We start from the raw sequence: 144,179 nt of genomic DNA, 5'->3' as shown, positions 1-144,179 counted from the left end.
ATCCTCTACCTGTCTTCACCTATCCCCGCTTCACCACCCTGCCCCCACCACCCCCTTTATCTGCAGCTTCCCCCACACTCACCCCCGGTCCTGAAGTAGGGTTACATCTTTAACGCCGACTTCTCCGCCTCCTGATGCTACCTGGCTTGCTGTGTTCTTCCAGCCTCCTGCCTGTCTACCTTGGAATACTGTGAGCAGTTGTTGTCACCATATCTAAGGAAGGATGTGCTGGCCCTAGAGGGGGTCCAGAAAAGGTTTAGCAAAATGACCCTCAGTTTGAAGGACTTGGCATATGAGGAACAGTTGCGACTCTGGGCCTAAACCTGATGAACTTTAGCAGGATGAGGAGGGATCTGATTGAAGTTTACAAAATACTGAGAATTCTGGATAGAGTAGATATAGAGAAGATGTTTCTGCTAGTTGGAAAGACTAAGGCCCGAGAGAATAGCCTCAGAGTGAAGGTACAACCCTTTAGAACTGAGACGAGAAGGAATTTCTTCAGCTGGAGAATGATTAATCTGTGGAACTCATTGCTCCAGAAGGCCAAGTCATTGAGCGTATTTAAGATGGAGATAGATAGCTTCATGCTTAGTAAAGGGATTAAGGACTACAGAAAGAAGACGGGAGAATCAACTGAAAAATGTATCAGTAATGATTGAATGGTGGAGCAGACTTGATGGGCCAAATGGCCTATTTCTGGTCCTATATCTTATGCTCTTGCACCCTTACACCACAATTTCAGGATTCTGACAGTGCAATTTTAATACAGTATCACTGATTCATCAGAATGGTGCTGACTGTCCTCCTGTTGAAAGGAACAAGAAGGGGAAGAGTCTTAGCAGAACTGAGGAAGGGTCATTGGCCCCAAAGGGTTACATAGAACATAGAACATAGAACAGTACAGCACAGAACAGGCCCTTCAGCCCATGATGTTGTGCCGACCACTGATCCTCATGTATGCACCCTCAAATTTCTGTGACCAAATGCATGTCCAGGAGTCTCTTAAATGTCCCCAATGACCCTGCCTCCACAACTGCTGCTGGCAACGCATTCCACGCTCTCACAACTCTCTGTGTAAAGAACCCGCCTCTGACATCCCCTCTATACTTTCCTCCAACCAGCTTAAAACTATGACCCCTCGTGTTAGTCATTTCTGCCCTGGGAAATAGTCTCTGGCTATCGGCTCTACCTATGTCTCTCACTACCTTGTATACCTCAATTAGGTCCCCTCTCCTCCTTTTCTCCAATGAAAAAAGTCCGAGCTCAGTCAACCTCTCCTTATAAGATAAGCCCTCCAGTCCAGGCAGCATCCTGGTATACCTCCTCTGAACCCGCTCCAAAGCATCCACATCTTTCTTATAATAGGGAAACCAGAACTGGATGCAGTATTCCAAGTGTGGTCTAACCAAAGTTTTATAGAGCTACAACAAGATCTCATGACTCTTAAACTCAATCCCCCTGTTAATGAAAGCCAAAACACCATATGCTTTCTTAACTCTGATTTCTCTCCACGGACACTGCCTGACCTGCTGAGCTTTTCCAGCAACGTTTGTTTTATTCCAGTGCCTGTGAAGCTTTTGTGATTTCATAGGGGAAGAATCTTCTTCAGCCAAGGTTTTATCAGGAATAGGATTAACATGGACTATTTACAACCCAATTCAACTCAGCAAAAACTTTGTCTGAGGTAACTGGTTCTGTATGGAGTAGTCACAAGTCTCAGTGCATCTGGAGTATTATCTTGACAGGAAATAACTGAAAAAAATTGATCCAGGTATTATTTCACTCTTCACCGTATGTTTAAAGAGAACAATTCCTGGTTATATTTTCAGAGAGAACAGTATGAGAGAATGTTTGAAGTCACTTCCTTCTTTTGAATATATCCGATAAGAGGTAATGCTGGCTCTTCCTGATCGATTCTTTGATGTCAATGCAGTGATGTGCTTATGCGTTGGGAGAAGATTGATCTGTTTCTGAACAAAAGGCTGAAATCGTGTCAGCCACTCCATTTACCAAAAACACAAAGGGCTGGGTTTGAGTGGGGCAGGAATGGGTGTTTGTTGGATGTGTTGAGGTAGTCTGTAAACATCCCTCCATCTCAATAGACTGAGCCTGGAGTGTATCTCACTTCTGTTCCTGTGATTCTGATTGGCTCCCTGTTTGTGATTCACCAGCCTTCTGGCCCCTGTCAATATAAGAAAGCGCTCCTCCTTCTGTATCCTGCTGGGATGTCCATTGAGCTTACAAAATGAATATGCTTCTTTACAGATGGTTTCCTGAGATTACAATAATTGACTCTAATCGTGTCAGTTGTGATGCTTCACAGAGTAGCCGATTTAGTTTGCGTATTTACATTTTCAATGCTCCAGGTCAACATTTTTGCTATAATTCTATACAAATTGATTTGGTTAAAAGCACACAATGTGATTAAATCACAAATTTATTTCAGTGAAGAGAAAAGATCCTCAAAATTCCTGAAAATGTCATAAAGCCGAATCATTATTAAAATATATGCTATGTTATTTGTGTCTTTTTTAAAATTCAGTCATGACATGTGGGCATCACTAGCCACACTAGCATTATTACCCATCCCTAACTGCATAATGGGCAGTTAAGATTCTGGAGTCACGAGTAGGCCAGACCAGATAAGGATGGCAGACTTTCTTCCCTAAAGAACAACATGGGTTTTACTGACAATCAGCGATGGTCTTATGGTCATCTTTAGACCCTTATATCCAGATTATTATTGAATTCAAATTCTGCCATGGTGGAATTCAAACCTGGGTCCCCCGCACATTACCTGGGTCTCCAGATTAATAGGCCATTGCCTATCTCCTTATTATATGCTATTTACTGCTCTGTGAGTATTGCAGGGATGGATTCATTTGGCTATTCTGCCAGATTGGCCCCTAACTGCACTGAGTGGCAGTCAGTGTTACTCAGAGCAAGGCCAGGCCAGGCCAGACCCAATGAACCAGGTCCTGGTCTGACTTGGGGACTCGTGCTTGATCTTTGCAGGAAGAGTAGCTGCTCTTCCTAAGGCCGCTGGTATGGACCAGGTCAGGGATGTAAACAATAGCTTATTGTCCTAGGAGATCCAAAGAGGACCGAGAGTGAGCTCAGTAGGTGATATGTCCAGCCAGATGAGGAGTAGCAGAAGGTGTAGAGTAGCTTAGAGCCTCATTAAATGGATAAACCAGTCGGGAGGCAGTGGTCACTGCCCCCACCCATCCAGATGGGACCTTCAGGTTATCCTTCCTGATATTTGTCTGATGCTGGAGTTTCTCATTGTCTTAGGCTGAACATTCTTTCACATGATGCAACAAAGCCAGGATTTATTGCCTGTCCCCAGTTGCCCATGAATCAAGTGGCTTGCTTAGAATTTACAGAGGGAAGTTAAGAGTCAACCGCATTGACCAAGAATCACATGTAGACCAGACCAGTTCTGGATGGCAGATTCCTGTCCCTAAAGCTGCTGTGATTGGATGAGATCTGTGTCAACTGAGAATTAGTCTGGACTACTAGCCCAATAATAGGAGCATAGGAAATGGGAGTAGAATTGGGCCATTCAGCCCCTCAAGCCTGTTCCTTCCTCTCTTCAATAGAGCACACCTAATCTTTTACCTCAATACCATTTTACCACACTGTCGTCATATTCCTTAATATCTTTAATATCTAGAAATCTATTGATCTCTATCTTGATCATACTCAATGATTGAACCTCTGGGATAGAGAATTTTTTAAAAATTGAGTGAAGAAATTCCTCCTCATCTCAGCCCTTAACGGCCTGTACCTTATTCTGTCCCCTGGTTCTAGACACCCCTAGCCAGGAGAAACATCTTTCCATCATCTGCCCTGATGGGCCCTGTAGGAAGTTTGTTTGTTCCTAAATGATCACCACTTATTCTTCTAAATCTTGAAGATTCCAGGACCTATCTCCTCAATCTTCTCATATAACAATCCTGACATCCTAGCAATCAGTGTGATGAATTTTTATTAACTGTCTTTATTGAAAGTACATTCTTCCTGTGATAAGGATGTCCAATCTGTGTACAGCATTGCAGGTGTGGTCTCACCAATGCTCTATACAATGAATAATCATTGATATCACCACTACACCATTATTTTCCCCTGAGACATTCCCATAGTGATGCACCCATTGTCCAGCTCTACATGAATACGTTGCCCTCATAGTGACCTCAGTGGATAACTGTCTTGCCAGGAGCGTTTCCTACAGATTTTTAGATACATCTGGATGAAGGAACTGAGAGCATTCTGGCTAAGTTTGCAGATGATACAAAGCCAGGTAGAGGGACAGATAGTATTGAGGAGGCGGGGAGGCTGCAGAAGGATTTGGACAGGTTAGGAGAGTGGGCAAAGTAGTGGCAGATGGAATACAATGTGGGAAATTGGGAGGTCCTGCACTTTGGTCGGAAGAATAGAGGCATGGACTATTTTCTAAATAGGGAGAAAATTCAGAAATCTGAAGTCCAAAAGGACTTGGGAGTTCTAGTGCAGGATTATCTTAAAATAGACTTACAGATTGAGTCTGTGTTTAGGAAGGCAAATATAATTTGGCATTTAGGCTTAACATATGAGGAATGTTTGAGGTCTCTGGGTCTATACTCAATGGAGTTTAGAAGGATGAGGGGGGGATCTAATTGAAACTTACAGAATATTGAATGGCCTGGATAGACAGGACGTTGGGAAGATGTTTCCATTGGGAGGACAGATGAGGACTCGAGGGCACATCCTTAGAATAAAGGGAAGGCCTTTTAGAATGGAGATAAGGAGCAACCTCTTCAGCCAGAGAGTGGGGAATCGATAGAATTCATTGCCACAGAAGGCTGTAGAGGTCAAGTCATTGAGTACATTTAAGACAGAAATAGATAGTTTCTTGATTGTCAAGGAGATCAAAAATTATGGGGAGAAGGTGGGAAAATGGGGTTGAGAAACCTATCAGCCATTATTGAATGGTGGTGCAGATCTGAGTGGCCTAAATTTTGCTTCTATGTCTTAAGGTCTTCTGAAAAGAAAGCTGTATGAACTGGTATTTAATGCCCATCCCTAGTTGCCCTTGAGAAAGTGGTGGTGAGCTGCCTTCTTGAATGGTTGCAGTCCATGTGCTGGAGGTGGACCAATGATGCTCTTAGGGAGGGATTTGTGCATAATTTTGTGGAAGATTGGAGTAAGACTAATGTTAGTATTTTACAAAAACAATCTGTGGTTAGCAATGTGTTTTCTGCTAATTTCTCTGAATATGGTCACCGTGTTGGTCTGTTTCCAATTTAGTGGAAACCGTCTACAATTCAGCGTTTCCCATGTAATGAATTAAAAATAAAAATTCAAATAGCACTATTATAACTTATTAGTTTTCGGAAATGCCGCATATTACCTTGGCACACACAGCCATTTTCCCCTACTATTGAGACACTGATGAAAATTAAACACATTATTAGTTGGAACCTCTTGTATAGGTAATTGACTGTGCTTGTGACCATGTTGAATGAATCTGAGTAATTTTATACGTATGATGTTGGCTAGCTGATAAAAACAAAAGCTACATCAAACCTCCCGGGTTCAGGTGGAAGATTAACACCACAAAGAAAATTTAACAATGGAGAAAGGTTCAAGCTTTATGACAGACATCAAACACCTCTTTCTGCTGTACGTGGGATTAACTCAACACTCTTCAAATAACAACAGATCAGCTTCAGTCAAACAACTTGAAATTTTCAGCTCTCTGAAAGGTGCTTGCTGATCAAGGACTGGGTTGGACCTTTGTCCCATTCATCAAACAAAAGACAAGAAAATGTAGCTTGAAAATACACGTTCACCATCAATTCGGAACATGGCCCAGCCAGTGATGTCCACGTCTTATGAGTGAATTTTTAAAAAATGAAGATTAAATGTAAACCAGAGGTTTATTTGGAAAAGACTTGCCTTTATAATGAACATTTCACAATTTCAAGACATCCGAAAAACCTTTGTGGCCAATGACGTGGTTTTGAAGTGTAGTCACTGTTAGAACATAGGAACCCTTGCATTCTCAGCTGGTACTGGAAAAGTACAGCCTTAGAAGGAGAGCTGGGAATGATCCTAATTCAGAAATCATAACTGTAACTAATTGATTTATATTTACTTGACTGTGCACTGTACCATTTTATGCCAAGAAGGCTTTCCAGAAGGAAGGTGTGAGAAAGATAAAATAGATGCTTACACCTTTTTCCAATTTCTGTATTTTCCAATTTCCAACAGGTTGGTTGGTCTAATCCAGAGGTTGTAGGAGAAGGGGTGAAATACCAAATTAAGCGTAGTTGGTGAGGAGATTCTCTTGCTGTTATTGCCTGCAAGCAGCTTATTGGAAGGTTTTAAAATCAAACTATTTAGTTGTGTTCTCAGAATCAGAATTATTACAGCTTAGACAGAGGCCATTCTGCCCAAATTGTCTGCATGGATGTTCCCAATGAGCGTTTCACTTAGTGCCATTCTCCTGCATTTCCCCGGTAACCCTGCACTTTGTACCTTTTCAGATAAATCTAATTCCCTTTTGAATGTTCAACTGACCTTGCCTCCACCACACTCTCAGGCAGCACATCCTACACCTTAACCACAAACTGCAGGAAAAAGCTTTCTCTCAGAACACTTCTGTTTCTTTTATCAATCACTTTCAATCTGTGACCTCTTGTTCTTGATTCTTTCATGAATGGAATTAATTTCTCGCTCTGACTGAACCCTTTACAATTTGGAACACCTCTGTAACATATCTTCACTTCTCCAGGAAAGCAGTTACTATGATGAACATATCTCCCATTGCCACCAAGTCTTGAGCTGCCCGCTCAGAGACTGGGACACCATCCACTTGCACATTCTCCCCTTCTCTGCATGGGTTTCCTCCTGGTTCCTTCCACAGTCCAAGGATGTGCAGGTTAGATGGATTGGCCATGCTAAATTGCCCATAGTGTCCAGGAATGTGCAGGCTAGATGGATTAGCCTTGGGAAATGCTGGGTTACAGGGATAGGGTAGAGTCTGTGTGGGATGGTCTTCAGAAGGTTAGTGCAGACTCAATGGGCCAAATGACCTCTTTCTGCACTGTAGGCGTTCTATGATTCTAGGTCCTTTTTTGAATTACCAAGCATCTTGGGGAGCCTTAAGTTCCTCATTGTTTTCCTCATGGTCACATCTTGGTCAGTCCAAGTTGACTTGCTAAACAAACAGCATCCTCTTTAACATGGTGTTGAATGAATTGTTGTGATCATTTGAACTTTGGCATTCTTGCTTTTGTCCTAATGACTACAAAACAATAAGCTATGACTGTCATGGGGTCATAGAGTCAGACAACATGGAAACAAACCCTTGGGTCCAACTATTCCATACCAACCAAGTTTCCCAAACTAAACTAGTCCCACTTGCCTGTGTTTGGCCCATGTCCCTCTAAACATTTCCTATTCATGTACCCATCCAAATGTCTTTTAAATGTTGTAACTGTACCTGTATCTATCACTTCCTCTGGCAGTTCATTCCACGTATGAACCACCCTCTGTGTGAAAATGTTGCCCCTCAGGTTCCTTTAAAATCTTTCCCCTCTCTCAGTAAAAAATGCCCTCCAGTTTTGAACTCCCCCACCCTCGGGAAAAGACCTTTACTATTCACCTTATCTATGCCTCTCATGATTTATAAATGTCTCTAAGGTCACCCCTCAACCTCCCATACTCCAGTGCAAAAAGGTTTCAGCCTTTCCTTATAACTCAAACTCATTCCTGGTAACATCCTGGCAAATCTTTTCTGAACTCTTTCTAATTTAATAATATCCTTCCTTAACCAGGGGGACCAGAACTGTAAACAGTACTCCAGAAGAGGCCTCATCAACATCCTGTACAACCACAACATGACATTCCAACTCCTAAACTCACTGGTTTGAGTAATGAAGACAAGTGTGCTAAATGCCTTCTTAACCACCCTGTCTACCTGTGATGCACCTTTCAAAGAATTATGTACCTGAACCCCTAGGTCTCTGTTTGACATCACTCCCCAGGGCCCTACCATTAACTGTGTCAGTCCTGCCCTTGTTCATCTTACCAAAATGCAACACCATATATTTATCCAAATTAAATTCCACCTGCCGTTCCTCAGCCCTGGCCCAATTGATCAAGCTCCCTTAGATAACCTTCTTCATTATTCACTGTACCAATAATTTTGGTGTCATCACAAACTTACTAACCATTCCTCCTAAATTCTCATCCAAAACATTTATATTAGTGGGACCCAGCACCAAATCCCTAAGGAACAAGGATTCCTGATGAAGGGCTTATGCCTGAAACGTCGATTCTCCTGCCCCTCAGATGCTGCCTGACATGCTGTGCTTTTCCAGCACCACACTCTCGACTCTGATCTCCAGCATCTGCAGTCCTCACTTTCTCCTAAGGAACGAGGTTTGTCTTCAGAAGTTTAAATGGATTTTTTTTTCCAGTGACAGGAGTGTTGCTAACTAGACTGAAGTTAATATCAAAATGAATTTTGAAGAGTTTGAGGAGAATTTGACTTACACAATGAGTTATAATGATCTAATATTTGCTACATGAAAGGATAAATTAGAACAAATCCAATAGCTATGTTCAAAGGGAATTTGATAAATACTTGTACAAATAGAGCTGAAGGGAAATGGGCAAGGCAGTTGGCTTAAATGGATGGGTATTTCAAAGTAGTGATGGACTGAACGTCCTCCTTCTGATACCTTGCCTACAATACATACATAAACCATATAATCTGTGTATTTCTCTTATTAGACATTGACTAATTCACTTTAGATCTTGATAGAATGCATGCATTATTGACATGACCAGTATTTCCCTAATTGGCCTTCACCTGAGCTGCTTGTTTGGGCCATTTAAGATAGTGTCGCTCGCATTACAGTGACTCTGGAGTCAAATGCAGGCCTGTCTGTCAGTGTGAAGTTTGCACATTTACCCCGTGTCTGTGTGGGTTTCCTCCGGGTGCTCCGGTTTTCTCCCACAGTCCAAAGATGAGCAGGTTAGGCAGTTTGTCCATGCTAAATTGCCTGTGGTGTCCAGGGATGTGTAAATTAGGTGGATTAGCCATAGGGAATGCAGGGTTACAGGGATGGGGGGGTTTGTGAGTCTGGGTGGGATGCTCTTCAGAGAGTCTATTACTGAATTAAGGTATCAAGCTTCCTTCCCTAGTAGAAGAGTCAGTGAATAAGGTGGGCTTTTACAAGATTGACGATAGCTTCATGGTTATAGTTATTGATATTCATTAATTGAATTTGATTCAGTGGTGAAATTCGAACTTGGGACCCCAGAGAGTCAACCTACTACTCCTACCAGCCCAGTGATATTACCTCTACACCCCACAACTTCCCCCCATTTCTTTATGGTCTTCCCTGGAATGAGAGCAGTTCACCTGCTTCCCCTCCTCAGCTGGCAATCTGTGTTCCACATTGGGGAAAAGAGGTGGTCGAGACGAAATAAAATACATACTGAGAAAAAAAAGAGGAGAATGGGGGGGGGGGGGCGGGGGGAAACGAAACAACGTTTTGTGAAAAAAAGCAAAAGAAATTAATTATTTATACAGTCCTCCTTCTTCAAACAACTAATTGGAAACCACATGGGAGCGAAGATTCACAGGAAAAGACAACAGATGAAGAGGAGGAGGATTTGTGGCTCAGATCTCACACGGGTATGTTCTTGCAAAGATAACCTTTTACCATTCATGTGTCTCTGCATATGTTGTTATAGTAGAACTATATTTAAAAAAAGAAAGTTCAGCATCTTAGATAAATCAATGGAGGCATGGTCACATATTTGTGTGCAAATCTTCTAAGTTTGTTCTGTGAACAGGGACATTTGCTGGTCAGCTGTGTGTATTGACAATCTATATTGACAATCTGAGGATGAAGGCGTTGTCATATAAAGTGCAGTTGAGGATTCTGGTCTGTACCTGATAGAGTTCAGAAGGCTGAAAAATGAAGGGACAGACCCTTTAGAACTGAAATGAGGAGGAATTTCTTCAGCCGGAAGGTGGTGAATCCGAGGAACTCATTGCCACAGGAGGCTGTGGAGGCCAAGTCATTGAATGTATTTAAGACAGAGATAGATTGGTTCTTGATTAGTAAGGGGATCAAGGGTTATGGGGAAAAGGCAGAGAATGGAGTTGAGAAGTTTATTAGTCATGATTGAAAGATGGAGTAGATTTAATGGGCCAACTGACCTAATACTGCTTCTATATCTTATATTCTTATGGATTTGATATCATTATTTCTGTGATTTTTTTGGTAGTTGCATGACACTATTAAGACAATACCTATTGCCCACTCTTAATTGTTCTGATGGCAAGAGTCACATGTAGGCCAAAGCAGATTGCATTGGCTGTTGCTTAACTGAGGGTATGTAAAAGTGAACTAGGTTCCCCAAATGTTCATCATAATCCAGATTTTACTACTCTTACCTTGGAGCTGAGAAGACTATGGGTTCAAGTCCTACACTGTTTCAAGTGTATGACACAGCAGTGTGGTCAACATGAGGATTTTATTAAAGTGAAGCTTAAGATGTCTGCCTGTAGTGTGTGTATCTCATGGTAAAGGTCACACAACTACAGCAGATGAGGACAAACGTTTGCACATGATCGAATTTCAATCCAAACATCCCTCTTTTGGCCACAAGACAAAGAAAGAAAATGTATGCGTTATCATGTACGTTTTTAAATTCCGATAATCTCTGAAGTGAAAATCATTAAAGTTTAACTGGTCCACCTCACAGTGGTCAGAGTAGTAGTTGACTGTAACAAGATAATCAGTTCCTTTGAGTATGAAGAGATTGACTCCCGGCTTCCTCAGTGATCTGTATGTGATGTCATGTGGTTCTCGCTTGGTACTGATTACAAGCACTTCACTGACTGATGTGGCCTAGGAATTTGTTACTCAGGTTTGTCCAGTCGAGAACATCTCTTGATTTCCTCAGACCTAACTTCTTGATGGCTTGCATGCATTAACTTTGGCATCTCACCTCCAACTCCTGAGGTTTATTTATTTTTACATAGAATCCCTACAGTGTGGAAGAAGGCCATTTGGCTCATCCGGTCTACACCGCTCCTCCGAAGAGCATCCCAAACAGATCCTTACCCCTACTGGAACCCTCCATTTCCCATGGCTAATCCACTGAGCCTGCACATCCCTGGGCACTATGGGTAATTTAGCATGGCCAATCCACTCTAACCTGCAGGTGTTTGGACTATAGGGGCAAACCCACACAGAATCGGAGAGAACGTAACTATTTCCTTTGTACCATGTGAAAGCTTGGGCTGTAAGGAGAAAGTGAGGACTGCAGATGCTGGAGATCAGAGTCGAGAGTGTGGTGCTGGAAAAGCACAGCAGGTCAGGCAGCCTCAAGGAGCAGGAGAATCAATGCTTCGAGATAAGCCCTTCATCAGGAATTGGGAAGTGTTCTTATACCAACACGTATGTCGTTATCGTCTCTGGCCATCACGACTTCTTGGAATGGTTAGAGATTTGCATCTTGTTGGATAACTTGCTTGATTTGAGCAAGACAATTGTCTGTTCTATTCAATATCTCTGTTGAAAGTGTTGACTTCCAGCGCGTGATGAGCTGCTGTTCCACATTGAATCTGGAAGATTTCACACTGTATTGTGATATCCTCCACTTGTATCCTAGTTTATGAAAGAAACATCGCTCGTGGAATTGCTGTTAGTAATCTTCCAAAAATCCTTATATTCTGGAAAATTCTCAAAGGATTGCAAAATTACCGATGTGAAAACCTTATTCAAAAACTGAAGGAGGCTGGGGGAGTTGCTGCATTGCTTCATGCGTACACCACTGACATTGTGAGTCTTATGGTGGAGACACTGAATGATGAAGGTGATGCATGTGGTATCAGTCATGTGGTGGCAGTGTTCGGCTTCTTGAATGTTGTAAGAGCTGCTCCCATCATCACGCCTTCAATTCTATGGCCCTCAAGGATGAAACTCACTCTCCAAATCTTCTTTTTATTGTTGCTCTCCAGAGGGATGGTCAACAATTAACTGAAGTTGCTACTAAAGTTGTCAATGAATTCCATTTCTAAACCTCTCCACTTTCTACCTCCCTCCCCAGCTTTAAGATGCTCATTAAAACCACCTCGTGGTCCAAGTTTATTTGCAATTTATCTTTAAATCTGGATGCAGGTTTGCTCGCTGAGCTGGAAGGTTCATTTTCAGACGTTTCATCACCCTACTAGGTAATATTTTCAGTGAGCCTCTGGATGAAACCTTTGTCCGGACGCTCACTGAAGATATTACCTAGTATGGTGACAAAATGTCTGAAAATGAACCTTCCAGCTCAGTGAGCAAACCTACATCCAGAACCTCAATCTGAGCTACAAATCTTCTCAAAACTTGCTATCCTTAAATCTCGTCATCTGGTTTGCTGTCATATTCTATTCACTGACATTCCTGTTTAGCACGTTTGGGATATTTTTTCCTGAATTACAGATGCTATGTAAATGCAAATTGTTTGTTGCTGCTATGTGATGAAGCAGGAGAATCCCTGAGGAAATCCACCAGGTCCCATGCTTCCTGTCACACCCACTGACTGGAATATTACAATGCTTCTCAGAACATAAGCAATAAGAGCTGGGGTATGTCACTCAATCCTTGAGTCTGCTCCACCACCAATTAGATCATGGTTGATCTTATACCTCAACCCCAACTCCTGAAATTATGTTCATACTCCTTGCATCCTTTAATTCACAAACATTTTCCAACCTCTGTTTCAAATATACTCACTGACTAAGAATTCACAGCATTCTAGGGCTGAGAATTCCAATGTTTCATAATCCTGTTCTCATCTCTGTCTGAAACATGGCCACCCCCATATTTCAAGACTTAATCCTAGATCCCCAAGACAGGGACAGCATTCTCCTAGTCCCTAACCTGTCAAGCTCCCTCAGCAGTTGATGAGATCACTTCTCATTCACTGAACCTCAAGGGAATATAGACCTTGTCTACTCAATCTCTCCTCAAACTGCTCATCCTGGGAGTCAGTCTAATGAAGCTTTGCTCTTCTCCCTCTGAGGCAATTATGTCCCTCCTTGGGTGAAAAGACCAAAATGGAACATGATTTTCCAGGTGTCCACATCAGGGGCATATATAACCTCTGTTATACACCTCCATTCTTACACTCACATCCATTTGTCATAACAGTTTTTCTAATTTGTTCCTATCCCCGCTCATTAAGTTTTCCCTATTTGTGTGAAAGGATGCCCGGATCCCTGTGAGTACCCGCATCTCTTCCCATTTTCTATTTTTCTTACCTCAGACTTTGTATTTCTGCACATTATCTTCCATCTGGTATGCTCTTGCCCACCCACCTAACCTGCCTGTATCGCTCTCTTTGCATCTTTCTCACTGCTTCCATTCCTGCCCATCTTGGTATCACCAGCAAATCTCGATAAATTAAAACATTGCCCTCATCCTCATCATTAATGTAGACTTTAAATAGTGGAGGCCCCAGCACTGATCCTTATGGCACCCCGTTAGTAACAACCTGCAAACCCTAAAATATCCTGCTTATTCCTATTTGGGTTTCTTTGTTTCAACCGATCCTTGATCCATCATTTTGGAGACTGCACTGCTGAACCAGGTAGGGTCTGCAGGTTGTGACATTTCAATTTAGTTTGGGGCCCATTATTAAGTTGAATACAGTAAAGAAAAAACTTCACAAGTAGCAAAACTAAAAATGTTATTAATTTAGTTATGCACACATATAAAGACTGTGAATAATCACCTTGAATAATATATACAATGTATTATTCATTAATGCCACACTCATCTATTGTAGTCCTGTTGAGTCACTACTGCTGTCATACTTGCTAATGAGATGAACAGTAATTATCAGCATCTGGTGTCTAACAGAATAAATGGGGGTCTTGGAGACATATAATTGGTCTGTCTTTTCATGTGTCCATGCTTCTGAACTTGGATTGGTGCATACTTATGAACAGTGGGTAACCATTGTCTCCAGCAGGATGGTTGACCAGGGAACTGTCCCTCTCTTACTGCCTGCTATCAGGTTAATATACCTTCCATTTCCAACAACCTCAGCACTTAACTTGGGTGGCACGGTGGCTCAGTGGTTAGCACTGCTGCCTCATTGCACCAGGGACCGGGGTTCCCTTCCAGCCTTTGGTAACTGTCTGTGTGGAGTTTGCACATTCTCTCTGTGTCTGCGTGGGTATTTTCTGGGTGTTCAGGTTTATTCCCACAGTCCAAAGGTGTGCAAGTTAAGTGGATTGGCCATGGGAAATTGCCCATCATGTCCAGGGAGGTGCACTTTATATGGATTAGCCATAGGAAATGCAGGGTTACAGGGAAAGAGGGGGGTCTGGGTGGGATGCTCTTTGCAGGGTCGGTGTGGACTTGATGGGCTGAATGGCCTGCTTCCAAACTGTAGAGGTTCTGTGGTTCTATGAAGCTGGATCTTCAGGTCCAAAGGTAGAGGTACCACTGTGCCATGAGAGATCTTATGTGATGGTCATCCTTCCTGCAGCAGGACTCAACTCCTGTCCTAACCCTTGGAACAAGTTTGAAGCTGCTGACTTTAAACAGTATGTTTTTTGAATGATGTAGGAGTTTTGTTTGGTTGCCATGGTATCATTGGGCAACATGCCTGAAACAGGATATCCTTTCTGCCTCATATTGTTAATAATGTTACTCTTGACCAAGTTTTGGGGCAATTAATTGTCAACTTGTATGTGTGCAAGTTAGTAAATATGGCCAAAATCACACAATTTACATTTGCAATGCACAAGGATTTGTGGGAGTGAGAAACCTGGGTCTGAAACTACTGCCTTCAGCTTAAATCATGGTAACGACAAAGGTACAGAAAAGTAATTAAAAGGGAAGACAGTAAATATGCAGTGTCAAACCTTTAAGGAGATACTTCATAACTCTCAACATAGATGAATTCCATTGAGAATGAAATATTTTACAAGAAGAGTGCAACAACTTTGGCTAACTAAGGAATTTAAGGATAGCCTTAAATTGAAAGGAAAGGTGTACAATGTTGTAAATCTCAGAGGTAACTGAAGATTGGAAAAACATTAGTCTTCAGCAAAAAGGTGACTAAGCAAGTAATAAAGAGCAAAAATAAGTTATGATAATAAACAAGCAAGAAAATAAAAACAGATAGTGTGAGCATCTCTCCACAACCACATGAAAAGGAAGAGAGTAGCTAAAGTAAATTGATCCTTCAGAGAATGAGACCAAGGGATTACTAAAATAAGCAAGGAAATGGCAGGGACATTGAATAAATATATAATGATTTTCTTGGTGGACCACACAAAGCAAAATATCAATAGAAAATCAAGAGGCAAAACAAAAAGAGAAACTTTAAACAATCATGAGGGAAAATGTACTAAAGGCCGACTAGTTCCCTGGACCTGATGGCCTGCAGGATCTTATAAGAAGAGCTGACAGTGGATGCATTGATTGCAATCTGCTAAAATTCCCGAGATTCTGGAAAGGTTCCACCCGATTGGAAAACTCTCAACATAGATGAATTCCATTGAGAATGAAATAATTTACAAGAAGAATGCAACAACTTTGGCTAACGAAGGAATTTAAGGATGGCCTCAAATTGAAAGAAAAAGTGTAAAATGTTGTTAAGCTCAGAGGTAACTGAAGATTAGAAAAACATTAGACTTCAGCAAAAGGTGACTAAGCAAGTAATAAAGGGCAAAAATACATTGTGAGGAAAATTACTCGGGAGGCTAGGAACTCTGGAGAGAATAAATCACCTTCTGACTCCTCAAAGCCTCTCGACCATTGACGAAACAAATCAGAAATGCTGTGGAGTTATACTTCACTTGCAAGCATGAGGTAGCTCCAGCAATACTCAAAGCTCAACATCATCCAGGACAAAGCAGCCTGACTGATTGGCATCCTATTCACCACCATCAACATTCATGCCCTTCACCATGGGATGCACAATGGCAGCAGTGTGTATCATGTAGAAAATTCCCTGCAGTAAGTCACCAAGCTCCTTTGAGAGCATCTTCCCAACTCGTGACGTCTATTACCTAGAAGGATAAAGGCAGCAGACACATGGGAGAACATGCAAGTTCTCCTTCAAGCCACACACCATCCTGATTTGGAACTGTATCGTTGTTCCTTCACTGTTCCTGGGTCAAAATCCTGAAATTCCCGAACTGTGCTGCAATTGTTCCAACACACAAGAACTGCATTTGTTCAAAAAGCTCATAAGAACCTTCTCCAGGGCCAGTAGGATAGAGAGTAAATACTCAATGATGCCTACATCCTATGATTGAATATAAAATAAAATAATGCCCCTGTTCAAGAAAGGAGGTTTTCAGGAAGTCGGTGGCAATAAGCCAGTGAGACTAGTATGAGTCGTTGGGAAAATGCTGGAATCTATTGCTAAGCAATTAATAGCAAGAAAATAAAGTGAAGCACGGTCAATATGCCTTAGTTTATTGTAGTAAGATTTGTTGACAATAAAGAGATAGGTGTGAAAGCAAGTTGTGAGGAGAAAATACAAGAGGTTTTAAAGCATATTAATAGGTTAAGCGAGTGGGCATAAACTTGGCAAGTAGAGTATAATGTAGGAAGATGTGAACTTGTCCACTTTGGCAGGAAGAATACAAAAGCAGCATTTTATTGAAATTAAAAATACCTGCAGAATGCATGTGCAAAAAGATACATTGTATATAAATCATAAAACGTTAGTTTGCAGAAACAGCAAGTAATTAGAAAGGAGGGTTAGTCTTTATTGTGAAGGAAATGGAGTTAAAGAGGTTGGGAAATCTTGTTAAAATGTGTTTGGCACTCATGAGATCACACCCGCAATACTGTGTACAGTTTTATTCATTTAAGGAAAGATACGCTTGTCTTGGAGTTAGTTCCAATAAGATTCAATCAGTTGATTGCTGGGATGAAGAGAGTATCCAATGAGAAAAGATTCAGAAAGCTGGGTGTATACTCATTGGTTGACAAATGTATTTTAGGGAAGGAAATCTGCCACCTTTATCTTGTCTGACCTAGACACATCTCCAGATCCACAGCAATCTGGTTGACTTTTAAGTGCCCTCTGAAACGTGTCCAGCAAATCACTCAGTTTTATCAAATAATGTACTGTGGATGTCCCTACAGCACCTGGACTGCAGCGGTTTGAGAAAGCAGCTCACCTTCTCAAGGGCATGGGCAATGTCTGCACTTGATATGTAGTAAAGGCTGGCCCAGCCAGCAACACACACATGACATGAATAAATAAAAACAATTGCAATGGAAAACTAATATTCTGAATATATCGATAGTGTAAGGTTATCCTAGGATATAAAGCCAGTTATCAATCATTTAACCGGAGAATTGTTTTAGTAGCTGTCACTGATTTATCCTGCATCTTTTATAAATGTGGTACAGCAAGTGTGCCTGAGGCCAGACGTCAGCTTTATTCAATCTATTATATCTATCCTGTAAAGGATTTGAAGTGATTAGGAAGGGATAATGCATGAGAGAATCTCCAAGCATTACAGTATATTGTGGCATATAAGACGAATTATTCACTATTCCAAGAGTTGTCACAAATGGGAAATACGGCCAATTTCATCTCCGGGATGTTAAGTTTGCCTGACTGTGACCACTATCTAAAATAAAAGAAACTCATACTGGGTTTCAATGAACAAGAAAACAAAATCCTATTCACTATTTAAAAAGCCTACCATTTGGCAAGAAGAATTACTAGTTGCTAATATGAAATTTAAGGTATACCGTCCTTTAATTCCAAACACATAAGCATAAATTCATAAATAGGATGGACAGGACAGATATCACAAATGGTTTTTCAGGAATAACGTAGGTGGAAAGTATAGACACCAGGGAACAAAGTTTGTGGATCAAGAATCCAAATCAAAAGGCGTGGAATGGTACGACTTCCTCAATAAATGGTGATGGTACCACATTGTAGGCGATTGCAGCAATCCTTGATCTGGTACCTGGTCAGTTGGACCTAGGTCTTGACTTGAGTTAGAGTTTTTTTTTCATTTTGCAGGGTCTTGAGAATTATTTCTTTTACCGTCACAGAGGGAGAGAAAGGATCGGGCTTACTGGCAGGCCTTTGGATGTCAGAAAGCCCAATGCCCTGTCTCCTCTCAGTTCTGTGAAAAAATATTAACTATTAGAACCAATCCAAAAATGGTTGTTGGGCAGTTTCTTTTTTTTTCAACCCAAAAACACATGGTGCCAGCCTGTCTCAGGAAATGCAGTTTCAGCAAAATGTATATGTTCTTGAGTGAATGAACGATGGTGCAAGGCAAACATGGATGTAATGCAACAAAAGATGGTGGTCTGAAGAAGGTGAATACAGTAACAGTAGAGCCACAACCATCAGCTACTAGTGGTAAATCAGAAGTGGTTACATTCAGTTATAGTCAATGAGCGGACACTACGCAGTTCTACTTTTCCTTTGGAGATGAATAATCCAAACTCCCATTTTCCAATTTACATTTCAAAAAAAATACATAGAGTCCTCAAAGAAGGTTGACTTAATTGATTCCTGGGATGAGGGGGTCACCTTGGGGGGAAATGTCAGAAAGGTGGGGTGTGTATCCATGGAAACTCAGAAGCATGAGAGCTGATCATTTTGGGAGGTAAAAGCTCCTGAGGGGCTTTGACAGGACGGGTGCTGAGAGGATGATTCTCCTTGAGGCAGAGACTGGGATCAAGGGGCACAGTTTAAAACTCAAGTGTCTCCCTTTGAATATGGAGAGAAGGAGAAATTATTGCTCTGAGAGTCTTTGGAACTCTCCCCCAGAGAGCGATGGAGGCAGTAGCATTAGACATTTTTATAGCGGATAGATTCTTGAGAGATGAGTGAGGCAATGGTTATGGGGGAAAGTGGCTAAAAACAGATTGGTCATGGAATGGTGACGTAGGTTCGAGGGGCAGAATGGTCTGCTCTTGCTGCTAATTCTTTTCTACGTTTATTACAGACTCATCTGCATGGTTATCTCATTTCTCCTGATTTACTTTATCAATAATGCTTATCATTTTGAAACCCCTGAGTAGATTTCCTCTTACCCTTCTCTGTTTAAATAAAATGTGACCCAGCATCACTGAATTCTCCTCAGAGATAAAAACCCGTCAACAGCTTTGAGAATTGCTCAGGCTCACCTAAACACATGGAAATGCTTTCTTTTGTAATGGGATTTATCGACTTACTGTAATTTCATTTCCATACCCATCTGTAAGCCTTGCTTGAAATGATTAAGGGACATAAAGCTTGAAATGTAGGGCAGTGAGGAAATGGAGTATGTTCAAAACAATCAGAAAACAATCCCTTTCCGATTTGAAAAATGTCATTCAAAAACTGGAAGTGCTTTTTCAGCCCTCTGTGAAGATTGTACATCTGTTCCAAAACACTCCTGGAAAATTATTGCAATGAGGTTCAACAGAAATTCAAGGGTCAGGACCTTTTAGAAATTTATAAAATCATGGATGAGGTAAAGAGTCAAGGTCTTTTCCCCAGGGTGGGGGAATCCAGAGTTAGAGGGCAGAGGTTTGAGGTGAGGGGAGATGATTTAAAAGGGACCTGAGGGGCAATGTTTTCATGCTGAAGCAGGGTGTGTGTATGGAATGAGCTGCCAGAGGAAGTGGTGGAGGCTGGTACAATTCTAACATTTTAAAGGCATCTGGATGGGTATATGGATAGGAAGGGTTTGGAGGGATATGGGCCAAATGGGACGAGATTAACTTAAAAGGCTGTTTTCCCTGGAGCATCGGAGGCTGAGGGGTGACCTTATAGAAGTTTACAAAATTATGAGGGGCATAGATAGGATAAATAGACAAAGTCTTTTCCTTGGAGTCGGGGAGTCCAGAACTAGAGAGCATAGGTTTAGGGTGAGAGGGGAAAGGTATAAAAGAGACCTAAGAGGCAACTTTTTCACACGGAGGGCGGTACGTGTATGGAATGAACTGCCAGAGGAAGTGGTGGAGGCTGGTAGAAATAGACATTTAAAAGTCATCTGGATGGGTATATGAATGGGAAGGGTTTAGTGAGATATGGGCTGGGTGCTGGCAGGTGGAACTAGGTTGGGTTGGGATATCTGGTTGGCATGGACGGATTGGTCCGAAGCGTCTGTTTCTATGCTGTACATCTCTATGACTCCATGACTTTGTCTTCTGGTATTTACAATCTTCCATATTCAGAACGTAGCAAATTTACCCACCAGCGGGGTGCTGGTTAACAATTGAACGTTGCCATTTTCACCCCCTCCAGAACCATTTTTTGTTTTGTTACTTGAGCCACCCCCTCCATTTTGCTTTGCCCCATCATCCCTCAGTTAGTGCCTCTCTTTTACTGAGGAGACTTTATTGTGAACCGTTTTTCGACCCCTCTGCTGATCTCTGTACTTGCTTCAAAGAATTTGGAATAGAAATTACCGATGAGGCAATGGCGTAGAAGGAGGAAGTTTGGCCCGTTTAATCCATGCTGCCCCAAATGCGTCTCCTCCCATCCATTATTCCAGCAGCTCTCAGCTGGGTCGAAAATTGTGCTGATGGATTCAGCCTGGCTTGCCTCCAGAAGCAGTTTTCTGACAGGATGTTATAGGGGCGAACTCAACATTCTGGCGATCCATCTCAAAAGACAACGTCTTAGCATAAAAAAAAATGGCATCTCATAAGGCACCATGGCGACCACCTTTATGTTTGCCATCGCCTGGCACGCCTTAGGGGCACCACACTGGTACACCAGTCTTGGATCGCCTCCTCCCCTGCAGGGGGTCTAAGTCGGTGGATGATTCTTACGGAGCATAAAAGAGATAAAAAACGCTGAGCGGTAAACTCATGGTGAAGACTAAACATGCGCCATGTCTGGGTGTGAATTGCTGCAGCTTGCAACGTCTTTGTACACAATCCCAATCCTCTGAATGGGAGGGTTTTTTTGTTATATTCATTGTTTTTCACCTAGAACCATAACAAGTGCAGACGCCAGTACTTTACACAACAAAACAGTGCCCTGTTTAATTGCTGGTTTTGGGTCGAGACTCGACAGAGTCATTATATATCAATCAATAGCATGGGAATACTGCATTCACTTCCCAAAAAAAAACCGAAGAACTGCGGATGCTGGAAATCAGAAACAAAAACAGAAATTGCTGGAAAAACTCATCAGGTCTGTAAGGACCTGTGGAGAGAGAAAGCAGAGTTAACATTTCAGGTCCATTGACCTTTGAAAGACCCAAAACGCTAACTCTGCTTTCTCTCTTCAGATGCTGCCAGACCTGCTGTGTTTTTGCAGCAATTTCTGTTTCTGCCACTGCATTCGCTTGCATGGCTGAGCAACCCATCAAGGTTCCTTCGATAGCGGTCTCCAAACCTGTGACCTCTACCACTGAGAAGGGCAAGGGCATCTGATACCACCACCTACAGTTTCCCTCCAAGCCACTCACCATCCTGACTTGGATATGTATTGCTGTGCAGTGTCACAAGGTCAGAATCCTGGAATTCCCATCCTCATGGCACTGGGGGTATTCTAACATCCAAGGACTGCAGCAGTTCAAGAAAGTAGCTCCATATTACCTTCTACGGGACATTTAGGGATGGGAATAAATGCTGGCCTACCAACAATGCCCACATCCTGCGATCAAATAGAACAAAAACCAGGCCAACTGGTCTCTTGGTCTCTGGCGTTGTTTGTATCAGTTAGCCTTACCATTCTGATTACAACCTCTCACCTTGCCTCCTCTCCTCCCCTTCCCTGTCACACATGCATTAAGCCTCTCCATATTGAAGTCAACATAATTTGTTTCAACTATTCTGTATGGCACTTTCTCATCACATTCATTGACATTACATTCTTCCTGAAATCTCCGTTTAATCTATTAGTGACTAACCCCCACCCAGAACCCTATGTTCTGGTCCTTGTTAGTAGCAGCATTTCTACAAACACCCCACCAAAACACTTCAGAGTTCTGAAAGACTTCAGTCAGATCTCCTCTCAGTCTTTTCTTCTTCAGTTTATTTTGTGTGAATTTTGAAGATTTGCCCATGCAGTAAAACGGGCTCGAGGGGCTGAATGGCCTACTCTGCTCTTATTTCTTACATTCCAGAGAAAAGAGCCCCTGAGTGCTTAACCTCTCTTGCATGATTGTCCTCTCTATGAATTGTTGCAATTCCCTAGTAATTCTTTAATGTATATTGACTCAATGCCCTTGTATTATGAAGATCAGGGCCAGAATTGGGGTACTGTCTGAGGTCTTGGCTGGCGGCTGGAGAGTCAGTGAGAGACTTCAGAAAGGCCCCAGAACAACGCACCAACCAGGCAGCAGTGAGGCCTCCTGCTGGAGTCAAGACCCCCCTGACAGAGGCAAGAAGCTCTTGCACTTGTGTGGGGCCATGGCTCCTGCCAACGATACCCCTCAGTACCCCAGGATGACACATTAACCCAGGCCACAGTGATGTGAAGTTGAAGTGGAGGAGTGAGGAGTTTCATAGCAGGGTGTTCATGGGGGCTGAGGATGGGGGTTTTAGAAGCAAGGGAATGGCATGGCGATCAGTGGAACCCACACCTTTCCCATTGGCAAATCCCTCAATCAGACACCCATCGCCTCTAACCCATGCGCAGACAGTAGCGTAGTGGCAATACCACGGGACTCGTAATCCAGAACCTGCTCTAGGGACTTGAGGTTGGATCACATCAGGACTGATTGTACAACTTGAATTCAATAAAATCTGGAATTAACAGGTGGTCTATTAGTGACCATGTTGACAACCCTTGTTGGGTTGTCGCAAAAAAATCCCATCTGGTCCATTAATGTCCTTTAAGGAAGAAAAGCGCCATCCTTACCTGGCCTGACCTTTATGTGACTCCAGACCAACATCAATCTGGTTGACTCCCAACTGTCCTTGGAAACTAGGGATGGGCAATAAATGCTGGCCTGGCCAACAGTTCTCATAATTCATGAACAAATACAAAAAAGGGCCTACCCTTACCCAGAGGAGACAAATCACTCACCGGTTCTGATCTGTCATAAATGGTGTTGTGGTCTTACAGACCGTGATTGCCAATGATAATAAAACATTTTGCATTTTTAGTTTTCTGTGGGGCAGCATGGTGGCTCAGTGGTTAGCACTGCTGCCTCATTGTGTCAGGAACCCAGGTTTGATTCCACCCTCAGGTGTGGAGTTTGCACATTCTCCCTGTCTCTGCATGGGTTTCCTCCTCCAGTCCAAAGATGTGCAGATTTGGTGGATTGACATGCTAAATTACCCCATAGTAACCAGGGATGTGCAGGCTAGGTGGATTAGCTATGGGAAATGTAGGGTTACTGGGAAAGGCTAAGTCTGGGTGGGATGCCTGCAGAGGGTTAGTGTGGATTTGGTGGGTCAAATGGCTTGCTCTCACACTGTAGGGATTAGATGAGAAGGGCAGCAATAATGGCACCTTGTTCTTGAAGAGAAATGCTGAGGTTTTTGGGGATTTGCACCTTTGCAAGTTTCAAGCTGCCTTGACAATTGCCCCTCTCTCTCCCTCTTTGGTCCATGTATCTGTATGTGTACGTATCTATGTGTATGTTTATCTGTGTGAGTACATTTTTGTGTGTATATGTATCAGTGTGTTTATGTGTATGTATGTGTGTTTCTGTGTGTGCATGTGTACCTGTATGTGCATACATATCTGTGTGTCTATGTATCGCCTTGTGTGTATGTATGTGTATCTTTGTGCATCTGTGTTACTGTGTCTAAGTATCTGTGTTAATGTGTACATATCTATGTATGATTATGTATGTGTGTGGGTATATATCTGTATATGTTTATGTATGTGTGGGTATATATCTGTTTATGTTTATGTATCTGTGTGTGGGTATATATTAATTACTTACAGTGTGGAAACAGGCCCTTCGGCCCAACAAGTCCACACCGAACCGCCAAAGCGCAACCCACCCATTCCCCTACATTTACCCCTTACCTAACACTATGGACAATTTAGCATGGCCAATTCACCTGGCTTGCACATTTTTGGACTGTGGGAGGAAACCAGAGCACCCAGAGGAAACCCACGCAGACACGGGGAGAATGTGCAAACTCCACACAGTCCATCGCCTGCGGCGGGAATTGAACCCGAGTCTCTGGCGCTGTGAGGCAGCAGTGCTAACCACTGTGCCACTGTGCAAGTTTACATGTTTACATATCTGTGTATGTTTATGTATCTGTGCATGTTTATGTATATGAGTGTGGGTATATATCTGTGTATGTTTATGAATATGAGTGTGGGTATATACCTGTGTATGTTTGTATATCTGTGTATGTTTATGTATATGAGTGTGGGTATATATCTGTGTATGTTTGTATATCTGTGTATGTTTATGTATCTGTGTATGTTTATGTATATGAGTGTGGGTATATATCTGTGTATGTTTATGTATATGAGTGTGGGTATATACCTGTGTATGTTTGTATATCTGTGAATGTTTATGTATCTGTGTATGTTTATGTATATGAGTGTGGGTATATATCTGTGTATGTTTATGTATATGAGTGTGGGTATATATCTGTGTATGTTTGTATATCTGTGTATGTTTATGTATCTGTGTATGTTTATGTATATGAGTGTGGGTATATATCTGTGTATGTTTATGTATATGAGTGTGGGTATATATCTGTGTATGTTTATGTATCTGTGTATGTTTATGTATATGAGTGTGGGTATATATCTGTGTATGTTTATGTATGTGAGTGTGGGTATATATCTGTGTATGTTTATGTATATGAGTGTGGGTATATATCTGTGTATGTTTATGTATCTGTGTATGTTTATGTATATGAGTGTGGGTATATATCTGTGTATGTTTATGTATGTGAGTGTGGGTATATATCTGTGTATGTTTATGTATATGAGTGTGGGTATATATCTGTGTATGTTTATGTATATGAGTGTGGGTATATATCTGTGTATGTTTGTATATCTGTGTATGTTTATGTATCTGTGTATGTTTATGTATATGAGTGTGGGTATATATCTGTGTATGTTTATGTATATGAGTGTGGGTATATATCTGTGTATGTTTATGTATATGAGTGTGGGTATATATCTGTGTATGTTTATGTATCTGTGTATGTTTATGTATATGAGTGTGGGTATATATCTGTGTATGTTTATGTATATGAGTGTGGGTATATATCTGTGTATGTTTATGTATCTGTGTATGTTTATGTATATGAGTGTGGGTATATATCTGTGTATGTTTATGTATATGAGTGTGGGTATATATCTGTGTATGTTTATGTATCTGTGTATGTTTATGTATATGAGTGTGGGTATATATCTGTGTATGTTTATGTATCTCTGTCTGTGCATCCACACCACGTGGGGCCTTAGCCTCTCAGATCTCAGGTCACATGCTGCCGGCCGCGCACATGCGTAGTAGCTCCGCGGCCGCGGTGTCTATAAAGTTTTGTTGAAAGTCAGCGCCAAGATGGCGGCGCCCAGGGAGTGAGGTGAGCTGCTGCTGTTACTACAACAGGATCCTTCACAAATACAAAGGGAGTGGCCTGAGGAAGGCGAAATAAACTGCACAAGGTTTTCAGATGTACCATGAGGCAGATTTTGTTTTGTATTTTGACTTTATTTCTTTGCAATATAATTTATTTCCTGCCTCTTTCTCTGATTAGTGGCACTAGGCTGATTTACTCTTAATTTATTCAGACTTGGTCTCCTTTTTCTGAATCCAGCCGTGATTTATTTACTTATAGCCCACAGATTTAGTCTTTCCCGCAGTTGACTTATTTAGGTCAGTCTTATTGACTCCTACAATTTGAAACAAATGCAGAAAATGCTGGAGAAGCTCAGCAGGTCTGACAGATCTTTGGAGAAAGAGTTTTGAGTCCTGTGTTACTTCTTCAAAACCATCTGTTTTTCTCAATCCACAGATGCTGCAAAATCTGATGAGTTCCTCCAGATTCTGTTTTAAATTTTCAGCATTTGCTGTATTTTCCCCATAATCTCAAAACACATCATTAGCAGCACTTCCATAGTCATTTATAAAAGAGACTAGTCTATTTAATATACTTCTGTTTTCTGGTTTTGTCCCTTATATGTCCATTTTGCATTTTCATTAATGTCTTCTATATCCGTCCTATAATGAGATGAGAGCTGCTTATACTACTCCAGGTGTGATTTAGCCAATTTTTTGTATCTGGTTAACATAATATTTCAGCTTTTTAATCCAATCCCTTTTAGAATTTTTTTAATGGTCTTATTCATCTATTGTGACTTATAAGTTTGTGTCCTTGGATCCCTCTTGCCTTCACTCTGAACCTTTGAGGGGTTGAGTGCAATCAGAAAGGAAGGAAGTCTGCCTTGTTGACTTGGGGGTGGTTACATGATGATTAGTGAAAGTATGACTATACTGAGATGAAAGTGAGTTCTATCAGCCTGTGGAAAGTATTAGAGATGCGATGGCTTGTCCTAATTCCCCTTAACATTCCTAATGTAAACATTCAACCTTTGGTGCACTTTTCTCATGACCTGTCCTACCTGCGTGTCTTCCTTCCCACCTGTCCACTCCACCATCCTCTCTGACCTATCACCTTCATCTCCACCTCCATCCACCTATTGTACTCTTGGCTACCTTCTCGCCAGCCCCACCCCCTCCCATTTATCTCTCCACCCCGGAGGCTCCCTGCCTCATTCCTGATGAAGGGCTTTTGCCCGAAACATCGATTTTCCAGCTCCTCAGATGCTGCCTGGTCTGCTGTACTTTTCCAGCACCACTCTAATCTAGAGTTTTGGGGCTGTAGCCTGGTGCCAGGGGAAATGCTGATAGTCCAGTTGTGCTGTGCCACTTCTTGTTGTTCCTGTTCACCAGTCTCCAAGACTGCATCTGAAAACCATGGGGTGCAACGTGACCACAAAGGTTTATCTGCAATTCGCATTAACCAAAATATCCGCCGACATTTCCGCCACCTCCAAACAGACCCCACCACCAGGGATATATTTCCCTCCCCACCCCTTTCTGCCTTCTGCAAAGACTGTTCCCTCTGTGCCTACCTGGTCAGGTCCACGCGCCCCCCCCCCCCCACAACCTACCCTCCCATCCTGGCACCTTTCCCTGCCACTGCAGGAATTGCAAAACCTGCGCCCACACCTCCTCCCTCACCTCCATCCATGGCCCTAAAGGAGCCTTCCACATCCATCAAAGTTTTACCTGCACATCCATCAATATCATTTATTGTATCCGTTGCTCCCGATGCGGTCTCCTCTACACTGGGGAGACTGGACGCCTCCGAGCAGAGCGCTTTAGGGAACATCTCTGGGACACCTGCACCAATCAACCACACCGCCCTGTGCCCAACATTTCAATTCCCCCTCTCATTCTGCCGAGGACATGGAGGTCCTGGGCCTCCTTCACTGCCGCTCCCTCACCAGCTGAGCCTGGAGGAAGAATACCTCATCTTCCGCCTCAGAACACTTCAATCCCAGGGCACCAGTTTCCTCATTTCCCTTTCCCCCACCTCACCCCAGTTCCAAACTTCCAGCTCAGCACTGTCCCCATGATTTGTCCTACCTGCCTATCTTCCTTTCCACCTATCCACTCTACCCTTCTCTCTGACCTATCACCTTCATCCCCACCCCCATCACCTGTTGTACTCTATGCTACTTTCTCCTCACCCCCACCCTACTCTCATTTATCTCTCCAGGCACTCTAACTATATTCGGCTTTTGCCCTAAACATCCATTTTCCTGTTCCTCGGATGCTGCCTGACCTGCTGTGCTTTTCCAGTACCACTCTAATCCAGAATCTGGTTTCCAGCATCTGCAGTCATTGTTTTTACCCAATGGTGAATGTATGCCATATTCTCCTCAACTGTGCAAGTGAGTGTTGACCAGAAAACTGGACAGGTTCCCCGAGTCTCCTCGAGTCAGCCTTTGCTGTATTGCCATCTAACTTCTGGATTACAATGAAGGAATGAAAATCACATTTTTTGAAGGGATGTGGACGTTGCTGGCAAGTCCAGCATTTGTTACCCACCTAAGTTGCTGTGGAACTAAATAGCTTGTTGGGCCATTTCAGAGGACGTTTAGGAGCCTGCTATATTACTGACTCTGGTGTCACATGCAGACTAGACCATATTGGGACAACTGACGTCTATCCCATGATCATTATGATTTTTACCATTACTGAAGCAAGCTTTCAGTTACAGATTTATTAATTAAATTGAATTTCCAGCTTCTGTGATGGGATTTGAACCTGCAGCCAGTGGGCCTTTGGGTTACTAGTTCAGTGAAACTATCATACACCATCTTCTCCCCAGATAGACAGTCACGTTTTCCTCCACTTCTGGTGACAATTTGTTTAAAAGTATTTTCGAATATTATTAGCCTGAAGATAATCAGCACCAGGTGGCTCATTTATGCTCTGTTTAGGAGATGTATTTACTAATTGGCAGGCTGATGTTTCTTAAAATTAGAACTATTTTTACATCTGCATGTGTGAAAGATCCCTCTATCCTGCCGTAAACAGTAGAAACTTGTGTTCTGCCCCTGTAATGACAATTGTCCTTGTTATTTTTCAAGTGTCTGATTGTGCAGAAGATGATGGCTGTCTTGTGGAATATGGGACTTTTCTCTGCCTGCTTGAAGAAACATTCTTGTGGCTGGAGCTGTCTACTTGGTCAGTATGGAAGGCGGGTGCTGGTCCATGGCAGAAACCTCTCCAGTCACACAGGAACATGGGAAAAAGAGTATAGAACAGAGACGAGAAAACGCGTTGAGAAATACTGGCACTCTCGACTAAAGGAGCAATTCCCTGTGATTTCTGAAATGGGCGTAGGTATTTCAAAACAAAATGTACAGCAGGGGAAACAATGTGTTAAACAGTTTAAGGGAACGAGCCTAGGCACAGGCAGAAATCATACAGCCACTTAGAGTCATAGAGATGTACAGCAGGGAAACCATTCAGTCCAACTCTTCCATGCCGACCAGATATTCCAACCCGATCTAGTCCCACCTGCCAGCACCTGGCCCCTATCCCTCCAAACCCTTCCTATTCATATACCCATCCAGATGCCTTTTACATGTTGCAATTGTACCAGCCTCCACCACTTCCTCTGGCAACTCATTCCATCCATGTACCAACCTCTGCGTGAAAAGGTTGCCTGTTATATCTTTCCCAAAACTTACGTCATCTAGTTCTGGACTTCCCCACCCCAGGGAAAACTTTATTTGAGACTCAGGGTATTTGTACTTGACAAGTGCTAGCTTGTCAACAATGACCACACCATTGAAATGCGTGCGTTATTCTCTCCTTCCCCTCTTTTCAAACCTCTACGTGTCATTAGTAATCCTACATGTTGCCCCACTGCATACAAGATCTTAAAAAAGAACAATCCATTTTCTTGATGTTCCTGTTTATGTATGCATAGGTGAAGGCCATTGTTCCTCAGCATATATCTCATTCCTGGCTTTCATCTTTGATGGCTGCACGGCCTAAAGGATAAGAAATCTGTCTTTGGTATGAATATTAATGCTTTCGGAAATTTGTTTAAGTTTGGTTGTGATCATTTTAGCAAGTCTCAGTGAGTGATACTTTTACCTCTGATTAGAAAGCCATTGTTTCAATTCCCGTTACAGTAACTTGAACGTAAAATCTAGATCCTCTCCATCATTGTGAAGTTTCTTCCTTTAGGGGCCAGTTAGCTCAGTTGTTTAGTATATAGTGTGTGGTTCAGAATGACTATATCAGCAGGGTTTTGGTTTGGCTGAGCTGAACTTGAGACTTACCTCTTTTCTTGTCCCATGTTTGATACAGAGTGGTGCCTCTTAGGTAACATAACTCTGTGTTAAAGACAAGTGGTTATGTATAACCAACATGGATTATAATTATTAATGTACCTCCTTTAAAGATAGTTGGATTATAGCAATTTATAAAGACTGAGTGATAAAAGAGAGACTCTGAAACACTGGCTGATTTTAAATTTTTGAAGCTGCAATCTGCAACTGAACCAATTTTATACTTCACTATTTGGGACAGGATCCATTTCACATGCTTGACTAGTTCCTTTCAAACTTGCATGTTTTGAGAGGTTGCAAACATTGTCAATTGTAATATCACAGGTTTATATCTGATATATTTCCATGATTTGACGAATTGATTGGGCATGAATCAAGTGGCTCGTTCCTCAGGCTTTTGAGGGAGGGCCTCTAAGTTAAATATCTACCTGAAACACTGAAAATACTGACGAGGTGTTACAGCAGCTGTGGAAAGAGAAAAACAACTCTCAGTTTCAGGTCCCTAACTTTTTTTATCAGAACCTGAAGTGTTAACTCTTTCCTCCTCCATAATTGCTGCCTGACCTGAACATTTCCAGCTGTTTTTGTTTTTACTTTGGATTTCCAGTTATGTCAAACTTTTAAAAGTACTGATTACCTACTATTACTCTTTATTAATTCAACATACAATTATAAGTTGCAAGCTTAGGTAGGAAAATAATATTTTGTTGAATGATAAAGTCTGAGGCAGGGTGACTTTTCTAGGGTGTTTTTTTTTCTCACCAGTTATCTTTATTTTGTCTTTCAGAAGTCAAAGCCAAAATGTTACGTCCTTTCCATGTTCCCGTACCCTTCTGGGAAGCTTCACATGGGACATGTGCGAGTGTACACCATAAGTGATACAATGGCCCATTTCCAACGAATGCGTGGGTTTCAGGTAATGCCAGCTCTTTCTTAATTGAAGATCTCACTACAGTGTATTGCACTGTGACTTTCATTTTGTCCTCATGATGTTTTTTTTCTGTCCAGGAGGGGATGGTGGAACTTGAAAGCTGGTGGAATTTAAATTCAGTTAATAAAAGCTGGGATTGAAAGCGAACCATCAGTGATAGTGACCCCGGAGTTATCATCGGTTGCCCTGATAACTTGGAGAAAGTGAGGACTGCAGATGCTGGAGATCAGAGCTGAAAAGGTGTTGCTGGAAAAGCGCAGCAAGTCAGGCAGCATCCAAGGAGCAGGAGAATCAACGTTTCGGGCATGAGCCCTTCTTCAGGAAAGGTTCTTCAGGCTCATTCCCGAAACGTCGATTCTCCTGCCCTGATAACTTCCCTGGGTTCATTAGTGTCTGTCAGGTCATTCTTTCCTGGTCTGACCCACAGACCCACAGCAATGTGGTTGACTCTTAATGCTTTCTGAAGTGGCTTTAGCAAGTCATTCAGTTCAGGGGGAGTGGCATTTTTGATAAGGGTTAGCATTACAGCTGTTTTCAGGAGGATATTCCTGGAAATACATCCAGGGAAGTTATTTGAGTGGAACTGAGAAATAAGAAAGAGATGATCACCTTATTTGGATTGTATTATAGACCCCCTAATAGTCAGAGGGAAATTGAGAAACAAATTTGTAAGGAGATCTCAGCTATCTGTAAGAATAATAGGGTGGTTATGGTCGGGGATTTTAACTTTCCAAACATAGACTGGGACTGCCGTAGTGTCAAGGGTTTAGATGGAGAGAAATTTGTTAAGTATGTGCAAGAAAATTTTCTGATTGTGGATGTACCTACAAGAGAAGGTGCAAAACTTGACCTACTCTTGGGAAATAAGGCAGGGCAGGTGACTGAGGTGTCAGTAAGGGAGCACTTTGGGGCCAGCGACCATAATTCTATTAGTTTCAAAATAGCGATGGAAAAGGATAGTCTAAAAGTGAAGTTCTTAATTGGGGGAAGGCGAATTTTGGCAAGAACGGTATTAGGCAAGAACTTTCAAAAGCTGATTGGGGGTACATGTTTGCAGGTAAAGGGATGGCTGGAAAATGGGAAGCCTTCAGAAATGAGATAACGAAAGTCCAGAGACAGTAAATTCCTGTTAGGGTGAAAGGAAAGGCTGTTAGATATAGGAAATGCTGGGATGGCGAGAGAAGTTGAGCGTTTGGTTAGGAAAAAGGAGGAAGCGTATATCAGGTACAGACAGGATAGATCGAGTGAATCCTTAGAAGAGTATAAAGGCAGTAGGAGTATACTTAAGAGGGAAATCAGGAGGGCAGAAAGAGATAACATTGGCAAATAGAGTTAAGGAGAATCCAAAGGGTTTTTACAAATACATTAAGGACAAAAGGGTAACTAGGGAGAGAATAGGGCCCCTCAAAGATCAGCAAGGCGGCCTTTGTGTGGAGCCACAGGAGATGGGGGAAATACTGAACAAGTATTTTGCATCAGTGTTTCCTGTGGAGAAGGACATGGAAGATGTAGAATGTAGTGAAATAGATGGTGACCTCTTGAAAAATGTCCATATTACAGAGGAGGAAGAGCTGGATGTCTTAAAATGCATAAAGGTGGATAAATCCCCAGGACCTGATCAGGTGTACCAGAACTCTGTGGGAAGCTAGGGAGGTGATTGCTGGGCCCCTTGCTGAGATATTTGTATCATCGATAGTCACAGATGAGGTGCCAGAAGACTGGAGGTTGGCTAACGTGCTATCATTACTTAAGAAAAGTGGTAAGGACAAGCCAGAGAACTATAGACCAGTGGACCTGACGTTGGTGGTGGGCAAGTTGTTGGAAGGAATCCTGCTGGACAGGATGGACATGTATTTGGAAAGGCAAGGACTGATCAGAGATAGTCAACATGGCTTTGTGCATGGGGAATCATGTCTCACAAACTTGATCAAATGTTTTGAAAAAAAAACAGAAGATTGATGAAGGCAGAGTGGTGGATCTGATCTGTAGGGACTTCAGTAAGGCGTTCGACAAGGTTCCCCATGAGAGACTGGTGAGCAAGGTTAGGTCTCATGGAATCTAGGAAGAACTAGCCATTTGTATACAGAACTGGCTCGAAAGGAGAAGACAGGGTGGTGGTGGAGGGTTGTTTTTCAGACTGGAGACCTATGACCAGTGGAGTGCCATAAGGATCGGTGCTGGGTCCACTGCTTTTTGTCGTTCATATAAATGATTTGGTTTTGAACATCGGAGGTATAGTTAGTAAGTTTGCAGTTGACACCAAAATTGGAGGTGCAGTGGACAGCGAAGAAGGTTACCTCAGTTTACAACAGGATCTAGATCAGATGGACCAGTGAGCTGAGAAGTGGCAGATGAAGTTTAATTTAGATAAATGCGAGGTGCTGCATTTTGGAAAAGCAAATCTTAGCAGGACCTATGCGCTTCATGGCAGGGTCCTAGAGAGTGTTGCTGAATAAAGAGACCTTGGAGTGCAGGTTCATAGCTCCTTGAAAGTGGAGTCACAAGTAGATAGGATAGTGAAGAAGGCGTTTGGTATGCTTTCCTTTATTGGTCAGAGTATGGAGTACAGGAGTTGGGAGGTCATGTTGCGGCTGTACAGGACATTGGTTAGGCTACTGTTGGAATATTGTGTGCAATTCTGATCTCCTTCCTATTGGAAGAATGTTGTGAAACTTGAAAGGGTTCAGAAAAGATTTACAAGGATGTTGTCAGGGTTGGAGGAATTGAGCGAGAGGGAGAGACTGAACAGGCTGGGGCTGTTTTCCCTGGAGCGTCGAAGGCTGAACTCAGAGGTTTATAAAATCATGAGGGGCATGGATAGATAGGAGTGGGGGAGTCCAAAACTTGAGGGTGTAAGTTTAGGGTGAGAGGGCAAAGGGTCCTAAGGGGCAACCTTTTCACACAGAGGGTGGTGCATGTATGGAATGAGCTGCCAGAGGAAGTGGTGGAGGCTGGTACAATTGCAACATTTAAAAGGCACCTGGATGGGTATATGAATAGGAAGGGTTTAGAGAGATATGGGCCAAGTGCTGGCAAGTGGGAGTAGATTAGGTTGGGATATCTGGTTGGCATGGACGAGTTGAACTGAAGGGTCTGTTTCCATGCTGTACATCTCTGACTTTATGACAGGCCATTGGAGATGGACAACTGGGGGGGGCACAGTGGTTCAGTGGTTAGCACGGCTGTCTCACAGTGCTGGGGACCCGGGTTCAATTCCAGCCTTGGGTGACTGTCTATATGGAGTTTGCATGTTCTCCCCGTGTCTGCATGGGTTTCCTCCCAGGCTATAAAGATGGGTTAGCTGGGGAAATGCAGGGTTGCAGGGATAGGGTAGGGCGATGGGTGAGACACTTTTCAGAGGATTGGTATGGACTTGATAAGAAGGGATTCCATGATTCTATGGTTCTAACTGATGCTGGCCTTGTCAGTGATACCCATTTGCCAGGAAGGCACACGCTTATACAAATTAGAAACAAGAGATTTGGTCACTCAGCTCCTTGAGGCTGCTCTGCTCTTCAATAAGATCATGGCTTATCTGATTACTCTGTATTCAGGTATGCCATTGATAATCTTTCACTCTCTGGCTTATGAAGAATCCTCTGTCTTAAAACTATTTAAAGAACTCTGAGTCTTCCACCTTTTGAGGAAGGGAGTTCCAAAACCCCTCAATCCACTGTGAGAGAAAACATCTCTTCTTTATCTCCATCTTACATGGGATATGCCTTCTTATTAAAAAGAGGCCCCTAGTTCTGGAAGTGGATGGGGAGACTTTTTTGGCACCAGAAGTAAAGTTCAAGGCTTTCCTGGGGTGAAAATCAATGATTGTGAGGGAATGCTGTGAAGTTGCTAACTTCTGCACAAATACAGCATTCATGGAGAGAGGTGCAAAAAGACCTCGCCTCTGGTCTCTGCTCTTCGGACGTGCGAGGCATTGTATTTTATTTTTAAAGGCTGTGTCGCCTTTAACAGATTCTTCCCAGCCAGCACTCCTTTAATTTGTAGCTTTAGTATTGAGGTGAAAATGTACATTAGAAAATGTTGCAACTTCATTGTAAGCTTTGGTCTGTGCTGAATATTGATCTCTCTTTGTGGTGCTTCCCCACTGGCATTCCAGGCCAGCACCAGATGTTGATCACCAGGATTCCTATGCAGTAATTCCTGGAACCGAAGTCAGCAGAGCAACTTCCCACTATGAGGCTGAGACTGGAGATGGGGAATCTACACAGTGCTTAAAACAGTGGATACAATTAGACATTTCTCCATCTGTAGGAGCTGCTTTATTTTAAAATACACTTTTACTCTGGAAAATGTTTCAGGTTTAAAGCACTTTTCCCCTTGTCACTTGCAGTCGCTGCTGCTTTTAACAAGGAAAGTTTTACTTGGGTGTTACATTCTTCCGATCAGCTTTTACTCCCCCTTCTTCTCTAAGTTAGGTGGTGGGTTAATATTCAATTAAATTAGTGATTAATGCAGTCATTTAAATCAAACTGGTATTCATGTGAATGGATTTTGTAGAAAGGCAGGGAGATGGGATTAGTGTCGGCAGTGCTAGTTCAAAAGCTAATTATATATTACAAACTCATGGGCTAAAATGAAATCATAAGCACCATTTCAGTCAACTAGAGCTTCTGTGAAATTATTCCCAAGCACAATTTTTCTGACCAAATATCTCTCATTGAATCTCTTCTCTACAATGATTATATTGGAAAATACAGGCTAAATGTCACAGTTGTGACCACCATTTCTTTCTGTTTCAATTTCATACACTGACTGGCAGAGAAAGCAATTGTACAGTTCCATATCAAAAGTTAAAATATTGCAGATGCTGGAGATTGGGAATAAAGACAGAAAGTGCTGAAGAAGATCTGTGGTGAGCAAGGCAGAGTTAACCTGTCTAGTCCGACATGATGTTTCTTTGGATTCCCAAGTCATATTGGACTCTGTTAATTTTGTTTCCGTCTCCATATAAAAACAGTATGCGTCATATAAATGTCACTTTCTTTTGAGAAAGAAGTTCCATCTTTTTAAGTTATAGAAAGTTTTTTTTGCTTTTTGCCGTGTTTGGTGGCTGTGTATATTTTGTTTTTATTCATTTGTGAAATGTAGCTTTGCAGGTTAGGCCAGAATTTGCTGCCTATCCCGAATTACCTTTAAGTACGTCATGGGAACTGCTTCATTGCACTGCTGCAGTCCATATGATGTCTGTGCACACATTGTTGTTATGGTTCCAGGATTTTTACCTAGCAACAGTGAGGGAATGTCAGTATATGTTCTACAAGAACTGTCTTACATGATGAGATTGGTTGGATTGGGCCTGTGTTCATTAAAGTTTACAAGAACAAGATGGAATCTGATTGAAAGCTATAGCATTTTAACAGGGCTGGACAGACTAGGTGTAGGGCGAATGTTTTCCCTGGTTGGAGGAGTCTAGAAAAAGGGCCCACAATACAGGGTAGACCATTTAGGACTGAGATGAGGAAACATTTCTTCACTCCAAGAATAGTGAATCTGTGGAATCTCCACCACAGAAAGCTGTAGTGGCCAGATCACAACCTATGTTCAGGAAAGAGATAGATAAATGTTTAGATTTTAAAGGCATCAAAAGATGTGGGGAGAAAGTGTGAATATAATATTGAGACAGAAGATCAGCCATCTTCATATTGAATGGTGGGGCAGGCTCAAAGGGGCTAAATAGCCTACACCTCCTAGTTTCAATATTTAAATCTTTCTGATACTTGGAAGACTTCAACTGGATAGTCCTCAAAGTCTAAACTTTTTCCATCCCCCTCGGCCTCTCTTGGTAGCAGAGGATTTGTAAACTAAAATTGATCTTCTCAAGTCTTCTCTCTCCCAGCAGGTTAGAGGAGTAAAACTGAGCATGCTGTTCTGGGTATGGTTTGATGAAGACCTGTGCATGGGAGGAAGTATTCATCATGTTAAGGCTCAACATTACTGGCAGTATCTCAAAACCAGCAACCTGCGGGCCGCGGCTGTGCTCGATTTTGGATCTTTAGGTTGGAGATTTCAGTTTGATGGATTAGGCCAAGTTGGTTGAAATCATGGCTCACTCTGACCAAGGGCAGAGATAGGTGTACAAAGCTAACAGCTAGTCCACTTTCCATCCAGCCAATGCACCACCTTATCCAATAAATTGTCCAGTTATTTTATCTCCTCTAACAATTAAAATTCTTGAATGACAGCTTAAACAAAGAGTTCAGTTTTCAGACAGCTGGATTTGAGACATTGATACTGAGACAAGGTGCCCCGTGCAAAGTTGCTAGGATGAAGATCTCTGACCCCAGTGAGCTATTACATAGTCCATGCTGTTGGGACCAAAAGCCTAAGCTCTGTTAAGATCGCTAATTCTGCCCAGATCTATGGCTGGCTGATTGATGGGATCAATCTGTGTTGAATCATATGTGATTTAATGTCATTTTCAGTGTGGACTAATGCAATGCAGCCATTTAAAATCTCTGTCATATCCTGAGCCTCGGCCTAAAATAATACAAGGAAAAAATAGCTTAAAAATAAAAAAGAATGAGTCAAAGATTATACATACTGATAATACAATTACCTTCAGTTTTGAGAAATAATGTCGACAGTAATAAAATAATTGATAAAGCTAGAAGTCAAATAAGTTTCAAAACAGCATTAATAATTAGGGGCAGGATATTGATTCTTTGCCCCAAAGGTGGAGAACTAGGAAGGACAGAGGAATCTGGGTGTCCCGTTGGATGAATCTTAGAAGGTTGACATACAGGTTCAAAGCGATTCTGCAGGGGCTTGACTGGATGAATATTGAGAAGACTCTCCCCTATGGGAGAGTCAAGGAGCAGACAGCATAATCTCAGAGGAAACCGTCATCCATTTAAGACTGAGATTTTCCGAGTGTGAATTTGGTTTATTTCTGCTCCTTCACCTTCAGTTTTATAGCATCTGATTGGAAAGACAAGTGAAATGCTGTTGTTTATTACAAGGAGAATGAAATATAAAAGTAGGACAATTTTACAGCAGCTGTACAGGACCTTGGTAAAACCACATCTGGCATACTGTGTGTACAGTATTTGTAAAGGATTTAATTGCCTTAGAAGCAGATCAGAGAAGGTTTGTTCAGCTCGCTTCTATGATGAAAGGCTTATCTCGAGAAGAAAGGTTGAACAGATGGAGGCACTGGCTGAACTTGCAAACAATAATGTTCATGTGTTGAATAGATTATGTGTTGTAAATGGGTAGCATTTAGAAGAAGGTCATAAAATTCTGTTGAGCTTTTTTATTTCCAATTCCACTTAAAGTTTTATTTGTCTTTTCTTTTAAAAAAAGAAGCCCACAGAACTGACAGGAACGTGTTGACTACCAAGTATTCTAAAATCTGATAGGACCTGTGTAGCTTATAAAGTCATCATTGTAAAGAATATATTTGCAGTGAAATCCTAAAGTGCGTGTAAATAAGTGAGCTTCACGTGTTTTCTTTTTGCTGTCTTCCATGGAGTAAAGGTATGTAACTGTACCTGCTTGGTTCAGCTTCACTGGACAACACTGGGCTAACACTGAACCAGTTAGAAATCACTTGCTTCATTAAGGAGTATTGTAACTACGGTTCTCTCTAAATCACAGGTTCTGCACCCAATGGGATGGGATGCATTTGGTTTGCCTGCAGAAAATGCAGCAATTGAGCGAGGCCTGGATCCTGAAGAGTGGACGAGAAGGTAAAGTGAGCTAAGTTGTTCAATATCTTCATTAAAGTGTATAAGGCTAATTTTAACATCATTCTCACTTATAATTCAGCAGGTGACAGCCAGTATTTTATATCATTTGTCTGGTGATTATGATATGACAGAAATTATCCCTTCCCAAAGCAAAGTTTCACAAAGCAACTTTTTAAAATCAAACCTGAAATTGTGTTCTTTAAACTTTCTGCAAAATATGGTGGATGCAGGCACAGTTACAATGTTTAAAAGACATTTAGATAAGTACATGAATAGGAAAGATTTGGAGGGATATGAGGAAAGGCTTATGCCTAAAACATTGACTCTCCTGCTTGTCGGATGCTGCCTGACTTGCTGTGCTTTTCCTGCACCACACTCTGACTTTCCAGCATCTGCAGTCCTCACTCCCTCCTTGGAGGTTTATGGGCCAAGAGCTTGGTCTAGTTTAATTTGGGATTATGTTCAGCATTGATTGATAAAGGTACTTTTAAGAGAGCTATTCTCCAGGCAGTCTGAAGATGCTGGTGGCTTGATAGTTCTCCTTCCAATTGTTCAATTTTCCCCAGTCTTGTAACCACCCCCCCCCCTCCCCCACACCGCCCCCCAAAGCAAAGAATTGTGTCATTGGCTTTTAAGATTGTCAATATACTAAATTCAAACTTGATTGGAGTTTGGTATTTTTAGGGATATAATTTAAACTGATTGGCCTAATTCAAATCTGTTTTGTTGTCTCCAACCAATCAGCTAATCGAGTTGTTCGACCATATGTTACATTATATTTAGTTCAGAACGCTTGGTGTTGTGTCAGGTAGTTCTGCTAGCTTTTAACTCTTACAGGTGCATCACGTCTTTGTAACAGTGCTGATCTGAACACTATAGCTTGATCTCTGAGAGTTTATCATTATTTTGGGTGGCATTTCTTTCATATACTTTGCCTTATTTTGTAATAATTTTCCTTCCTATCTTGATGCACGCTGCTGTTGTTGTGCTATTGCGTTTCATTTTACAGAAACATTTGAATTGAAAACATAAGATGCTGTGAGGTGGCAGCTAATTACATTGGTTAGTGAGTGCCTGCCACTTCAAGCTGTGCTGAAACTCATGGGGTAGACTATTTTTATAATGAGCCATCCTCCCCTGGTCTGGTCTACATGTGACTCCAGACACACAACAATCCGCTTGCCTCTTAACTGTCCTTTGAAATGGCTAAGCAAACCATTCTGCTCAAGGGCAATTATGGATGGACGACAAATGCTGACCTTGCCACTAATGCCCACATCTCATGAAAGAGAGGACAGTCACCTGTCCCTGGGTTAATATCCAGTCCCAGGCGCCTGAAATGGAAACTATTTCATTCCCGAAGAGCAGCATCCCTCGCCGAGATGAACAGAAAATTCATCCTCTACCAACAATTTGCCGTTCAGTCACCATTGCAGGATTCTAACTCTGAGCACTCGCCCATTGAAAATAAGGAAGGCCGGCTGTCGCTTGGCAGCAGTTGATACCAGCACTCACTGCTGTGTTGGTAGCTGTGTGCCGTCAATTCAATCTAGAGGTTTTACACCGCTGAGCCATTTCAGATAAATTACAGTATTACTGGCAGTGCTTTGAAAGTTGATTTGTGTTCCAAAGAGTGCAACACACCCATGTTGATGCACCCTTTCAGTGGAGACTTGTTTGAAAGTGAGTTATTGAAAAAAATAGAGTATCCTCTCTTCCTGTTGCTCACTCCTAATCAATGAACACATAGAAACCCTTTTATGGTATGCTGCTTGTTTTGAAACAGGAATGTGTGTGCAATGTGAAATACTATTCTTGTTAACTCCACTTTTGCAGGAACTGATGTAAAAGGTGTGACATTCTCTCACATGTTTGAGACATATTGAATTGCTTTAATGCTTCAAACATCAGACACATAAACATCCTGATTTCAGAATGCAGAATCAGGGCATATCATTCATCTAAACATTTTATGTATATTGTCACTATATCACAATGCAGCAAGCCTGCATAATGACCTCAGCCTGGAGACAACAAAATACGCTCAATTTTTCTCCATCTTTTCAACTCATTTCATTATTTGAAAAGCAAGTAACCCAATGAACTAGTTGCAGATGATCTGAGATTATAGGTGAATATATTCACGCGTTCTATCAGCCCTTCAGCAAAGGAAGTATCAACTTGATTTTAACCCACACTCTGTCAGAATTGGTCTTTATTCATGTGCTGTTTTCATTAAACACCTTAGAGTATCGAGATCCTTGGGTAGGGTGAAATCTTTTTCAAGACTCTTATCATATTAATACACGTAGCAGATTATATCAATGTATATCCATTCGATTCCATATGTAGTTTCTGTAAAGGTTTGGGGGATAAAACAGTTCTGTTCTGTCAACACTAGGGACTAGCGTCTACTGATTCATTGGAAATTAATTTCTTTATGCTTCGCAGAGGGGGAATTGAGGCAAACACTAGTCCTTTGCAGGATATTTAGTGAATGTTTTGTTTTTATTCATTCACGGGATGAAGGTGTCTCTGGCTAGATCAGCATTTATTGTCCATGGATGTAGTCTTGCTCGCTGAGCTGGAAGGTTCGTTTTCAGATGTTTCGTCACCATACTAGTAACATCATCAGTGAGCTTCATCCAGAGGCTCACTGATGATGTTACCTAGTATGGTGATGAAATGTCTGAAAAACTAACCTTCCAGCTCAGCAAGCAAACCTACATCCAGGACCATAACCTGAGCTACAAATCTTCTCGAAACTTGCTTTTTATTGTCCATCCATAATTTCCCACAGGGCAGTTAAGACTCAACCACATGGCTGTGGGCCTGGACTCACATGTAGGCCAGACCAGGTAAGGATGACAGATTCCTTCCCTAAAGAATATTAGTGAACCAGCTGGGTTTTTCCGACAATGGATTCATGGTCATCATTAGATTCTTAATTCTAGATATTTATTAAATTCAAATTCCACCATCTGCTGTGCTGGGATTTGAGCCCAATTCCCCAAAACATTATCTAGGTTTCTGGATTAACAATCTAGCCATAATACCACGAGGTCATTGCCTCCACATTGACAAAAGGCTTGGTTAAAATTTAGGAGCTGGCCTTGTCTGAGACTGGAGAAAGAGCTAGAAGTTTCCGAATAGGACCTGACAATGTACCACTCAAGTTGCATTGGACACCTGAGCGCTGGGAACTGACATGAGGCTGGTAAATGCAACAGGAACAGGAAAGGCTGAGGCCATGGAGCAGATTGTTGATGATTTAATGTTCAATTCACTGAGGAAAGCCCCGTTGTCATCCTATCAGGCAACTTCCCGGATGCAGAGGTGATGAATTAGCTGGAATCCTTTTCCATCTCGAAGATCCACTGTGGTTATGATGTAGCGCTAGTGTATGGAATGGTGTGTAGTCTTGAGCAGGCACCAGTGTGAAGTGGCTACGTTTATGGAGGGTACAGACCAACAAAGTTAGCAGGTAGTGTGTTGGAGAAGCCATTCAAATTTGAGCAGAAATAGACCCTTCTAATCTGCTCTACCATTCAGTAAGATCACGGCTGATCTGATTGTGGCCTGCAGTTCACTTTGCTCCCTACACAAGCTACCCTTTGACTCCTTGGAGGTAATGAAAGTGTGGGAAAGACCATGGAGTAGGGATGATGTGAGAACAGAGGCATCCATGGTAAATGGTCTTAATGTAAATTACGGGATCTGGAGTCCAACTCTGGATTAAGAAGAGAGTTGCACACAGTCTGAACAAGGGGTTAAAAGCAAATCCTGCAGGTACGAGAGATCTGAAATTTTAAAAAAGAGTGAAGTGTTGGAGAAACTCAGCAGGTCTGGCAGCAGTTGCAGAGAGAGAGAGAAACAGTTAATCTTTTGGGTTCAGGGTGACTTTTCTTCAGAACTCTTTGGACTCTTTCCCCCAGGTTCTGAAGCACGGTCAGACTGGACTTGAAATATTAACTCTGGTTCTCTCTCCACTGTTGCTGCTCGACCTGCTGAGTTTTTCCATCACTTTCTGTTTTCTACAAAAGGGGGTGACAATAATGACAAAGCGACAGGGTGGTAGGAATGAAACAGATGGCTTTGGCTAAAGGCACACTAGGAGGAAGTTGTGGCTTGCACTTGTGTTAACATCAGGCGCTTGGTCTGAAGGAAGTCTTGTGGTGCAGTGGTATCATCCCTGCCCTAGGGCCACACTCAGTAACTTGAATGGTCAGAGCAATGGTCACAAGGGATAACCTTCAAACTGTGGCCAGGGGAGGAAAAACTCTTGATTACTCAGTTTAATGTGGAGTGGCACACCTCAAGCTATAGCCTCTTACAACAGGATATTGACTTGTTCTGGAAAAATTAGCAAAGGAAACAGACATAATTGTGTGCTTTGTCTGCCTCCCAGGTCAATCGATGCAGGAAGCTTCTCAGGTTGAGGTAGAGTAAAATGACTGAACCTTATCTGCAGATGACACATATAAACGAGACAAGACTGTTGAAGCTTATTGGTATCCATTAATCAAAGCACTGATCAGCACTGTTGTGCAGAAGGCTATTAGTGACTCTTATTGTAACACGCTATTCAGCAGCTGAGAAAGCTAAACACAGGCATGGTGTAAATAATTAGTGGGTATATCTATTGGGTAATAGACTTAAAGTTTAATGAGTGCAATAATAAGGTGGTAGCTGAGAGAACTATCTACAAAAAGCAAATTAACAAGGACATGTCAGTCAATGCCCACAAGCTGATTTGACTCTATTTTTCTTAGCAGTAGTATAACCAATTTATTTTTTGCAATTGCGTATGTCTAAATGGCTCGAGCAAGCAGTGTATTTCTGAATCACTCCTCAGGTTTTCACCGACACAATTCAGTAAGATTCAGGCAATATAAAGAGAAAAGGCCAAAATACATCATCTGTGGGGGGAGAAACAGAGTTAATGTTTCAGGCCTACTCTATCAGGACTGAAGGGGCGATTTAGTGGGCAATTGAGCTCTACACTTTAGGGATTTTGGTTCAACCAGATCAAGCTGTTTTGGTGCAGTGTTTGACTCCTCTGTGCCCCTCACTTGCATCACCAATATGTTCAGCATGGCTTTTTGGGGGGGGTTGATGCCACACTTTAGGATTGTGCAGGTTGAGTAATCCTTGATGTGATAACACTGAGTTTGAACTTGGATGTGTAAATTTAAACATCTAATTCAACATAAAATTGTGAACAGACAGTAAAATGGAGAGCATAAAGGGTGGTATTCATTCACTTGCATTCAAATTGGCAAGATTTCTCTCGTTCTAGCATGTTTAATGCTGTAAGCTGACAGTGTTGTGTGGATTTTGATGCTGAATTTCTTGAATTAATGATATGGCAAAACTTGAAGAGCAAGAAGGAAATTAGCTTCTGGATTTCCATGCTTTGCTCTGTGTGTGCAATCACCAGAAGTTGCTATCTTTCTTACTGTATTAAGAGTGAGTGATGAAAGCTTTGCCCCTTATTCTAGTACAGAAACTGGACCATTAATATCTTTTTTGCAAGTTTTGTCATCCATCAGTCTCTGGTGGAGTTGCTCACTAACGTTCAGAAGCCTGTTTTGTTAATGATCTCACCAGGGAGAGGGACAGAATTGCAGTCAGTAGCAGTGACATTCAGACTTGTTCGCAAACTGGGTTCCTATTCCCAAATGTCTCATCCCTCTGCTATTCAGTTAATGTTCAATATTGATAAGAGCTGTTCAGCACAGTTTATTTTATTTGTTCTCTGTAAAAAGGAGTAATCGTGAATTATGTTCAGAGATACAGACATGCCTGATGAGTGCAGCTTCACAATTTGTGTTTATTTTTGATTTTACAGAGGAAATGGGCATGTTGATTTGTACAATAGCAGGTAGTTCAGTATCCAACTCCAACTAATAAGGTATGCACTGTTTGAACAAATAATATTTTAACATATATTCTTAAAATATAATCAATAATAAAACTCAAATGTGGAGCTTGTATTATCTAGCAGCCTGTTGGAATATCGAATGCACCCAGATCCAGTGATTTGCTTGGTTCCCTCCCTGAAGGCAGGTCTGAACCACAGCACCAGGACCTCCACCATAGGAAGGGTAAAGAGGCAGCTCCTGAATCCCACTCCTCAGCCAGATAGAGGAATTGAACCCATGCCGAAGGCGCCGACCTGATCCACATCAACTGTTCGGCCAACTGGCACCCGAAGGAAACACAGAAATAACAACAGAAATTGCTGAAAAAACTCAGCAGGTCTGGCAGATCTGTGGACAGAAAGCAGAGTTAACATTACAAGTCCAGTGACCTCTCTTCAGAACATAGAAAATGGGAGAAGGAGTAGGCCATTTGGCCCTTTAGCCTGCTTCACCATTCAATATGATCATCCAACATAGTACCCCGTTCCCACTTTGTCCTTTGATCCCTTTTAGCCCTCAGGCCTATATCTATCTCTTTCTTGAAAACATTCAGTGTTTTGTCTTCAATCACTTTCTGTCGCAGAGAATTCCACAAGCCCCCACTCTCACGAGTGAAAAAAAGTTTTCCTTATCTTGGTCATAAGAGGCCTAGCTGAAAATATGTTGCTGGAAAAGCGCAGCAGGTCAGGCAGCATCCAAGAAGCAGGAGAATCGACGTTTCGGGCATGAGCCCTTCTTCAGGAATGAGGAGGGTGTACCAAGCAGGCTAAGATAAAAGGTAGGGAGGAGAGACTTGGGGGAGGGGCGTTGGAAATGCGATAGGTGAAAGGAGGTTAAGGTGAGGGTGATAGGGCGGAGTGGGGGTGGGGGCGGAGAGGTCAGGAAGAAGATTTCAGGTTAGGAAGGTGGTGCTGAGTTCGAGGATTGGGACTGAGATAAGGTGGGGGAGGGGAAATGTGGAAACTGGAGAAACCTGAGTTTATCCCTTGTGGTTGGAGGGTTCTTAGGCGGAAGATGAGGCGCTCTTCCTCCAGCCATCGTGTTGCCATGGTCTGGCGATGGAGGAGTTCAAGGACCTGCATGTCCTTGGTGGAATGGGAAGGGGAGTTGAAGTGTTGAGCTACGGGGTGGTTGGGTTGGTTGGTCCGGGTGTCCCAGAGGTGTTCTCTGAAATGTTCCGCAAGTAGGCGGTCTGTCTCCCCAATATAGAGGAGGCCACATTGTGTGCATAAGATGCCTACCCTGTATCTTTAAACTGTGACTCCTGGCTCTTGGCTCCCTGGTCATAGAGAACATCCTTCCTGTGGTTATTCTGCCTAATCATGTTAGAATTTTATAGGTTTACATGAGACCCCCACCCATTATTCTAAACTTCAGTGACTAAAGTCTTAGCCAACTTGGTCTCTCTACAGACACTAGCCCCGCCATCCCAGGCGAATGAGTTAGAACATAGAACAGTACAGCACAGAACAGGCCCTTCAGCCCACGGTGTTGTGCCGACCACCGATCCTCATGTATGCACCCTCAAATTTCTGTGACCAAATGCATGTCCAGCAGTCTCTTAAATGTCCCCAATGACCCTGCCTCCACAACTGCTGCTGGCAACGCATTCCACGCTCTCACAACTCTCTTCGTAAAGAACCCGCCTCTGACATCCCCTCTATACTTTCCTCCAACCAGCTTAAAACTATGACCCCTCGTGTTAGTCATTTCTGCCCTGGGAAATAGTCTCTGGCTATCGACTCTATCTATGCCTCTCATTATCTTGTATACCTCAATTAGGTCCCCTCTCCTCCTCCTTTTCTCCAAAAAAAAATTCCGAGCTCAGTCAACCTCTCCTTATAAGATAAGCCCACCAGTCCAGGCAGCATCCTGGTAAACCTCCTCTGAACCTGCTCCAAAGCATCGACATCTTTCTTATAATAGGGCGACCAGAACTGGACGCAGTATTCCAAGTGCGGTCTAACCAAAGTTTTATAGAGCTGCAACAAGATCTCACGGCTCTTAAACTCAATCCCCCTGTTAATGAAAGCCAAAACACCATATGCTTTCTTAACAACCCTGTCCACTTGGGTGGCCATTCTAAGGGATCTATGTATCTGCACACCAAGTTCCCTCTGTTCCTCCACACTACCAAGAATCCTATCCTTAATCCTGTACTCAGCTTTCAAATTCAACCTTCCAAAATGCATCACCTCGCATTTATCCTGGTTGAACTCCATCTGCCACCTCTCAGCCCTTCTCCGCATCCTATCAATGTCCCGCTGCAGCCTACAACAGCCCTCTATACTGTCAACGACACCTCCAACCTTTGTGTCATCTGCAAACTTGCTGACCCATCCTTCAATCCCCTTATCCAAGTCATTAATAAAAATTACAAACAGTAGAGGCCCAAGGACAGAGCCCGTGGAACACCACTCACTACAGATTTCCAGGCAGAATATTTTCCTTCTACTACCACTTGCTGTCTTCTGTTGGCCAGCCGATTCTGTATCCAGACAGCTATGTTCCCCTGAATCCCATTCCTCCTGACCTTCTGAATGAGCCTACCATAGGGAACCTTATCAAATGCCTTGCTGAAGTCCATATACACCACATCCACAGCTCAACCCTCATCAACTTTTCTAGTCACATCCTCAAAGAACTCGATAAGGTTTGTGAGGCATGAGCTGCCCCTCACAAAGCCGTGTTGACTGCATTTAATCAAGCCATGCTCTTTCAGATGGTCATAAATCCTATCCCTCAGAATCCTTTCTAACACCTTGCAGACGACAGACGTGAGACTTACTGGTCTGTAATTGCCGGGGATTTCCCTATTTCCTTTCTTGAAGAGAGAAATTACATTTGCCTCTCTCCAGTCCTCAGGTACGACTCCAGTGGAGAGCGGGGATGCAAAGACTTTCGCAAGTGGTGAAGCAATTGCATTTCTCATTTCCCAAAGCAGCCGAGGACAAATCTGGTCCGGGTCTGGCGACTTGTCAATCTTTAATGTTTGACAAAATTTTCAGCACATCAGCTTCCTCTATCTCTATCCATTCCAGCATGCACACTTGGTCTTCAAAGGTTTCATTCACTACAAAGTTCGTTTCTTTCGTAAAGACAGAAGCAAAAAACTCATTTAGGGCTTCCCCTACCTCCTCAGACTCCACACACAAATTCCCTATGCTATCCCTGATCAGGCCTACTCTTTCTTTGACCATTCTCTTATTCCTCACATAAGTGTAAAATGCCTTTGTGTTCTCCCTAATCCATTCTGCCAAGCCTTTCTCGTGCCCCCTCCTGGCTATCCTCAGGCCATTTTTGAGCTCCTTCCTCACCTGCCTGTAATCCTGTAGAGCTGAGCTTGACCCTAGCTTCCTCCACCTTACGTAAGCTACCTTTTTCCTTTTGACGAGAAGCTCCACCGCTCTCGTCATCCAAGGTTCCTTTATCTTACCCCTTCTTGCCTGTCTCAGAGGGACATATTTATCATCACTTGCAACAACTGTTCCTTAAACAGTCTCCACATGTCTATAGTGCCTTTACCATGGAACAATTGCTCCCAATCCATGCTTCCTAACTCATGTCTAATCGCATCATAGTTTCCTCTTCCCCAATTAAATATTGCCTAATCCTCGCCTTCTCCATAGCTATGTAGAATGTGAGGCAGTCACTATCACCAAAATGCTCTCCCACCACAAGATCTGACTCCTGCCCCGGCTCATTGCCGAGCACCAAGTCTAGAATGGCCTCTCCCCTCGTCGGCCTGTCAACGTACTGAGTTAGGAAACCGTCCTGAACACACCTTACAAAAACAGATCCTTCCACCATCTGCTCAAAGGAGGTTCCAATCAATATTGGGAAAGTTAAAGTCACCCATTACAACTACCCTACTATGTCCACACTTTTCCAAAATCTGCCAACCTATGCTCTCTTCCATCTCCCTGCTGCTATTGGGGGGGCCTGTAGTAAACCCCTAGCGAGGTGACTGCTCCCTTGCTGTTCCTAATTTCCACCCATACTGACTCGGTAGGCAGATCTTTCTCGACAATGGAAGCTTCTGTAGCTGTGATTCCCTCTCTGATGAGTAGTGCTACTCTCCCTCCTCTTTTTTTCCCCCCACCCTATTCTTTTTAAATGCTCTAAACCCTGGAGCATCCAGTAACCATTCCTGCCCCTGAGAAACCCATGTCTCTGTTATGGCCACGACATCATAGTTGTTGTGGTGTCATTCACTTTTACATGTGTGCAGTACCCTGGGGTTTTGAGCAGTGATGGTAGATGTTCCAACTTTCTTTCTGTCACACGGCTGACTAGGAATTTCTCATGCTTTTTATGCTTCCTATTGATGTATGTTAGATACTCAACCATTTCGGCCATGTTTTGGCACATCTTCTATGGCAATCGTGACCTGGAGTGGGGTTTGAACCCAGAACGTCTGGTTCTGAAGCAAGCACACTACCCACTGCAGTAGAAGACCACGTCTGCTCAGCCTCTGAATTGCAGAATTGTATCATTCTGTACTTCCTGAAAGATTGATTGATTTTAGTTTGAGCAGTGAACTGAGGGAGAGTAAAGATTTTTTTTCCGAGACAACATTAGGCTGCTATTTTTTGTAGAGGACATAGATTCTTCTGAACTCTTTCAAATGTGAACTTTGACCTTTTCCCTTGCAGTAGTTAAGTACAGCTGGAGAATTCAGGACCAGACAGATCTCCTGTACTTGTTCCCAAGGCCGCAATGGGGCAGAGAGGAAACTCCTCTATTTTATTCCCCTGTATCAGCCTTATCAGACGCTATTTTTAAAAAATCTCTCCCAGGAAACTGAGGATAATGAAGCAAAACCTGTGATGTTGGAAAGTTTGGTCATGCGGGCAATGGAATTAAATATCACATTCTGTGTCCAATGACCGGCTGGTTTGATGCTTTACTCCTTCATCTGAAATGTCTTAAACTCATGTATATTTGGGTGGAGAGGGAAGCGGTATATATTGTGTGATACTTCAGGTATCACAATTGTGTGGGATTGACTGGGTGGGCCAGAGGGTGTTTACTTGTTTAGAGTTGGTGCTAATGCCCAGTACCATGAGCTGGATTTCAACACTGAGCTCACCGATTTTGTTGGTTAGCACAAGAGTCAGACGTAACACCAGTGGAGAGAAAAGTTGCAAGGTGAATCTGGAATATGCAACTGGAAAGAGCAGTGGAAGCACATTTAGTTGTAATTTTTAAAATATTTGGATTAACACTTGAAAGGCGAACAGTTTACAGGGCTGTATGGATCGAGCCTGGGTGTGGGGCTAATTGGATCACTGTGTTGATGAGTTAACACATGGGCTGCTATTGTGCTGCATCATTCTATGATGTGGGAGATCCAGACCTTCCATTAGTGCAGGAGGAGTGTTGGTGTGTGGTATTTCCCAGATTTTCTTTTCCATTGTGTATTTGGTGGATGCATTACCATCGCCGAATGCCCCCATTATCAACATCCTAGGAGTTTCTGTTAACCAGATATAGAACTGGACTGAACTGATACAGTGGCTACAGGAGCAGGTCAAAAGCTAGGAATTCAGTAACCTACCTCCTTAGTCCCCAAAGCCTGTCCTCCATCTGCAAGGTACAAGTATGATGAATCCTCCCCACTTGCCTGGATGGATGCAGCTCCAACAACACTCAAGAAGTTTGACAACATCCAGGAGGCTGTTTCATTGGCACCATATCTGCTAGGTCCCTTAGGCAGCACCTTTCAAACCCACTATCACTTCCATCCAGTAGGGCTAAGCAAATCAGGCACATATGAACGCCACCACCTGCAGGTTCGTCTACAAGCCACTCATTATCTTGACTTATAAGTATATCGCTGTTCCTTCTTTCTCGCTGGATTAAAATTCTGAAACTTACTCCCTCTCGGCATTGTGGGTGTACACACACCAAATGGAATAGAGCAACTCAATGTAGTTTACCACCACTTCCTCAAGTCCAAAGCGTGATGGGAAGAAATGCTGACTAAGCTATTCATTCATCCCACGAATTAATGATGTTTTATAAAAATGCTGTCAGTGATTTCTGTTTTCACTCCAGTCCCCCTATGTCTGCAGTCTATTCTTGTTTTTCTGACTCTTTCCTCAGCTTTCCCTTGATGAATTTCTCCCATGTTTTCACCACTATAACTTTTTAATAAAGATTTACAGCAGATTTCTATTTCCTCAGATCTTTTACTGCTGTTTGCAGATCTTTACAGCTGTTGACAGACCTGCTAGATGTGACCAGTAGTTTATTTGTATTGTGAATCAAAACACTGTTAGTAGGGGTTAGTCTATTGCCAATTATTTAGTGATGAAGCAGGAAGAGAGTGATGTTATTGTAGAGTCTTTCTAATTCATCCTTTAGATGTGTGAATAGTTGGCTCGGCCTGTATTTATTGTCTCTCCCTGACTGCCCTCGGCATGGTGTTTGTGAGCTGTCTTTTCTGAATTGCTGCAATCCATGTGATGAAAGTGCACTGACACATGGCCGATGAGGAGTGCCAGCATTTTGAATCAGTGCCGTCTTAATCCAGAGGCTGCGTCACTTCGAGGTCTCTTTGCACCCACAGTAGCCCTTGTCCTGCTGGGCAGTGGAAACGATGAGCTTGGGCAGTGCTGTCAGGAAAGCCTTGGTGAATTGCTGCAGTACGTCTTGTAGATAGAACGCACTATAACCACAGTGGCCTGATGGTGTAGGGAGTGGGTCTTTAATCTAATAAATTAAATGTCAGTCGAGAATAATAGTGTTCTGGATTGTGCCGAGCTTCAACCAGGCCACAGGACAGTTTTCTTTCATAGTAGTAAATGCTCCCTCTAATACTCAATACTCCGAAACTGGTAGACAACGCATTGGCCCATGAATTGGTGAATGAATTCTTGGAGGAACCTTGGAGCAGCTTTGCGGGAATACTGCTCCTGACTTACATCTGGCAGGAAGGCTTTGGGGTGGGGGTGGGGGGGGGTGGATTAGGAGGAGAACCACTTGAATGTGAACTATTGACCTGCTCTGAAATAACATTTTGGAATGACTGGATTAATTTGAAATTTTGAAATTTGATCGACTTTTCTCGTGATTGTTTTTTTCCATCAGCGAGTCTAACTGAACATTTTAGCTAACTGCTTAATGGTTTCAAGAATTTTTTTTAGCCACACGCATTCCAGATTTTTGTAAAACTTTAATATTCTTCCATGCGTCTTCTGGAAGAACTTGGATGAGTGATTTCTGTTGTTGTTTTCTTGCAGTAATATTGCACACATGAAAGAGCAGCTTCAGAACCTTGGCCTATGTTTTGACTGGCAGAAGGTGAGTGACTGCAATCCAGAATGTTAGCTATTAGTTGTCTGTACAGAAATATTTTTAAAAATGAATGATGTTTGTTTGACATAAATACAGCTTAAGAGCAAGGTTTCACCACAGACTATTCAGTCACCTCAGGACCCACAATCATGTTTGGAATAACAATCCTAAAGGACCACAAAGGAGGAAACTTCAGATTTCTCTTTAACGAAAGGAAGGACAGGTTGAGAAGGGGGATAATGTGGACCATGGTTAGCTACTTTGAGTAATTATTGTTCCTGTGTAAGAATCAACCCTGACCTTTTACCCTTGGATCCTTAGATTTTCATATCACATGTGCAAATTGACCCGTAACTTTAACTGGAAAATACCTAATTTTCAAAAATACCTTGTGCTAGTTTTTGGGTGTAGGTTATTGGGGATACTGTGGTGAGTTGCCTTCGCAATTAAGTATTTCTGGGCTGAAGGACCTGTTTCTTTATTGTAGTGTTCAACGTAAACCCCAGAAATTCAGAATATGGAGGTGCCAGTGTTGGGCTGGGGTGGACAAGGTCAGAAGTCACATGACACCAGGTTATCATCCAACAGATTTATTTAAAATCGCAAGCATTCGAAGCACTGTTCCTTTGTCAGGTGAAGTTCTGAAATTCAGGTGGATAACTTGGGACAGCTGTTCCTGCAGAATTCAGCGCTTTGGTTAGCAATAGTGTCGTTATTAGCAATTCCAAAGACCCAGCATGGATTTCAACTCTTCGGAAGTAATGTTTGTATAAAGGTCAACTATGTAATTTTTGCTTAAATATTTGGTCTCAAAAACTCAACTTTCACATGAGAATGTACACAACATGGAAGGGATGAGGTTGAAGTTAATCCAATGCTTTTGAAACCAGGGTGTAATCCTAATCAAATAATGTACTCATGTCAGCTTGTGTCAGTAGATAGTATGCATCATCATGATGTTAGATGAATTTAAATCCAGTGTAGAACATAAAATCCCAGTTGGAGTTATGGTGCACTATCCCTAGTGTCCTGATTAATATTTATCCCTAAACTAACATTACTAAAGAAAAAGCTTCTTTCATCTGACATTGCTGTATGTGGAAGCTTGTAGTGCACCTTTGATTTCTATGTTTCCTGCATAGCAACAGACTCTGTGTTTCTTCAAGTCTGCTTCATTGGCTGTGAAGCAAGTGGAAATGTCTGGAGGTTGTGATGGTTGCCATTGAAAGTGGAAATACGAATACCTATTACCTGTCTTTACTACTTTCATTTAAAAGGTTGCATTTAGTTGTTAGATGAGGGCCAAAAGGTATCCATCTGAATCAACATTGATCCCACTGCTTTGGGACATATATGTGAGTCCAAACCTGCTAATCTCCAAGCTCGTGGCTCAATGTTACACTACATTGTGCATTTAACCATTCATTACCTCAGCTTCAGCCCTTTCCCTGAATCTGGATTTGTGGGTTATCTTGTAAGACTGTTAATGGCAAAAATGTCCTTGCGAAAAGTGGATCAAGAAATAACTGCTGTGCATTCATTGTTAATGACTTCTTGATTTTCTAATGACAATGTAATGGAACATGCCTGGCACATTGACAGGCACTGCCAGGACTGCACTGAGTCAAGTGTGCTTCTCATTCCACAGGCCTTTATCTTGGCATGATTTGTGTCTCATTTGAGCCATCTGATCTCTCCCTACGGTCACTTAAACTTCAAATTTGCCACAGATGCACAATTAATGCAGACCAAGGCTAACTTATTATCATTTCAATTCTGATAAAATGTCCTGTTGACTCATTAATTTATGCTGCCACAATTAAAAAAAACATAAAGGACTGAATTCTGGGAATGGAGTGTGGTGAAGTTTGGAACCTGTCTAATAGATTTTGCCTACATGCACTTTGAAGTGGAGTGAGTGTTATGTGGGTGGAGGACCTTTCAGTATAGTAAAACCAAATCGAAATGGAAGTAAATTTTAATTAGAATTAGATTACTTACCGTGTGGAAACAGGCCCTTCAGCCCAACAAGTCCACACCAACCCACCGAAGCGCAACCCACCCAGACCCACTCCCTCACATTAACCCCTTCACCTAACACTACGGGCAATTTAGCAAGGCCAATTCACCTAACCTGCGCATTTTTGGACTGTGGGAGGAAACAGGAGCACCTGGAGGAAACCCACACAGACACAGGGAGAATGTGCAAACTCCACACAGTCAGTCGCCTGAGACGGGAATTGAACCCAGGTCTCGAACCACTGTGCCGCCCACGGAATATTCTCAAAGACTCAAAGAATTGATAGTATTTCATCATGTTACCATTCTAGCAATTAGCCTGCACAAGTGAAGCATAGGATGCATCATTTTGCTAACTTTAATTCCAGTTATGAAAACACTGACATTTTATGAACTTTATTTCCAGTGATGGGTAAGGTAGTTTAGGTTCAACAAAGGGAATGCTGGGAAGATCAAGAACTAGGGTGAGGTATAGAATGAATATTTTACATCTGTTTTCGCTGCCAATGCTGAAGGATGATGGATAAAGAGATTTGATTAGATATTTTCATTAAAAGGAAGAAGAGGTGTTTACAATGTGTCTTGCACCCAAAGGATAAAAACAATACGATCAAGGATTCATTCCAGCAGACTGTCCCAGTCAGTCTGAATTCAGTGATGGGGAAAGATCCAGAGTCCTTTAATTCAGAAACAAATTAGTATTCCCTTCAAGGAGCTTGAGTTAGTTAATATAGTTAGTAATTACTGCAGATGCTGGAATCTATACTGAAAACAACATGCTGGAGATCACAGCAGGTAAGGCATCATCCACGGAGAGAAAGCAAGCTAACGTCATGTCAGCTCTGATGAAGACGTGTTATCTCGACTCTAAACGTTAGCTTGCTTTCTCTCCATGGATGCTGCCTGACTTGCTGTGATCTCCAGGGTTTTTTGTTTTGAATTAATTAATGACTACTAATGCAGACTTGTTAAAGGGGAAGTAATGTCTGTCAGATTGAATGAATTCTTCGGTTAAATGGCCAAAGGTTGTTGAAGTTAATGCAGTTAATGTTGTGTGTATGGACTTTCAAAAGGCATTTGATGCAGTTCGACGTGGTAAATTCTATTTGGCAAAATGGAAACCTTGGACTAAAGAGACAGTGATAGCATGGATGCAAAATTGCATGCCACGGTGTACAAAGCAGAGAATATAATGGGGACACACCTGCTTACAGGTTGAGAGCTGGAAAATGAAAAATTTAGACCATTTCTAGGTTGCAAAGTTATTTTGAAACACAAAAGATAAAAAAAAATGAAGATTATTTGCAAAGTGTTAAAGGACTTTGGCGTGTGGGGGGGATATGTTCTGAGAGAGATAAATTGTTCATACTTTTTAATTGCTAGTCAAATAGACTGAAATTTGATGAAGGGCTTTTGCCCGAAACGTCGATTTCGACGCTACTTGGATGCTGCCTGAACTGCTGTGCTCTTCTAGCACCACTAATCCAGAATCTGGTTTCCAGCATCTGCAGTCATTGTTTTTACCTCGTGAAATTTGGAAGAAGCCTAATATGATTGTTATTTAGCAACAGCCTCTGGACTGTTGGTATGTATATTTTGCCCTAGACCTGGCAGTTGTGGGCAGTTACAGTAAGCTGCAAAGAAGGAAATGATTTCCCTCTTCTCTCTGAATAACAATGTAATCCTTTGAAGAAAACCAGCTGAAAAAAAAACTCAGTGAAGTATTTCCTGAGAATTGGAGAAAGCTTCAAGAATCAATATCTCTGATCTCCTCATGAGCTTTGAAAACTGAAAGGTTAGCTCTGCCATGAGACCTGGATCTGACTGACCTCTCCACTGAACTGAGGCTCTTCCATCATTCTGCAATTGACAGCAAAGTGATCTTGTTGAGGAAAAAAAACAGAAGAACTGTTTGAAAACCATTCCGCCCCTTTAGTTTGCACTCTTGATCAATAGGGTATTTCTGTCACTTTTTCCCCTTTTGATGTTACTCTGCAGAGACTGTGTGTGGATGGGTTTGGGATTAAGCGGATCTAGTTTAGTCCTGAATAGCAGCATAATGGATTGCCAGCTTGAACATAGAACAGTACAGCACAGAACAGGCCCTTCGGCCCACGATGTTGTGGCGACCATTGATCCTCATGTGAGGTATACCTAATGTACGAACTCTCAAATTTCTGTGACCATATGCATGTCCAGCAGTCTCTTAAATATCCCCAATGACCTTGCTTCCACAACTACTGCTGGCAACGCATTCCATGCTCTCACAACTCTCTGCATAAAGAACCTGCCTCTGACATCCCCCTCTATACTTTCCACCAAACAGCTTAAAACTATGACCCCTCGTGTTAACAATTTCTGCCCTGGGAAAAAGTTTTTGGCTATCAACTCTATCTATGCCTCTCATTATCTTGTATACCTCAATTAGGTCCCCTTTCTCCCTTCTTTTTTCCAATGAAAAAAGTCCGAGCTCAGTCAACCTCTCTTCGTAAGATAAGCCCTCCATTCCAGGCAGCAACCTGGTAAACCTCCTCTGAACCCTCTCCAAAGCATTCACAGCTTTCCTATAATAGGGAGACCAGAACTGGACGCAGTATTCCAAGTGCGGTCTAACCAAAGTTTTATAGAGCTGCAACAAGATCGCACGGCTCTTAAACTCAATCCCCCTGTTAATGAAAGCCAAAACACCATATGCTTTCTTAACAACCCTGTCCACCTGGGTGGCAATTTTAAGGGATCTATGTACCTGCTCACCAAGATCCCGCTGTTCTTCCACACTGCCAAGAATCCTGTCTTTAATCCTGTACTCAACTTTCAAGTTCGACCTTCCAAAGTGCATCACCTCGTATTTATCCAGGTTGAACTCCATCTACCACCTCTCAGCCCATCTCTGCATCCTGTCAATGTCACACTGCAGCCTACAACGGCCCTCTATACTATCAACGACACCTCCAACCTTTGTGTTGTCTGCAAACTTGCTAACCCATCCTTCAACCTCCTCATCCAAGTCATTAATAAAATTTACAAAGAGTAGAGGCCCAAGCACAGAGCCCTGTGGAATACCACTCACCACTGACTTCCAGAAGGCAGAATATTTTCCTTCCACTACCACTTGCTGTCTTCTGTCGACCAGCCAATTCTGTATCCAGATAGCTAAATTTTCCTGTATCCCATTCCTCCCGACCTTCTGAACAAGCCTACCATAGGGAACCTTTTCAAATGCCTAACTGAGCTCCATATACACAACATCCACCGCTCGACCCTCATCAACTTGTCTAGTAACATCCTCAAAAAAACAAGCAAACCTGTGTTTTAAACAAGTTATTTTAATTTACTTAAGGAACCTTGTGAAAATCCCCTTTGTTCAAAATGCAGTGATAAAGAGAAACAATTTGACAATTTTTGAAATTACCTAAACAATTATAATTTTAGTACAGCTCATTGAGAAGAGGGCTTTAATTTTCAGCATGTATCTCCTGTCAGTTGTAACTAATAGTAATGAGTGTGGTTTATTCGACAGAAAGGCAGTGTGAAGTTCTGTTCCTCGGAGTTAGTATTCGGGCCACTATTATGTTTCTCATGGTAATGGAATGAAAGACTTTAGATTTATATATCACTGTTCACAACCACTGTACAAACCAAACCTTGACAGTAATGAGGCACTTTTGAAGTCAGCCAATTTTGACAAAATTTTGAAGTCCTGCAATAATAATGATAATGACCAAACCATCAGGCTTGATGATGTTGGTTGAAAGATGACTCTTAGCCCAGATACCAGTTAGAATTTCCCTTGCTTTCTTAAATAGCACCGTGAGTTATTTTGTGCCTTTTTAGCACTGTAGCTAGACTTTGGATGTCATAGATGAGACATTTCTGAGAGCTTCCCTTGATTTGAAATTCTTCAAGTTTGTCAAAGCAGGGAGGAAGATAGTAGCAGACCTCACGAGGAGGTAGACTGGTGAGTTAGGCAGACACATGGCAGATGCGGTTTAGCGAGCAAAGTGTGATCTCACACTAAATGGTGCAGTTTTAAAGGGGTGCATCATCTTTGTAAGTAGAGGTGTAGAAATTAATTGATATATGTTCATGGAGTACTTCTCTCAACTAAATTTAATTGTGGGGCATTGCTCTTTTAGACAGATGTCAAAGTCTTGCTGAAGGTCCTGTGAGCTTTTGCCACAAGTACTGCAGGATGACAGGGGCATCAGTTACATGGTGGCACCAGAACAGCTTGGATTGTTCTCCTTTAGAGCGGGGTAGATTTAATACATGCACAAAATTAGGGAGTGCTTATGTCAAGTTGATAAGGCGGACTGTTTAACTGGCAGGTGGGTCAATAGCCACTGGCTTAAAAGGAATGATAATTGGCAAGGAAAGGCTGAGGAATGATGGAAGGAAATTATTTTATCTTGCCAGTAATAATGATATACAATGCACTGCCTGCAAGACTGTTGGTGAGTAGATTCAACAGTAACGTTTGGAAGGGCATTCGGTATTAACTTAAACCAGGAAAATTACGCAGAAGGAGTAAGTCAAATTGGTGGGTATTCCCCACAAGCCCAGTGCTTCCCCGGTCATTTCCTCTGCTGGGCGATTGATTTTTTTTTTAGGGTTAACATGTTGGTTAAATTATGCCAGTAAAATGCGAAATATGCTTCTGGTTTGTGTTTCAAGCTGCTCTTCACTTTCCCCTACAGGAGGTGGCCACCTGTCATCCTGACTATTACAAATGGACCCAGTCCTTGTTTCTCAAACTGCATGCAGCTGGCTTGGCTTACCAAAAGGAAGTGAGTTACAGTCACTCAAGATTATTAAGTGTTGTGAAACTTTGGCAAGTGTGACAAACAATGTGTACGCACACCAGGAGAGTTACATAGCAAACATTGTGCAGTGATGCGAATGGTATAGACCATGTGATAATCATTGTTGTAAATGCATTTGACCCCTGTGTCTTATTTCTTTTAATAGAATAGAGAATGTACTTCCCAGTGTTGTCATCCTTTTGGGGTTATTTCCTAATGGCTGTTCAGAGATAATTCTGTGTTTTATTGTATGGAAATATTGTGGGTAATAATATCACAAGAAATTTTATTGGAATGCAAGGCAAGACAGAATTAACCTGACCCGTGAACAATGCATGAGAGTTAAATGTCTGAAAGCGAGACATTTTAATTGATGAATGCAATGTTTAGGTAGATATAGGTAATATTGAGCTAGTATTTGGTATGACAGAACTTCAGCGTATTGCTTTCAAAGAAAACACATTTTTGACAAGACATTTGCCAATTCATTTCTAAGGGGAATGGTCTGCCCAATCAGTCATTCTGCCTGGTTTAAAGTTTTTAACCAAAACGTGGCAGTTAACTGTCAATCATAATTCATTGATGCATTCTCCATGGCAATACCATTCCTCTTGCAATAAACCCCATTATTTTGTTTGCCTTGCTTTATCTGCAAACTAGCATTCTGTGATTCAGATATCACGGCTTTCAGATCCATCCAAAGTCTGCGATCTCAGTCTCTGTCTGAAGCACACGAGGTTATAGTTTAAATTTTTTTCAACTGCCAGTTTTATTTTTGGCTTTACAACATGACCTATCCATAGAACACAATGTTACAGCACAGGACAGGCCCTTCACCCCTCGATGTTGCGCCGACCTATGAAGTTAATCTGATGCCCATCTAACCTGCACTGTGCCATTGTTATCCATATGTATGTCCAATGGCCTTTTAAATGCCCTTAACTTCGGCAAGTCAAATACTGTTGCAGGCAGGCCGTTCCAAGCCCCTACTACTCTCTGAGTAAAGAATCTACTCCCGGTATCTGTCCTAAATCTATCGCCCCTCAATTTAAAGCTATGTCCTCTCTTGTTAGCCATCACCATCCGAGGAAAAAGGCTCCCACTGTCCACCCTATCTAACCCTCTGATTCTTATACGTCTCGATTAAGTCACCCTCAACCTTCTTCTCTCCAACAAAAACAGTCTCCGTTCCCTCAGCCTTTCCTCATAAGACCTTGCTTCCATACCAGGCAACTTCCTGGTAAACCTCCTCTGAGCCCTTTCCAAAGCTTTCACATCCTTCCTATAGTGAGGTGACCAGAACTGTAAGCAATACTCCAGGTGCAGCCTTACCAGTGTCTTGTACAGCTGAAGCATGGCCTCGTGGCTTCAAAACTCAGTCCCCCTACCAGTAAATGCCAACACACCATATGCCTTCTTAACAATCCTGTCAACATGGGTGGTAATTTTCAGGGATTTATGCACCTGGGCACAGAGATCTCTCTTCATCTACAGTGCCAAGAATTTTACCATTAGCCCAGTACACTGCATTCCTGTTACTTCTTCTGAAGTGAACCACCTCACTTTTTTCCGCATTAAACTCCATTTGCCACTTCTCAGCCCAGCTCTGCATATTATCTATTCCCTCTTTAACCCACAACATCCTTCGGCTCTATCCACAACTCTGCCTACCTTTGTGTCATCCGCAAATTTACTAACCCATCCTTCCACATCCAGATCATTTATAAAAATCACAAACAGCAGTGGTCCCAAAACAGATCCTTGCGGCATACCACTGATAACTGAGCTCCAGGATGAACATTTCCCATCAACCACCACCCTCTATCTTCTTTCAGTTAGCCAATTTCTGATCCAAACTGCTAAATCACCTTCAATCCCAAAAATCTGTTTTTTGTACAATAGTTTACTGTGTGGAACCTAATCAAATGCCTTACTGAAGTCTATATCATCCCCATCAACTACTTTACCTTCATCCACCTGTTTTGTCACCTTCTCAAAGACCTCGGTAAGGTTAGTGAGGCACGACCTACCCTTCACAAAATCATGTTGAATACCCCAATCAAATAATTCCTTTCCAGATGATTATAAATCCTATCTCTTATAACCTTTTCCAGTACCTTACCCACAACTGAAGTATGGCTCACTGGCCTATAATTACCAGGGTTGCCCCAATTCCCCTTCTTAAACAAGGGAACGACATTTGCTATCCTCCAGTCTTCTGGCACTACTCCTGTTGACAATGATATATCTCTTTGCAACCTCTATATACCTCTTCTTGGTAACTTATTTTTTCACCTTCCAGGTTATCTCTGTAAAAAGCTTCTGATCAGACTTGTCTGGTGGTCTTTGTGAACTCGGGTTGGCCTTAGCAGAATGTGTAAGAAAATGAAAGGAGACTAGTAATGTGTCAGAGGAACCACCATTTCAACAAATTCTCAAACCTCAGTTAATTGGTCTACATGTTTTATCTTTTACTTCGCCTACCGTTAAACTTTTACTAAGGAAGCAATCCACTTTTACTTAGCGGGTGATGCCTTGAGAACTCGGTGTGGGTGACAGATTCAGTTTTGCGAGCTATTAACCTTATTCCACATTTTACAATAGTGTCTGACTATAATGTACTTCCCACTTTCTTCAGGGACTGGTGAACTGGGATCCAGTGGATCAGACGGTGTTAGCAGATGAGCAAGTGGATGAGAATGGCTGCTCTTGGCGTTCTGGGGCTAAAGTTGAGCAGAGGTACCTTAAGCAGTGGTTCATTAAGACGACAAACTATGCAAAGGTGAGTAGCAAGCAAGATGTTCTAACGCCATTAGAGAGCAGGAACTCCAAACCCAACAGCACTCCCATTGTCATCTTATCGAGTAATACCACCATTCACCTAAATTAATGTTTTTCTGTAAATTAATAAAGAAATGCTTCTTATAATCTGAATAAAAATTGATAATCAGGTGTGATTTGTCAACTGGTTTGAGCAAGTTCAATTTTGTATAAATGGTCTGAATTCAGGCTATATGAGAGAATTGGTGTTCATACAAACATCGAAAGTGTGCCTGCATTAAATATCTGATTTTTGTGGTGACTGAGGTTCTTGCATTGCATCCGTGACTCAGCTGGTAACACAACGGCTCTAGGTCAGTCAGTTCTGGATCCAAGTCCCACTTTGTGAACCCAAGCACAGTCTAGGCTACCACTCCAGTATGGTACTGAATGAGTGCTACATTACTGTTGATCTGAGGCCTTGTCTCCCGCCTCAGGTAAGCTTAAAAGATCTCACTGTATTTGTCAAATAAGACCAAGGCATGTTCTGCCTATATTTATCTCTTAATCAAAACCAAGAGGACGATTACCTGGTTGTTAACACATTGCAGTTGTGGACGTTTACTGTGCGTGAGTCGGCTGTAATGTCTCTTATGCCATACGAGTGTCACCAATTCAAAAAGAATAGTTCACTTTTGAAGGGAAATAGTGTTAACGTTTCAAGTCTGGATCGACATCTTCAATGAGCAGCGTTCTGAAGAAGTCAAAACATTAACTTTCTATCTCTCTGCAGATGCTACCAGATATGCTGAGTTTCTCCAGCATTCTCTGTGCCTGTTTCAGATTTCCAGACCTCAGTGAATACTCTATCAGTCGTCATAATGGATAAGAATAATGCAGGTATAGACATCAGGGTAGAGGACTGTAAATATTAGAAGAAATTAACATACAGAGAGGGGAGATGCGAGCAGGTTTTAGCAGCCTTAAATGTGGATAATTAAGACCATGTGACTTAGGAGCAGAAGCTTCAGAACCGCTTTCCACAGTGACGTTCCAAACAGAATTTGTTTCGGGAGACTTGTATAGGTATACAGACACTGTGGCCTGTGCAATGAAGCTGATTTCTCCTGGCCTGTGCCTCAGTATTGGAGCAGCTACCCATACAGTGAATTTGCAGGATTCTATGGAGACATCACTGATGGTATTTCTCCAGAGACTTGAGGTGCTTGATGTCCATTGTCCATCTCTCTGGATGGCTGGAAAAAGCACTGTCCTCTAGACCATCAGCTTGGCTCTCACTTTGCGGTCCTTGTCATCAGATTTGCTTCCTAAGATGGCCAAAGGCTACATTGGCACAGTGAAGGTGAGAAGTGTAGCAGGGGCCATGATCACACATGGTAAACTAAAGCCCAGAAATTCAGCCTGGTTATCTCCTGAGGTGGAGGATGCTGCACTGTAAACACTGGTGCAGAAATATTGGATTGAAGGCATAAAAGCTGTTTTTGTTATCATACACCAAATGTAAATTTGATATTCTGAATACTAAATGTTGGCTTTGTAAGCAATAATGAAAATATGTGTGAACCATTAGAATTACAAATGAAGAGTTTCTTTTGTATTTGTGTTGGTTTTCAACAAGCTTTTGGAGGGTGATGAGCAATTTAGCTGTACAAGTTGACAGCTGCTTCGTGTGTAGCGTTGTATGATAATTACTGCACCCACGCTCCCAGTGCTCGATCTGCTGGATATTGATGAATCGGTCTCATTTCATTTGTAATTGGCCTCTTAAATATGTGTGACTGGACCGCCTGCCTCAAGAAGCACCGCGTTGTTAAACTAAAATGTTGTAATTAATTGTGGGTGTGTGTGTGTTGAAGATGGGGGAATGGAGATTTTCCATGCATCACCTCTATGTCATTGTGTATTACTTGAATGATATCACCTTGAACTTGGCAACAAATATTAAACCTGCTGCGTAGATTTCAATCTGTGCTACTGGGGAAAGAAAATGGTAATTAGAATCACTGCATAAAGTTGTGATTAGTAATGCAACTTTGATATACTGTCTCTAGAATATTCTTTAACATTCAAACCGAACTGCTACAATTGTGAATGTTTGAATTACAATGCACAGATTGAACATGGCAACGAGTCTCCTGTGCTCCAGGGAAGTTGGTTTCACTTCCAGTCAGTCTGATGTCTCTGCAAATTTTTCTTGTTTTGTCTAGCAAAGGTCAGGAAGTCAATTTCAAAGCAGCATTTCAAAGAAAGACACGACTTACCTAAATGACGAAAGAAGTTATCTGATGAGATAATTGCTGAAGTATTTTTTAAATGGACTTTTTTTCATTTACAGAAGGAGACCATAAGAGCATAAGATCTAGCAGCAGAATTAGTCCTTTTGGCCCATTGATTTTGCTCCACCGTTCAATCATGGTTAATATATTTCTGCAAGAAACCCAGTTTTCCTGCCTTCTCCCCATAACCTGTTACTGACTGAGAACCTAACTATTTTTGTCTTAAATACACTCAAAGACTTGGCCTCATAGCCTTCTGTGGCAGTGAATTCTCTACAGCTTTACCCTCCTCATGCTGAAGAAATTCCTCCTCTCAGTTCTGAAGGGTCGTGCCTTCACTTTGGCTGTCTCTCCGCTTCCATTGTATACAGGCCTTCCAGGAAATCTGGAAATTGTAATTAAATCCGCCACCACTGCCACTACCCTCCAATGACCCCTGTGGAACTCCACTCGTCACTGGCTGCTATACTGAAAAATACCCTTTTACCCCTGCTCCCTGCCTTCTACCAGTCAGCCAATCCTCTATACAGCCAGTACCTTCCCCCTAACACCATAGGCTCTTCTCTTATTTAGCAGCATCTTGTCACAGGCATTCTGGAAGTCCACATAGATACATCCACTAGCTCTCCTTTGTCTAACTTGCTTATTACCTCCTCTGTTAATGTTAACTCTGTTTTGGTCTCTGTTTTGGGAAATGCAACCACATTTCCCAGCACTTTATTTCTGTTCTTGTTTCAGATTGTGGAATTCAGAGTGAACTGATTTTGTTGAATTCAGCAAAGAGCAAATAACGTCTTTTTTTAAAAAGAGTTAATGAAGGTCATAGTTCTGACAAGTTAACTCTGTTGTTTATTGTCACTACACGGCTTTCTTGTGAAAGGAGCGTTATTGGATATTTGTAACCCTCTCTAGCTTGGGTAAATGATTGCTGTCACCTGTGTGCAAATAATGAAAAAGGTCATTGTACTGTAATTTCCAATAGCTGACATTTTGAATCATGCTGGAGGAAATATCAGAACACATCTGGCTGTTAAAATACTTATTGTGTTAGTTAATTGAGGCTTGAGGTTGGTTTGGATTGAATGCTGGGGAGCAGGTCAAGTTGAAGTGAGTCAATACCTTGCTGATTCTTGAGCTCTTTGGCATCATTCTGGCATGATCTCAGTGGCTCTGATAATCACATTATTCATTTTAGTGGGTGCAGTGGACGGAGCTGTGATAGTAAACTGCTGAGTGTTTATGGCATGGGGACTGCAAGAGAGCAGCACAGTTGGGGAAAACATTGAGTGGAAGTGTGGAGAATCAGAAGGCACACATTTAAGGAAATAACATGAACAAAACTTCCATGGAATGCCCTGCCAGAGAGTGTGATGGAAGCAAATAATCAAGAGGAATTTGGATTTCTATCTGAACAGGAAGAATCCCTAAGAGAACAATGGGAGGATTTTTACTGGGTAAGTTACCCCATGGCAAGTTGTCATAGAAATGATGGGCTGAGTGGCCTCCTCTGTGATTCAGAAAAATCTAGTAAATGTCAGCATTGCGTACACACTGGCATAAGTCACTTTTTCCTGAATTGCCTCAAATTTCCGTAGCATAACAATAAGTGCCATTGATGCACCATCACTACAGCATAAACTTCCAGCGAATTCAGGCTCCCCTGATCTCTATCAGGTACACACTTGACAGTTATCTGCATTTACATTTTAATAATTGTGTACCTGGCTTGATGTCTGAAAGAAATTGAATAGGGAGTTAGATATTTTCAAATGAACCTGTTCACAGATGTCATGACACCCTCTGGCCCAGAGATAGGGACACTACTACTGCATCTAATAATGAAAGGTATCTAAGAGATATGGAATTGATTTGGTTCAGGCCATTGCAGAATTCTCCTGGGCTGCCTTGACAACCGATTCAGTGATTTGATTTTCTTGTACATGTGTGTGGGCTGATAGTTTCTATTTAATCTCTGTTTGAGTTTATTCATTAACAATTGACCAAGCAGAGCAGCTTGGTTACTTAATTAGTCATTCAAATCTGAAATAGTTTCAGGTGCTGTGAGCATCCTCCCTGACAGTGTACACATGCAAGGACTGATTGCTGGATGGAAGTGTTTTAAATGTGTCAGTGTGAATGATTTGAATGGAGCAGCATCGTGGCTCGGTGGTCAGCACTGCTGCCTCACAACGCCAGGAGCCTGGGTTCGATTCCACCCTCTCTTGGGTTTTCGCTGAGTGCTCTGGTTTCCTCCCGCTGTCCAAAGAAGTGCAGGTTAGGTGGATTGGCCATGGGTAAATCGGGGTTATAGGTAGGGTTGGGTGGTGCGAGGTTGGACTCGATGAGTCAATGGCCTGCTTCTACACTGCGGCGATTCTACGATTCTCTGATTTAACTCCTAATTTTCTCCTGTTTACAGTCCTTGCTGGATGCACTGGAAGACCTTCCTGATTGGTATGGTGTCAAAGAAATGCAAGCAAACTGGATTGGGTCTTGCACTGGATGCTACTTTGACTTTGAGTTGAAGGTAACAACTTGTAGGAAGTACAGATCTCCTCTTTTCCAATGGTTATTGGAGCGTTGGAGGCTGAGGGGTGACCTTATAGAGGTTTACAAAATTATGAGGAGCATGGATAGGATAAATAGACAAAGTCTTTTCCCTGGGGTCGGGGAGTCCAGAACTAGAGGGCATAGGTTTAGGGTGAGAGGGGAAAGATATAAAAGAAACATACAGGGCAACCTTTTCACACAGAGAGTGGTGCGTGTATGGAATGAGCTGCCAGAGGAAGTGGTGGGGACTGGTACAATTGCAACATTTAAGAGGCGTATGAATAGGACAGGTTTGGAGGGATATGGGCCGGATGCTGGCAGGTGGGGCTAGATTGGGTTGGGATATCTGGTCGGCATGGACGGGTTGGACTGAAGGGTCTGTTTCCATGCTGTACATCTTATGACTGTATGACTCTAAGTTTGCAGATGACACCAAAATTGGAGGTGTAGTGGACAACTAAGAAGGCTACCTCAGAGTACAATGAGATCTTAATCAGATAGGCCCGAGGAGTGGCAGGTGGACTTTAATTTCGACAAATATGAGGTGCTGCATTTTGGAAAGGCAAATCAGGGCAGGACTTCTACACTAGGTAAGGTCCTAGTGCATATTGCTGAATGAAGAGACCTTGGACTGCAGGTTTATACTTTCCTGAAAGTGGAGTCGCAGGTTAATAGGATAGTGAAGAATGCATTTGGTATGCTTTCCGTTATTGGTAAGTGCATTGAGTGTAGGAGTTGGGAGATCATGTTGCAGCTGTACAGGACGTCGGTTAGACTACTTTTGGAATATTGAGTACAGTTCTGCTCGCCCTTTATTCCAAAATGTTGTGAAAGTTGAAAGGGTTCAGAAAAGATTCACATGGGTGTTGCCGGGGGTTTACAGGGTTTGAACTATAGGAAGAGCCTGAATAGATTGTGGCTATTTTCCCTGGTGCGTCAGAGGCTGAGGGGTGATCTTATAGAGGTTTATAAAATCATGAGGGGCATGAATAGGTACGTAGACAAGGGAGACTCCAAAACTACAGAGCATAGTTTTAAAGTGAGAGGGGAAAGATTTAAAAAGGATCTTAGGGCAACTACTTTTCACCCAGAGGGTGGTGCGTGTATGGATTGAGCTGCCAAAGGAAGTGGTGGAGGCTGGTACAATTACAGCATTTAAAAGGCATCTGGATGGGTATATGAATAGGAAGGGTTTAAAGCTATGTGGGCCAAATGCTGGCAAATGGGACCAGATTAATTTAGGATATCTGGTCAGCAAGGATGAGTTGGACCGAATGGTCTGTTCCCATGCTGTACATCTCTATGACTCTACTTACCAGCCCGAACCTTTGCCCATTCACCCAAGTGGATAGAAATGTGCAGGCTGCTAAGTGCAAACATGAAAAAAATCTCAGACTTGGAATTTAATCTTGTTTGATGACCAATCAGGAGCATAGGATTTAGCATAGGCCCTGCATCCCAAAGAAAACAAACATGCTGTACCATTCATTCAGGGAGACAAGAAGGTGGATGTACAGAACCTGGTCAGTGGTTAGGAGGCACAGTGCTGATGGTGAGGTATTTCCAGCATCCAATTCGGTGACAGCAGAGTGGCTGCCAAAGATGACACTTTGTGGATTTGGCCATGAGTATAGGAATTTATATAGAGATGAGATTTGAGAGGGCCAATGAGGGGTGAACTAAGAGGGCGAGGTGTTAGCGGCAGCTGTATGTACATAGAACATAGAACATAGAAGAATACAGCGCAGTACAGGCCCTTTGGCCCTCGATGTTGCGCCGATCCAAGCCCACCTAACCGACACTAGCCCACTATCCTCCATATGCCTATCCAATGCCCGTTTAAATGCCCATAAAGAGGGAGAGTCCACCACTGCTACTGGCAGGGCATTCCATGAACTCACGACTCGCTGAGTAAAGAGCGTTTGAAACAGCTGAGACCGAGGCACTACTCAGTGCGGAGGCTGAGGAAGGATACTGTGAGGATGAATATGTGTGAAGTGGGGCCCAGACAATGATGGATGATAGTTTTTACAGTGGGTGACGAGACCGGAAAATGGTGAGGTCGTCAAAGGCAAGTGTCAGAAATGCAGGAGTATGGTAGAGACTGAGTGATTAACTAACAGTTACACTGCCACAGTGGCAAGTTTGAAGATCAGTCAGTGGAAAACCAGATAGAGAGCTTTCATTAAAGTCAAAAAGTGTGGTGCTAGGAAAGCACAGCAGGTCAGGCAGCATCCGAGGAGCAGGAAAATCGACGTTTCAGGCATAAGCCCTTCATCAGGAATGTCCGGAATCTTGACTCTCCTGTTCCTCGGATGCTGCCTGACCTGCTGTGCTTTTCCAGCGCCACACTTTTCAACTCCTGACTGTCCAGCATCTGTAGTCCTCATTTCCTCCTAGCTTTCAGTAAAGGCCAAAGTATCACCACCTATCAGCTTAAGGACTGTTTTATAAAGCGCAGGCAACTTCAGAGCTGTTCTGTCCCTGCTTTTTTGGTTGACTGCTCCATTTTAAAAGGATTTCAGCCACAACGTACATGTAATAGTGTTCTAACCTAGGAGTTAAACCTGGCTCCCTTGGAGTAGGTGGGGGTGAGTTGCAGCAGTCCATTTGGTGTAGTTACACCCACGATGCCATTAGGGAGGGAGTTCTAGGACTGTGAACAAGCTTGAGCACTCTCAGATCATGTTTGGTGTGAGTGAGCAATTGTTTCAATCTGTGCTTTAATGCCCTTTCAAGTACCTCGGTTTTTTGCCTTTTAACTGAAAGGCTTTGTAAAAAGTAATCTGTCTGTGTAGTGAGCTCACTTCGTGACCACCCGCCACCGCGTACAGGAGTGTTTGCTTGTGTCATTTATTTAAGATGAAGCTTGCAGCTGAGAAGTTCCAGTTACTGCATTACTCAAACGGTGTGAACACTCATTCTTCCCTTAGGTAAATGGGCAACAAGTTGGTGAAAGGCTCCCTGCCTACGCCGCCAGCCCAGAGGCAGTTTATGGTGCATCTCATCTCGCTATCCTGCCTAACCACAGACTGTTAGACACTGATAGTCACCTGAGAGATATTCTTCAACAGTGTCTTGTACCTAACACAGGTAAGCACTTGTGGAAACTCTGCAACAGAAGAAAGCAATTTTATTTATATACCATGTGCATTATGTATACAAATCAATTGTCAGCCCAAGAATTGCCTGCAAGAATCCTTAAGTTATGGATGTGTGAGGAAGTAAGCTCCTAATACTGAACAGAATGTGATGAAAATCTGAAGAAAATGGGACTGGGGTTTAGATGCTTGATGCTAGCAGAGCTAAAGGCCACTTTGACAAGGAGTTTAACTGGTGTCCCCAGAGCTGTGATCTAGAATGCTGTAGTTAAAAATCGCACAACACCAGGTTATCGTCCAACAGATTTTTTTGGGAACACTAGCTTTCGGAGCGCTGCTTCTCCTTCAGGACAACCATCTGATGATGAAGCGGTGCTCCGAAAGCTAGTGTTTTCAAATAAATCTGTTGGATTCTAACCAGGTGTTGTGTGATTTTTAATTTGTTCACCCCAGTCCAGCACCGGCACCTCCAAATCATAGAATGCTATAGTGTGAATGATGGGCAACTGAGGGGCAAACTTCTGTGAGTAATCTACAGCTTGAAGGGCAGCACCGTGGCTCAGTGGTTAGCACTGCTATCTCACAGTGCCAGGGTTCAATTCTAGCCTCTGGCAACTGTTTACGCGGAGTTTACGCATTCTCCCTGTGTCTGCACGAGTTTCCTCTGGGTGCGGCAGTTTCCTCCCACAGTCCAAAGACCTGTAGGTTAGGTGGACTGGCCATTCTAAATTTCCCATAGTGTCCAGGGATACGTAGGCTAGATGGATTAACCATGGGAAATTCAGGGTTACATGGATACAGTCGGAGGGTGAGTCTGGCTGGGATGGTCTTCAGAGGGTTGGTGTGGACTTGTTGGGCTGAATGGCCTGTTTCAACGCTGTTAGGATTTTATGATTCTGAGAGATCTGAAGGTCGTAACAACACTCCTGAAATATGTGAGTAATGTTGAGTTTATTTATTTTTTGTTGTTTTTGGTCTTTTTGACTTGAGGAACTCTGATGACATAAGTTATTGCTGAAGGAGGTTTCCATTGCTTTATCTATCGTTTCTCTATATTATTCTGGGAGATATTAAGTGTTATTCCATTTCCTTTCCTCTTCATCCATACCATGGCCCTGAGCTGGGAAGGTTTTATACCTGTTTTATTTGGCAAGTGCAATGCACCAATTTCTACTTCAAATGTCTTTTGGAGTCTTGTCTTGTTGAGTTGTGAATTCAGCAGGACCTTTTCGGATTTACAAGGTTGTCTCGGTTATGTTAACAGAGTTTCTCTGGGGCCAGAGATGTGAACAGAACCGAGAAATCCCATATTTGGTCCAACCCTCTTCTGCAATTGTACAAAACCAGAAATGTGAAGGTTTAGCATTTGCACTTAGACCAGGGAACTCGAAATATTTACTGTTCTAAGTTTGGGAGAAGATTTGTAGCTCGGGTGCTCATTGTTGTGGTTCTGTTCGTCAAGCTGGGAATTTGTGTTGCAGACGTTTCGTCCCCTGTCTAGGTGACATCCTCAGTGCTTGGGAGCCTCCTGTGAAGCGTTTCTGTCATGTTACCTCTGGCATTTATAGTGATTTGTACCTGCCGCTTCTGGTTGTCAGTTCCAGCTGCCTGCTGCAGTGGTCGGTATATTGGGTCCAGGTCAATGTGTTTGTTGATAGAATCTGTGGATGAGTGCCATGTCTCTAGGAATTCCTTGGCTGTTCTCTGTTTGGCTTGTCCTATAATAGTGGTGTTGTCCCAGTCGAACTCATGTTGCTTGTCATCTGAGTGTGTGGCTACTAAGGATAGCTGGTCGTGTCGTTTCGTGGCTAGTTGGTGTTCATGGATGCGGATCGTTAGCTGTCTTCCTGTTTGTCTTATGTAGTGTTTTGTGCAGTCCTTGCATGGGATTTTGTACACTACATTGGTTTTGTTCATGCTGAGTATCGGGTCCTTCGTCCTGGTGAGTTGTTGTCTGAGAGTGGCTGTTGGTTTGTGTGCTGTTATGACCCTAGTGGTTGCAGTAGTCTGGCTGTCAGTTCAGAAATGTTTTTGATGTATGGTAGTGTGGCTAGTCAACACTAATTCCCAACTCAGCCAATAGAACCACAACATTTACCGTTCTTTCTCACTTTGTCCTTTTCTCCATATGTTGAATGGAGGATTCTGTGACAAACAGGAAAATAACATTTGCACTGTTCTGTTATGTTAACGACTTATCTTTTTCCCCCATGCATCACATTTTTCAGCTCTTCCTCCTCCCTGAAGATATTTTCTCCTTTGTGGTCGTATCCTTTTAGCACCTCACCCAAGTAAGCATCATTCATCTGTGTCGGTGTTCATAAGAGATTAGAGTTGACTGGCTGGTTAGACCATCGGACCACCCTAGCTAAGCCTGATCCTGTCAACATCTGTGTGTTTTCCAGCGGAACTTGCTGGACGGTGATTAGAAACAGGAACCCGGCAGGAATCACCGAAAGTCCTCAGGCCAACTGCAGCACCACTGCCACCACCTGGCAGAGTTGGAAAAGCCCCGTGTGGATTTGTGATGAACCCAGACGGCACATCCTTCAATTAAACCCACTTCCCTGGTCCTTTCAAGGTTATCTTTTGTTTCTTCTCTTTTTTTGTTATTCTCCTCTGGATACTGGTGTATGCGGCTGAAGGGGCTGGACAGACAAACCACCACGGGGGACAGAAAACCATGCAGTAATGCCTTCTCCTCCAATGATTCTCTAATTGTGCTTTTAGATTAGCTTGCTTACTTAGTGCGGAAACAGGCTCTTTGGCCCAACAAGTCCAAACCGAGCCTCCGAAGAGTAACCCACCCAGACCCATTTCCCTCTGACTAATTCATCTAACACTATGAGCAATTTACCATGGCCAATCTACCTAACCTGCACATGTTTTGGACTGTGGGAGGAAATCCACGCAGACACGGGGAAAATGTGCAAACTCCACACAGACAGTCGGCCGAGGCTGGAATTGAACCTGGGACCCTGGTGCTGTGAGGCAGCAGTGCTAACCACTGAGCCACTGTGTCGCCCTAAATGTTGCTGCTTCCAATAGCCAAGGTCATGAAATGGGCAGAATGAAAAGGGAGGGTATTACTATATGTATTTTTGCCTTTGGCATTGGCTTTATTGTTTATTCTTCTCAATTGCAGTCTGGTGTTTGTGTTGTTATCATTGAATCCCCACAATGTGGAAGCAGGCCATTTGGCCCATCGAGTCCACACTGACCCATGAAAAGCAACTCACCCAGACTCACTCCTCAATCCTATTATTCTGCATTTCCCATGGCTAATCCACCTAGTCTGCAATTTTCCATGACCAGTCTACCCAACCTGCACATCTTTGGACTGTGGGAGGCAACCGGAGCGCCCGGAGGAAACCGAAAACAGACACAGGGATAATGTGCAAACTCCACAGACAGTCGCTCAAGGGTGGAATTGAACCTGGGTCCCTGGCGCTGTGAGGCAGTAATGCTAACCACTGAGCCACCATGCTGCTCAAGGCATTATAGGGAATTGGTACAAGATATAAATTGGATCTGTACTCTAATTGGCAGTACACCAATGGCAACTCCTTGTATTTTCATTATTACGACGGAGGAATTAAGACTAGGAGGATTAATACTGAAGAGGACTAAGAAAGAAGGAGTGTGCAAGAAACTGAATATCCCACCTGCCTACCTCTTCAAACAGCACCTTCCCACCACATGGTGTGTAAATCAAACATTGGCTGGTCAGTCACCTCAGGATCATTAGCTCCGGAGTGGAAGAGAGACCCCGTCTTGATGGACTGCATAAGAAGATGGCAATTTATTACTTGCAGGAAATTCAATTGCTGCCTGGACTTTTTTTTGTCTTTTTTGTTTCTTCCCCCACTTTACCTGAGAGAGAGAGAGAGAGAGAGTGGGTTACAAAATCAAGTTGGAGAGATGATGGTACATTGTGATGACATACCATCTGGAGATGGTATTAGCAATAACATTAGCAAATTTGCTGATGATACTAAGCTGGGTGGCAGGGTGAAATGTGATGAGGATGTTAGGAGATTACAGGGTGACCTGGACAAGTTAGGTGAGTGGTCAGATGCATGGCAGATGCAGTTTAATGTGGATAAATGTATGGTTATCCACTTTGGTGGCAAGAACAGGAAGACAGATTACTACCTAAATGGAATCAATTTAGGTAAAGGGGCTATACAGAGAGATCTGGGTGTTCTTGTACACCAATCAATGAAGGTAAGTATGCAGGTACAGCAGGTAGTGAAGAAAGCTAAGAGCATGCTGGCCTTCATAACAAGAGGGATTGAGTATAGAAGCAAAGAGGTTTTTCTGCAGCTGTACAGGGCCCTGGTGAGACCACACCTGGAGTACTGTGTGCAGTTCTGGTCTCCAAATTTGAGGAAAGACATTCTGGCTATTGAGGGAGTGCAGCATAGGTTCACGAGGTCAATTCCTGGAATGGCGGGATTACCTTACACTGAAAGACTGGGGCGACTGGGCTTGTATACCCTTGAGTTTAGAAGACTGAGAGGGGATCTGACTGAGACATATAAGATTATTAAAGCATTGGACACTCTGGAGGCAGGAAACATGTTTCAGCTGATGGGTGAGTGCCGAACCAGAGGACACAGCTTAAAAATACTGGGTAGACCATTTAGGACAGAGATGAGGAGAAACTTCTTCACCCAGAGAGTGGTGGCTGTGTGGAATGCTCATTTAAGAAAGAGTTGGATAGAGCTCTCAAGGATTGTGGAATCGAGGGTTATGGAGATAAGGAAGGACCAGGATACTGATTAAGGATGATCAGCCATGATCATATTGAATAGTGGGGCAGGCTCGAAGGGCAGAATGGCCAACTCCTGCACCTATTGTCTATTGTAAGCTATAATGAGTATTTTGTAGTAACAATATGGGAAGTATAATTCCAGTGGTTTATTTGCACCATGATTCCATTGTTTTCTGTTTGTGTTATACTTCATACCTTTGTATATTGTCCAACTGGGGAGTTTTGAGAACAGGGCATATTTGGCAAGTGATGGTGTTTGAACGTGAAATTCCACTTGCAGCAATTTTCCTGCAATGGGCTTTAATGTCTAAAAATGCTACTTTTTTAGTACAGAACCAGAAGAAATTGTTGTCACATGACCTTGTCTCCATCAGGAAGTGAGTGCAAGTAGGAGTATCCTTCCTCTGTCACCAGAAGGCACGATGCAGGTAGTCACCTTTTCTCCCCGGTAACTATCTGAGCTTTACTTTTTTTTCTGAGGGAACCAGCAACATTATTCAAAAACAAAGCTGAAGGATGCTGGAGAAACTCAGCAAGATGGGCATCTGTGAAGAGAGAATTCATGATCTGAATCCAGTATGACCTCCTCAGAACTGACAAACGAACTTGTTTGTTTCAGATTTCCAGTATCGGCAATTTTTCGTCTTTATTTGAGCGACATTATTCAGACTGACCAGAAAAGAATGTAAAATAGAGTAATTAATTTTTCTGTCTTTCAGTTGCCTTTTTGTAGGTCGTCCTGTTGTGTTTGTGTTATTTTGAGTGCACGCTGTGTCTGTGTTTCTGTGAGAGGCACTGAAATATCCTGCCAAACATTTTCTGGCTCAGTAAGAGTAACTTACCCATAAATATTCTCAGGAGAGTTATCCTGATCTTGTAAAGCACTTTGGCACCCACACAAGCAAGCAACATTCCTAGATAATCTCATGTCCGTTTACTCCTTGTGAATACAATCCTCTGCCTGGTTTATCGTTGCTGTCTGATTTGCAGGATTTTTCTTTAACTGAGATTTTGCTGGATTGATTTGATTGCTTTCATTCTCCTTTTCCTGGGCAACCCAGTGGTTTTGCTTCAAAGAAAAAAAAAAGCTGTCATTATGTAATCATCACAGCTTCTGTGATGGACTGTGTCAACTGGAAATTGTCAGCAAATTAATCATAATAATTGTAGTTCTGCTTGTTTTTCTCCAAGAATCACTGGTTCTGATTGTGTCTGCACTTGATGTATTACAGGAATGAGTGAAGTAATGGTTATCTGCTGCTGCTGATAATCCATGTCTTGGTGCTTTTTTAGAAATGCAAACAAGACCATTCCATGAGAAGGATATTGCAGTGGTTAAATGTGCTTTGTGGTGTGGATCTTAGTTTCAATTTTATGGTTTGCTGAGGTTGCCAATCTCACTGGAGACTAGAATTGGTCAGTGTTCCTGGGCTAGGACTGAGAACTGTTGACCAGTACAGGGCCAGTGTCCAAACTCTGGCACCCGTTGCACCCAGGCAAAAGTGAGGGCTGCAGATACTGGAGATCAGAGTCGAGAGTTTGGTGCTGGAAAAGCACAGCAGGTCAGGTAGCATCCGAGGAGCAGGAGAAACGACATTTCGGGCATAAGCCCTTCATCAGGAATGAGGCTTGTGGACTGGGGCTGGGGCTGGGCAGGGTGGGGGGAGGGGGGGGAAGGAAGGTAGCTAAGAATGCAATAGGTAGGTGAAGGTGAGGGAGAAGGTGATAGGTCGGAGAGGAGGATGGAGCCGGTAAAGTGATGGACAGGTCAAGAGGACGGTGTCAAGTTGGAGGCCTGGGACTGGGATAAGGTGGTGGGAGAGGAAATGAGGAAACTGGTGAAATCCACATTAATCATGTGTAGTTACAGGGTCCCAAGGTGGATGATGAGGTGTTCTTCCTCCAAGTGTCGGGTGGTTAGGGATTGCCGATGGAGGAGGCCCAGGACCTGCATGTCCTTGGTGGAGTGGGAGGGGGAGTTGAAGTTTTCAGCCACGGGGCGGTGGGGTTGGTGGGTGCGGGTGTCCTAGAGATGTTCTCTGAAACAATCTGAGAGTTGGCATCTCGTCTCCCCGATGTAGAGGAGACCATATCGGGTGCAACGGTTAGAGTAGATAACATTGGTGGAAGTACAGGTAAATTTCTGTCGGATGTGGAAGGGGCCTTGGGGCCTTGGACGGAGGTGAGGGGGGAGGTGCGAGTGGTGGGGAAGGTGCTGGGTGTGGGGTGTGGGCTGGTGGGGAGTGTGGATCTGACAAGGGAGTTGTGGAGGGAATGGTCTGTCTGGAACGCTGATGGGGTGGGGTGGGAAATATATCCCAAGTGGTGGGGTCTGTTTGTATCTGTGGAAGTGGTGGAGGATGATGCGATATATACGGAGGTTGATGGGATGGAAGGTGAGGACCGGGGGGGGGGCCCAGTCCTTGTCGCGCTGGGAAGGGTGGGGTTCAAGGGCGGAGGTGTGCGAAGTGGAGGAGATGCCCTGGAGTGTATCATCGACCACGTGGGAGGGGAAATTGCGGTCTTTGAAGAAAGAGGACAACTGGGATTTTCTATGGTGGAACTGGTCATCCTGGGAACAAATGTGGCAGAGGCGGAGGAATTGGGAATAAGGAATGGTGTTTTTACAGGAGGCAGGATGGGAAGAAGTGTCGTCCAGGTAGCTGTGGGAGTCCATGGGTTTGTAGTAGATGTCCGTGGTTAGTCAGTCGCCAGAGTGGAGATGGAGCGGTCCAGGAAGCGGAGGGAGGTGTCCGAGATGGTCCATGTGAATTTGAGGTTGGGATGAAAGTTGTTAGTGAAGTTGAACTATTTGACCTCCTTGTGGGAGCATGATGTAGCACCAATACAGTCATCGATGTAGCAGAGGAAAAGGTGGGGGATGGGGCCAGTGTAGCTGCGGAGGTTGGACTGTTCCATGTACCCGATAAAGAGGCAGGCATAGCTGGGGCCTTTCTGGATTTTGGAATTTTCTGTGTATTTCCTCAGCCAGATCAAATGAGAGCAAGGAATTGATATTGTTGAGCATTTTACTTAGAAGCTTCTAAACTGACGTGAGGTTGTTCCATTTTTTTATTTTTGAAGTCCACAGTGTATATTCGCATTAACTCAGCAGGTATATCTTGATGTGGCTGGTTCCTTGTTATAATTCCCATATTTAATGTGTGGGCACCAGAAACACTTCACCAAACAATGGTGACATTGATTTCAGGGGTATGGTATGCACCCATTTAGCCATGTGTAATATTTCAGAGTTTGCACTGATTATTTTCCTCCAATTACTGTTGGATAAGAAAAACATCTGGATTTTGGGCAATTACAGTTTTTTGGGAGTTTGGGTCCTGTACCTTTGTTTCTACCTACTGTACCTTTACATTTGTGAGAACAGGACCAGTCCACCATCCATACACTTGATGCCCCTTACTGCTGAAGTATTACTACATTGATGTGTTGGAGGGTCGCTGCTGGGGTAGAATCTTTGGCATTTTTAGGAGAGAAGGGTTAAGGAGAGGTAATTAGAGCAACTGATGTCTGATATATAAATGTTTGTTTTCAAGTTTAACTCCCTCTGTGTTCGCATATCAAGACTTGGTTCTTGGGAATGAAGGGTAGACTGAGTATTGCAAGTGTTGGTGGGGGAGCATTTAAGAGACGGTGATTATTGTACCAAAGTTTTGGAAGACAGTGGAAAAAGACAAAGGGCAAACCAACGTGAAAGTAATGAACTGGGAAATAGCCAACTTACTGCGACAGGAGTGGAGCTGGGCCCTATAGATGGTCAGTGGGGGAGAAAGCTGTGGCTGAACAATGGGCTACCCTCAAAGAAGAGTGTTCAGGTGCAGTTCAGATGTATTGCTTCAAAAAGGAATGGTGGAGAAATCAGTTTAGAGTTCGCTGGATGAAAGAGGAAATGGAGGTTAACATAACGAAGGTGTCTTATGTTTGACCTGACACTGGTCATATGATTGAGAACCAAGCTGAACTCCGTAGTGGGTGACAAAGCAAGTAAGAATAGCAAAGAGTGTTCATTTAGAAAAGGCTAGCATCTACCATGAAGGGAATTCCAAACTTTTCTAGAGAGACACAAACAGTAAAAGAGTTTTAAAAGGATAAATGAGGCCAATTTGGAACTAAAAATGTATGTTTGCACGTGAGGGATAGGGGGCATGGCCGAGATATTAAATGAATATTTTGCAACTTTACCTGCGAAGCAGATGGTGACAGAAGAGGAAACTCTGTCATTAGAAGGAATTAACATTAATGAGGACTGGTATGAGGTTGACTGTCAGTAATTAAGGTTAATAACGCACCACGGTCAGATGAGATTCACCCAAGGATATTGAGGGCAATGTGAGTGGAAATTGCAAAGACACTGGCAATAATCTTTCAATCTTTCCCAGACTGAGCAGTGATATCTGAGGGCTGGAGAATTGCAAACGCAATGCCCTGTTTTTATTTTGAAAAAACATTGTTGTGATAAGCCCAGTAATTCCAGATTGTTCCGTTTAACTTAAACGGTGGGGGAATGTTTTGAAATGAGAGAGCACATGTAGAGGATAGAATGGTTGGAAGGGAAAATGTGAGTTAAATGAGGAGGAGCTAGTGCAGATTAATTAAAGGAAACATCTGTTTAACTGACTCATTAGGGTTTTTGAAGCTGTAATATCTTTGTTGTTGATGTAGTCTATATGGACTTCCAGAAGGTTTTCAATATAGTACCACACAACAGACTTGTGAAAAAACACCATGGAATAAATAGGACAAGGCTAATGTGGATACAAAATTGGCTGAGGGCTAGGAAACAGTATTGGCTAATGGATATTTTTCAGACTGTAGGGAGAATCCTTGTGGCACACCACTGGTATGTGGTGTGTAAGGCACTTTTGCAAAAGAAATACGATGCGAGAAAAATACTTTGATTATGGAAAGTATGGTGGAGGCATGTTCAATTGGATGATTATTTAACTGGAATATTGGTTGTAGATTGTGTGGTAAAGGCAAGAGAATGTCACCTAGTCATTTACTAGTATAGACAGGATGGACCAAACAACCTCCCCCACCGTAACCATTCTGTATAGACCAGGGAGAAAGTGAGGTCTGTGGATGCTGGAGATCAGAATCGAGAGTGTGTTGCTGGAAAAGCACAGCAGGTCAGGCAGCATCCGAGGAGCAGGAGAATCGACGTTTCGGGCCAGAGCCCTTCATCAGCAATCATCCTGATGAGTCTATCCCTGTATAGATAGGGACTAATTGATACTAATTGAGTACCAGTGACTGAGAGTAATATTAAATTCACTAATCACCATCTTGAGGACCTGCAATTTAAATCTGATCCAGAGTGGTGCACATTCTCTAGGGTAATCCAGTCGCTTCATGTGCACTCAGTAGTTTGGAATTGTGTTGCTGTGTAGATGAATATGAGAGCCATTTCTCAGATAGCAATGTTTCACAATGAAGAGAAAGGCTCATAAATTGTTTTGAAGCTGTTTGGCTGAGACAGGCTCACTGATCATGATGCACAGTTTGCTGTCTGCGTTAAAATACTGTGGGTTCGCTGGCACCAGGCTGATTCCATAGCAACTGAAATGTGGCCCTTCCAGCTTTTGCAATCTGTGTCTACCTGAATTATATACTCAGATTTGAGAGTTGAGAATCAACTCTGCACATTCTGATTCATCTTCTTTACCTTTTTTGTTCTTGCTGTATCTTTCATTTCTATTCTCACTCTTTTATACCTTTTATCTCTCTCTCCTCCGCCCCCCCCCCCCCCCCCCCCCCCCCCCCCCCCCCCCTCCCCACCACCTCTCTTTCCCTGTCTCTCTGCATCGTATCTCATCCTTTTTAAATTTTTTTCTGCCACAGCGTTGACACATTGTGGTTTGGAAAGTAATTTATAGAGCCATAGAGATGTGCAGCATGGAAACAGACCCTTTGGTCCAACCCGTCCATGCTGACCAGATATCCACCGAATCTAGTCCCACATGCCAGCACCCGGCCCACTGGTCACAGGCCTCCAGTCTGAGAAACAGCCCTCCACTACCACCTTCTGTCTTATACCTTTGAGCCAGTTCTGTATCCATATGGCTTATTGTGTGAAGATGTGTAGGATGACCTTTTCCTATTTAATGGAAATGTTCTATTAACCATTTTGGGCCTGAGTTGCCTCAGCCTGTTAGGACACAGTTCATAAAAAGAAGTTACCTCGCTAATCAGTGGGAACTACTGTCACTCATGACGAAGTACCTGAACAATTGTTGAAAAGAAAACTATCTATTAAGAGTCAAATCATCATCTGTTATTGCTTGCTTTCCAGACTGCCAGACTCCAGTGACGGGGGTGAACCTTTTAAATGGTCAGGAGATTCCTGTCGTAATTTCAGCCAAGACAGAGTTTGAGGGTTACTTAGATACGGTCATAGGTAAGGCAGCATTCCTGATTTTCGTTATGTTGTTTGATTGGCGGTGGTAAGTAGAGATCGGCTTACGCTATTGTGAAGTTAGACTTGCATACCACTGTAAACATCTGCAGTGAGCTGTGCCAGTTTTACAATTTATGTTCCTTCCTCCTATAACCCATCATTGTTGATTATTCATTATTTGGATAGCAGTAAAGCTTGTGTCTTTGTTTTTCTGCTTAAAAAGAAAAATATTCTCTTTCTGTCTATTTATATGCTACCCACTTTATCAGTTGGGGGAGGAGCGAAGAGAAAGCGGTGTAACAGCAGGGCGGTTAGGGTTAGGGTCTGTGAGGAAACTCCTGTTCGTGGGAAGAATTGGTAAGGTTGGTTGAGGGCAATTTAGAAATTTGGAATTTTGGAGCCCTAAATCTGCTGATTCCTGTCTCCTGAGTTTTGAGATGGTCCTTATACCTTGCTTTGTACACCACCCCCCTGTGCTAATATCCTCTTATTTGGCTGAGTTATTAACTTTGTTTGATTATACTTCTGTGACGGCGTTCTTGTGTGCTGTATGTATCATCCTGACTCTGAGCCCGAAGGTCCAGGTTGAGACCCTTTAAAAGGAATCAGGCACCCTGTGTTTATTTGCAGCAATAATGTGCACAGACGTGCCAGGCAACACAGTTCGAGGCGTACACAAAGGCAGAACCTGTAATGAGGCTCTTCACTGGTGCAGGGAAGGGATGATTGTCCGACACCACTCCCCCGTGAGGCTGGCTGAGATCAGGTTCGATTGCCTAGGAAAGGGAGGGTCAAGCCAGTTTAGGGCCAACCTGCAATCATCCCAACAGGCATCCATGGCAGGCAGTGCGAGCGGGAGGGATCTGTGTTAGATACGTGATAGGAAGACATTGGAGCATCTACCATCATAGCTCCAGGCAACAATATACATGAAGCAAAGACCTTATCTATTTACTCAATTGTTATGAAGATGTCGATGTACTCTACCTTTAAGAGAGTTAAAAGCTAGCAGAACTACCCGACAGCACCAAGTGTTCTGAATAAGGTAACAATGTAACACTTGGTCAAAAGCTAGGTTGCCTGGAAATGACAAAATAGATTCAAATTAGGTCAATCATGTTTAAATTATACCCCGAAAAATACCTACTCCAATCAAGTTTGAATTTAGTATATTGACAATCTTAAAAGACAATGATTCTGGATTAGTGGTGCTGGAAGAGCACAGCAGATCAGGCGGCAGCCAAGTAGCTTCGAAATCGACGTTTCAGGCAAAAGCCCTTTTGCCCGAAACGTCGATTTCGAAGCTACTTGGATGCTGCCTGAACTGCTGTGCTCTTCCAGCACCACTAATCCAGAATCTGGTTTCCAGCATCTGCAGTCATTGTTTTTACCTTAAAAGGCAATGACCCAATCCGATGCCCGGGGGTATAAGATCGGGGGGAAATTGAACCGTTGGGAGGTGAACTGCCGAACCAACAACATCTGCAGACTGACCAGAGAATAGCTGTCTTAAAGGTAGTTTTTATTGATCAGTAACCTGTGAAGTAGGAATCCCTAAGAAAATAATTCGACATCTGGCTTTTTTTAAAAAGTTGAATTTTGGTAAATCTTAATTAGGGGTTTTATTGGACTAGTATTATAGAAGGGAAAGTAAAAGATAGGTTAGAGGAAGGTGTTGTAAATAGTTGTTAGTTAGTTATTCACTGTTATACTTTTACTTTAACCCGAATTACCACTAGATCCTCGTTTATGCTGCGGAAGGCAGGAGGGAAAAGATAAAGGTGCCATTCACTTCAGAGGAAGGATGAAAGAAATGTGCTTTTAATATTTGAGTAAAGTTGTCTTGAGCCAACATGAATGTTGCTTAAAGCTCTCCCTTAATTCTTCTCCCACTTCTTTCTGTGACTTTTGCTTCTGTTTCAACAAAGGTATTCCCAGCCTTAGCCAGGAGGATGCAGCAGTCGCAAAAAGGCTGGGTCTGAAATGGCGAGATGTATTTGAAACCCTTCCCGATGGCACCGAGTGTTTGCAAAATTGTGATGAGGTCAGTGCTGAGTGTGGTTTGGGCAATTCCCAAATGTTAACCTCAGGTTACTGTCTTTTTTGCAAGAGGCTCACAGAAAGACTCTATTGCATTGCCTCTCTCCCATGCTGATTAATACTCCCACCGAAACTGAAAGAGAAATGTTGACCTCTTTAGAATCATTAGTTAATCCAGCTTTACAAACTAAATTATCCATAATCTTCCATTCTTAACATTGCATTGTTGATATTCATGTATTGTAGCTGGATTGACCTTTGTATCCACTGGATGGGATTTGGCTCCTTATGCTGGGGCAACATCCATTTTATGTTTCAGTGGCTTAATGAGCACCCCAGCACTGGAAAGGGACCGAGCAGAAGCTGAGGTAGTGGCCCAAATGTTTTCATCATTGGTGCTTGCTACTCTCCAAAGAAATCTGCAGATGGAGAGGCATATCATCTCTCTGGTGTAGATTTCCAATTGCGCAGGAAAAGTTTTTAAGTCTGGAGCTAAATCAAGACGATTTTTCAGAAGCCAATAGTGACAACCCAGAGGGGCAGCATGCTAGGAATTTAAAAATACCAAATCCCTTCACATGAAATAAATACCTGGCATGTGCATGTGGGATTTGGATAGAAGCTAAAGTATTGTGAACATTTTTTTTCAACAATACATGGAATTTCTTATTTAACAAACACAAATGCACTTGTATAGTATAATCTGCCTGTAAAGCACATAAGGCAACACTTTTCTCTATATTTTGGTACACAGGATAATAATAAATCCAATCAAACAAAATTATTATTTTGGGATCATTGATATCGTTTGGCCGTAGCACATGAGCTTTATGTCTTTTAGAAAAAAAATTGGTATTAGCAGGTGTTAATTTTTTTTAAGGGCTTTTACAACTAAAGAGTGTGCTGGTGAAAGTTTTCATCTGTGCAATATTTTTTCAATGTTTGCAATCTGAGGGGAACCTCAACAGCAAACCCTCTGCTGGAAAAGATGGTTCACTGTTAACAACTTCTGCTTTCCTGTATTAAACTGCAGATGTATGGGCTCTCAAAGTCGCTGTCAGTTTCTGAGAAGTTGTGGCCACAAGTGCTGACAGTGACACCATGATTGCTATGGCAAAACTAAAACCATTTGGTTGAGTCTGTACAATTTCGGCAGCAAAAAGGAAGGAATTTACTTTGCCCAGGCAATTTAGTTTATTCTAATAAACATATCTGTACACCACAATGGGTAATGAACTCTTCTAATAGACCATTACTATCCTGTATCTCTGTCCAGGGCCGAAGGGCCTGTATTGTTCTATGTAACAAGAATTGGACGTTCAGGCAAGTGAGGAATACTTTAGTGTCATGATACCAAGGCTATCAAACACTAGCTGATCAGAACTTGTCTGTTAATGGCAGGTTGTCATTTAAGGTGAAGTATTTATAACAAATCTCAGGCTGTTTAACTTTTCAGTTCACAGGACTTGATAGACAATCTGCAACTCAGGCCATTTTGAAACGTGCGAGAGACCTTGGAATCGGTGGCTACCTCACCAGCCCGAAGATGCGTGACTGGTTGATATCCCGGCAGCGTTACTGGGGCACCCCTATTCCCATCGTCCATTGCCAATCCTGCGGTCCTGTTCCTGTCCCTCATGAGGATCTGCCTGTGCTTTTACCTAAGATTAAGTCGTTTACAGCTAAAGGGCTCTCCCCTCTAACTACAGCCGCTGAGTGGTTCAATTGTACTTGTCCTCAGTAAGTCAGTTCTTTCCAGTAACACGATAGAAATACTCCAGTAGTTTTTGGAATAAAAGCAGCACATGTGCAATCTGTGAACAGACACCCACAGTTAATGTTTGGTTTGTTGTTGTAACTAATTTTGAATTCAACTCTGAATTAGAAATCGAGTTGTTTTTAAACAGAAGGTGAGCTAGGAGCAGGAGTAGGCAGTTCAGCCCTTTGAGGCTACTCGGCTGTTTAATATGATCTTGGCTGATTTAATCTTAGCCTAATCTGCACTTTCCTGCCTCCTGCACGTCACCCTTCAACCCATTACTAATTTAAAATCTGCCTATCTCCTCAAATTTATTCCCTGTTCTAGCATCCATTGCACTCTGCGATAGTAAATTCCACCGATTCATGGCCCTTTTCAGAGAAGTAATTCCTCTGTACCCCTGTTTTAAACCTACCACCCTTTATCCTAAAGCAATAACCTCTTGTTCTAAAACAACAAAGGCTGGTGATCACAGCGGGTCAGGCAGCATCCATGGAGAGAAAGCCAGCTAACAATTCAAGCCTGGATGACTCTTTTTCAGAGCTGATGTCCCTGACCTGCTGTGATCTCCAATTTTTTTTTTTTTGCTTTCAGTTCAGATGTCAGCATCTGTAGTAATTTGCCTCGACCTACTGTTCTAAACAGGTAAGTAATAAGGAAAGCAATTTAATTGGTAAAGTGCAGTAAGTTCCAGTGTGAATTGATCACTTTTTAACCCCCCCAAGACGAGCAGTGACTTTGCTGTACCAACGGAGCAAAGTGATCCACGAGATTTCCAATAGAAAGAACCATGACACTCTCAGTTTTATTGCATCCAGGAGCTCATGTGGTCTTGGATGTGAAATTAAACGTCTGACTTCATGCCAGCCAAGGTGTATTACCAAGATAGATGCACAGAATTTAAAGCAACCATTTGGGAACAGACGCAGAGGACCATCATAATCTCCATGGCCATGTTGCCTTTTGGAGCCTGTTGCTGGAATACTCATTTTCGTTTTTCACCGTCATTTTCCAAACCCCTGACTAAAGGCGTCACTGGTGCACAAATGGACTGTGAGGCACCAAAGTTCTCCATTCGGCCTGTGGGTGGTTATGTTAAATATATTTATCTTAAGGAGGTTGGTGAGAGTGTAGCTGTTAAGTTCCTGCTTGAAGTGCCCGATTGTGACTGGCTTGGATGAGAGACACCTAGGTGTAACCATTTCCTCTGGTAGTTGAATCAGTTACTGGAAGAGTATAATTTTAAGATCATTATCAAAATGAAATGAAAAGGGCAGATGTTTATTTTTCACTGGTTTGGTGGATTGTTAGTGTGCAGGATGCAAGTACAGTGGAAAAGCAGTGACCGCTTGTAAAAGGATTTGCAGGTAAGAAAAGACATTTGCTAACTTATAAAGGAATAGGATTGCAGGATCCAGCATAGTTATAATGGGCTGAATGGCCTCTGGTGCAAGAAAATTTTACAATTCTAAACAAGAATAGACAGATTCACCAATAAAGAGGAGGAGGTGTCTGATATCCAGGTACGATAGTTTTTTTTTCACAATATAATGTACATTTATATAATCCTATGCAGCTTGTGTGCTGTGCTAGGTTCTTGCAGTAAATTTGCTTTATGGAGAAAGTCCCCTTGTGTAAAATCTAATCGTGAGAGACATTTCAGTGCAGAGGATGTCTTCACGTCACGTCCATTCTGTAGTACTTTCAGACAATTGCTCTGTGATTTCTGTCAGGTCATGTGTGGTAAGACCAACTTTTGAAAATAAAAACCCAATATTCCTGTCATAGGAGCTGACTTCTTTCAAGTGATCCGCGGCTCCCAGTTGACACTGTGTGACTGATGTAACTGGAGCACAGCCCATTCACTGCCTTATTGATATCAAACTGCAAATGTAGATCTATTTATACTGGAGAAGTGAGTGGTCAGCTGCCTTATTGTTAACAGAGCAAAGTAGAGCACAGAATCGGACATTTATCCCAGCAAGTCCATGTTGGTTTTTCTGCTGCTCACAAGTCTCTGACCCTTCTTTATTTAATCCTATCAATGTATTATTCAGCTACTTTCTTCCTTGTATTTATCTAGTTTTCCCTCAAATGCATCAATAGTTTCGACTCCCCATCCGCTAGCGATTTCTACTCTCTAAGTGAAGACATTTCTCCTGAATTCTCTATTGGTCTGTAAGTCACTACCTCATAGACATTGCAGATTGGCACTTGACACTTTCTCAGGAGACCGTTTGGATCCGATAAAAGATTGGTGACCCAAAACGTTAGCTCTGTTTCTCTCTCCGCTGATGATTTTTGAGTATTCTCCAGGCCTTTATTTCTGACTTAACAGTATTCTAGAGTAATTTGTTTTGGCCCCAGTCTGTTGAGTTGGACAACGTTGCTACTTGCTAGTGGTGCTTGGAGCAATATGGCTCATTATGTTTAATTCAGTTAGCAGTGTTCCACTTTATGTTGTGGTTGACTCACTAAACTGTTGTGTATTGGAAGCCAATAAATTTGTAACTTGCTGTCCCCACACAGATGTAAAGGCCCTGCCCAGAGAGAGACTGACACCATGGATACATTTGTGGATTCAGCTTGGTATTACTACAGATACACTGACTCTCATAATAAAGAAAAGTGAGTTTGGAAATAACTTTTACATTTTTAGAATTATTTTTATTTTTTTTCCCATTAAGGTAGACTTCAATTTAGCTTGGGGAAAGGTAGGAACAGGAGTAGACCATTCAGGTCCTCTATCGTGGTTTGCAGTTCCATTAATCACGATCAATCTCTGTTTTAACTTCATCTGAAAACCTTGGTTCCAAGGACGGTATGGTGGCTCAGTGGTTAGCACTGCTGCCTCACAGCGCCAAGGACCCAGGTTTGATTCCAGACTTAGGCGACTGTCTGTGTGGAGTTTGCACATTCTCCCCGTGTCTGCGTGGGTTTCCTCCAGGTGCTGCGGTTTCCTCCCACAGTCCAACAATGTGCAGGTTAGGTGAATTGGCCATGCTAAACTGCCCATAGTGTTCAGGGATGTGTAGGCTAGGTGCATTAGTCAGGGATAAATATAGGGTTGGGGAATGGGTCAGTGTGGACTTGTTGTGCCGAAGGGCCTGTTTCCACGCTGTAGGGATTCTAATTCTAATTCTAATCTCTGGTGATAAACATACCCAACAAAAAAAGCTGTTACTCTATTGCTCTAGAGTTTTCATTTGGTCTTCAGCCTTAGCTTTTTATTTAGAAAGAGGAGGGAGATCCAGTTTCAGCAACTTTGAGAAGACATCCTGCCTGATGTTGCCCTTAAATGGCCTGTCCTCGAATTTTGAGTTTATGCTATTCTGTCCTAGATCACCCCCACAGTGAGTTTGAGAGGTTGGGGGAGGTCCAGAGTGTTTCCTTGACTCTTGTGTTTGGCTGCTTTGTTTTGCAGCCTTGTCACATTTATTCTTTAAATTACCCTTGAACTGAATGTTTCAGAGGGCAGTTAAAAGTCAGCATGTAGGTCAGACTGAGAGTAGGATGGCAGATTCCCTTCCTCAAAGCATATTAGTGAAATTAGATGGGCTTTTGAAACAGTTGATAGTGGTCTAATGGTTACTGTCACTGACTAACTTTCAATTCCATAAATTCCAACATGTACTATGTGGGATCTGAACCCAATTACCCAGAACCTTAGAACCTCTCAATAACTCATGCAGCTACATTACCCTCTACTACTGTGTTTCCGCATTTGAAAGATCTTATTCTGCTAGTACAATTCTGCTATTACACGTATTTGAGAAATTACAATTTATTTTGATGGGTAATGAGATCATTCACTTTGTACCTGCTGAAACTGGGCATGATGGGTGTCATCTTTGTGAAATGGATCAGGGAAAGGTTTTTCAGGGTTTGAGCTAATTTGCTGCTTTTCTTGAGTTTGCAATGGTCTTCTCAAATCTTACGAAGGACTTTGTCACTATGAAGGTGTTGACAAAGTAACAAAATACCTTCTTTTGTCCATGTGGGCTGTAACCCAGTGTCACGTATACAGGTAATATCTGTATTTCGCAATCCCAAATATGTTGCAAGTCTTTTTGTAGTTGCTGGGCAGCTAATTTCTCTGGAAGGATCGGAGTAGGGAATGTGCCTTGCTGCTATCAAGTCAAAAGGATATCCTGTTGACGCCTCAAATGAGTAATGTTATCTAATGGTCCATTGCTGTTATGTAAGCTCTATGTTCCAAAAGCCAGTGGGCTGTATCCAATAGCACATTCCTTTGGCTGTTCTCAACGGGTACAAAACTGACTGTATTCAGTCAGCCCGTGTTCACTGAATGTCAGTAGGAGAATCACATCTAAATGTTGGACACAGCAATTGGACACACAGGGCCTTTTCCTTTTGTAACCAGAGCATTTTTGAACTAAATGAAATGTTGGAGAGCAGTCTTTCCCTGGTGCAGTGTTTCAACGGCAGTGTTCTGACTGAGCAAAGAGGTGCAAACAATGACTGCAGATGCTAGAAACCAGATTCTGGATCAGAGTGGTGCCGGAAAAGCACAGCAGTTCAGGCAGCATCCGAGGAGGAGGAAAATCGATGTTTAGGGCAAAAGCCCTTCATCAGGAATGTGGCCTGTATTCCTGATGAAGGTTTTTTTGCCCGAAACGTCGATTTTCCTGCTCCTCGGATGCTGCCTGAACTGCTGTGCTTTTCCGGCACCACTCTAACCCAGATCCTGACCGAGCAAAGTTGACTCGTTTGGATTGAATTTAACTAGAATCTGGGCAAGTCACTGATTCTAGTACATTCCCCATGGCAATGCCTATACCAGTCAGGGTCTGCTTGACAAACAATCAGCAGCCCTTCTCGTGCAATATAAATTGTATTCTCTTTAAGATTTGGAATTCTTGCAATTCTGTCCTGATGTGTATGCGGTGAATAGCTTTGGCAGCATTTCATTTTTGTTTCATCAGTTTAAAAATAAGGGGTAGGCCATTTAGAACAGAGTTGAGGAGAAACCTCTTCACCCAGAGAGTGGTGGGTGTATGGAATGCTCTGTCCCAGAAGGCAGTGGAGGCCAAGTCTCTGGATACTTCAAGGAAGAGATGGGTAGAGCTCTTAGAGATAGCGGGATCAAGGGTTATGGGGATAAAGCAGGAACAGGATACTGATTGTGGATAATCAGCTATGATCATAATGAATGGTGGTGCTGGCTTGAAGGGCCGAATGGCCTATTCTTGCACCTATTGTCTGTTGTCTATTCCAGTCTTGCACTACCTAGTAATTGAATGTTTAGTTAAAAAGAATAGATTCCATCTTTTTTGACCCAGGAGAGTGCACACAGAGATGTGTGAAAGCACTTTATGCTATGAGCCCAGTTGCTAACCGTGTCACTGTCTTGTTTCGAAGGCCTTTTGACAAAGCAGCAGCTGATTTCTGGATGCCTGTAGATCTGTACATCGGAGGCAAGGAGCACGCCGTCATGCATCTGTACTACGCAAGGTTTATTAGTCATTTCTGCAATGATCAAAACATGGTCAAATACAGGCAAGTATCATCCCTTTGAAAGAAGACCAGCTTAGACTTTGTATTTAAGGTCCTTGGCGTGACAGTAAGCAGCAAATCTCTCCCACTTGTCCAACCTATCGTAATCTCTCATTTTCTACTGCACCCAAGATGGTGTCCCACGCTCCAAGGTCCTCCTTAATGTACTTCACCAAATTGTCTTCAACCATTTCCATTACTCACTGTTTAACTACAATTCTGGAAGACTGTACGTTGGGTAGATGTGCCCTGTGGTCTCTGTCATGTCTCGGTCACAGTGCTGTACGTACACATGAACATACAGGAGCAGGAGGAGGTCACTCAACCCCTCGAGCCTGCTCTGCCATTCAATAAGATCATGGCTGACCCGCGTACTCCCATTCCTATGTGTTAACCTTTCACATCTTAGCTGATAGAGAATCTATCAATCCCTGCCTTAAAGATATTCAACGACTCTGCTTCCATCACTTTTCAAGGGAAGTTCCAAAGACATCCAACACTTTGTAAGAAAATATTTCCCCTCATCTCTGTCTGACTGGGTGACTCCCATATTTTTAAAAGGTGACCCCAAGTTCTATGTTTTCCCATAGGAAGAAGAATCCTCTTCATGTTCACCCTGTTGAGACCATGAGATTTCAATAAAATCACCTCCTACTCCTCTTTGACCATCACAATCTTTCTTTACTCAGGACAGCACGCACGCAGAGCATTTTGTGAGATGAGCATAAAGTAACTTCTTGAACTTTTCCTCATAACATACCTTCCTATTCCATATATTAGTCTTATAAACTTTCTCTGAACTGTTTCCAATGTATTTACATGACCAATCCTCTTGATGTTTTTTTTTGGTCATGTTGTCTGTCTATGTAATGCCCAGGCATGACTGATGGAAGACATCCAACTTGGTTTTGTTTTAAGTTTGTTAATTGTTCACGGAATTACAGGCCAGCATATGTTGGTTGTCCCGACTTGCCATTGACCTGAGTCCCCTGTTAGTCTGTTTCAGAGGGCAGTTTAGAATCCTCCACATTTGCTATGGCTCTGGAGTTACATGTAGTCAGTCCAGGTAAGGACGACAGATTTCCTTCCCTAAAGGACATTAGTGAACCAGATAGGTTTTCATGACAATTAACAGTGATATCTCATTCATCATAAGACTTGTAATTCCAGTTGTAATTATTATTTTAACTCTGGACTTCCGAGCCTAGTGACAATACCATTATGCCACCACCTCCCAGCTTATTCTGAAGAAATATAGCCTCTAATTTCAAATCTAATGTTGATCTTGCTTTGTGCAACTCCTGTGCAGCTGTAACCTTGTAGGCCTCACTCTGTCAATGATGTGCATGTCTTTGTATGTAATGATCTGCCTGTCCTGCAGGTAAAACAAAACTTTTTACTGTACTTAGGTACAGATGACAACAATTAATCAAATCAAATGTATAACAGAAGATGTGCTTTCCCACAGTTGTGACACAATTTAACATGTTGTAGTAACCCTGTCGTCATGCAGGCTAACTTGACTTGACCTTCATGACTTTTTAATGGATGAAAGTGTGGGTGGATCATTTATTTTGCTGAGGGCTGCTACAATTGGATTATATAGACAAAAAACACGATTATCCAATCAGGACTGCAGTAGCTACAGTTCCAGCTCCCTGACCCCAGAAGGTGAAAGTGAGCTGCAAACATACTGAAGGGTCCTCTAGTGGGAGAGGTTTGTCACTGCAATATCTCAAACTTTATAATGACCTACTTCAGAAAATGGCCTGAGTGTGGATATTTCCGCTGACTCTGGTGGACATATTTACCAGGTTTTTGACATTACCCTCTACAATCTTTTTATAAAATTAAAAGACATTATTGATAATGGGACCAGTTGAGTGATGATTACCTGCTGAATAAGCTTGCATTTGATTATAAAGTACACTTGCTGTCATGCCTTTTCATGGCAATGTTTCTCAAATTAATTATGTAGAGCACTTTATTTTTCAAAGACCAGTCACCAAACAGACTGACTGTTTCCCACCTCCTGCTCGAGCTGTTGTGCGTGAGTTGAGGAGTGAGCTTTTAGCTTGTGTTTAGTAGGTTAGTGACCTCACTGCATTGGAGCACTCGGTCTGTGGGAAGGTAAAAGGGCAATGAGAATTGTTCTCCTTGGCACAGTGTGCATGAAGGAGTACCCAGTAAAGGTATTTGTGCCTCTGAGTCAGAGGACCCCCACTCGTAAGGTCACAGGCTCATAAGAAATAGGAGCAGGAGTAGATCACTTGGCTCTTTGAGCCTGCTCCCCCACTGATAAGATCATAGCTCATCTGAATGTGACCCGAACTCTGCATTGCTCTATATGCCCACATGACCCTTGACTTTCATGTCAGTCAGAATCCTGTCTAACTCCGCTTGATTAATATATTGAATAACCCAGGCCCCATTGGTCTTGGGAGTAGTTAATTCTAAAAATTAATGAGCTCCTGAGAGAAGTTCCTCATTGTCTCAATGGGAAAAGGGAGACTCCTTGTTTGGAAACTGTGCCTCCCCCTATCCCCTGTTCTTGGTTGCCCAAAGGGTAAACATTCTTCCAGCATCCACAATGTCAAGCCCCCTCAGCACCTTGTATGTTTCAACAGGATCAACTCTTACTTTTCTGAACTCCAGCAAGTATAGGTCCACCCTGCTCAACCTTTCCTCATAACACAGACCCTTGTGTCTCAGGAATCAATTTGGTGAACCTTCTCTGAACTGTGTTCAATACAAGTATGTACCTCCTAAAGTACAGAGGCAAACTGGATGCAGCATTGCAGGTGTGGTCTTGCCAATGCCTAACACAGACTCACTGCAGAGAAGTGAAGGAAAAACTCTTGCTGAAGTGCAGTACTGAGGGAGTGCTATGTTGTGTAGGGCAGGCTGACCTAAGGAGTTAACTCAGAATCTTTGGAATAGCTCTACCCACCAATTTATAAATTAATGTGTCTGAGAGGAGCTAGTTAGTTCCAGATTAATGTCTGTTTGACAGTTCTACAATCTAATATATACCTTATACCTAGCAGCTACCACTTGGGTAACAAGGAACGCTCTTAGCTTGTTTTGTTGTTGGTAACCTGTCCTGAACTAATGTAATGTGTTATCTTATTATTACTTAATAAAGTACTCCTCGCTACAGCCAAAGACTTATAAGCAGTTAAATCTTCACCATTCACTACTACTAAGGTCTGTGGGCTTAAAAGAAGGGGTTGTGCATACAGATTTACCCAGGAAAAATCATGGCAGAACCAGGTTCTATTTGTGAGCATCTCCTGTCACATTCTGCATTATCTGAAGTGAAGATAATAAATTCATTTAAATTGGTGCATCCTTTGTCCATTCTTATGATCCCATGACCTTTCCAAAGCAGCATGACATGTTACTTTTCCTTTACCTGTGTGCATTAAGACAGTGCAAATAGTTTGACATAATTTTCCACACTGAAAACAAAATGCTTCTCTCCCTGGCATGGCCAAAACAAGTAGATTGGCTCATGGAGAGTTTAGATGCTGGTGGATACGCTGTAAAGAGAAGTGTCAAGGGTGAGTGAAGAGGAAACAAGTTCTTTGCTACTCGTTCTTTGAAATGAGGGCGGCTCTGGACAGAGTAGTGGGGAGAAACTCTTCCTATTGGCTGTGGGAACAGAATTGAAGGCAATTGACCTAAGAACCATAAGTAACAGAAGGAGAAATTTGTTACAACTTGAATAATTAGGATCTGGATTGCATTGGAGGCAAATCAAGGCTTTCAAAGGGAATTTGGATAATTATCTGAATAAAAGAAATTTGCAGGGCTACTGTGCATAGATATGGAAGTGGAACTGGCTCATTTGCTCTTGCAACGGGTCAGGATGGACATGATAGGCCAACTGGCCTCCCCTGTGCTGAAATCATCCTGTGACTCTGTTCTTTGATTCCATTTAAATTTAATTTGTTCTGATTCTGATCTTTCTTTGCTATTCCAGTGTTATAAAGCTTAGCTTTAAATTCATTCCCAAACTGGCTTTTCCCAACTTTTCCCTAGAGTCTGTTTTGCTGTCTCTTTCTGTTTCAGACATTGCTGTAATAATCTCTTATCATGATTTGATCATATTAAGTTTCCTTTGCTTAACCTATGCTTTTTCCCTTCTCTGCTCCTTTCATACAGGGAACCTTTTCAAAAACTCCTTGTGCAAGGGCTCATCAAGGGGAAAACTTTTCGTTTACCATCAAGTGGCCGATATGTAAAGAAAGAGGAAATAAATTTTGATGGTAAGTGACCACTGGAATTAAATGAGAAGTGAATAAGGAGGAATGTCAGTGACCGTTGCATGTCTGATGTAATGATCCCAGTCGATGTTCTTATTGGACAAGTCAGAATCCAGACTGAAATCTGGATTGTTAATTTTTTTTCCTGTTGTTTTTCTGTCCAGGTCTCTGACATCCTTCTTAAGGGAGGAAGTCTGCCATCCTTATTGTTTGGTTGACTCATTGCCCTCTGGGCAATTAAGGATGAGCAATAAATGTGGTCCTAACCAGAAACACCCACACCCCGTGAAAGAGTAAGCGTGCAATGCAGCTGACCTGGTATTTACAATAAAACCAAGTTTATTAAGCAAAAGAAAGCAGATCAAATAGAATAAACAGAGAGAAATTTATTTGTGAAGTTATGGATGCAGCTTAGAAGTAAGGGACCTCTCATTCTGCACTATGATGTAGACAAATATTTTCCCTGGGAGTCATGAGGCTGTCTTCCTCAGGGAGCAATAATTGCTGAAGCGTTGAATTTTTTAAGAGTTGGATTGATAAAGGGGTTGTCCAAGGATATTGGGGAGGGGTGTAGGCAGGGAAGTGAAGTTGTGACCAAAGTCTGATCAGCCATCATGGGTGTGTAATGTGTGACAGGGCAGTAATAGATTGAGGGATGCAGGTTATTTTGTCTGAACCCCCAGAATGCATTGGGCTGGCCTCTGGTCTCCTGTTTTTGGATTGTGCCGTTGGAGTTTTTCAGACTAGTTTTATTTAGTTATTTATAGATGTTTCAAATCAGGAGGCAGCTGGTTCCCAGGACATTGTCAAATAGAGATGTACAGTACAGAAACAGACCCAATGACAACAAGATATCCCAAACCAATCTAGTCCCACCTACCAGTACCTGGCCCATATCCCTCCAAACCCTTCCTATTCATTTACTCATCCAAATGCCTTCTAGATATTGCAATATTAGCCTCCACCATTTCCTCTGGCAGCTCATTCCATACATGTACCACTCTCTGTGTGAAAAGGCTGCCCCCAAGATCTCTTTTATATCTTTCCCCTCTCACTCTAAACCTATACCCTCTAGTTATAGACTCCTCCACCCCAGAGAAAATACTGTCTATTTATCCTATCCTTGCCCCTCCTGATTTTATAAACCTCTGAGGTCACTCCTCAGCCTCTGACACTCCAGGGAAAACAGCACCAGCCTGTTCAGCCTCTCCCTGTAGCTCAAATCCTCCAACCTGGCAACATTCTTGTAAATTGTCTCTGAACCCTTTCAAGTTTCACAACATCTTTCTGATAGGAAGGAGATCAGAATTGTATGCAATATTCCAACAGTGGCCTAACTAATGTCCTGTACAGCTGCAACATGACCTCCCAACTCCTGTACTCAATACTCTGACCAATAAAGGAAAGCATACCAAACGCCTTCTTCACTATCCTATCTACCTGCGACTCCACTTTCAAGGAGCTATGAATCTGCACTCCAAGGTCTCTTTGTTCAGCAACACACCTACAGACCTGACCATTACATGTATAGGTCCTGCTAAGATTTGCTTTCCCAAAATGCTTTTACCTCACATTTATCTGAATTAAATTCCATCTGCCACTTCTCAGCCCATTGGCCCATCTGGTCCAGATCCTGTTGTAATCTGAGGTGACCTCCGCTGTCCACCACACCTCCAAATTTGGTGTCATCTGCAAACTTACTAACTATACCTCTTCTGGTCACATCCAAATCATTTATATAAATGATGAAAAGTAGTGGACCCAGCACCAATCCTTGTGGCACTCCACTGGTCACAGGCCTCCAGTCTGAAAAACGACCCTCCACTACCACCCTCTGTATTCTACCTTTGAGCCAGTTCTGTATCCAAATGGCTGGTTCTTCCTGTATTCCCTGACATCTAAACTTGCTCACCAGTTTCCCATGGGGAACTTTGTTGAACACCTTACAGAAGTCCATGTAGATCACATCTACTGCTGTGCCCTCATCAATCTTCTTTGTTCCTTCAAAAAACTCAATCAAGTTTGTGAGACATGATTTCCCACACACAAAGCCATGTTGACTATCCCTACTCAGTCCTTGCCTTTCCGAAAGCATGTACATCCTGTTCCCTCCAACAACTTGCCCACCACCGACGTCAGGCTCACTGGTCTATAGTTCCCTGACTTGTCCTTACTACCCTTCTTAAACAGTGACACTAAGTTAACCAACCTCCAGTCTTCCAACACCTCACCTGTGACTATTGATGATACAGATATCTCAGGAAGAGGCCCAGCAATCACTTCCCTAGCTTCCCACAGAGATTTAGGTACACTTGATCAGGTCCAGGGGATTTATCCACTTTTATGTGTTTCAAGACATCCAGCACTTCCTCCTCTGTAATATGGGCATTTTTCAAGATGTCAGCATCTATTTCCCTACATTCTGGATTAGTGGTGCTGGAAGAGCACAGCAGTTCAGGCAGCATCCAAGTAGCTTTGAAATCGACGTTTCGGGCAAAAGCCCTTCATCAGGAATAAAGGCCTGAAGCGTGGAGAGATAAGCTAGAGGAGGGTGGGGGTGGGGAGAAAGTAGCATAGAGTACAATGGGTGAGTGGGGGAGGGGATGAAGGTGATAGGTCAAGGAGGAGAGGGTGGAGTGAATAGGTGGAAAAGAAGATAGGCAGGTAGGACAAGTCCGGACAAGTCATGGGGACAGTTACTGAGCTGGAAGTTTTGAACTAGGGCGAGGTGGTGGAAGGGGAAATGAGGAAACTGTTGAAGTCCACATTGATGCCCTGGGGTTGAAGTGTTCCGAGGCGGAAGATGAGGCGTTCTTCCTCCAGGCATCTGGTGGTGAGGGAGCAGAGGTGAAGGAGGCCCAGGACCTCCATGTCCTCGGCAGAGTGGGAGGGGGAGTTGAAATGTTGGGCCATGAGGGGGGGGCGGGTGGGGGAGGTGTCTGTCCGGTCAGGGCTTAAGGGAAGGGTTTAAGCTGGGACCAGTGTTTCCATCTGCCCTTTCCTTTCATGTCAACACAGGTGCAAGTGTCGCTGGTGAGGATGATTTCGTGCGGTCCCAGCCACCGGGGGGCGAAGCTGGGCCGGTCGGGGGCGGCCCTGACCAGGACTTTGTCCCTAACACCGGGAAGGGGTTGGGGGCAGATGCAGTTGCAGTTTTGTCTGGTCCCTAATGTCCTGCTGGTCGCGCGTAGTTTGTCTAAGGGCCCGCAGTTGTGTGTCCAGCTGCCAGATATAACACGTCATCCTGTCCCTCAGGGGGGCCATGTCTTCTCCCCCCCCCGACAATGACATTCTCTTGTAGTCACATGGCCCTCCCCGTCATGAGCTCAAAGGGAGTGAGGCCAGTGGAGCGGCCTGGGGTAGCCCTATTGAGTGCCGTGTAGTCAATGGTGAGCCTGTAGCTCCCATCCAGCTTCCGGATTGGCCATATAGGGGAGTTGGTGGTGGACACCGTGGGGCGCAGGACGCCGTGCCGGGTGAGCTCGGCAACGATTGCCTCAGTGGCGCGCAGTGCCTCAGGTTTAATCGGGTATTGTCGGTGTGTATGGGACCGGGTATCCGCTCAGGAGGGGAGCGGACGAGGCCGCAGTCCTGCTTGCTCGTGGCCCACACCTCTGGGACTAGTTGGCAGATGGTCCCGAAGGCACCGTCCTTGGCCCAGTCCCGGGCGATGGGCACACTGGGGGCAAGCGCAGTGACAGATTCAGTGGGCACCCATCAAGGGACATGGCCCAGTTCTCAAGCTCCGCAAAGGTGACATAGGGCACCAGGCCTGTCCGTAGTACTGCCTGGTGTGTGGGGCTCAGGCCGTCTTTGTATAATTGGGACAAATGTGGGGTTCTGCTTATCAGCGTCGGGAACCCCGCTGTGTGCTCGGAACGCCTCAAACTTGCGGACCCCATATTCCTGGGCGCCCTCCCCGGGTTTCTGAGTGATACCCACAATGGCGTTCCAGTCGACCGGTGTATGACCGAGCGCCTCGCTGACATCAGCCTTGAAGTCGGTGAGGGCAAACCTCCTGTTCGCGACGGCTGTCGCTGAGGTCAGCGCACCAGGACCCATTCTGGTGCGCGGGCTGGAGCCTGGACCACAGGTTCTCCGAGAGTTTGGTCCGGATCAGATCGACCATGTCCCTATTGTGAAGGTTGTGGCAGATCTGCATCTCCCTAAGCCTCTGCCAAAATTCACCGTTATTGTGCCGAGGTTTAAGGGTGGGGAGCCTGTCCAGAAGTTTCATGGTGTCGCCCGGGGTCAGGGAGACGTAGGTCATCTTAAGGCGGGGGTTATGGGCAAGGGTCGTGGCCCGTCCCCTCTCCCGTCCCCCGGGGGTATATTCAACTTGCACCGGGGCTGCACGGGCATAGCCCGTGTGCAATTCCCGGGGGTCTGGATTGTCCGTGAGCCCCTCCCAGTCACAGGTTGGGGACGGTGGGGCGCTGGGCGCATCGGATAAGGTCGGTAAAACCGTACGGGCAGCAAGCGCCTGGGCTTCTAGGTGCTCTGTGGCCTGCTTTTCTTGTCTTGGACATCAAGCTGAACCTTGCCAGCAAACCTAACGTGTGCCTGTAGCACCAGGATGCAAGCTTTCTCGTACCTATCTTTCTTCTGGCGGACCCACCACTCGTGCTGTACATCCAGCAGGTCAGCGGGCCGCCAGCCTGAGTGAAGCATAGCCTTAGTAACTTTTTTATTCTCGTCGGCAATAAAACGGGTAAGGGAACCCTCCGGCCCCCAATCTAGGTCTTCAGCCGCGCTTCCACCCATGGTAGGGGCGCAGCGGGTGTAACTTGACAGAAGCTAAATTAAAGTAAAGCTAGCAGGCGTGCTAAGAGATGTCGCTGGCACTAAGCTTATTAATCTCCCAGTTGGGGAGCCCAGTCCCTGTTAGTCGAACCCTCGCCCCACGGGTCAACCTGGGCAGGGGTGGGGATAGTTACAGACGGGGCGCGTGTCGATTCCTGAGCGTGTGACCCCGGGTTTCCGTGAGTCTCTCTCTCACCACCTGACATTCAGCGGCCGTGTGTACCCCGCGAACACTGGGCGTGAACCAGGGGCCCGAGTGCAAGGGGGGGGGGTGTGAACCAGGGGCCCGAGTGCAAGGGGAGGGGGGGTGTGAACCCGCGGCCCAAGTGCAAGGGCGGGGGGCGTGAACTCAGACCTAACCGCGCCTGATCCTGCAGAGGCCAACACCTCGGGACCGCAAAGTCAATGGACAGAGCGCGTAACCGTCGCTCGGCCCAGAGGCTCCGCATCTCGGGCTGGTTTGGAGGACTTCCCTTCTTGTAGCGCGTAGACCTCCCAGCCTCTACTGCGTACGCAAGGAAGGCGCTAAAACCGGGCTCAATGTACAATGGAGTCCCCTATCTCCCACTGCAGAGGTCAACCAGGAAGGCTTGTTTGGTCGGTTTTTAAACAGGGGGGATCAATCTGTCGGGGTCTCGTACATAAAGTCGTCGGTCCAAGGATAGTCAGTCAGTCACAGTAGCACATTAACAATAAACAGCAATAATAATAATCACGCACACATTTACTAGTGTTCCGTGACCCCAATTGCCCACCCGCGAAGGATCACTCACTCACACACACACTTTTAAAGAGTACTCTACCGTTACACGACTGCTGGACTCACTCTGTTCACAGGTTCAGATAACGGCTGGCAGTGAAGTCCCTCGGGGGGCACTGGGAGACTTTTACGCGAGAAGTAAAAGAGTAAAGATACTCACCCAGCGCCATCGCAGGGATCCAGCAGCCGTCGTTATCCAGGACGAAGCCCCCAATTGTTAGCGCGGATTAAATGATATCAGTCCGAGCCCAGAGTGCGGTTCAACAATCGGTAACATTTATTGATACAGTAACACCGGCGGTGACCAACCGAGGTCTGAATCTCGGCTGTTCTGCTGTTCCCGCGCGCTGCTACACATTATATACCTTTCTTTGTCAGGATGTGAGGATATTGAGTATGAATGGGATGATAGTTCCCCATCATCGCTGGAGTAGGTGCAAATGGTGGGTTTCCTGCCGTCCCTGGAGAGTTGCAGTGTACACACAATAGGGTGCTCATTGGATTATGGAAACGGGTCCGGGTACTATCTGCTTGTCTCTCTCTGTGAGGGCTGGAGGCGAGCACCCCCCTTTGTTCCCTTGGGGTGCTGGTGTGTATTAGTCTGTTCGGTCCTGTCTGGTGGATGCCTGTCCTTTGTGTCAGGATGGTTCTGTATTGATGAATATGGGTGTGTTTCAGTCAGTCTCTTGATTTGATTAGGAGATGGGTCTCCGTATTAATTAGCTCCGGAGTTTCGGTCTATGAGTCATGGTTAGTGCCTGGCCTAGTGTGGATTTGATCTGTCCTCTGGCTCCCATCTCCCGGTCACGTGGGTGGACCGGCAGCTGCTGAGTTCTGTGGGTTTAAGCTGCGGCTGCCGTTTAAAACACAAAATGAATTCCTATAGTTTTACCGATGTAGGCACAGTCCCGTGGCAAATGCGGGGCGGCTCTGATGCCCGCTTGCACCCCAGTCACTGATCCCTCCAACACTTCAAGAGGGTGAGGATCCCTCTGTCTTTGAGTGAAGAAATATCTTCTTCAGTCTTAAATGGCTGTCCCTGTGTTTTACATTCCCCAGCCAGTTGCAATTGCTGCTGTCCAAAATGTGCAATGTATGTTTTCATCATGCATACAAAAAGCAAAAAAAAATTTAATTTTTGTTGTAACAAGTTTTCTGTATGTGCTTTGACTCTAGTTCAGACAATCAGCAACAGACAATCAGTCCCTTGTGTCAGGGTTAATTCTTCCCAGTGAATGGGTGTGATCTGTTTTACTGTTGTGAAGTTGGCTTTGTTTTGGGCAGCTCATAGCCAACAAATTCAGTGTGATACAATTAATTTTATTGACTTTTCTCTTGTCGCTGTTTTTTTTTCCCCCTTCCAGGTCCTGACCCTCTCCATGCTGGCACTTCTGAAAACTTGCAGATCACCTGGGAAAAAATGAGCAAGTCCAAACACAATGGCGTCGACCCAGCAGAAATGATCCAGAAGTATGGGATTGACACTGTACGCCTGTACATCCTGTATGCAGCCCCTCCTCAACAGGATATTCTGTGGGACATTAAAAGTAAGGGACTGATGCCCTGCAGTAAAATTGTTTTGCACAGTAGCACCTTTTCGATACACTCTGGTGTAAAAGTCAGCATAATCCGACTGGACCACAGGGCTGCGATGGCGCTAACTGTGATCCAATCATTCGCGAGAAGCGACGGGTGGTGGTTTAACCTGTGAAGTCTCTGGGCCTCTGGCAAGCGGGGGGGATGTTTCTGAAGGAGCATACATCACAGTAACCTCAGCCAGTAGGTAACCATGGGAACTGAGCCCATGCTGTTAGCGTCACTCTGCAACGCCGTGTCAGCTGTTCAGCCAACTGAGCTAATCGTATCAACTCACTGACAAAAAAAAAAGACTATGTCGCAAGTCATTATGGCACCATTGGAAGCCGTTCCAGGACTCAGACAGAGTTCAGGAAAGGAATACTTTTTCATTCATCTTTCCCTTTCCACCTCTAACCCTGTTTTTCTCCCTAGCTATTTTATCATTGTTTGCAGCTGGAGTGATGGTGACAGCAGTAGAGGGCTGGCCTTTTAATGGGGAGATTTGAATTGAAGTCTGTATTTTTGACAGGTAGCTGTGCTTTGTACTTACCGCAAATACAAAACTGAGTTATTGTTGTCGACAGAACACAGAGAAACGTGATACCGACAGGGTCTAACATAATGTTGCTATCACCTGAGAATTGGCTATGCTCCCTGAGCAAAGTGAAGACTGATTTTTTAATTTTCTTTTAATATTTCTCTTATGTCAGGGGCTGGGATTGAACCGCTCCAGTGCAGTTTCTGGTCCACCGTGCCCCTGGTCCCAGCAAAACCGGGGTCCTCAGATCCCAGTTATTAGACCATGATGTACCCTCTCCCTCAGCCCTGGGTCCTAGCTCAGGGGATTGTGGGTGTCTCTGACTGGGCTGGCATTTAGTGCCCATCCCTGTTATCCTTGGTGAAGGTGGTGGTGAGCTGCCTTCTTAAACAGCTGCTGCCCTTGGGATGTCGGAACACCACAGTGCTGTTGGGAAATAATTTTCCAGGGCTTTGCCCAGTGAAATTTCAATCAAGATGATTCCCCTTTCGGGAGGAGAACAAGATTGCAGATTTTTAAATAAACTTCCACCCTACACTATGAAAACAAACTGTTGGCTTTAAGTGCAATTCATTGCACTCTTTTTATAAAAAAAAGAGATTAAATTAGAGGTTAGAAGACATTGTTTAAGAAGTATGTACTTAAGGCACACCCTCCTTTCAACATTAACAGTTGGATTACAATCCGTAGCTGAGTAATCAAGTCAAAGTGTCTTCGATCTGCGTGATGGTGGGTACCAATATATTATAAGGTAATACAGTCAGTCGCAATCACGTTAAAAATGGTCCTTAGATTAAGGACCCTAAAATTAACGCAAAATCCCCAGTCATTCCTGATGGATTTGCTCATGTTGAAAGCTGAATATATTGCACTGGGCTGTTGACCAAATTTGTTAAAGGCATCTTTCTGGAGCACAGTAGCAAAACCTTCTTTCTGCAGATGTGCCTGATGGTTGGATCCTTTATCATCACTAATGTCTGAATTGGGCAAGTGCTCCATACCTGCATTTTAACATCCTTCAGTTTGAGCACACAAGTTGACCCCTTTTGTCCAGCCCCCCCCACTCCAAATAAAAGTGAAGTGAGGAGTCACTCAGTTCAAGGGTAATTGGGGATTGGCAACAAATGTTGGCCTCACCAGTAACGTCACGTCTCACGGAAGAATTGAAAAAACACTTTTCTCTTTTCATCCAGCGGATACCATTCCTGGAGTGCTGAGGTGGCAAGTCCGACTGTGGGCTCTGGTAACAAAGCTGATCGCCGCTCACCGTGCAGGAGTGACCCCTAGTTCTGACCTGCTGAACAAAAACGAGACAGACGAAGCCAAGAAAATATGGCAGTTAAAAAACTACACCGTGTCACAGGTAATTGCCTGTCTATCTTGCTGGATGCATGGCTGCCCTTTTTGCATGTCTACGCCTAGAACCTGGAGTAGTTGAGGTCTGTTGATGGATCTCACATCACAGAAGGGCTCCAGTCGCTAGGAAAGCAAGAGTAGGAGGAGAGGCCATTCAGCCCTTTGAGCCTGCTCTGCTTTCCAGTAGGATCATGACTGATTTGGTAGTGGCCTTAATTCGACTCTCTGATTTGCCCTCTCCCATAGCCTCTGAGGCCTTCATCTGTCAAAGATCTATCCAACTCTAAATTCCTTCTTTCCCTCTGAGAGCAATGAATCTCTTTGAAAGTTGATGTTTCCGGTTCTGTTTATGTGGATCGATTATTTTCGCATCCTTAAGGAGGAGGAGATCATTAACAGAAAGAAGCTGTGAAACATCCCAAAATCCTAAGGCCAGCCGTCGTCATCATTGGCGTCCTCCAGCTCAAAAAGATAAAACTGACTGCAAACTCCAGCAGTCTGAGCTTAGTCTTAGTTATTCGGTCATGACCGGTGACTGTGCAGTAATGTAGCACAAGCTGGTGAGATGTGGAGTGTGTGTGTGTGTGCGTTTACTTGCTGTCTTTAACCTGCTCTTCACCCCAAAAAACTGCCCTGGTGGAAAGAGGCAAAAAAAAAGGCAGATGCTGGAATCTAAAGTAGCCAAATAAGAGGCTGGAAGAACACAGCAAGCCAGGCAGCATCAGGAGGTGGAGAAGTCAACGTTTCGGGTGTTAACCCTTCTTCAGGAATGGAGGCAGGGATAAGGGGAGCTGCAGATAAAGCAGGTTTTGGCTAAGGAGAGGGGTGGAATGGTGAGGTAGTAATAGGTGAACGCAGGTGGTGGGTCCATCCTGGTTGGTCGATAGGAAGGATGTGTCCGGTTGGTAGCTGGAAGGAAGGGTCAGTCAGAGGGATGGAAAGGGAAAGGGGGGGATGCATGGGGACATTATTTAAAATCGGAGAGCTCAATGTTGAGTCCTCCGGGCTGGAGGCTGTCCAGGCGGAAGTTGAGATGGTGTTCCTCCCTTGTGCAGTCTGATTCACCTGAGGCAATGGTGGAGGCCGAGGATGGTCATGTTGGAGAGGGAGCGAGAGGGAACATTGAAATGGGCGGTGGCTGGGAGGTCAGGCTGGGCCTGGCTGGGATGCTCGGTGAAGCGTTCCCTTAGTTTACATTTGGTCTCCCCTATGTAGAAAAAAAGAAGCAAGTGCGATCTCCTCTGAAGTGACCTGCTTTTGAGGAGGTAAGAGGGACTGAGTCATACCTCCGAACAGGCACATCTGTCAAGCTGCAAGCAAGAAAATCACAAATCACAAATCAAACAACCAAGCTAATGACTGTTAATTGCCAAAATCAGGGCACTTTATTTAGTTGTGTATTGTGACAAGTGTATTTAATAAACAATCCTTGCTCTTTGTTTAGCACAGGGAATTTAACAGAGAAACCTGCTACAAAGACCGAGATGAATAACTTAGGTGTATTCTGGGAGATACTAGTTAAAACGTGACAGAAAAGGGATAATTGGAGATTCTTGTGGTATGAGCTGAAAAGGGATGAGTGAAGGCCCTTTATAAGGGATGAGTGAAGGCCACCACCTGTGGGCGGCACGGTGGCACAGTGGTTAGCACTGCTGCCTCACAGCGCCTGAGACCCGGGTTCAATTCCCGCCTCAGGCGACTGACTGTCTGCGTGGGTTTCCTCCGGGTGCTCCGGTTTCCTCCCACAGTCACAAAGATGTGCAGGTCAGGTGAATTGGCCATGCTAAATTGCCCGTAGTGTTAGTTAAGGGGTAGATGTAGATGTCGATGTAGGGGTATGGGTGGGTTACGCTTCGGCGGGGCGGTGTGGACTTGTTGGGCCGAAGGGCCTGTTTCCACACTGTAAGTAATCTAAAAAGAAAATAAAGATGAGTGTAAGTCTGTCGGATTGAGTAGTCAGTTTCTGTGCTGTAAATGTTGTGATAATGTCATTCCAAATCTGTTGGAAGGACAGGAAACATTCGTACGTTGGACATTTATAAATTGGGAACCTCCTGTACAGAAAATTCCCCGGGCAGGCAAGAAACTTTGCATCCACTGAATACCTGAGATTGTGCGCCTGTAGGTGGCAGTGTTAGTGCAATGGGGTGTAACCAAGGCAAGTTCTAAAGATTGATAAGCTTTCCACTGATCATCCATGTGCTGAACTTTGCTTTGGGAAGCAGTAGATGTAACTGAAGTTAAATTCTTAAAGAGTCCACGAGGGGGCGTTTACACATGAGAGCCACATCACCTCAGCTGAGTGAACAACACAGAGCACAGCAACCCTTTCTTTCCCAAACAGATGGTTGGAGTTACCTCCTGAGCCTTGAATCGGCATGTCGGACATCAGCAGAACATTTCGCTACTGAGCAGAGAGATGGTGACTCCTCCCTCCGTGAGCACAGGCATGAGGAAGAATCCTCTTCCTTCTCTCTCGCCCTCACCTGCCATGCACTAAACACTGGGCAGCAATAGTGGCCTGGTTTGCATTCGACTCCCTTCAACCGAGAGCTCTCCTGCACTGAGCCATTAAGAAAGTTAGCACCCAAGGCCATTCCTCCTCTCCTTATCTCACTTCATTCGACCCTCACCCCTCCATGTGCACTCCTGCCTTTCCTTAACTCCCCCCTTCCCCACCCTCTTACTGGGACTCCCTCCTCCTCCAATCCATCCTCCCTTACCTTGACTCCGCATTCTCCAATCTCCCACATCTTTTAGTCCTGACGCTTACCTCACATCTCCCCCCCCCCCCCCCCCCCCCCCGTCTCCCTTACTTTGATTTCCCTGGATTTTTCCTATCTCCCCTCCTTCGTTGATAGACCCTGCCCCCCCCCCCTCCCCTTTTCTCAGCTGCTGTACCCTCTCCCTTCCCTTGCCTCTGTTCAAAAACCCTGTGCGCCAGTGAGGTAGAAAACTGACCAGCAGCATCAGTACAAATGGATCAAATTGCACCAGTTCATCAGAACGTAGTGTTAACAAGTGGAGATATGAAACCTTCTGGGACCAATTACCTGCTCACTTGCTTTAGTTGGCACTTAATGCACAGCTTGACTGAACTTGATTGAAGAGAATAGGAAAAACAGCAGCTAAAACTCCTCGTTCACATCACTGTCCCAGAGACTATGTGGAGAGAAACTATTCCCGTTCAGGAAAGCAAGGAGAACGAGTGGGCAAAGATTCAGAGTATCTGGAGAAAGGATGTACAGCACAGAAACAGATCCTTCGATCCAACTAGTCCATGCCCATCAGATATCCTAACCGAATCCAGTTCCATTTGCCAGCACTTGGCCCATATCCCTCTAAACTTTCCTATTCATGTACCCATCCAGATGCTTTTTGCGTGTTGTAATTTTACCGGCCTCCACCATCTCCTCTGGCAGAGAAAATCGTGGCTGTAAGAGCTGCTTTTTGTTTTTGAAGTTTTTTTTGTAGTGCTGGAGCTGATTACCTCAATTTCTTGGAGCAGTAATTACAAGTTTACAAGCTGTTCCGTTGTATTTGGAATCTTGGGGGAGAAAAACCCGAAAGCAGTACGAGAAAAAGCATTTTCATGCAGTGAGTGGTTTAAGGCTGGAATGGATTGCCTGGAAGTGTGATGGAGGCAGCTCCAATTGAAGGATTCAAAAGAGAATGTGCTCAGGGTTATGGCGAGATGGTAGGAGATAGCCAAAGCGAAGTTGGAGAGCCAGTACGGACATGATGGGCCAAATGGCTTTCTGCACAGTAATAAATCTGTGATTGTACCCTTTTTATTTGCCCTTCCAACAGCTAAAACTGAGCAACCATTTTGTGATCAACCAGTCTAGAAGCCACTTCGGCCTTGCGTCCATCCGAGTGGTTGGAGGGAATGTTTTTGTGTTTAAAATCGGTGCGCGCTGTCTCATCTTGCACGTAATTGCATTTTGCAATGTAGATCATTTTTGTCCAACATTGTCAAGTTACCTGTAGCCTTTTGCTTCCTGTCTGAGATATTGGGAGTCTGCTTAGTCAGGGGAGAAATGACAATAAATGGTGGTCGGAAGGTAGAGAATGAATAAGAAAACTAAGTTAACAGATATATACTGTCTATGGAATATGTTCAGGCTTACGACCAGACAGGTCAGTCAGGTGCTAACATTAGTGTGTATTGTACTGTTAGTTGATCTGCACTGTGGAGTTGCATTTGGCCACCATGTCGCTCGCTGGTTAATGGTGAGAGATTGGATTGGGATTCCCATGGATTTATTTATTTTTCTTGTTTATTCTTTAATGGGATGTGGGCGTCATTGACCAGGCCAGCACTGGTTGCCCAAACCTGACTCCCCTTGAATTCAATGGCTCGTTTGGGCATTTCAGGAGGTAGTCAACACATTGCTGTGGGTCTGGAATTGCATATTGGCTCAAACCAGGTAACGCCAGCAGATTTCTTTCACTAAAGGACATAGATGAACCAAATAGATAGATCAAACTTGATTTCGCTTTCACAAGACCATGTTAACTCTGCATGATTACTCTGAAGTTGTCCAAGTGCCCTGCTATAATTTCTTTTTTGCTAGCCTCTAACATTTCTAGCTGGGAGATCCTTGCTGGCTTCTATTTTCCTGCTTTCTGTCTCACTCCCTTTTTGCATAAAGGAGTTGCGTTCACCATCTTCCAGTCTGTGAAATGCATTTGGAGCTAAAGCTTAATGTGGCATTGGCACCTTCAGAAAGAAAATTGACAGCAAAGCTTTTGGCGGGAGGAGGCAATTCACCTGGGAGAAATAAAAACCAGTTCCAATGATTGAGCCATTGTCTTTTTCCACACCTTCACTGAGAAATTAAAAACTGTGACTCGCCTCTCTGGTCACACATTCACCGACACAGAACAGAATTTAATTCCAAGACTAAATAGTTTGAAAAACAATTTTTACCACATTGCTGAAAACAGGGACATGTTGTTGAAGCTTTTTATCATGCACATGTCAGGAAGGAATTGCAATAATCTCACCTCTTAAAGGGAACTGCAATTTACACTGCATGGAAGCAGAGGTGCAGATTGCTTTGCAGTGAGGTCTCCAGGCAATTCCATTAGGCATGCACCAGGAAAGGGATGTTCCCCGAGCTTTTGTTGAGTTGATCTCTGGCTTTAGCGTAGCTTAGTTACAGAATCAGTGTAATACAGCACGGAAATGGACCCTTTGGTCCAACCAGTCCATGTTGACCATAGTCCCAAACTAAACTAGTCCCACCTACCTGCGCTTGGCCCATATCCCTACAAAGCTTTCCTATCTATGTAGAAATCTAGATGTAAATCTAGAAATAATCCTGAATCTCAGGAGCAGCTGCAAGGTCCATGCTACACTCAGTCTACCATTTTAGAATTAGTTGACCTTGCGTTTTAACCTCTGGGCTCAGATGAGCAATAGTTAACTACTCTGGTTTGCTTGCGTGAAAGCACTTTGATTGGAACCCCACACGCTGCCTTACAATAATAAACAGATTGCAATTATTTGCATTCTTGATCAGAGGGTCGAGCTGTACAAAGGTTTGTTCGCATTTTGGAGAGGGGACAGATGTCTGTAGATTGCATTGGGCTGGACAAATGCTGCCAACAATTGTTTTTAATTTTGTTTCCTTTGCTTTTTGAATGTGTTTAGGTAACTGCTTACATGACAGAGGATTTCCTGCTGAATGCTGCAATCTCCCGGCTAATGGGCCTCACAAATGCTTTATCAGTAAGTGCAGTTCCTCAAATCTCTGCTAACAACAAAATGGAGGGTTAGGGGCAGACTGCACGTCAGGGGAAGGACACAGCATCTGCTAGGCAGCTTTTGTCTCTCTTCGTTGGCATTGAGGAGCAATTGACCAGAGCTTCATTTCAGGTGCAAAGCAAAGTTCTGTTTATTTGTTCTCCTTCGCATTGTTCTGTTGTCGTTGTTGTAGCGGGAAGTTATTGTGCAGTAGCACATTGGTGTTACACTAAACAGTCAGAATTCTCAAATAACCAATTTGATCTTTTCAAGTGTACTTCTCAAAGCTTAATTTTGTGAACAACGGTTGCACAGTCTACTGAGAACCAGAGCCCCCTACATGTGGTAAAGAATATCTGCAGATAAGCACAATTATAAAGACATTGAGTTTTACAGCATGGAATGACGTCCCTTTGGCCCATCGTGTCCGTGCTGGTCATCAGCCACCTTTCCACTCTAAATCCATATTGCAGCACTTGGCCTATAGCCATGTATACTATGGGGATTCAAGCGATGATCTAAATGATGATTTAAATAATGATCTACTTTTCATGGCTTCTCAAAACTTACCTTATGTGACTTTGTACGTTTGGGATGCAGTCTTGAATTAAGATCCACATCTGTTTTACTGTATATAGCAGTCTAGAACCCAGCTGGACAATAACCAATGCCCTTCTTTGGGCCAGATTTCAATGTCAATTGTTATGTCTGGTAGACTGGGACTTGGAAGGTAAGATTCCAACAAGCAAAAGACACTGTCACGAACGGTTTTGACACATACAAAAGACAGATGTTAGCCTGCAGAGTGAAAAGAAATCCTGTCCAACCAACAAAGTTGAGAAGATGATAAAATCAAATTTCTCAACAACAACTTTATTCACTGCACCAGCAAGTTGGATAAGTACAACTCTGGTGGTATCTGTGGAGGAGTATGGACAGTCTCAACCACATTTACAGCAGCATTCAAGGCAGTTGTATTTTGATTCTTCTATTTCTTGCAATGTTGTCTAAAAGGGAGGAGGAGTAGCAAATACAAACTTCAGCTCAGCAGCACTTTCTTTTGCTGAGTGGGGAATGACCCAGCTCACGCCCCACGAGTGAATAAAAGAAAATTCAAAATGACCTCATTTTCTTCTTACTTAAGCAAGCCAAGTTGAGTTTTGAAAACTAACACCAGCCTTTGAAGGTAACTGATTAAAGTAGACAGGCAACAAGTTAATAGTGCAGGCCATTTATAGTGGCCCATTATCATTTGTTCCTCATTCCAGCCGGTAGATGGAGCATTGAAGGCAAAGGAAGCAAGACAGTGACCAGGATACAGAGTTGACCGAGGAGCAGGACTAAATTATTCAGCCAGTTTGCACTGTTTGCAGTTGGATCAGGACAGATTTCTGTCTCAACTCCACTTGCACACCTTATTTCTTTGCTTGCTAACTCAGTAAAATTGATTTTGGTCCAGAAGATTTAATCTGACTCTCTCTTTCTTCTCATCACTGGCAGCCTGCATCACTTATCCCTAATTGCCCTTGAGCAGGTGGGTTGTGAACTGCCTTGAACCGTTGCAGTTCGTGTGATACCAGGGCACCCACAGTCTGGTAGGAACAAGGATTATAAACCAGTGACAGTCCCCTTTTTATTGTTGTTGTGGCAGGGAGATGGTGAGAAAGAGATTCCAGAATTTCCACAATCCTTGATGTGGGAAAGTAAGTGTTCCTGGTTTTTTTACTTCTGTTAGGGTGGTTGGATATCTTTTAAAAGAGGTCGAGGCAGTGATCACAGTGTGAAGATGGGAAGAATTGCAAGCGCTGTTTTAAGTTGGTGGCCTGGTGTGTTAGGGGGTGCTGCCATTTCCCACATGAAATACATCTCAAGGGCTCCCGCCCAAAGGGAGAACTGCAGGAGAATATAAACATAAGTATGTAGAAATAAAAAGAATCTTTATTTATTCTGCATATTTATGTTACAGACATATACCTCTTTCAACAGTGGAATGTTGAGAGCAGATAACAGCAGTTATTGTCAGTCTATTGATGAAACTGTAAATTTTATTCATCCTGCAATTCAATTATCATAGTTTATTTCACTTCACAATCATAAGATACATCTCCACATTTTTGTTTGATATGGAATCATAGAATTTTGCAGTACAGAAGGAGATCATTTGATCCATCATATCATTGTTAGCTCTCCAGCTAGTCCCATTTTCCAGCCCTATCTCTGTAATCTTCTAAATTTATCACTTTCAAATATATCCAGCTCACCTTTGAACCCTTCTATGGAATCCACCTCTGCCACTCTCCCACGCAGCACATTCCAAACCCTTACAACTCTGAGTAAAGAAGTTTCTCCACATCACACTGTAAGCTCTCTTGCTGACAATCTTGAAATTGTGAGTCCTAGTTACTGATATACCAATGAGCAGAAACAGAAATCCTTTTTTACCCTGTCAAAATTGTTAATGATTTTGAATACTTCAATAAGGTCACTTCTTAATCTTTGCTTCAAGGAGAATCAGAGCTGAAAATGTGTTGCTGGAAAAGCGCAGCAGGTCAGGCAGCATCCAAGGAACAGGAGAATCGACGTTTCGGGCATAAGCCCGAATTCTCCTGCTCCTTGGATGCTGCCTAACCTGCTGCACTTTTCCAGCAACACATTTTCAGCTCTGATCTCCAGCATCTGCAGTCCTCACTTTCTCCTTCAAGGAGAATCAGCCCAATCTCTCTAATCTTTCCTTGTATCTAAAATCCCTCGTTCCTGGTATCATTCTAGTAAATCTCCTTTGAACACTGCCCAGACCTTTAATATTCTTCCTTCAATTAAGGTGCCTAGAGCTGAACGCAGTACCCCAAATGTGGTCTGACTGATACTTTGGAGAGGTACAGTATCACATACTCACCTTTATGCACTATGCCTCTATTTATAAATCAAAGGCTCCTCTAAACCACCTTAACTGTTTCAACTTGCATGGCCACCTTCAGAGAATCATGTACGTGGACTTCAAGGTCCCTCCACTCCTATATTCCCCTCAAAGTCGGACCATTGATTCTGTATTGTCTCTCTATGTTTCTTCTATCAAAATGCATGACCTTACATTTCTCTCCATTGAAATGCATCTGCCAGGAGTCTGCATATTTGACCAACTAGTCAATATCCCTTTGAAGTCACTCAGTGTCATCCTCCTAGTTCCCCATTCTCCCTAGCTTAGTATCAGCTGCAAATTTGGAGATTTTGCCCTCAACAGCCATCTCCCACTCATTTGAATAAATCAGAAAAAGCAAGGATCCTAACATGGATCCCTGGGGAATACCACTTTCAACTTGTCTACTGCATGAGAAATGCCCATCTGTACCTACCATCTGTTTCCTATCTTTTAGCCAGCTTCTGATCCATGCTCCCAAGGACCCATCAATTTAAAACATTTCTAATTTGCTAACCAACCTGCCATGTGGCACCCAATACTTTCTGAAAGTCCAAATACACAATAACCACAGCACCACCCTCATTCACTTGCTTGTCAAAGAAGCCAATTAAACTTGTCAGACGTGACTTACCATTGGCAAAGCCACATTGACTGTCTAGTACTAATTTATTTTTCTGCCAGTGTACATTTACCATATCCCATATTAGGGCCTCCATTAGTTGTCCCACTATTGATGTCAAGCTGACAGGTCTGTAGTTATCATTCGTCTTTTTCCATTTGGCCACTGGAGGGGCTGCTTGGTCCCTTTGCAATTTCCGTTTGTATTTGTCTTTATTTTGATTGAAGTCCATTTGCAGCCTAATCGAAGGAATGAATCACAGAAATGCTCAGTGTTATTTAGAGCACAATAGAGGACGGTTGCTGAAGAAACTATTTTGAAACTCAAAGTGGAAACTTGCTCAATTGTTTCTTAAAGATCCAGTTGCTTGACTGCTCTCTCTGCACCTCATGACCCATTCCTTAAATCTCCTCCTAGACTTTAAAAGGTTTTTTTGAGGTTTGTTGTAAAAATACTCAGTAACACTGGATAATAAACAAGAGTTGAGAAGCTGTGAAAAAAGAAATTCCCTTCAGTAGATGCCTGAGCAATTAATTGCAACGTGAACACTGTTCCCAATAATGAGAAAACTTTTGGCATCTTTTGAACTCTATCCTTTCTCACTCTCTTTTCCACGTGGATTGAATAAACAAATCTGTGGAAACAGTTAACTCATTCTGAGGATCCAATCCTCTGAAAGTAGCTTGTTACTGATGAGTAAAAACAGATTTGTTTCAGCAACAGTTAAAGCACCCCACTTGGTCATCTATGAAGTATGAGGTATTCTGGCCTGAATGTAACACTGAAGCTGTAGCTAATCGGCAACTCATGTCTCTATGTAAGAAGCCTCCATCTGATGCCATCTTTAACTGAAAGCAGTTAGCCTTAACCCTCCTCGATATGTTTCTTTCAGTTTGTTCAGCTGGTTTCTATTAAAAGCAGTTCCCTAAAGAATGCAGTTTGTACAGCCCTTCCCCAAGGCATGAAGGTTATTCCAAATCTCTCAACTTTTCTACGTTCCAGCTGTTAGGAATGTTCTCATGATCCTACTAGAAATATTTCAGATTTAATTTTAAAGTCAAGAAACATTTTGTGTGTGTGTGTGGTATTGCTGTAGCCTAACATTAGGCACTTCTTTGTTTGTGTGAGACTTTGGAACGCTGTCACATTGTGGAATGAGGGGTGAAGTTTTTTAATTGTGGCTTTGTTCATCTCAAGATTTCCTCTAATCCAACCAATTGACTGCAAAACTCTCCTTACTCCATGATCTTGCCCCGACCTACAGTTGTGGTCTCCTGTCTCCGATCCTCTCATCCATCATAGCTGTGTTGATTTCAGTCCTCCTTTTGTTCTTTATGTCACATTCGCAACTGCAGTTTTAACCCACTATTCTCTCTTTCAAATTTTCTTCCAAGAAGGTTGGACTTCACTGGCTGGGCCGAAATTATTGTCCTGGAGAGGGTGGTGTTGAGTTCCTTTCTGAACTGCTGCAGTCCTAGGGACACTCGCAGTTCCAGGATTTAGACCCAGTGACAATGAAGGATATAGTTCGACATCAAGATGGTGCATGGCTTGGAGAGAATGTGCAGGCAGCGTTGTTGCTATGTGCCACTGGCACTGGAGGTGGCAGGTTTTGAAGGTTCAGTCAAAGCCTTGACAAGTTGCTGCGGTGTATCTTCTGATTGGTTCAAATCATGCCACTGTGCTGAAGTGGAATATAAGATGTTGTAAATGGACATGTGCCATTCGGCCCCTGGAGCCTACTCCACTATCCAGTAAAATCTTGGCTGGTCTGATTATAGCTTTTAACTGGATTAGTGGTGCTGGAAGAGCACAGCAGTTCAGGCAGCATCCAACGAGCAGCGAAATCAACGTTTCAGGCAAAAGCCCTTCATCAGGAGGGCTTTTGCCCAAAACGTCGATTTCGAAGCTACTTGGATGCTGCCTGAACTGCTGTGCTCTTCCAGCACCACTAATCCAGTATTTGGTTTTCAGCATCTGCAGTCATTGTTTTTACCTTTATAGCTTTTAACTGTCTGTTCCCTATAACCCTTTGTACTTCAAAAATGTGTCTGTGTTGAGTATATTAAATGGCCCAGCCTCTGCTGCTCTCTGGAATAGTTTGGTTCAAAACTAAATGATTCTGTGAGAGAAGAAATTCCTCCTCATCTCCCATTTAAGACTGTGCCTCCTAGATTTAGACGTGCGCCCTGTCAGAATCTCATGTTGCAATAAGTTCACCCCTCATTCTTTCAGAATCCAATGAGAGGAGTCCCAACCTGTTACACCGTTCCTCAAAGATAGCACTTCCATCCCAGATATCTGCCTGCTTTGAATGCCAGTACATCCCTCCTTACATTAGATTAGATTACTTACAGTGTGGAAACAGGCCCTTCGGCCCAACAAGTCCACACCGCCCCGCCGAAGCGTAACCCACCCAAACCCCTACATTTACCCCTTACCTAACACTACGGGCAATTTAGCATGGCCAATTCACCTGACCTGCACATCTTTGGACTGTGGGAGGAAACCGGAGCACCCGGAGGAGACCCACGCAGACACGGGGAGAATGTGCAAACTCCACACAGTCAGTCGCCTGAGGCGGGAATTGAAGCCGGGTCTCTGGCGCTGTGAGGCAGCAGTGCTAACCACTGTGCCACCGTGATCAAACTGACCTAGAGTCTTTCCGATATCCAGTCGGGACACAGTAGCAGCATTCAAGAAGCACTGGACAAACACATGCTTAGGAAGGAACAGAGGGATATGGATTCTGCAAGCGAAGACAGTTTTAGCATGGAAGGACAAAATATGGTGGCGCAGACTAGGAGGACTGAACGGGCCTGTACTTGTGCTATATTGTGCTTTGTTCTTTGTTTGTAGCGCTGCTGACTGCCCTCCTTTTATACCCTATCACCTTTACCATGAAGGCTAATGTTTTCCACTTATCTTCCTAATCGTTTACTGTATCTGCATGATTAATCTTTTTGTTTGACTCCTGTACGAAGACACCCAGATCCTCTGTACTACAGTATTCTGTGATTTTTCCCTTTAGATATTATCACATTTTCCGACTGTTCGCCCACTCATTTAACGATCTACATTGTTTTGCCGGCACTTTGAGTCCTCACTACTTGCTTTCCTTCCATTCTGTGTGTCACCAGCGGATCTGGTCACAATGCAATCAGCCCCCTCTTCCATTTATATGAATTTATATATCATTAAGATCCCTGCATGTTACTTGTTACAAGTTACCAACGTGAAAATGACCCATTTAACCTGACTTTGTTGACTAACTAATAAGAAATGATTTTCTAACACGACCACCACCACAAGCATTCGACACCCCCCCCCCCCCCCCCCCCCCCACCCCACCAAAAGTTCATGAGCTTATGTGTAGTAATATTTTGTGATACCATAATCTAAATACCCGTCTACTGGTTTGGCCTTAACCACTGTGGTTACTTCCTCAAAGAATTCCAATCAATTTGTGGAAGTGGGGAATGGGGTGCCAATGAGCTGTACTGCATTATCCCAGATTGTGTCGAACTGCATCAGCATTATTGCAGCTACTCACATGGTGAGCACATTCCTTCCTTGTGCCTTCTCGATGGTGGACAAGCTTTGGGGAGACAGAATGGGTACTCCTCACAAAGCTCCTTGCCCCCAAATTGCTCTTATAACATATGTGCTGTTCATTGCAGATCACATGTTGGTTTCTCTTGGAGAAATGGACTCTGGCTTTCCGCACTCATTGAAGGTTGTATTGTTTCTCTCTTTCCCTCCCGCGCCCCCCCCCCCTCCCCTTCAGCAAGCATCTCCACGAGTGAGACTGCACAGCGCCGAGTATGAAGATGCACTGGCTGCCTTGTGTATTATGACTGCTCCCATGGTCCCATACCTTGCATCAGAGTTGTGGAGAGGTAAAAGTTAAAATTTTTACAGTTTTTAATGGGAAATAATGATGCCCTGACAAAAACGAAATTACAGTGCAAGTACTTGAATGCGATTTTCAGTTTGGGGAGGCGATGGTGCAGTGGTAATGTTGTTGAGCCAGTAATATTCGGAGGACATGGGTTTGAATCCCACTGTGGCAGATGCTGAGCTATAAATCAAGATAAGTCTCTGGAATTAAAAAGTCAATCTACTGGTGACCATGTAGCTACTGTCAGTTCTCACCTGGGTTACTAATGTTACTTGGGAAGGAAATTACATGCCAAACTCAGTTTGTCCTACACGTGACCCCACATCCAATATGATTGACTCTGGAATTACCTTTGCCCTTGCCGACTCCTTAGTCCAAGGGAAGTTGGAGATGGATGATAGATGCTGGTCTAGCCATTGGTGCTGACATCCCATGAAGAAACAAAAACTGTTGACTGAGCAAGCCTGCTGTTTAGACACTTGGATATTTTAAAATACGTGATGATACGCAAGACTGGAACACCCATGTCATCAGCAGTAAGGACTCAAGTTTCTGGAATCCCAGCCTCCCAATATTTGCCTGAGTTTCTAAAGGCAGACTCTGTTACTGCATATTCCCAAAGCTATATTCACGTATCTGATAACTGCTCGTCTTTACCGGCACTGCAAGGTAAAATTATCCTCTTGGCCTGAATTAAAGTCGAAGTCACTGAGGTAATTATGTAAAATTCCATCTGCCCACTTTGAGACTCGCTCGGTTTTGTGGCGTTTAAACGTTGCTGCAAAACATAAAAACTAAAAACAGGAGGAGGCCATTCAGCCCTTTGAGTCTACTCTGCAATTCCATGTGACTGCAACTCAATCTCTATCTCAAGGCCATATTCCCACTTTCTCTCCATGGCCTTTGATGTCTTTAATATCTCAGAGTTTATCGATCTCTCACTCTCGCGCACTCACTCTCGCGCACTCACTCTCGCGCACTCACTCTCGCGCTCTCACTCTCGCGCTCTCACTCTCGCGCTCTCACTCTCGCGCTCTCACTCTCGCGCACTCACTCTCGCGCACTCACTCTCGCGCTCTCACTCTCGCGCTCTCACTCTCGCGCTCTCACTCTCGCGCTCTCACTCTCGCGCACTCACTCTCGCGCTCTCGCGCTCTCGCTCTCGCGCTCTCGCTCTCGCGCTCTCGCTCTCGCGCTCTCGCTCTCGCGCTCTCGCTCTCGCGCTCTCGCTCTCGCGCTCTCTCTCTCGCTCTCGCTCTCTCACTCTCGCTCTCTCTCACTCTCGCTCTCACTCTCGCTCTCACTCTCGCTCTCACTCTCTCTCTCACTCTCTCTCTCACTCTCTCTCTCACTCTCTCTCTCACTCTCTCTCTCACTCTCTCTCTCTCTCTCTCTCTCTCTCTCTCTCTCTCTCTCACTCACTCACTCACTCACTCACTCTCTCTCTCACTCTCTCTCTCACTCTCTCTCTCACTCTCTCTCTCACTCTCTCTCTCACTCTCTCTCTCTCTCTCTCTCTGAGGCGTAGAGATGTACATCACAGAAACAGACTCTTCCGTCCAACTCGTCCATGCCGCCTGGATATCCTAGCCTAATCTGGTCCCAGCTGCCAGCACCCGGCCCATATCCCTATAAACCCTTCCTACTCATCTACCCATCCAGATGCCTTTTAAATGTTGTCATTGTACCAGCCTCCAACAGTTCCTTTGGCAGCTCATGCCATACATACACCGCCCTCTGTGTGAAAAACTTGCCTCTTGGGTCCCTTTTATATCTTTTGTTATGACACAGGGTAAACTCTCCTGCTTAATTTAAACCAGCAACACAAAAAGATTTATCCCATGCAACAATCTGTGAAAATTTGAGAGGCCAGGAATTGAAGTAAAAATTAACAACTTTATTTCTTAAAGTATAATAGACAATAAAAAGTTTGGTGTAGCTAAAATTGATTTGGTGATTAATATTGATTTCAAATAATCGAATGCCTCCTGGCATTGTTCTGTCCACCGAAACTTTGTGTTCTTCTTCAGCAAATCAGTTACTGGTGTCGCTACACGACTGAAGGTAGGAACAAACTTCCGATAGAATCTGCTGAGTTCAAAGAATTGAAGCACCTCTTTCTTCGAGGTTGATCGTGGAACTTCCTAACGGCCTTTGTCTTTGCGTTCCATGGGGTCAACCTTCTCTGACCGATGTTATGTCCCAAGAATGTCACTTCTGCTTTTGCGAATTCTGTTTTATTTAAATTTATCACCAGTTTTGCTTCTCGTAGTTGTTCAAAGAGCTCTACTAACTGTACCATGGAGATCTTTCCAGGACTTACTAAAGATCACTACATCATCCAAATAGACTGCACAGTTTGTTAACCCAGCCACAACTCTGTTCCTGAGTCTTTGGAATGTGGCGGGTGTGTTCTTCATTCTCAAGGGCATCACTTTAAACTGATACAGCCCATTTGGGGTTACAAATGCAGAAATTTCACCGTCTCTGATCAAGGTACCAGCCAGTGACCACACATTAAGTCCAACTTGGTGAAGTAACTGGCTTCTACGACTTTCTCGATGCAGTCCTGCATTCTAGGAATTGAATATGAGTCTGATTTTGTAACGGCGATGACATTCTGATAATCCACGCAGAATCATTGAGTCCCGTCCAGTTTGGGAACTAAGACAATCGGCGAACTCCACTCGCTCTGGCTTGGTTCGATGATATCCTCGTTGAGCATATCCTCCACCTCCATCTCCACCTGTCTGGCTTTGAAAAGATTAAGCTGATAGGGGTGTTGTTTTATTGGAGCAATATTCCATACGTCTACTTCATGTTCAATAGCATTAGCCCTCCCCATCTGATTTACTAAATAGTTCGCCTGACTCAACTTTTTATCAATTTGATAGGGACCACTAAACCTGGCTTTGAAGGGATCTCCTATCACTGGTAACTGTACTAACACGTCATCCCCTCTGGAAAACGTCCGAATCTCGGAGCTTTTATCTGCCACCTGCTTCATTCTACACTGTGCCTTCTTCAGATGTTGTTTAGCTAACTCACCTATTCTATTTAGTCTCTCCCTCGCCTCTGATACATAATCTAAGTGTGAGATCTCCGACTTTGGTCCTGTCAGTTTTTCGTTAATTCATTTCAAAGGGCCTCTCGCTTCCTGACTGAATATTAACTCAAAAGGAGTGAATGGAGTAGATTTGTTTGGGGCATCTTTAATGGCAAACAATACGAATGGGATACCTTTCCCAGTCATTCAGGTAATCCTGACAGTATGCTCTCAACATGGTCTTCAAGGTCTGATGCCATCTTTCTGAAGCTCCCTGGGATTCAGGATGATACAAGCTAGATTTAAAGGGCTGTATACCTAAGCTATCCATAATCTCCTGAAACAGCCGAGCAGTAAAATTTGACCCTTGGTCCGACTGAATCTCTCTGGATAGTCCATACCGCGTGAAGAAAGCTACTAACTCCTCTACCACCTTTTTTTTGCCTTGACATTCCGTAATGGAATTGCCTCCGGAAATCTGGTACACACATCCGTTATGGTTAACATGTACTGGTTCCCACTTTTAGTTCTCGGGAGGGGACCTCCACACTGAATTATAACCTGCGTGAAAGGTTCTTCAAATATGGCAATGAAGGTGCTGGTTTTATTGCAGTCTGTGGCTTACCTACCATTTGGCATGTATGACACATACGGCAAAAGTTAACCACATTCTTGTGTATTCCAGGCCAATAACAATGTTTTTGTACCTTAGCCTGAGTCTTTCGTTCCCCTAAATGCCCCCCTCCAGGTAGTTCATGTGTTACCCATAATACCACCGGTCTGTATACAACCAGCAACACAATCTGGTGCACTTCGGCCCATTTGTCCTCTGCACTAACCTGCCGTGGTCTCCATTTCCATCTTCGGATTCTGTCATTCAGATAATAACCCTCCAGATATGAAAAAGATATAAATTTTGAGGTTCTAAGAGAGATTATTGTGCTGGAGGAGTTTAAAAACTCACTTCCAGAGATGGTAAGAATTCACGTGGTGGGACAGAAAGTTCAGGAAGTGAGAAGGGCGGCAGAATTAGCAGATAAGTACATGTTGGTGCACAAGACAAGCTTCCAGCCAGAATTATCTCCCGTGAGGGATGGAAGTTGGGAGAAAGGGAGACCCTACATTACTAAACCAAGAGTAGAGAGCACTGGTAAGAATTTACCAGAGGATTATAATAGAAGCCCAAGAGGGTGAAAAGGAGGTGAAAGGTTTCAGGTGTTTCTACTGTGGTAAAGTGGGGCACATAAAGACACAGTGCTGGCCGTTAAAGAAAGGCACTGTGGGAAAAGTTTTGATAAAAGAAGCTAAGCCAGTGGCATTAGTGAAGGTAGCAAAGGAGACCCCAAGATGACCTGAGGAGCTGCAGGCAAGTGCAAAGCCTAGGCAGGGGCTGGTTATGGAGTTAGTACCCGATCTCTACAAAAAATGTGCCCCTATGCGTAAAGTTTACTCAGAAAGAACAGGGAGAGAGGGACAAGAAGTTATAATTTTGAGAGATACAGGGTCTAACCAGTCGCTGATAGTAAGGGATGAGCGAATATGCACTCTTTCTGATCTGTTACCTGAGGGTGTGGCAATTTGTAGGATAGATGGACAGAAATCTAATGGTCCCCAATGTAAGATCAGGTTGGAGTGCCAAGACTGAAGAAGTTACAGTGGGAGTGATTGACAGGGTGTCAGTTCCCAGGAATTGTTTGTTCTTGGGAATGATTTGGCAGGATCCTAAAACTGTTACAACACAGGGTAAACCCTCCTGCTTAATTTAAACAGCAACACAGAAAATACTTATCCCGTGCAGTAATCTGTGAAAGTTCAAGAGGCCCAGAACTATTTAAAGTAAAAATTACCAACTTGATTTCTTAAAGTACAACAGTCAATAATTTCCTAATGGCTATTTACAACTCCTTCCTCTAACCTATCTTTTATCTTCCCCTTCTACAATGCTAGTCCCATAAAACCCCTGATTTAAGATTTACAAAACAAAACTTCATATCTCAAAACAAGGCAACTTTCGGTTCTTCACTGTATTCCTGTGTCTTCCTTTCTTCTTCTCGGGGATTCTGCTTCACAGGTTACTGATCGATAAAGGTACCTTTTAGAGAGCTATTTTTTGGGCAGTCTGCACATGCTGGCTTGGCAGTTCTCCTCCCACCTGTTCAATTTTCCCCAGTCTTCTATCCACAAAGCATCGGTTTGTGTCATTGGCTTTTAAGATTGTCAATACACTAAATTCAAACTGGATTGGAGTTTGGAATTGTTTTGGGGTATAATTTAAACTGATTGGCCTAATTCAAATCTGTTTTTGTCTCCAAGCAACCAACTACACTAACTGCTGGACCAAAAGGTTATGTTATATTATATCTTTTTTCAGAACACTTGGTGCTGTCAGGTAGTTCTGTTGCTTTTAACTCTCTTAAAGGTACAGTACACCCACATCTTCTTAAAACTTTCCCTGCTCACCCTAAACCTCTTGTTCTGGACTCCCCCACCCCAGGCAAAAGACTTCCAAATAAATGTACATCATGTCCCTCAGGATTCCCTCCAACAGCTTGCCCACCACCGACATCAGGTTCACTGGTCTATAGTTCCCTGGCTTGTCCTTACCACCTGTGACTATCAATGATACAAATATCTCAGTAAGAGGCCCAGCAATCACTTCCCTAGCTTCCCACAAAGTTTTAGTAAATACCTGATCAGATCCTGGGGATTTATCCACTTTTATGCGTTTCAAGACATCCAGAACCACCATCTCCGTAATATGGACATTTCTCAAGATGTTACCGTCTATTTCCCCACTTTCTACATCTTCCATGTCCTTTTCCACAGTAAATACTGATGCAAAATACTTGTTTAGTATCTTCCCCCATCTCTTGTGGCTCCACACAAAGGCTGCCTTGCTGATCTTTGAGGGGCCCTATTTTCTCCCCAGTTACCCTTTTGTCCTTAATGTATTTATAAAAACCCTTTGGATTCTCCTTAACCCTATTTGCCAAAGCTATCTCATGTCCCCTTTTTGCCATCCTGATTTCCCTCTTAAGTGTACATTTACTGCCTTTAGAATCTTTTAAGGATTCACTCGCTCTCTCCTATCCATACCTGACATATGCTTCCTTCTTTTTTTTTCTTAACCAAACCGTCAATTTATTTTGTCATCCAACATTCCCTACACCTACCAGCCTTTCCTTTCACCTGAACAGGAATATACTGTCTCAGTTCTCTCGTCTCTCTTTCTATCTCTCAATCTCTTTCTTTCTGTCTCTCTCAACATTTATTGATCTTTGTCTCTGTCTCTCTCTCTCTCTCTCTCTGTCTGTCTCTCTCTCTCTGTCTGTCTCTCTCTCTCTGTCTCTCTCTCTCTGTCTCTCTCTCTCTCTGTCTCTCTCTCTCTCTCGGTCTCGGTCTCGGTCTCTCTCTCGGTCTCTCTCTCGGTCTCTCTCTCGGTCTCTCTCTCGGTCTCTCTCTCGGTCTCTCTCTCGGTCTCTCTCTCGGTCTCTCTCTCGGTCTCTCTCTCGGTCTCTCTCTCGGTCTCTCTCTCGGTCTCGGTCTCTCTCTCTCTCTCTCGGTCTCTCTCTCTCTGTCTCGGTCTCTCTCTCTCTCGGTCTCTCTATCTCTGTCTCAAATTTTAGCAATCTTATGGAAGAATGGCAGAATTTGATGAAGGAGCCAAAGGATAGTCATTCCCATTCACTGATGGAGCAAGAGCTCGGTAAAGCAGGTTTCAGGTTTGGAGAAGAGGTGCAGGTTGGATGTGGGGAAGAAATTTATCTGCAGTCAGTGTTCTCACTGTTAAAATGATTGATTGAGAACAAGAGGACACAGATTTAAAGTTGCAATTTAAAACAATATAAAAGAGCATGAAAATGCAGCAGTCAACAGTTATTACATTTACAACAGTTACGTTTGTAGAAGAAGCAAAGTTGATTTCGAAGAAAACAGTATTCACGCAATGACTAGTTGGGGTCTGGGCAGCACTACGTGAAGTGGGGCAGAGTCAAGTTCAATCAAGTCATTCAGGGTGATATTTGGTGGTTGTTTCCAGGGTTACAGAGAAAAGGCAGGGGAATTCAGTCAAGTTGTAATGCTTGTTTAGAGACATGATGCCCTCTATCAGCACTAATATGACTCTAAGAACAGTAATGATCTGGAGCTCACTGTACAGGTGGTGGGAGTAGAGATGATCGATGATTTTACAAGGAAATGTTACAGGCAGTTGGGGAATTGAATTTGTCCGGTTGTGGGGATAGAGCAGTGGAATGAAGCTGACTTGATTGCTGGACAGAGAGAGACTGCACGAGCTCAATGGCCTCTTTCTGTGCTGTAATGATTTATGGACCCAGCACACGCTGACCTGTTTGTAAAGGATCTCTAATATCTTGAGCTCCATGTGTGCGAGCTACAATGCTGTAGAGTTGTTCGACCACAATCAATCACTTCTCCAGGTGTGCAGGCATCTTCCTGGATGTGCATATGAAACAATAGCAGGAATCCCTGATGTGTGATTTTCTTTTCTTGCATTTGCCTTACTGTAGCCCTGCTCCAGTATTGATTGAACTTGGCACAATTTGCTCTAACCAAAGTCAGGAAGGTGCTGGGCTGGTGCATCTTCATGTTCTTGTTCTCTGTCATATTAAGGCAGTGCCTGCCCTGCTGTTTCCTGAAATGACCCTGTATGAACACCTTGTGACCCCAGAGTAAAAGTCCAGGGAGCAGGGGGAGTACGCTGAGAATTATTCAGTGGGAGAGGTAGGGGACAGGAGGGAATCATTGTGAAATGGAGGGAGTTTATAACTGCAGGGTTTACTGTGGTTTAAGAAATGAAGAGCCACCTTTTCTACAGGTGCTGCTTGTGACAGCGATCTGTGCTCGGGGAATGCTGAGTGGGGTTGGGAGAGGAGAGAAACAAGCTTTTCAAGGGGCTTTGAAGCAGGCAAAACTTATCCAAGTCTTAAAGAGCCATAGTGGCTGCCTCAGAAATTGTGACCCCCCACTCCCCAACAAAGTCTCGAGTCAGGTCATGACCGACGGTTTGGGATCCCCTGCTCTATTGTATGAGCTAAAGATCATTTCTTCAAATCAGGAGATTGTAAGTTCAAGACTTGTTCCAGAGACTTGAGCACAAAAACAATCAACAAATTAAAAAATCTTAAAAAGAAACAATTAACACTTCACTGCATTGCCGGAAGAATGCTGGTATAATGGCAAATGTATTGAAAATATCACTGGATGGCATTGTTCTAGAGGATCATAGAGCTGTTCTCTTATTAGAGGTGACTGGTGGTGGTTTACCCCATGCCTCAGGTGAGGGGAGAGGTTGAGAAGGAGAGTCCTTCATGGTGACCACAGCCAGTGCTGGGAAATGAACCCACATTGTTGGCGTCACTCTGCATCACAAACCAGCCGTCCAGCCAGCTGAGCTAACCAAGTCTGATTGGCTGAAACAGCTCCTGAAAGCTATTCCCTTTTTTAAACGCAGGTTAAAAATATGTGCCAAATTCCCCAATGACACTAAAAAATATTCAATAATTTAGACCTAGGGATCTGAAACCAATTGCTGCCAAGGAAGTTAAATTATTAAAGGCATTTCTTCATGCTGCTCTTAGTCATTTTTCCCATCTAGGTTAATGGCCAGAGCATGAACATTAAATTTATAATAAATTTATAATTTACAAACCTACCAAAAGAGCTATTTCATATATCTAAGGAAATTCCCCAGCCATGTGTACTGATGATGGAGGTTCAGATACTGAACTGGACTGGCTATAAAAATACAGTGGCAACAAGAGCAGGTTCGAGGCTGGGCATTCAGCAGTGAATATCTCACCCCCTGACTCCCCAAAGCCTATCCACCATCTACAGGGCACAAGTCAGGAGTGTGATGGAATACTCCCCTCTTGTCTGGATGCGCGTAGCTCCAACAATATTCCAAATAAAATGTGCCAAATGCACACAAGCAGTACGTCGGCTGATAAAAAAAATATTATATCTGTTTTGTCATGCAATTTTTCCACAGCAGGTTTGGTGAACGACTGAATGTGGACTTAAGTGGAAGTATTTCCCTTTGCTTACTGATGAGGGTGAAGTGTGAATTACTGCAAGTCACCCTGTTTCTCTCAATTAATGTTCTGTGCCCTTTCCCTTCTTCCTTTGTTCTGAAGAAATGAGTTTCATCGACTGCATGTTTCCAACCACCCACACTGGTCACTTTCTTGAAACCACAACTAGAAGATCGAGAGTTACATGACTGGTTTTCTGCAGGCAGACTCTATTCTGTTATTGCATATTCTCAAAGCTAATTTCAAGGAGTAACACTCCACTAATGACACAACAACTGCACATTTACTTTACAAATGGCAACTTTTTAACTATGTGCTTTCTCTCTTACCATCTACTTTTCGAGATGTTAGCAAACAGTTTCGCTTCTGAAGGTCTTTATTTTCATTTCTGTTTGCACACTTGCTTCTGAGTCAGAAGATTCTGGGTTCAAATCCCACTCAATAATTCGAGCGGAAAAATCAAGGCTGGCAGTCCAGTGCAGTACTGAGGGTGCACTGCACTCTTGTAAGTGCCATCTCATGGAGGGGACACTAAGTAATGGTGCAAATCCCCCTGGGCAAATGTAAAATATTCCAGGGTGCTATTTCATGGAGATCCAGGGAAATTGTCCCTGGTCTGCTGGCCAACATTTATCCCTCAATTGGCATCACAAAACAAAATTGATCATTGTCACACTGCGGGAGCTTGCTGTGTGTAAATTGGCTGCTGCATTTCCTATATTGCAGCAGTGGCTAATGGTATCAGCTGTAAACCACTTGGAGGTTTCTGGTGGCTGCAAAAATTCTCTTCATCTTTGAATCAGTGTTTGTTCTTGCCAGGTTATCTTGTTATACCTTTGCTGTACCTCTGCAGCTTTTCTTGTGAAAAGTATCAGTCACGTGTCACTTCAGGCCCATAGTAATGTGGTTGACTCTTAACTGCCCTTTGCAATGGCCCTAGCAAGCCATTCAGTCCGAAGGTATTTAGGAATGGGCAATAAATGCTGGCTTTGCCGGTGTTCCCATGAGAAACTGACAAATGTAAGGTACTTTGCATATTCCCATGGGAATGGGATGCTGAGTATGGAATTTACCCTCGCTGTTACATTTTGGGTTATCAGATTTTTAAAAATCAGGTGGACCCGTCTGCCTGAGTTCCCAATCTCCACTCTCATTATACTCCGCTCTGAATCAGGAGCAACTTTCCACCTTGCGTTATGAAGTACCCGATCTGCTTCAACTGGTGTGTGTGTGTGTGTGTGTGTGTGTGTGTGTGTGTGTGTGTGTGTGTGTGTGTGTGTGTGTGTGTGTATGTATGTACATATCCGAGGAACTGAAACTGTCCTGTCCTACTGCAGTCACTATCTTATGCAGCACCGAATTCTGAGCATTTGCTGTTTTATATTTGTATTTCTATTTGTAGATCATGTGGAAGTTGCTCAACAGAGCCTGGTCGTAATAAATCTTAGTTTTTTGTGCCTTCTGCCGTGGTTCAGTCCCTGTACGTTTTGCACTGTACTGTTGTGTTTTGCTGATTACATCTGGAGGAGAATATAAAGCTTAGAAATGATCTGTGCTTGAGCAACATAGTAAGAGATGAGAATAACTTTGGCTCTAAGGGCTTAATGATTAGGAACTGAAGCAAGCCTATTTCTTCTAACAAGCCTGCCCTTTTAAGTTCATTTTACTTAACTCTGCACCCAGTTGTTTCTTGCATCGGACAATCACATGATGTTATTGGACTGTTAATCGGAATAAACACTTTTTTAAAAAAAAAACTGGAGAAACTAAGCGAATTTGGCAGCGTCTGTGGAGAAAGAATCAGTTAACATTTTGAGTCCTCTATGACTCTTCAAAACGGAGACTCCTGTATAATACCGGAGTTCAAATTCCACTGTAGCAACGCGTTAGAACTTGAATTAATCTGGAATAGATCTGGAATACATCTCTCCCTTAATGACTGTGAAGCTACTGGATTATTGTAAAGATGCATCTGGTTCATCATTGACCTTCAGGGAAGGCAGTCTGGCCATACGTAACTCCAGACCCACGGCAGTGCGTTGTTGACTTGAACTGTCCCCAGGAACAGCATCATTTTGGCATGTGTCTGGACACACAGACAACATTGGTTCATGAAGATGACTCAGAACTAACTTCTCATGAGCAATCGGGGATGTGTAATAAATATTGGCCTGGCCAGTAACATTCATATCTTGGAAAACAAGATACTGTTAGGAGTTAGGAGTAGAGGTAGGTCATTTGGCCCTTTGATCCTGTTCCATCAGTCAGTGCAATCATGGCTGATCATCCAACTCAATAACCTGTTCCTGGTTTCTCCCCACACCCTTTGATCCCTTTAACCCTAAGAACTGTACCTAACTCTTTGTTGAAAGCATTTAACGTTTTGGACTCAACTGCTTTCTGTGGCAGAGAATCCCAGAGGCTCACCACTTTTTGGATGAAGACATTTCTCCCCAGCTCGCTCCTAAATGGTCTACCTCACATTCTTAGACTGTGGTCCCTGGTTCTGGATTCCCCAGTTTTCGGGAGCATGCTTCCTGTTTATGCCCTGTCTATTCCTGTTAGAATTTTATAGACTTTCTTTGAGACTCCCTTTTGTTCCTCTGGAGAGAGTTGAAAGATAAATTTGCCTCACTATCCCACTTTGCAACTTCTGGGAATTTCTGCCACCACAAAGCAGAAATATTGAAAATATCATCAAAGCAACAGGGTATTTTTTTCAAGGAAACCTACAGCTATCCAGACAGTAAAGCCTGTTGCATCAGAATGAAAATCTGAATGGCTCAATAATGGGACAGGCGAGGCCAGCTCCACCTGTTCCATTCAGATTCACTGTACCATAAACCTCCACCAAGGCATTCACCTACTGGCAAAAACTAAATTAATTCCCTTGCCTGCATCTCACAACACATTTTCAAAATGCAAATCTGCCACTTTTGCAAGGTTCTTGTTACATCGATACTATTGCAGGAAGTGACTGCTCAACATTGCGTAGCAGTTCGAATGAACATGGCTTTCCTGCTGTAGGCTGGCACTTCCCCATTTCTGACCTTTTCCAATTTAAGCAGGGCTCTGGGCAGTGGTTAGACATTTGTACTTAAGTCGATGGAGCAGCCTTCCCTTTATGCAACTCCTGGCCGCACCCCCGAAACTTGGCTGAGTCTGCCTGACAGATTCCTGTTCCTGTTTTCCACAGAAATGTAAACATGACCCTTGGTTTAGTCGGTGTTTATCTGTGCCTGCCATCGCTTCAGTATGTCACTAGTTCTGTCACATTGAACAATGGAGTTCAGGTTTAACCTTTGGAGTAGATTTGGAAATTGTCTAACGTCAACCAGGCTAAGAAACAGGATAGTTCCTTCCTGCAGTACTGGGGGCTGAAGTGCTACAGCGACTCTGCCCTTATATTTGTGTCAAGGTATTAAACAGCAGTTTGAAAAACCATTCCCCCAACTCTTCTGGTATCTGCAGGGTGAGGCTCGGAGCTCTGTCTGTCGCCTCTGCAACCATTCCCACCACCACCCCATCAGCCACCCCCCTACCCCACCCCCACTCCAACCTAAACCCCACCCCCAACCCAAGCCCCACTCCATCAGCCACCCCCACTCCAAACCAAATCCCACCTCACCACCCACCCCCCCCAACCCAAGTCCCACCTCACCAGCAACCCCTTCCCCCACCAGTCACCACCCTCCCCCATCCCCAACCCAAACCCCCACCAGCCAACCTCACCCCACCCAACCCCACCCCATCAGCTATCTTCCCCACTGCCCCACCCCATCAACCACCGCTGAGGGCTGCAACAGGTTTCGAGAGAGAGAGATTATGTGAGGGGACTCTCTAGTCCGAGGCACAGACAGATGTTTCTCTGGCCAGCAGTGAAAAATCAGAATGGTATGTTGCTTCCCTGGTGCCAGGGTCAAGGATGTCTCAGAGAGGGTGCAAGATGTTCTCAAGGGGGAGAGGGCCCAGCAGGATGTTATTGTACACATTGGAAACAACGACATTGAAAGGGAAAAGGATGAGATTCTGTAGGGAAAAATAGAAAGTTAAGCAGGAATTTAAAAAGGAGGTCCTCAAGGGGAGTAATATCTGGATTACTCCCGGTGCTATGAGCTATTGAGGGTAGTAATAGGAGGATAGAGCAGATGAAAGCATGGCTGAGGAGCTGGTGTACGGGAGAAGGATTCACATTTGTGGATCATTGGCATCTCTTCTGGGCTGGAAGTGACCTGTACAAGGGGGATGGATTGCATCTGAATTGGAAGGGGACTAATATACTGGCAGGGAGATTTGTTAGAGCTGCTCGGGAGGATTTAAATTGGTGTGGTGGGGGTGGGTGGGAGATCAATCTGAGACTGGTACAGTTGAGAAAAGTAAGTCAAACAGTCAGGGCAGGCAGGACAAAGCAGAGAACAAGATAGGACTGGCAAATTAAGCAGCATTTATTTCAATGCAAGAGGCCTAACAAAGAAGGATCCCAGCTTCAAGCTGCCCTGATACCAACAACCTTCACTCCTAGCCTCCCTTCAGTCACGTCTAGTTCCTGCACAAGATTGTCTATCCCACGGTTGTTTAACATTGCCTCATTGTTTTAGACCATGGTGACCGACTACATAAGAGACTAAATAAAACCGATTTTGGGAATGTGAGAATTTTGGGAATCCATTTGATTGTAAAAAAATATATACCCAGCTTCCCAGCCTGTGACCAGATAATCCCATCTGTTCCCAAACATCTGCTTGGGATGCATGTGCCTGTTGTATTTGGTCCTTGAAGTCATATTCAAGCTTTATTTGCTTGAATACCAGCAATGATGGAACGTGAGGGAGAGGTGCCAGTATTGGTCTGGGATGGACAAAGTCAGAAGTCACATGAGCCAGTTTATAGTTCTGAAAGGTTTATATGAAATCACAAGCTTTCGGAGCACTGCCCCTTCTTACGGGTAACTTCTGAAAATGATAGACCAGTTGTTGGAGTTAGTTAATATATTATTGCATTGATAAGTCTTGATTGACTTGGTTTATGGCATAGAGTAATTTATGCAAATTTTGTTCTCTGGAGCAATGACGGTATTAAAGCCAGGCTATTTGGAGTATAATGCGACAGATTTTTCTTTTTGTTTAGTTATGTGAGGGAGAGCTAGTCCATGCAATCCCCTGGTCTTGTCACGTGAAAGTCCAGTCTTGCATTCACAACGATGGCCTCTAGTTTCTAATCGGGCACAGGGGTATTTGCTTTGCACTGTGTCCAAGAGGGTCTGAAGCACTCCTCCCTTTGTGACTTCCTCCAAGGTACCTCCAGCTGAAAGTCTTTCAGGAAATTCCACTTTAAACTTTCTACTGAGATACAAATGCATGTATTCCTATCTGTTGCAGGTCTTTCCAGTGTCCAGAACAAGCTGACCAGTCACTATCGGTGGGACACGGATGTGCTGTTTCAACAGTGGCCAAAGGTGGACCCAGTCTATCTGCAGCAGCCAGACACCGTGACGATGGTTGTCAGGGTAAGATCCTAAGTGAGGAGTAGAAGTTTCACCATGGCTGAGGGAGATGAATCTTAAATATAACTCTTGCTTTCCATGGCACTTGTTCTGTTACACTTGCTCCATCTTTCTCTATTCTGTATTATTCTCATAATGCCTGGCTTATGCATTGTTCCCAGAAATCCTCCTTTCAGTGTCTCCAAGGTAGCTGATGCTGGCTTCCACACTACTAGATGCCTGATCCATGCTCAGTATGTGTTTAAATACACAATGAAAGGGCTAATTCTCAACTGTCCTCTGAAACCAAAGATGTAACAAGCCACTCAGGTATTGGGAATGACTGACAAATGCTGACTTCGTCTGGTGATTCCCAGGTCCTGCGAATGAATTTAATATGAAATTCCTGTGCATGACTAGCACAGTAGTCATTCAAGAGTGGAATCATGACCATGTTGCACTATCTGGGTCAAGCAGTGTTAGGGGCAGCTTGTGTGTAGGTGTGTGTGTGTTTGAGCGGATTGTTATTCCCCAAATCCAGGATTGGAGAGAGAGCCTCAAACATCCAGGGTGACAGTGAGGAGAAAGTGAGGACTGCAGACGCTGGAGATCAGAGTCGAGAGTGTGGTGCTGGATAAGCACAGCAGGTCAGGCAGCATCTGAGGAGCAAGAGACTCGATGTTTCGCCCTTCATCAGGGTGACACCAAGTCTTGTTTCATCTCCATTCAGTTGCTTGTAATTTCAACCTTCCACATGTGTAACATTGTCAAATCAGTGGGTAATGTTGAACCAGGAGTGATTAATGTTAATCACTGTGTATGAAAACTGGGCACTTTTCATTCTATGTCTTAAATACCCTCTCTCTAACAACCATGAAAAGGCCACGATAATTTACCCCCAAAGTTGTCTATTGTCATCAGAAAACTTCCATCTAATTCTGGAATGATACTTAATACATTTCAAAGTGAAGGCTTCCTTTTACAAAGTTTAACCCTCCACATGTTTCAGTGAAGACCATGTCTTCCCTTGTGCAAGTTTAATTCACCTCAGATGTTTCTATTGTCACATATTATACCATGCAAGGAATTATGATAGTGTAATGTCAACACAGTCAATGTTTCTAATCAAACAGGTATTGTTAACTTTATGCAGGTGAGCAGCGTTTGTTTGATTCAACTTTGATCCTTTTAAAATGCACAATTGTGTGCTATCTTCATAAATCTGCTTTTCAGCACTGTCCTGGCATCTTTTTGACATTTCTCGGAATTCCAGCTTGAACATTGCAGTGGCTTCCCTCTGGCTAAAAGCCAACCATTTTCCTGTTTGACGGAAAGAATATCACTGTCTCTCATCCCAAAACTCTGTGCTTATAAAGGGGTTGAAACTGGAGGGTGCCTTCCAGTAGGCTGCGTGTGTGTGTGATGCGCCTGCATGTTCCAGCCTGTCACAGGATTTCTGCTTTGTGTCGACTGGGAGTTCTCGAGATTGTTGAAAGCTGAGAATCTTATTGACTGTTTTAAAGCACGTCTAATCTCTGAAGTGGGTGTGAGCTTTGTAAATAACCTTAATGTTTTTTTTAATTCTTCACGCGATTCAGGCATCACTGGCAGGTCCAGCATTTATTACCCAATCCTAAACATCCTTTAAACTGATTTGCTCCCTGGTTTATTTCAGAGGATAGGTAAGAACCAACATGTTGCAGGGAGTCTGGAGTCACATGTAGACCAGCCCGGAGAAGGAGTGTGGATCTCCTCCCGAAAGGGTATTAGTCAGCCCAATTTTCTTAGACAATTAATGGTAGTTTCAGGGGTGCCAGTGCTGAGACTAGCTTTCCATTCTGGATTTTAATTAACTGATTCCCCTGGTTGAGTTGCCATCTAGAACTGCTGCTGTTCTTGGGGTGCAGGCAACACTTCAAGAGTGCTTTTCAAGAGCTGTGAGGTCCGTGTATGGCATTGACTTACGAAGCTGTGTTGGAATGCTGATGGGTGTGCAAAGAGCCTCGGTGTGCCATGCAGTCTTACAGGTTGGAGGGCACGTTGGGTCCAGCTGCACCCATGGGTGCAGGTCAGGAGAGAGTTGCAGAATTTTGATCCAGCAACATTGAAGTAACAATGGTCAGGATGGTGAGTTGCTTGGAGGGGAACTTACAGGCAGTGATTATGTTCCCATCTATCTGCTGTCCTTGTCCTTCTCAATGGTTGTGGTTTCTGAGGTGGGATTTGAACCCATGATCCCAGGCCAACAGCCTCTGGATGACCTTTCCATGATGTCACCGACTTCTCAAATGCCAAGGGTACTTGACTTTCTGTCACACTTTCTACTTGTGAATCCCGCTCTTGAGTGAGTTAGAAGGAGATTGATCGACGAGTCAAGATTATTGAAGGTCAGGCAAGAAAATGGAGTTAATCGATTTATCAGCCACGGGCTTAGTGAATGGACAGCAGGTTCAAGAAACTGTATGATCTACTCTTTCTAATTGACACAGGCTTACCAATAACTTGGCGAAGGTGAGGACTGCAGATGCTGGAGATTAGAGTTGAGAGTGTGGTGCTGGAAAAGCACAGCAGGTCAGGCTTCCGACCAGGTCAGGCAGAATCATTCCTGATGAAGGGCTTTTGCCATAACCATCAACTGTCCTGCTCCTTGGAAGCTGCCTGACCTGCTGTGCTTTTCCAGCACCACAATCTCTTAGCAACAACTTACCCAGCTCCAGGGATTCTGGATAATCCAAGATGGAGGACGGGAAAAAATTTGTAGCTGTAAGAGCTGCTGTCCATGCCAACCAGATATCCCAACCCAATCTAGTCCCACCTGCCAGCACACGGCCCACATCCCTCCAAACCCTTCCTATTCATATCACCATCCAAATGCCTTTTAAATGTTGCAATTGTACCAGCCTCCGCCACTTCCTCTGGCAGCTCATTCCATACACGTACCACCCTCTGTGTGAAAACGTTGCTCCTTAGGTCTCTCTCATATCATTCCCCTCTCACCCTAAACCTATGCCCTCTAATTCTGGACTCCCCCACCCCAGGGAAAAGACTTTGCCTATTTATTCTATCCATGCCCCTCATAATTTTGTAAACCTCTATAAGGTCACCCCTCAGCCTCCGACGCTCCAGGGAAAACAGCCCCAGCCTGTTCAGCCTCTCCCTGTAGCTCAGATCCTCCAACCCTGGCAACATCCTTGTAAATCTTTTCTGAACCCTTTCAACTTTCACAACATCCTTCTGATAGGAAGGAGACCAGAATTGCACACAATATTCCAACAGTGGCCTAACCAATGTCCTGTACAGCCGCAACATGATCTCCCAACTCCTGTACTCAATACTCTGACCAATAAAGGAAAGCATACCAAATACCTTCTTCACTATCCTATCTACTTGCGACTCTATTTTCAAGGAGCTATGAACCTGCACCCCAAGGTGTCTTTGTTCAGTAACACTCCCTCGGACCTTACCATCAAGTGTATAAGTCCTGCTAATATTTGCTTTCCCAAAATGCAGCACCTCGCATATATCTGAATTAATCTCCATTTGCCACTCCTCAGCCCATTGGCCCATCTGATCAAGATTCCATTGTAATCTGAGGTAACCTTCTTTGCTATCACTACACCTCCAATTTTGGTGTCATCTGCAAACTTTCTAACTATACCTCTTATGGTCACAGCCAAATCATTTATATAAATGATGAAAAGTAGTGGACCAGCACTGATCCTTGTGGCACTCCACTGGTCACAGGCCTCCAGTCTGAAAAACAACCCTCCACCACCACCCTCTGTCTTCTACCTTTGAGCCAGTTCTGTATTCAAATGGCTGGTTCTTCCTGTATTCCATGTGATCTAACCTGGCTAACCAGTCTCCCATGGGGAACCTTGTTGAACACCTTACTGAAGTCCATATCGTTCGCGTCTACCGCTCTGCCCTCATCAATCCTCTTTGTTACTTCTTCAAAAAACTCAATCAAGCTTGTGAGAAATGATTTTCCATGCACAAAGCCATGTTGACTGTCTATAATCAGTTCCTGCCTTTCCAAGGCTCACTGGTCTATAGTTCCCTGGCTTGTCCTTACCACACTTCTTAAACAGTGGCACCACATTTGCCAACCTCCAGTCTTCCGGCACCTCACCTGTGACTATCGATGATACAGATATCTCATCATGGTCAGAGAAAGAAACCGATACTGCTGTTGGACACAGCAGTGTATCTGCACAGTTACTGCCTTTGCTGTTTGCATTCAAGTATCTCTGGACATCAGTGTGTGTCTATGAAAAATTAACAAACAGTGAAATTCACAGCTGACCTTGGCTGGATGAGTATATGAATAGGAATGGGTTAGAGGGACATGGGCCAAGTGCTTGTTAATGGGACTAGATTGGGTTGGGATATCTAGTCGGCATGGACAAGTTGGACCAAAGGGTCTGTTTCCGTGCTGTACATCTCTCTGACTCGAATATACAACATGCATAGCATCGTCCTACAGCTGTGCAAATGTGATGTTTGAGAAATGACAAATGCTGTTGACTGCATTGCAGCCCTGTCACTCACTGCCCATGTTCTTTTCTGTAAGAAATTGCAAGTTCAGACCTGACAGATCTAAAGTTAATCCACAACCCACGCTGAATTAGTTGGTCACAGCCAGAGCAGCAGTTAATTCAGTGCCCTGGAGTTAGAGAGGATTTACGTCAGCAGACTAGGGAGCCTGGCTTGTAGTCTCTCCTTCAATGAAAAGTGTGTGTGGGATGAGGTGAGGCCAGCTGTGGTTGCAAGTTGTAATATTAGACATCTGCAGTCTCGTTATGCAGGTGAAGGTTTCACATCGCCTTCCATTATCAAAATAACAAAAGCGAAGGTAAAGGGAATATTGGGGAGGGGTGGGGGGGTGGGGGTGGTTAGGGGGTGGTTAGGGGGTGTAGGGAAGAAAGGGGAATCTAGGTGTGTGAAGTCTGTTATGTGCATTCATTTCTCTGGCTGTCTTCAGCTGCCTCAACCCCGAAACTCCTGAATCCTCCTCTTCAAACTCACCCACTCCCTCTTCCCACAAGTCACCTACCATTTCAGCACCTCACCCTGCTCCCTGGCCAACATCTCTGTCTCAGGCTTGCTGCAGTGCTCCAGCAAAGCTTAGCACAGGCTGGAAGAACAGCATCTCATTTTCTACTTGGGGAGCCTGCAGTCTTTGGGACACAATATTGAGTACATTTAAAGCCCGAACACCACCTTCCATGTCCTTAACTGACCCCCTCACACACTTCAGGCCTTGTCATGACATCGGCTGCTTTTCGCACAATCAATCCATTCTCATATAGTCCCTACTGTCACCTATCTAGCTTCTCTTAAAAACAAAAAGAACCACAGATGTTGGAAATCAGGAACAAAAACAGAAATTGCTGGAAAAGCTCAGCAGGTCTGCAGCATCGCAGATGGACTCCATCTCTGCCTATCCGTTCACTTTGTTTACCCTTCCCTCACCCTGCGGTCAGCATAAATACCACTTTTTGTTTGCAGCTGCTATCAGTTCTGAAGAAGGGTCACCAATCTTGAAGCACTAACTCTGCTTCCTGTCCAGACACTGTCAGACCTGCTGGGTTTCTCCAGCAATTTCTGTTTCTGTTTCAAATTTCCAGCGTCCGCAGCCTTTATTTTATCTTAATGTTTGTACAGCTCTTTTGATCACCTGCTCCTCTCACCCCCATCCCCACCCTCTACCCTACATGTCCTGAAGTGGCTCAGAACCTAAGTTCTCTTGATAATGCTGCTGTGTTGCACCATTTGACGCTCTGCTGTAATATTCTGTCACTCAATTAAAGGCATGATGGGGGAGGTGCCGGTGGTGGACTGGGGTGGACAAAGTCAGAAGTCACATGACACCAGGTTATAGTCCAACAGGTCTGTTTGAAGTCACTAGCTTTCGGAGCGCCGCTCCTTCTTCACGTCAAGTGAAGAGAAGCACACAGGCGCACAGTGTGTAATTGGAGAGATCAAATGATTGTACAAATAGTGTGTGTTGTATCAACAGGCTGAATAATACATCTTTACAGGTGATCAAGAGTGTCAGACGGTGAGAGTAAAGTGAATAGCAAGCGAAAGGATGACCTATAATCTGATTAATTGGGGTAGAGAGATAATTACAAAACATCAAAAGTAAGGTGGTGCTGGTGACAAATCAATGACTGGAGTAACATGATTGATGTAAGAGTCACATGCTGAAGGTCTAACCAAAGTAACAAGTAATCCAAATCTGTACAAAGGTGCTATAGAAATGCAAGTGGTGGTTGCTTCTCGATTGTTTGTGAACTGGGGAACTGAGTTTTCAGTGGAGTGCCCTTGAACTGCACATGGTTTGTAATGATGGGTGCAGCTGCAATGATAGATGACTCTCGTACTCTCTGAGGTTAACCGATAAATTCCGAGTAACTGCTGATGGCGTAATAATGACGTCATGAAGCTTCTGGCCTGCTGCCATTGCCACAGCTTGATCCGGGTTGATCAGGGCAGTGACCAAGGAAACCGAGAGCTCTGCTGGTGACTCGAGAACTGCAGTGGGAATGAGTGCCAAGCCAAAGGGCATCTTTACAAAGCTTACAAAATCGGAGCTCTGACCTGCTGCGTCTGTCCATGGTCAAAGCTGATCTGATTACTCTACGTTTCGCCAGTTAACCTTCCTCACGCCCTCCCACTTATCAAATATCTAGCTTATCTCCACTTTAAAAATGTTCAAGGATAGATAGGGTTAATTCCTGAAGAAGGGCTGATGCCCGAAACATCGATTCTCCTGTTCCTTGGATGCTGCCTGACCTGCTGTGCTTTTCCAGCAACACATTTTCAGCTTAGATGGGGTTAATGGGAGGTGTCTTTTCCCTAGGGTGCGTGGTTTCAAGGCTAGGGGGCATATTTTTAAGGTGAAAGGATAGAGATTCAAAAAGACATGAGGGCAATGTTTTTTTGAAGAGGGTGGTTCGTGTGGGGAAGTGTTGGATGTGGATATAGTTATAGCATTTAAATGACATTTCGATAAGTACATGAATAGGAAAGGTTTGGAGGGATATGGGCGAGGAGCAGGCAGGTGGGACTAATTTAGTTTGCTATTATGTTTGGCAAGGACAGGTTGACCAAAGGGTCTATTTCTGTGCTATATGACTCTTCTACCACTGCCTTTTGAGAAAGAGAGTTCCAAGGGCTTTCAACCCTCTGTGAAAGAAATTTGTCCTTATCTCTGTCTTAAATGACTAACCATGAAGCAGTGACTCCAAGTTCTGATCCTCTCTCAAGAGGAAGCTTCCTTTCCACACACACTCTGTTAAGACCTCTCAGCATGTTGCACATGTCACTCAAGTGACCTCTTTCTCTTATAAAATCTCCAGCCTTTCCAACTCTTCTTCATGCAAGAACCCACCATTCAGGTGTTATCCCGGTACTTTTGGAGATCTTGACTTCAGTTATCTCTCTCTAAGGCTAGAGATGGTGGATATATAAAGCCAATCAGTAACAGACTGTCCCATTCAATTGCTCAGCTATTTCTCATTTTGCGCTCTCTTTCTCTCCCCAACAGATCAACAACCAGGTTTGTGGCTCAGTAAACCTGCCTCAACGAGTCATCCAGAATGTTGAGAGAGTGCAGGAGCTCATCCTTCAAAGCGAACTGGGCATCAAACAGCTGCAGGGGCGTGTCATCAAGAAAGCCATCCTGTCTCCCAGAACCGCCCTCATCAATTTCCTCGTGGAAGAATAAAGAGGAATAATGGAGCTGCTTATGTTTCCAAAAGCTTCCGCTGTCCCGGACTTGCATTTATGGTGACGTGACGCCTAACAATTCACATCACGGCCTCATTATTTTAAGGAATCAATGTCACACAGAAGCTGTGCACTGGAACTCCTAACTAAGACAGACATTGTGTCTCACAGTTACTCCTTTGAACTCCTAACTCCTGCCTGACTTTGAAGGTTGAGAGTGACTAAGCAGAGTCGCTGATTCAGCTTGGAATGCTCCTGACAATGGCACTAACCATTCAAGCAGTCAGGAAAGGCCAGGTGGTTGGAGAAGAGTTGGCTGCAGTGAAATGGGGACTAAGTTACTGAACCATGTCGTCAAAAGTGTTCTGGCCTCCTCCTCTTCCTCCGAAGGAATTACTGAGAAAACCGTTGGGCTGCACCTATTTTTACGTTCCGATCACCTTCATTTTTTTTAGGGAAATGAATAAATCTCATCTGAATGTGATAAAAGACCTGGCATGTTTTTGATAATAGAGCAATGAAACATTGATTGACTAAACGTTAAAAGTTTGTGAGAAGATTTTTAGCTCAGGTGCTCGTTGTTGTGGTTCTGTTCGCCGAGCTGGGAAGGCTTCACAGGAGGCTCCCAAGCACTGAGAATGTCACCTAGACAGGGGACGAAACGTCTGCAACACAAATTCCCAGCTCGGTGACTAAACGTTAGGTGTAATTTAACTAAAAATGCAATTGAATGTCATAATTGCATATTCAGAAGGAAAGCAAAAATTAAGTTTGCTAAAAAGGAATAAGTTCTATTGCTCCAACCATAACTGTTCAAATTCTGAAGAGACAGACTGCCCCGACGATTTCTTCTTTTGGTAAAGTGAGAAGGTGCAAATGGTTTGAGATGGGCACAGCACTCGCTCACCACCACCACCACGTCCCTGAGCTTCCATCTCTCAGGTTGTTCTATCCTTGGGTGCAGTGGATAAATGGATCATAGTCATGTTTGGCTGACTCTATGCCAGTTCTTTGCAACCTGCAACACAATCTCCAGAACGTGAAATGACCACGTTTACATGGTTGAGAGCTTGTGCTTATCAATCCTGGATGAGATACCCCTGGTCCAACACAGTGTGGCAATTGGTTTTTCTTCGTCAGGTTGACTGCAGTGCTTCACATTGCCTGTTCTTTGTGGTACTTCCTCCCATTTGTTTGCTAGGAGTGATTCACAATGTGCATTAATTATGGCTACGAAATTTCCATTGCAGATGCCTATATTTTGATTTTTTTCTTCAAAATTCACTTCTGAGCCTTTTTGTTTCCATTGCCCCCACCCACATGCAGTCCCTTCACCACTCCTTTAGTAAACTGGCTCCACACACACTTCGTAAACTTGCCACAATGCTGAAATCATCATTGGATCGAACCCAGGGCAATGCTAAGAGGATCATGTGGTCCGGATAGGCTGGAATTTTCTGTCAATGAGTGTGCTGTCTGGAAGCCAGGCTGCAACGTAAAAACTGAGCAAGGCTGCATGAGGGACTTCGAACACACTCACGGCCTACTGTGGAGAATCAGCACCTTGAATGTTTGTGTCACCGCAGCATTCCACATGTTAATGAGGCAGGAAAACATTGGGAATTCTGTTACAGAGGGGCCCAGGAAAGTGGCTGATCAATATTGCAGGAGTCTTATGATATCAGTGAACATTTTCTTTTACATAAACATGGCAAATGTACCAGTCAAGACTTCAGCTATACCAGGAGGCTGTTGGAGAGATCAATGTCCTGGTCATCATGTGATCTCACATCACTTGCCAATGATGTAAACTTTCTTCACATATTTACAGTAACCCTTTATACTACATGAACACTGTTTGTTCCGGGTGCAGGAGATGGAGCCCTGCATTAAATATGGCCACTGTGATCCTACTGCACATGCTCAGCATCATCGTGGTGAGACACAGGTCTTCATATGTATCCTGCAACGGTCTCACTGGTTAGGGAGTAAACCTCTTCGATGCTTTGGAGTGCAAAGGAGTAAAAGTATAATTAGTTTATCTTCAAATGACCAAAAAGGGAGTGATCGGATTAAGTGAAGCTAGAGGGTTGCCTACTTGCCTAGTGATATTAAACAATCACCTCTCTCTCTCATATTGTGCATGTGTTAATCCACCGAGTGCAGCCAGTGATGGGTATAACAAAGCCAAAAAGGTTATTCTCTTATTCTGTCTTTATTTCCAAAGTCCGGTTTCGTCTTTTGGAAGGACCAATTCCAAGCTGCACCGTATTTTCATCTTTGCTCTTTCTGCAGTCCTCGAGCCTGTGGATGAGGTTTCATGGAGGCCAGGAGCTAAAAGCAATCACATCAGCCCATCTGCTGCTTATGTCGCCTTGATCCTGACAAGAGAAGGGGCACTTTAGAAGGTTTGGGATTTTTTATTGAATCATTAGAGTAAAGTAGGGGAGGGGAATAATGAAGGGTGTCGCAACACCATTGATATTATCAAACCCATGTAGACCCTGCAGAAAAGTGGGCAAGGTTTCATTTACAATTTAAAATAGAGAGTGAGAGATGTACAGCATGGAAACAGACCCTTTGGTCCAAGTTGTCCAACCAGATATCCTAAATTAATCTAGTCCCATTGAGCATCTAGCCCTCTAAACCCTTCCTATTCATGTACCCATCTATAATTGGATGTTTTTCTTTTTAATGTAATTTAGCCAGAATTTAAATTGTTACAAATATAAATAAAATTGGATCATTAATTGTTCAATGGTAGAAATGAAAGAAAGGTGCGTTTTATGGTTCTGTGATACTGTCCGTACCTCTGAGCCAGGAGACTTAAATTCCAAGTCTCACCTCCCGAGTTGTGTAAAAACGTCTCTGACCAGGTTGAATAGAACATATTAGAGTCATAGAGATGTATAGCATGGAAACAGACCCTTCAGTCCAACCAGTTCATGCCGACCAGATATCCCAACCCAATCTAGTTCCACCTGCCAGCACCTGGCCCATATCCCTCCATACCCTTCCTTTTCATATACCCATCCAAATGCCTTTTAAATGTTGCAATTGTACCAGCCTCCACCACTTCCTCTGGCAGCTCATTCCATGCACGTGCCATCTCTGCGTGAAAAAGTTGCCCCTTAGATCTCTTTTATATCTTTCCCCTCTCGCCCTAAACCTATGCCCTCTAGTTCTGGCCTCCCCCACCCCAGGGGAAAGACTTTGTCTATTTATCCTATCCATGCCCCTCATAATTTTATAAACCTCTATAAAGTCACCCCTCAGCCTCCGACGCTCCAGGGAAAACAGCCCCAGCCTGTTCAGCCTCTCCCTATAGCTCAAATCCTCCAACCCTGGCAACACCCTTTCAAGTTTCACAACATCTTTCCGATAGAAAGGAGACCAGAATTGCATGCAATATTCCAACAGTGGCCTAATCAATGTCATGTACAGCCGCACCATGACCTCCCAACTCCTGTACTCAATACTCTGACCAATAAAGGAAAGCATACCAAATGCCTTCTTCACTATCCTATCTACCTGCGACTCCACTTTCAAGGAGCTATGAACCTGCACTCCAAGGTCTCTTTGTTCAGCAACACTCCCTAGGACCTTACTATTAAGTGTGTAAGTCCTGCTAAGATTTGCTTTCCCAAATCTTCACTGTCCACTACACCTCCAATGTTTTGTTTGTTCCTCCCTGCTTAATACATGTTCAGATGTGAGATTGAGAGAGGGCAGGGGCTGGAATTAAAAAACCAAGGGAAGAACAGAAAGGGGTGTAACCGGGAAGCCCCACAAGCTGTCAGCCTGTGCTGCTGTTCAGTAATACCATGGCTGCACTGTGTTCATGCCTCACTGTGAGGGTTAACACCTTTCTGAGGAACCTCTGGCATGGTCTTTGTAACGAGACAAACCCAAGGAAAATGTCACAAACTGCAATGTAGTGATTATAACAGAGTCTGCCAAGTGGACCTTGAATGTGAGTTCCTTGACTGGGACTGTAAATCTGGTTCAATCAGGAATCATGGCTGAAACAAAAAGAGGATTGTCTAACATTCTGTTCACTCTGGGGGCAGCTCTGAGTGAGCTGGACCAATATCTTGACTTTCCACATGTAAATAAAGGGTGAGTTGGTGACGGTCTATTGTGTTATTTCTGTGGTGACGAGAGCAAAGCACATTCCTGAAGAAACGTGCTCACAACAATAGGCTTTGAGTTGGGGGTAAGCATTTCTGACATCATGCTGTTATTTGGAAAGCTTGACTCATTTAACCGTGCTGTCAAAGACTGGACCAAGCATGTTATCTTTCTGGGGCAAATAATATTGGACCACATTGAAAAGCTCTGAATAATTCTCCTGACAGCTTGTGCACCTGCAGCTTTTTTCAGTTAGCAGGAGCCTAACTTTCCCTGAGGCACTGGATCCCAAAATATTTCAAGAGTTCATGGATTTAGTTAAGGAATATTACAACCCCAAGCAACCTCTAATTGAGTCACAATTGGTTTTATTCAGCATTTCAAGCATCAGAGGAATCTGTACTTGGATGTTTGACTCACTAGCAGAGGTATATGACTGGTTAACCCTTAAAGAGATACTTAGAGACCATTTGGTCTGTGGGATTAATGATGTAACCATTCAAAAACACCTACTAGTTGAAGTCCAACTTGGCTTTGTCATTGAAAAACGTGGCAAGTGGAGCATATGTGTTGCAGAGTATTCTGATGGAAGTGGTCACCCTTGCTGATCCAACTGAGCTTGGAGAACACCACCTGAGTGAAGATAATTGCCCAGCCTCACTCAGGACATGTCCTGAACAGAAGGACTCGAGGTCATCCCATGGCAAAACCCCAAAACATACCCAAGCTTCGGCTAAATGGTTAACATTTTCTTCATTATCAAGGCCAACAAGCCATTGTAGTGCTGTCAGTGTGTGGACTCAGGACAATAAAGGAGTTTTACTGGATATAAGTTGAGAAGAGAGCTCAGAGGCCAGTATCCAGGGGACTGCACACCCTAGGAAGCCCACCTGCATCTGGGTTGGACCAGTTAAATTGCTTTGCAACATCCAAATCAGAACTAATCAAAATAAACATCTGACTAAATCATGACCAGATTTTAATGGAAGTTGATACTGGTATGGCCATTTCAGTGATCGCAAAATGCTTTTCACAGTTGAATAAATACTTAATCTCTAACAAAGAGGAATTATACGCAAAGCAGGAGGTTGGGGCGTGCTGTCCTCCAGTGCCCAGAGTGCCAACGAGGACAAAAATTACTGCCAGCAGCTGCCCACATTTGTAGGAATGGCCAGGTAAACCCTAGCCTCAGTTACATGTCGACTATGCAGGTCCTTACATGGGCTTACTGTTCTTAGTCATTGTGGACACCCACTGAAAGTGGTTGGAGATTCATGGAGATCATTCGTCAAGCCTGGGGACAATGATGGAATACACTGCGCACATCTTTTACAACACACGGGCTCCCGTTGTTGATGCTGGTCACAGATAATGGGCCATCGCGTACCAGCAGAGAATCTGAGTGTTTCCTAAATTCGAATAGGATTCGACATTGGAGGGTGAAAAGCCATCAGGAATGCCAATGTCAGGCATCAGACTCTCATCAAGCGCAAGAGACAGTTTACTTCAGGGGAG

The 144,179-nt window shown here is 43.5% G+C and overlaps 1 protein-coding gene across 3 annotated transcripts; it reads left to right on the top strand.

Annotated features, from left to right (window-relative positions):
- Window positions 1-25,498: 25,498 nt before the first annotated feature.
- Window positions 25,499-140,719, top strand: lars2 (leucyl-tRNA synthetase 2, mitochondrial). 3 transcript variants are annotated; one of them, XM_072560374.1, is made up of 21 exons: window positions 25,499-25,523; window positions 28,603-28,854; window positions 30,605-30,733; window positions 38,363-38,454; window positions 51,626-51,686; window positions 58,397-58,486; window positions 61,140-61,283; window positions 65,978-66,085; window positions 69,042-69,201; window positions 80,300-80,404; window positions 82,333-82,448; window positions 83,901-84,184; window positions 86,733-86,831; window positions 89,586-89,723; window positions 93,888-93,991; window positions 100,916-101,098; window positions 102,861-103,030; window positions 108,683-108,760; window positions 116,102-116,213; window positions 130,693-130,820; window positions 138,352-140,719. In XM_072560374.1, exons 2-21 carry the CDS (start codon window positions 28,621-28,623, stop codon window positions 138,529-138,531), a joined length of 2,715 nt encoding a protein of 904 aa, XP_072416475.1. In that variant the 5' UTR covers window positions 25,499-25,523; window positions 28,603-28,620; the 3' UTR covers window positions 138,532-140,719. The 3 variants fall into 3 exon arrangements, 2 of the variants coding, with proteins under 2 accessions (XP_072416475.1, XP_072416476.1); XR_011954996.1 differs by lacking the exon at window positions 116,102-116,213 and having other exon boundaries at window positions 138,352-138,505; XM_072560375.1 differs by lacking the exons at window positions 130,693-130,820; window positions 138,352-140,719 and adding an exon at window positions 130,442-130,578.
- The last annotated feature ends 3,460 nt before the right edge of the window (window positions 140,720-144,179 follow it).

The sequence above is a fragment of the Chiloscyllium punctatum genome, chromosome 41 (genome assembly GCF_047496795.1).
Source record: "Chiloscyllium punctatum isolate Juve2018m chromosome 41, sChiPun1.3, whole genome shotgun sequence".
Classification (NCBI taxonomy): Eukaryota; Metazoa; Chordata; class Chondrichthyes; order Orectolobiformes; family Hemiscylliidae; genus Chiloscyllium; species Chiloscyllium punctatum.
The sequence above is the reverse complement of the archived record's forward strand: the minus strand, read 5'-3'. Positions and strand labels throughout refer to the sequence as shown.

What these genes read in the sequence shown, in the direction of transcription:
- lars2 (XM_072560374.1), top strand. Translation starts at nt 28,621, where the DNA reads ATGATGGCTGTCTTGTGGAATATGGGACTTTTCTCTGCCTGCTTGAAG. An exon ending in TATGTTTTGACTGGCAGAAG is followed by an intron (nt 51,687 to 58,396) that starts GTGAGTGACTGC and finishes TTTCCCCTACAG; the next exon opens with GAGGTGGCCACCTGTCATCC. An exon ending in GCTTGGCTTACCAAAAGGAA is followed by an intron (nt 58,487 to 61,139) that starts GTGAGTTACAGT and finishes CACTTTCTTCAG; the next exon opens with GGACTGGTGAACTGGGATCC.